A 137,354-nucleotide genomic window follows, 5' to 3' on the forward strand; every position below is an offset into this window, starting at 1 on the left:
ACCTTGTGGGCATGATCCGAGGCCCCCAGTCTGTCCAGGACCACTGCTAAGGTGGGAGCATTCGGCACAAAGCCAGCCAGAGGAGAATGAACTCGCAGCTCGCCTGTGGGCCCCAGGGGAGCTAGTGAATGGCCCTGCGGTGTAAGGTGCGAAGTGCCAAGGCATGGTTCCCATCACCCCCCTCGAGAAACCTGAGCCTGCTGCTCTCCAGGATAAATCGGGGCCTGAGTCAGGCTCCGGCAGCCACTCACCAGGCTCAGGCTGGTGACTCAGTCCTCAATATAGCCCATGAGCCCCGGCTCGAGGCCCGGCTGTGAGCCGGAACAGACCGTGCGCAATGCCGCCCCGGGGCCTGCCAAGAGGGCCCCCTCCCTGAGGAGCGCCAGTGTGCCCCTCCCCACGCCAGGCAGGGACGACGGACGGAGGGGCTTACAGGGGGTTTCATCAGCCAAGTGTCGGGGGCAGTGCTGGCGGGGGGCCCGGGTTGTTTATAGCCCCCTGACTCACCAGCGGCTGACCTATCTCGGGAGACCAGGTTGCCTGGCCCTTCACCTGGGCCTCCTGCCTCTCCCATCAAGGGGCACTGCTTGTCAGCCACCAGCACTGGCCTCATTTAACTCGGGCTGAGCCGAATCCGCGTGAGCAGGTCCGATGGGCCAAATTGGAAAAGCCTGTTTTTCTGGAACAAGGGACATTTTTCGTCCCCTGTGGTGACACCAGACTGGCTCGGCTCACAGCAGGCACTTGGACAATCAGTGACACCGACTGTGGTTCTGACACTGATTTTAGGGACGATGGGGTAGAGCGAAAAGATCCCTAGGCTGAATTCCAGCCTCTCCACTTCTGGCTCTACAGCTTTGGGCAGGTCATGCTTACTCTTTTGGGTCTGAGTTTTATCATCTGTAAAACAGAGTTAGTAATTTCCTTGTGTTTTTTTTTTTTTTAATGTTTGAAGATGAAATAACGTAAAATATGCTTAGTGTGGTGCCTGGCATCAATTAGATGATTGCAAAAAGCTAATTTGGAGCGTGTTGTGACACAGTGGGATATGCCACTGCTTGTGACACTGGCTGCTCCACTTCTGATCCAGCTTCCTGCTAATGTGCCCCGGGGAAAGCAGAGAAGGGCAGCCCAAGTCCTTGGGCACTTGCCACCCACATGGGAGACCTGGATGGAGTTCCAGGCTCCTGGCTTCAGTCTGGCCCAGTTGCAGCCATTTGGGAAGTAAGCCAGTGCATGGAAGATATTCTCCCTATCACTCAGCCTTTCAAATAAATCAAAAAATCTTAATAAAAGCGAGTTTGCTTCCTCTGTTGGTGTCTGGGGAACAAGGCCCTTCTGTGCAGCTGTGTGCATGGCCCTGCAGAGGCCACCAGCTGGGTCCCCACGCTGCCTCCCTCTCCCCCTCTCTGCACCCTAACACTCCACCCTCCAGAATCAGAATGGAGGTACGTGTGCCTTTAGAACCACCAGCCTGCCCCTAACAGCAGCTGGCTGTTGGCAAGAGTGGAAGTAGAAGCAGAGGGGTCTGGGAAGGGGGTAGGAAGGAGGCAGCCAGGGAGACAGAGGCTCCTGGAAGTGGTTTGGATCCTTGGGGCTGCCTGTACCTAGGCTCGGGTGCATGCCTGCTGTGGCTTCTAAGAGACACCCCTGTAGACAGAGTCAATTCTGCTTGCCTTTATTTTATTATTTTTTTTAATGCTCAAATGAATTGAATGTTTCACATTCAAGGAAAGGAGACTTTTCTAACGGACTTTGGTGACGTGTATCTCTAAGACCATAGGCACCATGGGGTTCTAAGCTGAGCAGAGGGGTAAGTGCCCTAACAGGAGCTCTGGGTTCCCCACAGAAAGGCTGGGGAAAGCAGGCCCTGGGCCCCTGCCAAGTCAGGCTCGAGGTTTGGCTCTCCCGGCTGGGGCCCAGCTGCCCACCAGAACCTGACCTCCATCTTGGCTTCTGATTCCAAGTTCAGTCAGTTTGTTGTCCTAGTCCACTTGGGCTTCTATAACAAAACACTGTAGACAGGGCGGCTTGGAAACAACAGCCGTTTATTTCTCAAAGTCTGGAGGCTGCAAAGGCCCAGGTCGAGCACCTGCTTCTTCCTCGCACATGGCCCTCTTCTCCCGGTGAACGTGCACGGGGCAGGCGTGGGATCCGAGAATTCATCCCAGTTGTGGGGGCCCCACCCTCCCGACCGAATCACCCCAAAGGTCCCCATTCTAATGTCACCTGGGGGTTAGGATTTCAATATATGACTCCCAGGGGGACTCAAGCATTCAGGCCACAGCCCTGGGCTCTAGGGAATCTTCCAGTTTTTTCTACCACGTTTTCCACTGGTGACTGGGATAAAGTGGATAAAAGGCAGGGTTTCTGGGGTTGGTGTTTGGCACAGAGGTTAAGTCCCTGCTCGGGATGCCCCCATCCCATGAATGCTTGGTTTGAATCGTGCCTCTTCTGCTTCTGATTCAGCTTCTTGGGAGTGCACACCCTGGGAGGCATCTCCAAGTACTTGTGTCCCTGCCACTCCCACAGGAGACCTAGATCAAGTTCTGGGCTCCTGGCTTCAGCCTGGCCCAGCCCTTGCTATAGCAGGCATTTGTGGGCATGAACCAGCAGATGGAGGATCTCTGTCTCTCTCTCTCTTTCTGCTTTTTTTTTTTTTTTTTTTTTACAGGCAGAGTGGATAGTGAGAGAGAGAGACAGAGAGAAAGGTCTTCCTTTGCCGTTGGTTCACCCTCCAATGACTGCCGCGGCCAGCGCACTGCGGCCGGCGCACCGCGCTGATCCGAAGCCAAGAGCCAGGTGCTTCTCCTGGTCTCCCATGCGGTGCAGGGCCCAAGCACTTGGGCCATCCTCCACTGCATTCCCGGGCCACAGCAGAGAGCTGGCCTGGAAGAGGGGCAACCGGGACAGAATCCAGCGCCCCGACCGGGACTAGAACCTGGGGTGCCGGCGCCGCAGGCAGAGGATTAGCCTATTGAGCCGCAGCGCCGGCCATGAAGGCATTTTTTAAAAAATTTATTTATTATTTATTGAAAGGCAGAGTTATAGAGAAAGAAGGAGATGCATAGATTGTGCATCTGCTGGTTCACTCTCCCAAATGGCCACAACAGCCAGAGCTGGGCCTGTTTGACGCCAGCCAGGAGCCAGGAGCTTCCTCCAGGTCTCCCATGTAGATGCAGGAGCCCAAGCATTTAGGCCATCTTCCACTGCTTTCCCAGGCCATTAGCAGGGAGCTGGATCAGAAGTGGAGCAACCAGGACTTGAACCGGCGCCCATATGGGATGCTGGTACTGCAGGTGGTGGCTTTACCCGCTACACTACAACGCTGGCCCCAAAGGCATTTCTTTAATTAGGTCACGACTAAGAATGTAGAACCTAATGTAACTGATCAGGACAGTGCTTCCCACATTCTACTGTGCGCACTTATCAGCTGGGGAGCTTGCTGAAACACAGGTTCTGAGATTCGGCCTGGCAGTTACAATGTAAGATGCTTGGATCCCACATCAGAGTCCTGAGTTGCATTCTTGGCCCTTGCTGTCCATTCCAGCTTCCTCCTAATGCAGACCCTGGGAGGCAGTAGGTGATGGCTTGGGTAGCTGGGTTCCTGGCACTCATGTGGGAGGCCTGGATTGACTTCCTGGCTCCTGGCTTTGGTCTCACCCAGTCCTGGACATTGTGGGCATCTGGGGAGTGAACCAGCGAATGGGAGCTCTCTTTTTTTCCTCTCAAAGAGATTCTTTAAAAAAAGGGAAAAACAGGGGGTGCTGACATTGTGGCATAATGGGTGAAGTGGATGCCTGCAACAAGAACATCCCATGTGGCGCTGGTTTGAGACCCGGCTGCTCCACTTCTGATCCCGCTCTCTGCTATGGCCTGGGAAAGCAGTGGAGATGGCCCAAGTGCTTGGGCCCCTGCACCCATGTGGAAGGTCCAAAAGAAGCCTCTGGCTCCTGGCTTTGGCCTGGCCCAGCCCCAGCCATCGCAGCCTCTTGGGGAGTGAACCAGTGGATGGAAGATTCTCTCTCTCTCTCTTCCTTTCTCTGTGTTACTCTTTCAAATAAATAAATCTTTAAAAAAGAAAAAAAGAAAGGAGTCAGTGTTGTGTAGTGGGTTAAGCTGCTGGCTATGATGCCAGCATCCCATTTGGGCTCCAGTTCCTGTCCTGGCTGCTCCACTTCTGACCCAGCTCCCTGCAAACGCACCTGGGAAAGCAGCAGCAGATGACCCAAGTGCTTTGGCCCCTGCCATCCATGTAGGAGACCCGGATGAAGCTCCTGGCTCCTGGCCATTGCAGCCATTTGGGGAGTGAACCAACAGATGGAAGACCTCTTACTCCTTCTTTGTAACTTGGCCTTTCAAATAAATAAAATAAAAAGAGAAAAAAAGAAAAAGGCTGCAGCTTCTGTGTCAGGGTGTCTGTGGTGGGGCCTGCGAGCTGGCCTTTCTCATCCACTACCAGGGGACACTGTGGGCACAGGGAGCAGCGGGGGCTGGACGGCCCCCGTCGGGACCGTCTCCATAGAGGAGTCACTTGGAGGCACAAGGGCCACGTGGCACTGCCCTCAATTCACCCAGCCACAACTGTTTCTCAAGGGGTGATCATGATTTCGGCACAGGCAGCAGGCCAGCTAGGAGGGATACTCGGTTCAGCCTTGTCACTGCTCTGGCCTACACACAGACTGAACCTCTCCCCACTCTTAAGTGTCCCTGCTACTCCCGCGAGAAAACGACAGTGGGGGGAGAAGTGCTGTCGCTCAGTGCTCAGCGGCACCCGCGTGCATGGCTTCGGGTGCTTGGTGGAACGGAGCAAAGCCCTTCGGCATCAGAGAGAGGAGTCCCAAGGAGATGAGCAGTCACAGGATGAGGAGGCATTCTGTCCTCTGTGGCTTAAGAATACACCCGGGGTCTTCCACAAGCAGTCACAGAGGGTTCCAGTTCCGCTTGTCCTCACCGAGCCCCATTCTCACTCCTCTGTCCTGCTCTGAGCTCCAGGGGGCTGACCTTGAAGGATTACCTCACCTGGGCGCCTGTGTGCTCATGGCTGAGTTCGGTCAGTGACAGCTGCCCACAGGAAAAGGGCAGGTGGGAGGAAGGGCCACATCTCCCATGGCCACCACGCTACCCAGTGTCCCTTTTTACAGCTTCTTCAGCTCTTGCTTCAGCCTGGGTCAAGGCAGCTTCCCACGGTGCTGAAGCCTGGATGCTGCACAACTCCATGTTGGTTTTCCTTGCTCTGCCTTCTGTACACGGTTCCTTTTTTTTTTTTTTTTTTTTTAAGATTTTATTTATTTGAGAGGTAGAGTTACAGACAGTGAGAGGAAGAGACAGAGAGAAAGGTCTTCCATCTGCTGGTTCACTCCCCAAACAGCCCACAATGGCCAGAGCTGTGCTGATCTGAAACCAGGATCCTGGAGCTTCTTTCAGGTCTCCCACGCGGGTGCAGGGGCCCAAGGACCTGGGCCATCTTCTACTGCTCTCCCAGGCCATAGCAGAGAGCTGGATCAGAAGTGGAGCAGCTGGGACTCGAACCGGTGCCCATATGGGATGCTGGTGCCGCACGCGGAGGATTAACTTACTGCGCCACAGGGCCGGCCCCAACGGTTGCTTCATGAAACTCTTTGGTGAGTTCTTGGAGTGTGCCACCCATTTACTGCCAGGATCCTGACCAACTAAGAAGAGCAAACAAGGGCAGAGCCCCGAGAGCTCCCACACAGGTCTCAGGGTGTCGTCACACAGACAAATGGGGACACAGAAGCCAAGTCTTTTGGCCCTGCCTCCCAGCAGAGTACCCAGTCCATTGCATTTCTTCCTGCTCAGATGAATTCCTTGAGATGGGCTGAATAAGCGGAGACAAATCCATCTGCCATTCGGCTGACGGCCCAGGGAGCCCTCCTTGTATCTGAGGCCAACTGTAGGGCGAGAGATCACACTGGGGAGCCAGACCCCTGTGTGAGGCACTTGGTTAAGGAGGAACCATTCTGTCCTGGTTATGGTGCGAAGCACTCAGCAAATAAAAAGCCACAAGTTTCATGTGATTAGGTTGATATTTAATTACAAGGAACCCAGGTTCTTATACAAGGCAGGAGGTGGGAGCCAATAGTTCCCATAAGGCTTTGCAGCCTGAGTGACTGAGGCCAAGGAGAGAGGGACACATGGGACACATTGGTGGGGTGGGGGCTCTGGTACAGTGCATCCTGCCCAAAGGTGAGAGTGGCTGCTGCTGGGGATCTGCCCTCTCCACTGGCCCAGGTCCGCCATCACTCCATGAGGCAGAGCTGTGTCTCTTGCGGTCGCATGTTGGGTAACACATACAGAGCCACAGCTGCAATAGCCAAGAACACCATGGGCTTCCACATCCCAAACATGTTCTGTGGGGACCAAAGAAAAGCTGTGAGTACCCAGCCTTGAACCCTTCCCTCAGCCAAGAGACCCCCTGCCTGCTGGTGCCCGGGACATACACCTCCGGGGCATCATGGGTCACCTCATGCCTCCTGGCCAACCGTGGAGACCGTGTGGGCCCTGGGCCCTGACACCGCCAGGTCTGTGGCACAGCACACGCTGGCTGCGTCCCCTTAGGCGGTGCCTGCATCTATGCCCCTGTCTCTCCCAGTGGGAGAACACTAACTTGTATGTGTGGGAGCAGCCCAGGGGCCAGACTGCAAAGATTCTCCAAGTGGTTGCAGTGAGAAAGGGGTGGGTGCAAAATGGGGCAGCAGAGAGTCAACTGAGGCCCTTGGGGAAAGGGGTGGCACCTCGTTAGCTGTATAAAGGGGAAAGGAGGCCGGCGCCGTGGCTCACTAGGCTAATCCTCCGCCTTGCGGCGCCGGCACACCGGGTTCTAGTCCTGGTCGGGGCACCGATCCTGTCCCGGTTGCCCCTCTTCCAGGCCAGCTCTCTGCTGTGGCCAGGGAGTGCAGTGGAGGATGGCCCAAGTGCTTGGGCCCTGCACCCCATGGGAGACCAGGAGAAGCACCTGGCTCCTGCCATCGGATCAGCGCGGTGCGCCGGCCGCAGTGGCCATTGGAGGGTGAACCAACGGCAAAAAGGAAGACCTTTCTCTCTATCTCTCTCTCTCACTGTCCACTCTGCCTGTCAAAAAAATAAATAAATAAAGGGGAAAGGAACTCAGACTGGGGGGGGGGGGAGGGAAGGTGCCCCAGAGAGTACAGGAAAGTAGGAGTTCTTTGGCAGCCAAACCTGTTGCGCAGAATGGAGTTGGTTCAAGGAAGTTAAAAGAAACCCGAGAGTGGCCCTGCCCACGGGTGACTTCCTGGCACGTGTGCTAGAGCCTGCGAGGGAACCCTGCTGGTCTGTGGGACAACAGTGACGCCAGCAGAAGACACCCAGAGAGCATCCTCTAGGGACTGGGAAATCGTCAACGAGAAAATCCACACTCTGGGAAACAGTTCCTGTTCTTAGCTCTTTAACTGTCTTCCTTGAAAGGCGGGCTTTGGATTTTGAGTCGTGAGCTATGGCGCGTACGTGACGCAAGGATGGTTTTAGGTAAGGGTGGTGTAGGGCCGTTCATGCTACCAGCAGCTTCTCAGAAGATAACGGATCTGAAAAGAGGATTTAAGCCCACTCTAGAGAGCAGAGACGACTTCCTCAATCTGAAGACATAGTTGCTGGGAGGAGAAGGCACGAGATGGACAGCAAAACCGCGCGGGCGTGGGTACTCAGAGTAACTCACGTAAGCATGAACTGAGAAGGCGGCTAGAAGGGCTACCTGCCCGGATGTCGCGTCCTACTGTGCGGAGCTAACCATGTCAGTGTGGTGTTCTCGCGGGAGGACGGGCAGAAACCCATCAGCCTGGAAGGGTGGACTTCACCCTGGCAGAGGCCGGAGTCCACACCGCGTGAGCAGAGGGAAGCTTTGGGATCCCGAAGGAGCGCGTCCCACCAGCCTTGCCGACAGCCTGGGAATCGTGTCTGAGATTCCATCAAGCGATTCGACAGGATGTTCCATGATATCCTTGCAGATGATACGTGCAAGTAAGAGCAGGCTGATGGCGTAGCCTGCTGCACGACCACCTGCTAGTGAGCAAAGGGCTGCGTAACAGAGAAGCTGGGGCGACAACACACAGGAGACTGGCTCCCCACTCGCAGCCTGGATGAGGGCAGGAGGCGTACTTGTCACCCTGGGGGACGATGTGAATACTCAGAACAGAGAATTCTGCCAAGGGACCCAAGACATCGCGTGCAGGGGCAGAGGCGGGGAGAGGGTGCTGAACACACGCAGGGCACGTAGGGGCTTCCTAAACAACACAGGAGGTTAGCGAGAGCTCCGTTACCCAGCAATGCATAAACAGAAACGTGGCGTCTTCCCCGTTACGAGGGGGCCCACTGAGGGACAGCGTGCAGAGCGAGAGGAGGTGACGCGGACAAACGGGGGCAGAATGCCATCTGCTGCTCATGTTCCATCCTGATGACCCGACTCACGATATCCTGGCTGTATTACGCAACCTGCCCATGTCTTGCCGTGAGCGTCTATAAATGACAGTACTCACAGTCATAGCTTCCTCATAAGAAGGATGAATTAGTTACTATAAGTCAAGTGACTGCAAGTGGCCAGCTTGTCGTATGCACTATGGAGCTGGGTGCTCCTTGCATTATGCATGTAGTATTTCATAGCCTACACAATACTTTCACACTCATTAAGTCAGCTGATCTGATCCTCACAAAAATCCCATGAGGAAGGCAGGGCTTACGCATCTTTTGTTTACATTTGGAGAAGCTAACGTTGAGATGACGCATTTTGCTCACCAGGACACAGCCTGGAGGAAGGAGAGAGAGACTCAGCCACTTCTCAAGGGTGGCTTCTGAGAGGTCAGCCGCACCTTCTTCTCCACCACACATCTCACTTCCTGGGTGGGGAACTGAACGCCGAGGTGTGGCCAGAGCTCTGGGATTCGCAGCTGCCCCCAGCAGGGCCCTCCTCTCCTTGTGACCCGGCCTGGCGGAGGTGGAGCTGGGGAAAGGCATGGCTGAGTGCTCGGAACCTCACCCTACAGGGACTGCTTAAGACGTGTGCGCGTGTACAGGCCAGCAGGAGGTACAGAGAGACCCCGTCACCAACAGGTGTAAAGAGAGACCAAGAGGAGTAACAGGAACATCCTTAAAAGAAAAAAAAAAAAAAAGGACAAGGGTTGACGAAGGGGGCAGGTGTACGTTTGTAGGAGTAGGGGAGTGGAAACAGGAAAGAACAGAAAGTGGTAAAAAGTTCTACCAACAAATGCTTAGGGGGCTACACGTGGAGCCAACTAGACTTCCCTTATAGGGATAGGGGTGGCAGCGAAAGGATAAGAAAGGAGCCCAAACAGGACAAGAGAGAGTCACTTGTGGGTTCCACAGGCAGGCAGAAGCCTAGGGTTCTGCTTCCTGAATTCAGCCTGCTGTTGACAGAGCAGACGCCGAGCCGCGGCCAGCTGGCAGGTGCCCAGCTGCATCAGGCCCGACACACTTATCTCCAGCTGATAGTTTTCACCGGTAACACACGCTGTCTTCAAAACCAAGCTTGAGAAGCCGATTACCATGGGATTCGGCCCCCAAAAGGGATAAACAGAGAACTATAAAATACTTCCCGGCATTTTGTTATGATTTTTCTGGAGACCAGAAGTCGCAAACCAGAGACTTTTCAGTGGCAAGTGTCTCCTACGGCGGAGGTCTGGGTCTGTGTCATCAAGGTTGAAGGAGCACAGCTCTGCAGCCCTTTCTCGCCCAGCAGGAGAGGGACTAACGCCTTACGCTGCCACCCTGGGCAGCAACAGCAGCGAGACCTCGGCTCTACAGTTATACAAAGACGAGGAGCCTGGGCAGCCTCGCAGGCACATGTCCGCTCATTGGAAGCAGTCAGGCAGCTCTGACGGTAGCCACTGTGGCTGGGCTTCTCTAGGTTTCTCTCCCAGCCGCAGCCAGGAACTCAAACCACGTCTCTGGTAAGCATTCCAGCCCCCTGTGCCTCGTGAAGACACGCTCAGAGACGTCACAGGCTTCGCAGTAGCCCAAGGAAAAGCCAGGACTAAAACTCGGACCCGAGCACCACCTCTTGGGAAACAGCAAAGAGCGAGAGGCAAGCCGCAGAGAGGAAAGGGAGAGGAGAGGAAGCGATACCAGTACCTGTGTTAGGATGACGTCTCAGCCCACCAGCACCAGAGCAAAGCCGAGATGACCACCAGACCTACGAGAGGCAAGGAGAAGATGGGGGGATCGGGGGCAGGGGATGGCTGCAACAGATCAGATGAGGAAGAGGCACGAGGGGGGACCGGGAGGTGCGAGGTGGCGTAAAAAGACATAAACACATGAATCCAACAGGTAATGAAGATGAGGAAACAAAGGGAAAGAGAAAGCAATCAAGAGGTTAAAAAACAGATTCGCTCGAGCTCTGTCCCTGGGCCTGGGTCCTTTCCGAAAAACCAAAAGCGCTAAGCAGTAGCTAGGTCCGAATCAGGTGCTGCGTTCAACTTCCTGTCCGGCCCCATAGCTCTCGCATCTTGTCGAGGAGTTACCTGCTCCTAGACCTTCGTCGTGGCCCGGTCGCTCTGGAAGAGTGGAGCCCCAGAGCGTAGACTGGGCTTCTGTAGAGGAGTGGGGCACCTCCTCACCCCGGGTCACTCCGGACAAAGCCAGTCTTTTTGCCAGGCCACCTGTCTGGTCTGCTTTCCACCCAGTGTCTCAGTATTTTGACCTCGAGTCCCTATGACCCGCCAGGTGCTATGGCTGTGAGGCAAAATGCGTTAAAATAAGCCAACAAAGGAGGAGGGCTAATTTGTGGGCTGTGTAACAATCTTCCAGAGAGAAACTAAATGCCCAGGTGGTAACACATATGCCTGTAGACCTACCTGCAAAAGCTGCAAGACCCCCTTAGGGCAGAGGGGGCACCTCCATCCATAGGCACAGGGATTGGGCTTGGCTCACGTGTGCCTTTAGAAGTGTGGCACCCAGGGTAAAAGAAACCCAAGAGGCTCAGAACCGACATGTGGTTGAACATGAAGATTTCAAAGAAATATGCCCCTAGGGATGTATCCCTGCTACTTTTCACTTTAGTTACGATCCTCAGCCACAAGGCCAACAGAAAATTGCACATGGGGTCCGGTCCTCAGCCAGTGCTGCAGACCGGGTTGTTGGAAAATTCCAGATAGCCCCTATCTGGATGGGGGTGATCCCACCCCTAGAGAATTCTTTTCTTTCCCCGCTTTCAGAGAGTCAGAAAGAACCTGTACTGGGAACCGAGGACTCACTCGGGAGGTTTGAGCCTGACTTACTCAAATGCCTTAGGGAGTCGGCCCCAGGGTAAGAAGTCAGCGGGCGCACGCCTGCACAGATGACCAGGCTGTTAGAACACAGAGACACTCCTGCACAGGTGCACACTCCCCTTGCCGTCCAGGTACATGCTCCGCAACAGCCCCCGCCCAGCCTCGCAAAGACCCAGCGCCTCCAGGGCTGGGGTGTGGCTTGTCTCCTCGGGCTGGCCCATGTCCCTGCCTGCTGGACAGACTGAATCTCTGTCACTCCTGAGTACTCCCAGCCCCCGCCCTCACGCCCTCACTGCCTGCCTCTTCACTCCCCAAATAGCAACCACGGAGGTTAAGCCTAACAGGGCACCATGGGGAAACAGGACCGAGCCACCGGTCCAGGCTGACAGAAATGTCCTGAAGGCCTCTCGCTGGCAACACCCCCGCTGCGGAGCCAGGGGCAGGGAGGAGGGAACCCCCCGAGTGAGAAAGGTCACAAGGACTACCAAGTAAATGAAAGGACACAGACGTCAAAGACCCCACCTCCGGTCTGCATCCGCATGTGGTCTCCACCTGCCACTTCCCGCAGAGAAACGGCTCTCCCCAGCCTCTTCTCCATCTCCACCTTCCCTCCTGTGCCAGGCCAGCGGTGGCTGGGCCGCCCCTGAACACCGGGGCGCCTGAGCCCCAGGCCCTCTTCCCACCTGATGCAGCCTCTGGTTGTGGTTACCTTTTTACTCTCAGAAAGTTTGAGGGGGCTGCTTTCCTCGGCTGTCTCAGGGCGAGAGTCCTCGTCCTCGTCCTGGTCCTCTTGGTTGTCTTCCCCCTTGTCCTCCTGTTCTCTGTGTTCTTCGTACTCCTCCTCCTCCTCCTCCTCCTCCTCCATGGCTGCCGTAGCCTCCCCGGGATCTGCCGGCTCCGCAGCTTGCTCGCCCCGAGACTCCCGCTTCACTTTCTCTTCCGGGACTTCCTTTTTGTCCTCCTCTGTCTCCTCTTTCCTTTCGTCCTCTTTTGCTAGCTTCTCTAAGTCCGACCGGCTGGCCTTGTAGTATAGCACCACCTCCAGACTCTGCGGGGTGGAGGCAGTTACCTGGGAAGGTTACCTGGGAGGGTTCCCGTTCTCACTCGGGAAACTTTCCAGCTGCCACGGTGCCAGGGTGCAGCGCTCCGTTCTGGGGCTGCAAGGCGCCAACCTCGCGGAACGGAACACCCCGGCTTCTCGGGCCCCAGACAGCCGCTGGCCGTGAAGCCGCTTCAAGCAGCCCCCAGAGCTGAAGGTTCCCGGGCTCCTGCGTCCCACCCCTCACAAGGGGCTCCTCTGCACCCCATCCTCTCTGGCTTATTAGCAAACAACTACTTTGAACAATATCTTTCCCCTCATCTCTCAGTCCTTCTCTCGGGCACATACCCCAGGTGGGACGGGCGCCCCAGCAACGGGGCTGGGCTACCAGGAGCAGTTGCTCAGCCCAGCAGCTGTGGTCCTTGGGGGCAGCACCCACTCTCCCCATAGCTTCACAGGAAGAGAGCAAAACGGGTCTTCAAAAATGCCCAAAACTCTGCATGGATTCGCAAAAGCTTTTTTTTTTTTTTTTTTTTTTTTTTGGCACCAAAATGAACTTGTGCTTGAAGTCCATCTCTGCCCAAGCGTCCTGTGGCCCCTGGTACCTCGCCTGGTTGCAGTGCTGGTGGAGAGGAGGCTTCCTCCGGGGATCTGCGCTGCCTACCTGGTTGCTAAGGTTACCACTCACCTTCCTGGTCTCAAAGCTGTCCTCGGAGCTGTCCGAGCAGGGCTTGGGCCCTTTTTTATTCTTAAACCCGTTGGCATTCTTGTTCCCGTTTTTACTGCTGCTCTTCCCCTTGCTCTCCTTGGCAGCGCAGGGCTTCTTCTCCTTGAGCCGGCACAGTTCTTCCTGGCAGCTCTGCAGCTGACCCTCCAGCTGCTCCTGCACCGCCAGCAGCCGGCCCTGCTCATCCATGCTAGCCTGGTACTGTAGCTGCAGCTCCCGCAGCTTGGCCTGTAGCTCTTTGATCTGTCGGCAGTGGGGGGAGGAGGGGCCGGCAGTCACCCGGAGCTGGGCCCATGGGGTCAGCTTGGGCCCTGCTTAGGGGTGCTGGGGAGTCGCTGCCTCAGTCTCCCTGCTGATGCCCACGGGGACTTAGACAATAAAGGAACCATCAAACTGGAAAATGAGCCTCCGAAATGGTCTTGCACAGGGCTTCTCCCTGACCTGAGGCACCTGATGGTTTACATGTGACACAATGGAAAGAAGACGCTGACGTAAGAGATGCTTTCTCCTGTGACTTGGCCGGAGACTAACTAGAGGGTGGCTGCCACTTCTGAGCCTAGGGGTTTATTATATAACCCTTTTCATGGAAATTCCTACCCCAACCAACCCATTTCTCTAATGGGTACGGCAACTCGAGGATCTGGGCCATGCACTCCTGTGACACACTGGCTCCTGCACCTCTCCTGGAGGCAGACAAGTCACAGCCTGGGACTTGCTGGGACTCCCTGCTCTGCTCGCATCTTCCTGGGCTGGGCTGATGCTGGCACTAAGCACCTGCTCAGTGGGCACGAACACTCAGCAGCCTGGGCTCCTGTGCTCGCTGCCACACACACAGTGCCCCCCCACCACCACCACTGGCCAGAGACAACGCCTTCTGTGCCCTTAACTACAGGCAGAGCAGAGAACAGGCTCTCCAGAAGTGCCCTGGGACACCGAGAGGACAGGAGTGGCCGAGGGAAGAGTCCAGTGCAGGCCAGCACAGCGGGCACTTGAGAGATGCCCCTGCCCCCAAGCACGTCCGTCCAGGATGCGCAGATGCCCCGCCTCCTAGGATTCGGTCTCCCTGCCCGGTCCCTCTCGTCAGCATCTCTGAAATGGCCGTGACCTCCTGTGGCTCTGGGGACTCCTGGGAGGAGCCCTGCCTCCCCAGCGGCGGCGTTACCTCGCTCTTGTCACAAGAAGGGGCTGCGGGCTTGTCCAGGCCTTCCATGCACTCCTGGAAATCCCTTTCGCACGCATCCAGCTCCGCCCGCAGCGCTCTCTGCTGGTCCAGCAGCTTGTTCATCTGCTCCTGCAGCTGGCGGTGCTCCTCCTGGCTCATCTGGTCCAGGGCCTGCACCGCCTGCAGCTTGGTCAGCACTTTGGCCACCGAGTCCTCAAAGTGCTGTGGAGGGCGGAGGAGCAATGGCAGCACCCTGAGAACCACCTGAGCTCCGCCCCACTCCTGTGAGGCCCTTCCCTGGATACAGAAGGACGGCCAAGGGTCTGAGCTGTGCAGGGGGATGCTGACTTTCTCTGCTTAGAGTCCATGACCAGGCTGATGAAGATTCCTGGGGCCGGCACTATGGCGTACGTAGTAGGTTAAGCCTCTGCCTGCAGCGCCAGCATCCCCAATGGGCACTGGTTCAAGTCCTGGCTGCTCCACTTCCTGTCCAGCTCCCTGATAGTGGCCTGGGAAAGCAGTACAGGATGGCCCAAGTACTTGGGCCCCTGCATCCATGTAGGAGACCTGGAAGAAGCTCCTGGCTCCTGGCTTCAGATTGGCTGAGCTCTAGCTATTGCAGCCATTTGGGAAGTGAACCAGTGGATGGAAGACCTCTCTCTCTGTCTCCCTCTCTCTGTCTGTAAGTGCCTCTCAAACAAATAAATCTTAAAAAGAAATAAAAAGAACACTCCTGAATCTCAGGCCTCCATCCAGATGGGGGCATCTCTCGGGGAGGGAGGACAGCCAGGGGCGGAGGGGCCTCACTTCCTGCCAGTAATCCTCCAGCTCGACTTGGATCTGTTCCACTGACCCTGCGGGAACATCGTCTTTCCCTGCCTGACCTGTCATCGGGCGACTGTTACCTCCATGTCTGCAGGCTCGGCTAGGTCCTCGCTAGGGCTGCTGCTGGCGTAACTCTTGTGATAGGTGTCAGAGCCGCTGCCGCTGCCGTAGCTCTTCCTGTAGGAGCCGCTGCCGCTGCTGGAGCTACTGCTGGTGCGGTAGCTCTTCTCGTAGGCCTCGCTCGTGCTGCTCTCGTAGCTCTTGAGGAAGCTGTCGTGGCTGGCGTCGCTGCTCCCGTAACTCTTGAGGAAGTTCTCACTGCTGGGAGCCACGCTGCCGTGGTTCTTCTTGTAGGACTCAAGGCTCGCCTTGACCGCAGGCGACTGGTCTTGGAGCAGCTGCATCTCTTCCAGGCAGAACTGTAGGTCAGCCTGCAGCCTCTTCCGCTCCTCCAGCAGCTTCTCGTGCTCCTGCTGCAGTAGCTCCTGTTCCGCCTGACTCTCACTGTACAGCACCTGCAGAGCCTGCAGCTGGTCCCTGAGCAGCTGGGGCTGCCAGGGCGGGTAGGGGCGGGAGACATGACTGTTACCCCTACGCATGTCAGTCTTTCTAGCTACACCTCTGCTGGTGCAGGTGTCTGCGAAGTGCCCACAGAAACGGGAGGTGTCGGTTTCCTGCTCATCTGGGAGAATCTCCCCCCGGAGCAGACACTCCCATTTCCGCTGGCTTCTGCACTGTGGGATGTCCCTCTCTCCTTGCACGGCGCTGTGTGTGGGTCTCAAGAATACCCTGGATCCTCACCCCACCCTCTTCTCTGTCAGTGGATTCATTATCCTGACCCTTAGCATTAGTCTCTCCCTGCCCCCAGTTCTAAAATCAACCCCGCCGGTTGTGGCGTGGAAGGTTGAGCCTCTGCCTACTGCGCTGGCATCCCATATGGGCGGGGCTCGAGTCCCGGCTGTTCCACTTCTGATCCAGCTTCCTGCTAATGCTCCTGGGAAGGCAGCGGAAGATGGTTCAAGTGCTTGGGCCCCTGCACTCAAGTGGGAGACCTGGATGAAGCTCCTGGCTCCTGGCTTTGGTCTGGCCTGGCCCCGGCCGTTGCAGCCATTTGGGGAGTAGGCCGGTAGATGAAAGATTCTCTCTCTTTCTCTGCTTTCATATAAATACATAAATCTTTTAAAATAAAAATCAAGTCACCCCAGCCTTAAACAGGGGCCTATAAAACATTCTTCCTTGGAAGATACAGACTTGGACTCAAGGACCAACTATTAATCCCTGAACCTCCTGCCCCGATTCTGAAGTTGACCTCTGGGCACATCTCCCGGCCTCCTGGGCCTGGCTTCTTGGCTGCGGATGCCCGGCGTGAGATCCGAGCAGCTTAGGAAAGACATTATACCTGCTTCCCATCTCTGCTATGAGGGTGCTCAGCCCGGACATCTGATATCCCTGAAATTTGAGCAAGCCTCACAGTTTGGACTGCTGTGGCCCCTGGTTCTCCTTGCTTAGGTAAATAGCTGGGTGAACAGACTCTGCCTCAAGTGGAACTGTCTACCTGCTCTTCCTCGCTCACAGAGACCTTGGACTAAATGTGTGCCCTACCCCTAAGCAGACTTGTCTGGAAACGCCTGCCCCACATGCAGGGCCCCTGGCTGGCGCTCTGATGCACCCATTTTCCGGGCTAGGCCTGATCTGGCTCTGTCGCTGCCACCAAAGTTCCAACTCAGGTAGTGGTGGGTGTTCAAAGAAACTCACACGCTAAGAACTCTCCCCTTGGAAACGAGTGGGCCCAGATCTGTCTCACGTAGGACACGGAAAGGCTACAGCTTCGGTGACCTGAGACGTGTGCTTTGCTACTCATGGGAAAGCATGATGCATTTGGGTCTCTCCAAAGGAATCCCAGCGCACACTGAATCCACATGAAGCCGATGGCCCTGAGTCACATGATCAGAACACAGCCTGCCAGGCCATCCCCGCTCTGCTCTAAGGACCCAGGGAGCTCCCGCGGGGCCCTGCACACAGTGAGGCTCTCCGGCTCCATCTCAATGGAGCCCTGGCTGGCCGAGGGCAGGCCTTCAGCCTCATCCTTACTCCTGGCCCGACAGGTCTGCTAGCCCCGGGGCCCTCCTGCCCCCGAACTCTGCAAGGCTGCCGTGCTCGGAACTGCCCCCGCCTCTTGCTAGGGTTACCTTGTTTTCATTACATTTCGAGGACTTCGCCCATTTGGGGTCCTCAGGATTCTCCACCACTTCCTGGAAATGTGTCTCTTTGAAGTGCCACAGCGCTTTGTGTGTCTCTAATTGTTCTTTCAGTATACTCGCTTGGCTCTGTATCAGTTTTTTCTGCTCATTCTGCATGCCTTGGTAAAGCATCTGCAGCTCACAGAGGTCTTGCAGCTTTGTCAGTATCTCCTGACTCTGTGGGGTGGGGCGGGAGGAAGGAGTTGGGCTGGGTAACCGGCAGGCTCCTGCGCCGCCTCCCCCCTGGGAACCGGTCCCTTCCAGATGAATCTCTGTGCTGGCTCTGCACAGCCCAGTGGGGACTGGGGGTTCTCTCCAGGAGGACCTGCTAACCGCGTAGTGCTGAGCTCTTAGGGTTCATTTTCAAAGGGCTTTCAGGTGCATTGTCTCCAAGCATAGAAATGCTGCACAGATTCCAGAATAGAGAATGTGTTCTAAGACTTGCATCTCTTAGGAGAAAAAGCCTCATCAGCTCCATGGAGCTTTTGGGTTTTGTGGGGTGGGGAACAGTGGGAAAGGAAGCAGTGACAGGCTCGGGCAGGAGGAAGTCCAGTCCCCAGGCTATTTATGCTTCCCAAGGACAGCCACCTGGCGGAGGTTCTGAGAGCAGCCTCCGGGACGGCCGGCGGGCCCGGCCTGGCTGCAGTTACCTTCCGGACGAGCCCGCTCTTGGGGAGCGGCAACATGAGCTTGTGCAGCTCTTCTTGCAGCTGGCCCTGCTCCTCCTGCAACCGCTTCTGATCCTCCAGGAGCTCGCACTGCTCCATCTGCAGCTGCGCCAGCTCCTTCTGGCTGACCTTGAACTTCTCCTGCAATTCTGTCAGTCTGGACAGCAGTGCATCACACTGTGGGCGGGTGAGGGGAAGGGCTGGTTACTCTGCCCGGCACACCTCCCGGCGGGCCAGCGGAGCAATTCTGTGCTTGCGGCTCCCTAGGGTCTCCCTCCCAGTAGACTCACTTCAGTCCCAAGTGCACTGCCCCCAGACAGACCAGGCCCTAGCTGCTGAAGATGGCACTGCCACCGGCCGCCGTGTGGCTGCTTGGCAGCCTTCTACATTGGCCCTGTGAGCCCTTCGCAGGAGGGGCTGCTCTCAGACCCCTCCCTTCTCAGCCCCCTTCCCATCTCCGGCGCTGGAAACGCCAGCTCCTGCGACCCTCCACTTGTTTTCAGACCCAATTATGCTCCTTACCAATAAGGACTTAATTTCACTCCATGTTTTCCCATTTTTGTTTTCCTAATCATCTCTTACAATCTTCGGAAAAGCACTAGTTAGTGCTGAGGTTGGGTTGAGTAGACTAAATCCCAAACCCAGAGCGTCTAAAGTCCTAAGCCAATCCTGATGCCGTGCCGTGGCTGGAGAAGAGCCAGTTCTGGGTACCAGCACCTCCTCCTTCCCCAGAGTGTTTCCCACCAGGAGAGGGGCGATGAGCACAGGCCCCCAGCCCCTAAGCTGAGTGCGAGCGGAGGGAGAGGGCCCAGAGGCGCAAGCAGACTGTGAGGGGTCACATCCTTCATCTTTCCAGGCCTCTTGCTAGGGACACTCTGCTGCTGGCTGGGGAGGAGCTGCCGAGGGTTCTGGCACAATGGCACCGGCTCCACCGGCTTTTGAGAGTCTAGTGCCTTGTCTCCAACCAGCTTCAACCCCTTTCCATTTCCTATCGGCAACCAGGAGCTGAATGTGCTTTTATTATTAAAAGATAATGCCTTGCACTTTATACTCTACGGAAAAAGAAGTGAATAAAAGTGAATGAAGCCTTAATGATCACTGCCAGCATTTATTACTAACCGGAAGTGAGGTAAGAGTGGTGCTCTGCTCAAGGTGAAGAGGAAAAATGTAAGCTTCCGGAATTTACTCCAAACATCACAGAATAAATCCTGGAAGAGCCTAGACCCTTCTGTCACCCAGTCAGCACTCTGAGCCCGAGGCCACACCCACTCCCTTCCAAGAGCATCTGTAGCCTGCCTCAGAAAACCGGCCCCTGTCTTTACAGTTCCAGCAATAACAGTGTGGGAGGCCGCCCAGTGTGTACGCTCGGCTCCACAAACACCCAGGGATCACTAGTTTAACACCAGCGGACAAACATCCACTCACATGGACTCGCGTGAGACACTGGTATCCACAGGGGCTTCTCCCGCTACACTGTGGCTCTGGCACAAAGGCAAGGTCAAGGAAAACCGTTTCCCAGGTGGCAGCAGGTGGCTGTGCCCGCTTCCCGGCCAGGGAGCCCTCAAGCCCTCTGCTGGACTGGCTCCGTCTCTTGCCTCTGTCGCACCGCCTCTCTCTGGAGCGAGTACCTGGGAACGCTCACCTCTCGGGATTCCAGTTACCTTGTTAGCACACTTGTCCTTGTCCTCGAGGAGGGGCTGGGTGGTCTTGAGCTCGTCCAGCTCCAGCTGGCACAGCAGGAAGTCCTGCTCGAGCTGGTCGTACATGTGCTTCTGCCGCTCCAGCTCGTCCTTGCTGTCCTCGTACAGTCGCTTTATCTCCCGAAGCTGGGCTTGTGTCTCTGTGTTCTGGGCAGGGGAGCCAGGCCCGGCCGTCACCCGGGGAGCCGCTGCCGCCGCACGCTCTCCTCTCAAGCGGGGACTACAGGGGGTCCATCGGTCCTCCCCTGTCCCTTTCGGCCCCAGTGTCATCCCAGCCTGGCACCCCCAAGATGGGCCCGGCCCTAACAGGCTTGGAACAGAGACCTCCTGGGATTCCCTTCATGGGGAGCGGGGAGAAGGGACTTCCTCTTTGTATACGGGCCGGCTTTCTGGTTGGACATCAGAGGAAGCTGAGAGCACCTCTTTGGCCCTCACAGAGCGGCTCTCCCTCCCCCTCCCGCCCTGCGCTGCCCGCCCCCTGCGCCTCCCTGGCACTTCTTTACCTTGTCTTCGCTCTCTCGGAAGCAGGTCACCATGTTCTTGAGGCCCTGCAGCTCTGCCTCGCGGCCCCGCAGCTGCTCCTGCAGCTGCTGCTGCACCTGCAGCAACTTCTCCTTCTCTTTCGTGGTGGTCTGGTACTGCAGCTGCAGCTTCTGGACCCGGCACAGCAGTTCCTGCAGGGGAGCAGGGCTCTGGGAGGTGCCGGCGGCTTCCTTCACTCACCCTCCTGCCTGAGCCATCTGGACACTGCCCCTCCTGCCTGGTGGTCATCTCACCCGAGACAGCACTGAGGGGCCTGAGGCTCTTCACCCACCCTCCAGGCTTCCCAGCTGATGGCTGGAGCTATTTTTAACATTCCACTCTCAGCCGGAGTCTCCCGCAACGCAGGTGCTCCCAGCACCTCTGGCTGCCCCCTCACCTTCTCAGCCTGGTTCTCCATGACCGTGGATGTCGTGACCTTGAGCTGCCGGAGCTCAGACTGAAGCTGCAGCTGCACTTTCAAGAGCTCCTTCTGTTCATCCTGGCTGGCATCGTACTTCTGCTGCAGGGCACAGAGCCTGGTCTTCAGTTCCTCATTCTGCGGTGGGGGAGACATGGGTAGCACTGTCACTCTTCCGGACACGGCAGGCCCCTCTACAGACGTGGACACCTCGAGGTGTCTGTGGGCCTAGGGTTGGGTTTCTCGGGGGAGGCACACGCTCAGCAATGAGCAGCATTTCTAGAATGCCACGCTGCGTGGCTTCTGCAAGCGTGCTCCAGTAGGCCCTGGTTGTGGGGTAAAGGCCAGCAGGGCAGGCCGCAGGTTCTGTGCCCATCGTGCCATGCAGCAGCAGCTGCACGCAGGCCCGCTTACCTGGACGACGCTGTGAGAGGTCTGGAACCGGAGCACCTCGTTCTGCGCGCACTTGAGCTCCCTCTGCAGCCGCCTCTGCTCTTCCTCCCCGACCCGGCGGTGGTGCTGCAGCTCTTGCAACTCTCCACACAATTCCTTGCACTGTGTGGGGAACGGAGCAGGCAGCCTGGCTAATGGCAGGTGCCGCGCATGCTCCAGAACAGGCTCGGGAAAGCCTGCATTCCTTCGATTGGAACACAGTCGTGGGTCCCTTAACGACAGCTGTGGTGTGTTCTGGGAAATGCGCTGTCGTGCAAACATCATGGAGGTACAGATGCATGTGGTATATAGCCTAGTACACACCTAGCTGGCCTGGTTTGTACACGTTTATGTATCACCTGTTCGTCCTAGGGCCATGATGGACAAAACAACATGAGGCTAAACCAAGCACAAGAGGAAAACAATGCGATCAAGAGACGAGGTAGGGACCAGTGCTGTGGCATAGTGGGTAAAGTGCCACCTGCAGTGCCAGCATCCCATATGGGTGCCGGTTCGAGTCCCAGCTGCTCTACTTTTGATTCAGGCTGTGGCCTGGGAAAGCAGGAGAAGATGCAAGTGCCTGGGCCCCTGCATCCACATGAGACACCTGGAAGAAGCTCCAGGCTCCTGGCTTCAGATCAGCCCAGCTCCACTCGTTGTAGTCATCTGGGGAGTGAACTAGCAGATGGAAGACCTTTCTCTCTTCCTCTCTCTCTCTGCCTCTCTGTAACTCTGCCTTTCTTTCTTTTCTTTCTTTTTTTTTTTTTTTTTTTTTTTTTTGACAGGCAGAGTGGATAGTGAGAGAAAGAGACAGAGAGAAAGGTCTTCCTTTTTGCCGTTGGTTCATCCTCCAATGGCCGCCACGGCCGGCGTGCTGCGGCCGGCGCATCGCGCTGATCCGAAGCCAGGAGCCAGGTGCTTCTCCTGGTCTCCCATGCGGGTGCAGGGCCCAAGCACTTGGGCCATCCTCCACTGCCTTCCCAGGCCATAGCAGAGAGCTGGCCTGGAAGAGGGGCAACCGGGATAGAATCCGGCGCCCCAACCGGGACTAGAACCCGGTGTGCCAGCGCCGCAAGGTGGAGGATTAGCCTGTTAAGCCACGGCGCCAGCCTGTAACTCTGCCTTTCAAATAAATAAAAAAAAAAATTTTAAGAGAGATGAGGTGAACACAAGCTGTCTGAGGCTGTTTCACAGCCAGCTTCTAATAAGGAGGAGCATGCTCTAAAGTAAAAGTAGCATAGTAAATACATAAACTGGTGACACAGCATGTACTAGCATTGTCACGTCCAGCAGCCTGCACACACCTGCACCTCCACACCTTCACAGGGCTGGCAGTGCCGTTAGTTTGTTTACACCAACACTGCCACAGACCCACGTGTGACGTGTCTCCCGATGACACTAGGACGTCTCAGCGTCGCTAGGCAAGAGGAGCTCCTCGGCCCGCCCACTGGAGATGCAGCTGCTGACCAAGTGTCACTGTGCAGCCCCCGGCTGCTCTCTGCGGCCAGTGACCACACCTCCTTGGCCAGCACTGTGCGGAAGGTGAAAGGGAGCTGTGGCAGGAGCCCGCCGCCCCTGCCCTGCCCTGCCCTGCCCGCGCCGCGCACCTTGGTCTTCATGCTCAGCATCTGCTCCTCAGCCCCCAGCAGCTGCTGTCGCAACAGCAGCACTCCGGGGTCGGGCTCTGGGAAATCCGCCTCGAAAGTCTGAGACTCGGTCGATGTCATGCTCTTCAGTGTTTGGGACTCCAGCCACCTCTCCGTCGCTCTCCGTGTCCTGTAACCCAGACCCCCAAAGCCCCGTTGGAAGGAACTCTGTCACTAGCGGACCTGGCTAGACCACTAGCCAAGCGGCCTCCATCCTCATGCCTTCAGATTATACCAAAGAGAGGCGGGGCCTTCTGCCGTGATGCACCTCCCAGGTAAGCACGTGGAGAAGAGGACAGTCACGAGGATCTCGTCTGCAGAGGCGTGTGGGCCCTGGGAGACCCTACGAGTACCAGTCCAGTTGGTATCAAGGCTGGGCCTGGTGGCAAGCCAGCTCCAGTCTGGCTGCGCTAAGCCATTAGACCTAATCAAGTCTGCGTGGACAGTGTGGGAATGTCTTCTCAACCTACTCTTGGGCAGAGCAAACCAGACCCCGATAGCTACAGTGGAAGAAAGCTAAATCTTTTTTGTTTTTTGACTGGCAGAGTGGATAGTGAGAGAGAGAGAGACAGAGAGAAAGGTCTTCCTTTTTGCCATTGGTTCACCCTCCAATGGCCGCTGCGGCCGGCGATTCATGCTGATCCGAAGCCAGGAGCCAGGTGCTTCTCCTGGTCTCCCATGTGGGTGCAGGGCCCAAGAGCTTGGGCCATCCTCCACTGCCTTCCCGGGCCATAGCAGAGAGCTAGCCTGGAAGAGGGGCAACCAGGATAGAATCCGGCGCCCCAACCGGGACTAGAACCCGGTGTGCCGGCGCCGCAAGGCGGAGGATTAGCCTGTTAAGCTACGGCGCCGGCCAGAAAGCTAAATCTTCAGATTTATTTATTTATCTTGAAAGTGTCAGAGTCACAGAGAGAGAGGTCTTCCATCACTGGTTTACTCCCTAGATGGCCGCAATGGCCAGTGTTGGGCCACGCTGAAGCCAGGAGCTTCATCTGGGTCTCCCACATGGGTGGCAGGGGCCCAAGCACTTGGGCCATCTTCTGCTGCTTTCCCCAGGCCATTAGCAGGGAGCTAGGTTGGAGGTGGAGCAGCAGGGACACAAACCGGCGCCCACGTGGGATGCCAGTGTCACGGGCAGCAGCTTCACCTGCTAAGCCATAACGCCGGCCCCAGAAAGCTAAATTTCAGAGCCCATTCAGCGCTAGTTCTGAGATCATCAGGCCGGGTTCCCGTGCCTGCCTCCAGGCGGTCTATCAGGGAGAGGACCAGCTCTCTAGGATCAGAGGAACACTGGTGCCCCTGGCGTCCGCCTTCAGGGATGCCCGAGGCAGAGTCTTACCAAGCCCCCCACCCCAGCCTCCCGGCTGTACCTCTCGCTCTCCAGATCCGCAAGCTGCCCCGTGAGGCTGCTGTTGCTCTCCTGCAGGGCCCGGTATTCCTCGTTCAGGAAGTGGTAGCGCTCCCGCAGCTGCTGTAGTTCTTCTGCACAGGACAAGCAGGGCGAGATGAGCGTCACGGGGTGGGGGAAGCACGGGTCAGGACCCCCCCCCCACGCCCCGTTTTCCTGCCTAGAAACCCGAGAGCACAAGTCAGAACAGCTTCACTTTTTCTGAAGACGGAGAAGAGATACCACTCAGAGGCTCAGAAGACAGGCCCAGAAGATTCCACAGCACAAGCAGGCTGTCTTGCAGATCTGCCCCACCCACAGCAGGGTCTTGAGCTTCCGGGGACTTGGGGGACTTTGACTAGGTTTCTGGTGTTCTGTATTTATAGTTTGTTTACGATTCCTTTAGAACCAAAAGCAGAGAGCTGTGAACTCTGCCAGACAACCCAGCTGTTCTGATCTTTCTTTTCCTTCCTTTATCACCATTTCAAACATTTTGTTTGGTCTTGATGTAGTCAAGAATCTTTCCTAATTTTTTAAATAAATGCTAGTTTTTGTTTTTTTTTTTTAAGATATGCTATTTATTTGAAAGGCAGAGTTACAGAAAGAGAGAGAGACTTCCATCTGCTGCTTCACTCCCCAAATGGCCACAATGGTCAGGGCTGAACCAGGCCAAAGCCAGGAGCTTGGAACTCCATCCAGGTCTCCCACATGGGTGGCAGAGGCCCAAGCACTTGGGCCATCATCCACTGCTTTCCCAGGTGCATTAGCAGGGAGCTGGATCAGAAGTGGAGCAGCTGGGACTCGAACCAGTGCTCTGATGGGATGCTGGTGTCGCAGGCAGCAGCTTAACCTGCTGCGCCACAACGCCAATCCCTCCAGCGATCCTCCATTGCCTCACGTATCACCACCGCCAAGCCTCAGAACAGAGCAGGTTGAACTGCCCCACTGACCCTAAGGCCAAGTTAGCGATAATTTTTGTCACGTAAACATGCCTACGTTTTGTTCCCTCGTGACTAGGAACTGTGTCTCCTAGAAGACGAATTCTGCTGATATTTAAGGAACACCAACTTGCTCTGTTTAGAACACAAGGCCTATCTCACCTGCTGGGAGCGTCACCACCCTGAACGTCACTTCTGACGTTCCCTTTTCATTCCAATCAGAGTCCTTAGAATACCACAGGTTACCACAGGAGGAAGGAAGAAAACAGAAACCAGCAATGTCTGACTTCAGCCTCAGACCGGGCTGCGGTCGCGAGTGCTCGCAGCGGTATTTTTCTCTTTAAATAAACTTGTAATTTTAGATTTACTAAAAAGTTGCAAAGGCAGTAGAGTTCTGGGCTGGTGCTGTGGTGCAGTGGATTAAAGTCTTGGCCTGAAGCACCGACATCCCATATGGGCGCTGGTTCTAGTCCCAGCTGCTCCACTTCCAATCCAGCTCTCTGCCATGGCCTGGGAAAGCAGTTGAAGATGGCCCAAGTCCTTGGACCCCTGCACCCACGTGGGAGACCTGGAAGAAGATTCTGGCTCCTGGCTTCAGATCGGCACAGCTTCAGCAGTGAACCAGTGGATGGAAGACCTCTCTCTCTCTCTGTAACTCTATCTTTCAAATAAATAAAATAAATCTTAAAAAAAGAAAAAAAAAAAAAAGTAGTAGAGTTCCCTGGGAGAGTTCTTGTCTGGTTTCCCCAACTGTTAACATCTCATTACCCCAGAACACGTGGCATGATCAGCAATCAAGGCTGGCGATCACTGTTCACTCCACTCCACACTGGATTCAGATTTCTCTACACTTTCCCCCAAGGCCCTCTTTCCGTTTTCTAGAACCCCACCTCGCTGTAAGGCCTTGTTCGCCAATTTGAATTCCTTATTCCGGCTGTGGAGATCAAGGCTCAGCGAGAGATGATAAGCAGACAGAGTTCACCCTGCTAAGGGGTGGAGCTGTCTTTCTGCCCTCAGCCCCTGTCTCACTCCAGCCCAAGCCCTTCCCCCTGCGCTAGCCTCCCTCCCCCCGCACCCCAGCTCTTCTCAGAGGCTGGACATGGCCGGCTAAACTTGAAGGCCTTGGATTCCTTGTTGCTTGCCTCTGCTTGGCCTGGCCAAATATAGGGCCTCCATTGTGCTCAGACCGGAAGTCCAGGCTCTCTGATGTCAGGAATCCTAGCAACTAGCTGGGCGCCTCACTGGCTGAAGCTTTGAGTGCCTCATATTTTACTGGAAATAATCTTCCTCTCCAGCTGTCTTGAGCTCTGATCTGCTGGCCTTAAAGTTTCCCCACTGGAAGGGTTAGAGGAGCCTCAGAATTAGCAGGCCGGGGCGCCCCATGACACAAGCCGGCCCCACGATGCCAGAGCAGCAGGTGGCTTCCCAAGGTGACCCGGCTCTCTCCCCTCATCCCAGAACCGGACAGCCCAGCAGGAAGAGCTTCCCCACAGTCAGGTCAACAAAGCCCCAAAGGCTCTCCGGGTAGAATTCCCAGTGCACGCCTCTCACACCACCGTGGAATGGCTATAACATCTGAGTACATGTTCTCTCTTACAGTCTCAAGCCAGGTGCTTCCTCCTGGTCTCCCATGTGGGTGCAGGGCCCAAGCACCTGGGCCATCCTCCATTACCCTCCCAGGCCACAGCAGAGAGCTGGACTGGAAGAGGAGCAACCGGGACTAGAACTCGGGGCCCATATGGGATGCCGGCGCTACAGGCAGAGGATTAGCCAAGTGAGCCACGGCGCCAGCCCCACAGTCTCAAGTTTAACCCGGCGGGCTTTTTCCTAGCAGTTCCTAATTCCTCATCTACTGGCATGCTTTTCCACCGCCTTCCTCCACGTTACCCACCCTCCTCTGGCCGGGAGAACTCGCTCTCTCATACCTTGCAAGCCAGAAAAGTCCGAGAGACTTAAACTGTTGGAGGGCTCGGAGGTCTTCATCTCCATCTCGGCGCGCAGCGTGGCGATCTCCAGCTCGTAGTCTCCCCGGATGCGCTCCATGTCGTCCAGCTCGGTCTGCATGCGGCAGAGGTCCTCCTGCAGCGACGCCATGTTGCTCTCATGTTCACTCGCCGAGTCGGCCGCCGCCTGCCGCAGGCTCTGGATCTCGGTCTGGGCCAAGTGCAGCTCCTGCTCGATTTCCTTCAGCTCACTCTCCTTCTCCCGCTCTAGCAGGGAGATCTCCTCCCGCAGATGGCGAAGCTCGCCTGCAAGCCCAAGAGTGGAGAAGGTCAGGGGGACGGCTCGTCTACCGCGTGCCGGCGGCACAAAGTTCAAGGTGGATTTACGGCTCGTCCGCGAACTCCTGACACCCCAGTGTCCAGGACTAAAAGGAACAGAGTGACTCTGTGTGGTAGGCTGAGTAGAAAAGTAGATTTTGAGGCCTGCTACCAAATGCAACAACTTGGGCTGCTGTAAACAAAGAGTATTAAGTACTTCCTGGGAGACACCTGACAGTTAAAGACCAAGCTGAATTTACGCTATTATTTTTTTAAGATTTAAAAAATTTATTTTCATTGTTATTGGAAAAGCAGAGAGACAGAGGCAGAGAGACAGCCAGATCTTCCTTCTGCTGGTTCACTCCCCAAATGCCCATAACAGCCAGACTTGGGTCAAGTCAAAGCCAGGAACCCAGAACCCCATCCAGGTCTCCTACATGAGTGGCAGGGACCCAAGCACTTGAGCCATCATCTGCTCCCTGCTGGGTGTGCGTTAGCTGGAAGCTGGGTCAGAAGCAGAGGCAGGACTTGAACCAGGCACTCCACAGTGCAGGCCAGGCGTCCCAAGCGGCAAGTTAACCATCATACCAAATGCCAATCTCTACTTGATAGTGCTTTACTGATGCCCCGAGTTCTTCAAAAAAATTCTCCTAGCTAAAAAAATTTACAAAAATTATTTTCACCTACTCAAGCTGGGAGCTTGGAAATTACGGAGCCTCAGAGGTCCCATGAGCTGCCTGTGGTAAGTTCTAGATCCAATAAGCTGGCGCCGCGGCTCACTAGGCTAATCCTCCGCCTTGCGGCACCAGCACACCGGGTTCTAGTCCCGGTCGGGGCGCTGGTTCTTTCCCGGATGCCGATGCCCCTCTTCCAGGCCAGCTCTCTGCTGTGGCCAGGGAGTGCAGTGGAGGATGGCCCAAGTGCTTGGGCCCTGCACCCCATGGGAGACCAGGAGAAGCACCTGGCTCCTGCCATCGGATAAGCACGATGCGCCGGTCGCAGCGCGCCAGCCGCGGCGGCCATTGGAGGGTGAACTAACGGCAAAGGAAGACCTTTCTCTCTGTCTCTCTCTCTCTCACTGTCCACTCTGCCTGTCAAAAAAGAAGAAAAAAGAAAAAAAAAGTTCTAGATCCAAAACAACTGCATATTTACAGTCCACAGTTGAAATCCACGTTAGGGGCCAGCGCTGTGGCACAGTGGATAAACGCCCCGGCCTGAAGTGCCGGCATCCCATATGGGCGCCAGTTCTAGTCCCAGGTGCTCCACTTCTAATCCAGCTCTCTGCTATGGCCTGAGAAAGCAGTAGAAGATGGCCCAAGTCCTTGGGCCCTGCACCCATGTGGGAGACCTGAAGAGGCTCCTGGCTTCGGATCAGTGCAGTTCCGGCCATTGCGTTCATCTGGGGAGTGAACCAGTGGATGGAAGACCTCTCTCTCTCTCTCTCTCTCTCTACCTCTCCTCTCTCTGTTTAACTCTGACTTTGAAATAAAAATAAATAAATCTTTAAAAAAAAAAAAGAAATCCACATGTTAGTTCACCATATAACTAAGCATAGAGTGAAAACCTAAATGGCACTTGATACGTGCTTCTTAAATTGACAGAGGACAAAGGGAATATCATGTTGCCATTTAAAAGAAAGTGGTGGCTCTACACTATATATTAACACAATATATTAACTAGAAGAACAACAAGCTACAAAATGCATTGTATTATCTAATTCTTACAAAAGATACCTTTACGAGACGTATATAACACACAAATGTACAAAGACAGAAACAGGCCTGGGAAGATCTACATCCCAGACCAGCCAGAGCCTTGCTCCCGAGCAGTGCTGCACATGACGGGGACGCTGACTTTCCACATCTTATGTTTCTGCACTGTGTGAATTTTCACAAGGCCTGTGTTTATAATACATAGAGATTCACGAGAGAAAAATGTGTCAGCGCTCTCGGCATCTGGGCAGCATCTCAGGGTTTCTGGACACAGGAACCCATCTGGGATTGACAGAACCTAAAAGTGGAAAGGTAGTAAAAGGCATAGGTAGTGGGGCCGGCACTGTGGTGTACTGGGTTAAAGCCCTGGCCTGCAGCGCCGGCATCCCATATGGGCATTGGTTCAAGTCCTGGCTGCTCCACTTCTGATTCAGCCCTCTGCTATGGCCTGGGAAAGCAGTAGAAGATGGCCCATGTGCTTGGGCCCCTGCACCCATGTGGGAGACCTGGAAGAAGCTTTGGATCAGCTCAGCTCTGGCCGTTGCAGCCATTTGGGGAGTGAACCAGCGGATGGAAGACCTCTCTCTCTGTCTTTATCTCTCTCTGTAACTGTCTTTCAAATAAATAAAATAATTTTTTTTAAAGGCATAGGTATTAATAGGAACTCAGGATATGGGGGCCAGGATGGGGAATTCAGGACTGATTGGGCGGCTCAGGACCTTCCCACGGCACATTTCTCCTCATCTCTTGTCCCCAGTCTCTGCTCATCTACTCCACTTTTTCTAGGCTCTCCCCACACCTCCTCAACAAAGTCCTCCAGGAAATGCTCCCCTTGCGCCCGCGTGTGCAGCTGGTCTACTTCCGACTGCACTGCAAGCGGTAGAAAGGTGGGGCCCACAGCTGCACTGCTCACCAGGAACAGCTCCGGGCCCTGGGCCTGGCCCAGTAAACACTTCCTGTGCTCAGGTACGGGTGAGGCAAGGGTGCACACATTCAGCAAACGGTCAGAGTGTTCCCATGAGTACAGAAGTGCATGCTGGGTGTTTTTCAAAAATGAGAAGGGTGCTGCAAGCAGGAAGGGCGAGGGGCCCGGGTGTCTCAGGGAAGGCCCACGCACCCACCCTGGCTCACAGGGGCAGCCCGGACCCCCACCTCTCACCAGTCCCCCTGCTGGCCCGATCCTGGCTGCCTCCTCTCCTCGCCCATTCCCCAAGCAGGGACCGATCTAACTCTGGGCCTAACTCTGGGCCGGTCCGCCCCGCTATTGCAAGGCAAGGAAGCCCTTGCTCCATCCCCACTGCTGGGCCAGCATAGCGAGGTCCCAGCCCAGTGGGGGCCACCAGGGAACCCGCCATTCAGATCGAGGGCCCAGGTGCGGGGTACCACCACCTCCACTTCCCTAACATGCCCATGCCGGGGCCCGCAGCGGGGAGGGGCCGGCTGCCGGGAGTTGGGGGCTCCCCCAGCCGGGTTCCGAAGGGCTGGCGCCGGTTGGTTGTGGGGCTGGGACCGTCGAGGCCGGGCGGCGGGGCCCGGGGGTCGGCTGGGGGACAGAGAGATCGATTCTCACTCACTGGTTATGGCCTCCATCTCCCCGGCCCCCCGCAAGTGGTCTTCCTGGGGGGCCTCCCGCCGCCCGGCCGGGTCCGGGCCCCGAGGGGCTGTGGCGGCCCGAACGGCCCCCGACGCCAGCTCCCTCTGAGGCCGCGCGCGCCCCCTCTCGGCGGGAACGGGCAAGGCGCGTGCGCGAGGGCGGCCGGGCCCTCTGGGGGCGGGGCTCGCAGGCCCGCGGGTCCCCGCCAGGCTGAGCGCTTTCCCCGGACTCCATGTCCCTTATTTCTCCGATTCTCTTGGAAACGACTACTGGAGTTGCCTGCGCTCACCCACATTTTCCCCTCCCATCTCCGCTTCTATTCCAACCCAGTCAACCTTCTGTCCGTATTGAAATATTTCAGGCTCCTCCGTGTTGCCAGTTCCCACCATCATCCCCTCGCCTTGGCAGCTTCTACGGTGGATCGCCAACCTCCAGGAGGGCCTTGCAGCTCTTGGCTCCCTCAGCAGAACCCAGCTTCAGCCTCTGTTCATCTCCCTGCAGCTCTCAGTGCTGGGGCATCTCTGGGACTGACCTTGCCTCTCCTCTTCCAGCATCTTTCCATGTGACAGCGCTGCCACCTCCCGTGGATTCTCATGCCACCTATAAGCTAACGGATTGTATCTCCAGCCGGGATTACCCCACCCCCAGTTCTGAATTTACATATCCAGTAGCCCCCCCACCATGAGTCACTTGGGGGCAGGGCAGGTGTTTGACAAAGTGGTTAAGGCGCCACCTGGGATGCCCATGTCCCATATCACAGTGCCTGGGTTCAAGTCCCGGCTCCACTCCCAGTTCCAGCTTCTTGCAAATGGACTCCCTGGAACAAGTGATGGCTCAAGTAGCCGGGTCTCTGCCACCCATGTGGGAGACTTGGGTTGGGTTCCTGGCTCCTGGCTTCAGCCTCACCCAGCCCCAGGACTAATGTGGGTATTTGGGGGAATGAACCAACAGATTGGAGATCGATCTCTCCTCTGTTTTACAAATAAATACATTTGAAAAAAACTTCTAAGTCACTTGGATGTTCATAAGACACTTCAAACCCAATAGAAAGGAAAAGATCTTACAGGGTCCCCGGTGCCCACTCTTATTCCTTGCTGAGTCTTTCCCCACCCGATAAACGAGACCACGCCTCATCCAGGTTTCCAATGTAAAGGCATCTTTCTTTCTCCTTCCATCCATTTGGTCAGCAGCTCCTGAAGGCTCCACCTCCAAAGTATGTTCTGGATCATCTCCCGTCTCACTGCCTCCATCCAAGTGCCGACCCCCTCTTTACTGGAGTAAGGCGATAATGTGTCCTAGGACGCACTGCTTGGATTCTCTGCCCTCCATTGTTTCTACACAGACGGTAGAGTGGGGATGCTGAGGCACAGTGGGTTAAACTGCTGCTGGGGATACCTGCATCCCATACCCGAGTGCTGGGTTCAAGTCTCGCCTCAGCTTCCATCCGGCTCCCTACTGATGCCTGGGAGACAGCGGATGCGGGCTCAAGTACTTTTTTTTTTTTTTTAAAGATCTTATTTATTTATTTGAGAGGTAGAGTTACAGACAGTGAGAGGAAGAGATAGAGAGAGAAAGGTCTTCCTTCCGTTGGTTCACTCCTCAAATGACTGCAATGGCCTGAGCTGTGCCGATCCAAAGCCAGGAGCCAGGAGCTTCTTCCTGGTCTCCCATGCAGACACAGGGGCCCAAGCACCCGGGCCATCTGCTACTGTTTTCCCAGGCCATAGCAGAAAGAGAGCTGGATAGAAGAGGAGCAGCCGGGACTAGAACCGGCACCCATATGGGATGCCGGTGCTGCAGGTGGAGGATTAACCAAGTGAGCCACGGTGCCAGCCCTGGGTCAAGTACTTGAGTTCCTGCAGCCCACGTGGGAGACCTGGCTGGAGTTCTGGGCTCCTGGCTTGGGCCTGGTCCAGCACTGGCTGTTACCAGCGTTTGGGGAGAAAGTCACTGGATGGGAAAATCTGTCTTTCTGTCTGTCTGCTTCTCAAATAAAAATAACTTCTTAACATGACATAAAAATATAAAACAAAGCTCTCAGCTGGCCTGCAAGACCTGCTACAAGCTGGCCCCTGGCTGCCTTTGGCGCTCTCTCTCCAGGATCCTCCAGGGCCCTGTGTTCTGTCTTCCATGAAGTTCACATGAAGTTCATTCCTGCCTCTGCACCTCTGCTGTTCCTTCAGCTCCTGAATGGCCAAGGCCTTCTCATTACTCAGGCTTCACTCAAATGCCAGCATCTCCACGATGGTTTCTCTACCCACTCCGTCTCCAACATGCACCTGCACCATCCCTGGGTCTTAGGTCACCTCCGTGGCATTGATCGCCACGTGGGTTTGTGTCGCTCTCTGCCCCTCCTCATCAGAACCTTCTCTCCAACAGGGCAGGAACTCAGACGTACCAATGCGCCGACTACACCACGGATAAACAAACGAGTCAGTCCTAGTTCACAGACGAGCAACTGAATTTCCGGGAGAGGGGAGTGCCCTGTGCAGATCGCGAGACCTGCACAAAGCAGCGGTCAGTGAGCCCGACGCCACGCTGCCCCCTGTGCAGCCCGCCTCCTGCGGCTCTCTCACGGCCCCTACCCCTGCCTTTGCTCACATCATCGTCCCCTTCACTTGCCCCTCTGCAGGGCTGCTCCCTGACCTGCCTTTGCCCCTCCACTTTCTGGCTTGGTCTCCCGCCTCCCTCCAGTGACCCTGCTGTTTTCTGGGGCAGCTCCTCTCAGCTTTCCAGAGGCCACCCAAGGCACAAAAGCTGCTGCTTTATTTAGTGGTGCAGCAAAATGCAAGGCTTGCTGGTTTCCAGAAACAAAAGGATGTAGGCATAGGAAGGGAGGGCTGTGTGTGTTGGGGGGGTACAAGCTCAGATTTGAGGGAGCCAGAAAAGCTCTCAGGGGTTCCCTTAAAGGTAGCTCAGAGGCCCCTGCAGTGACTTTGCGTCAGCCTACTGCACTTTCCCATCATGCACTGCTCTTTCCCATCATGCCCTTGGAGGGACAAGCGAGAGGAGTCTGGCTTGGAATCCAACACTGAGCACCGGCCCTTGGCCCTGACCATGAGAGCAAAGGACTCTGGGAGCTGTGTGAAGGAGAGAGAGAGAGAGGGAGAGGTGAGGAGGGAAGGGAGGACAGAAGAAGCTGTGGAAAGAGGAGAAGGAGAGGCAAGAAGAGAAAGATGAGACCCAAGTATGGCACTGGGCTATTTTGGTTTGCCAAGCTTCCGTTAGAGCCTCAGGGACAGCACTGGGCCAGCCCCTGGCCCCCGTGGGAGTTACCTTGCAGCTCCTGGATCTGCTTGGTGAACGCCTCTGCCTGCTGGGCACTGGCCAGCCGTTCGTCCTCCAGGAGCCCTGTGGGGAGAGGGGCGGGCCGGTGAGGCTCCGAGCCGGGCAGCGTGGAGCCTCTGGGCCCAGGCCCCCCGGCCCGCAGCAGGCGCTCACCCTGCAGCTCCAGGGAGTCGTCCTCATGCTGCCCCACCAGCTCCCGCGTCTCCTCCAGCTCGGCCACCAGCTGCAGCACCTGGGCTCTCAGCTCGTCCAGCTCGGTCTCCGTGAGGCTCAGGCCCCGGTGCTTGCTCAGGGACAAGGAGCCTCCGCCGCCGGCCTTCTGCCTGTGCTCAGCTTCTTCTTCTTCGCCCACCTCCTCCTCCTCCTCCTCCTCCTCTTCCTCCTCATAGAGAGCCGGCAGTAACACCTCCCCTGGGAGAGATGCCCAGCCCAGAAAAAAGTCAGTGCCAGCCTCCTGTGCGTGGTCCTTCCAGAGGGCAGAGCTGGCCTAACAGTGCCACCCGGTGTCCCCAGGAGTCCCCGGGATGCCTGATGAGCCCTCAGGTGTTAGGGTCAGGTCAGGAGGTCACATCGCCCTCCCCTCCCCCAGATCCTCCTGGCCCGACAGCACACTTGGTGGCCTCCCCCTCCAACCTGTGGGCAAACAGTCTCCTGGCTCAGCCCGGGGAACCAGCACAAGCACACCCGAGTCTTTTCTAGTGTGTTCTCAGGGCAGAGGGCTGAATGGCCAGGCGATTCGGACACCAGGCATGCCTTTAGGCCAATCAGCGCCAGAGTTACAGTTCGAGGATTTGTAGAAAGTTTTTTTTTTTTTAATTATTCAGGTGGCTTAGTGTAAAATTAGCCTTTCTATAATAAGCAAGCGTTGCCCGTCAGTAGGTAGAGAAAGAAAACATGTGAATGAAATGATTCTAAATGTACTGGACAAACACGGGGGCCCTTTGAAATGCATTCTGTCAAACAGCTGTTTGGAATTTTCTGCAAGCTCTCCTTGCTTGGCCCCACTGGCTGTCATGGGGTGTCCCCTCCCCTACCTGAGCAGGGTGAGGCCCCTCCTCCCTTGGCCCCGCTGGCTGTCACGGGGTGTCCCCTCCCCTACCTGAGCAGGGTGAGGCCCCTCCTCCCTTGATAACCCCTCTTGTCCCTGTAGTTTTCAGGGCAAGTCTTAGCTTGCACCTGTGTGTAAAAGCGAGCCTGCCATTATAACGTGTTTCAAAGAAAAAAAAAAAAAATACTAGTAGCAGGGGTTAGGTGCTGGTCCCCAGCCCCCGGCTGGCGGGCAGCCCCTCCTGTACTGCAATGCAGTTCCTGGAAATAGCGAAATCTTGTCTGGACGGTGATTGTCTGCTTTGTCTTCAAATGCAGAGGCTCTGCTCTTACTTCCTCTTAGCAGCAGCCTAAGGCTCAGCTGGGACCCCTGTGTCACCTGTCCCTCTGAAGGGGACCAGGATGGCCCACACTGAATAGGCGGAGGGGCCTGGGGACTCCTCCCAGGGAGTCCTGGCACCTGGACCAGCCGTGTTCTTCCAGGGGCCCGGCGGTGCCCAGTCACACGGGTGGGGTGGGCATCCACGTGCGTCGGAGGGGCCGGCCTCACCTGCCCTTCCTGGGCTGCCTCTTCCAGGCGACCAGAGCCCGGAGGACCACAGCTGTGAGACTTCGCTTTGAAGTGCATGGCGGTGCCCAAGCCCTTGCCTTTTTTTGAAAGCCAGAGACAGCTCGGGATCTGGGTCGCAGGCGGGGAGAACAAACCCCCCACCGAAAGGCTGCTTCAAAGCTCGGTCCACAGAGGCCTGCTTCTCTGTCTGGCAGCTCCCCAGGGGCACACAGCCTGGTTAGCTTGCCATTGGGGCCCCAAAGGGATGCACCTTGAACTTTCCTCAGAGCGCCCTGGGGAGGACTGGAGTTCCCACCCAAAGGAGGAGAGGCCTGAGGGGAACAGAGGTCAGGGCTGTGGCCCAGCTCGCAGCTCTGGGGTCACAGGGAGGGAGGAGAAGGGACCGCAAAGAAAGATGCCCTTTTGGGAAACTCACCCTCCATAGCTTGCATCCCTCGCCGCTCCAGGGACCCCCAGCGCTGGCCCTTCTTCCTCTCACAGCCCTCGGACACCTCATAGGAGCCTAAAGTGGTTACTGTGGGTCCTGTGATGGGGGAGACAGGAAGCCATGTGGGGGGCAGGGGAAGAGAGGGGACGGACGTGCCTTCCAGGCCGGTGGGGCCCTGGGATCCGCAATCCGAGCGGAGGCGCCTGCCGGCTCAGCTCGGCGACTCCCCTCCCTCAGCCTCCCCCGCGGGGACCCCAGCCCAGCTCGGACCCTGGTATATAGGGCGAGCATCTGTTCAGCAGAGGGGACCGAGAGGAGAGGGGCTGGGATGGAAGGAAGAGCAGCAGCCTGGAAGGGGGAGCGGCCGTGCGACTGCACAGCGGCGACAGAGGCGCACGAAGGGGTCTGGGCGGAGACGCCCCCTCCCCGCCCCGCCCCTCCCCTCGGGTCACACCTCGCCGGGCGCCCAGGAGCCTTTAGGACTGGAGAGGCTGTAGGGGCTGGAGCCCCCGCGGGCTGGAGAGGCGAGAGGGGAGGGCCCCCGGGGAGGATGCGGCCGCTGTGCCGGAAAGATGGAGACCGGGCCCGGGACGCGCGGGGACGGAGGGAGGAAGGCTGAGGGCGGAGGGGTGGGCAGCGGAGGAGCAGGGGCGCCCGGGGTCTGCAGGCAGGCGCGCAGGAGCGGAGGCAGGAGGGGCGGTGAGGGGGGGAGGACGGCTCTGACCTGGGCCCGGGCAGCTCCAGCCCGCGGCTCCCGCGCCGGCCCCGGCGCCCGCCTCCATGGCCGCTCCCGCCGCTGCCGCCGCCTCCCCGAGCCGAAGCCGCAGCCGCCGGGCCGGGACCCGAATGGGCGCGCGGGGAGGAGAGAGGGCGGACCGAGGGGCGGGGCCTGGCCCGGCCTCCCGCTGCTGCCGCCGCCGCCGCCTCCCGGAAGCCCTCCCTGCGCGCTCTCTGCGCAGGTGAGCGCGCCTCGGCACGCCTCGGGTCTTGCCCTCCCACACGAGCTGCCCCGACAGGGAGCGGCCAGATCCACCTGCTGTGGTGGCAGGGACGCCTCTGCGGCCGGAGTCGGGGCCCGGTCCTGCCCAGTGACTGCGGAGGAAGGGCAAGGTCCCCATCCCGGCAGCGCGGTGACCCCCTCCAAGCGCCTTCGTGGGGGAAGCCAGGCCGGGACATGAACACTGCGGGGCCTGAGCCCTCTGTGTTCCCTGGGTGCCCACCCAGCCGCAGTCCGGGGCCCAAAGACCCCTTCGCCGTCCCGCTCTGTCTCCCTCTGGCCCACACCCGGTGGCTGCAAACCACGCCCCCGCCGAAGTCTGCCATGGTCACTCCAGTGGAAGGGAGCAGTGGGGTCCCAAAGGGCTTCTTATTCAACCGTCCACGCATTCAGGGAGTGGCTGCGGGCGCTGGATTGCCGAAGCAGTTGTCACCTCTCAGAAACGTGGGAGATCCCTAAACCCCAGGCGCACCAACCCCTTCTCTTGCGTATTGGCCGCCAGGCTCGGGGGCCCCTAGAAGAGCTGTCTGCCTTCAACCCTGCGCCTCCTCCTCCCGGATCCCCAGGCCCTGCACGTTGGGAGGCCCCATCTGCTCCCCAGGGGATGCCCTCTCCCGGCTCTGGCTCTGTCCTGTCCCAGCGTGCTGGTGGGGGCGAGGATCCTGTGTGCCCAGCTTCTTGAAGTTTGGGAAGTATCTTAGACCTTGTGTCTCCAGCATCGGCCAAAGCACCTGAGGCACAGAAGGCGAGCGTAACAGTCAAGCACAGGTAATGCTGTCTTAGCATCCTGTGCAGTCCACAGTGCCCATTAGCAAGAACGTTGCCTGCAAGTCCCTTGCTCCACAGCCCCTCTCCTGTCCCCTTGGTGGCTCGGTCTCCTTCCTCCCAGCCTGAGGCGCTGAGATATGGTGAACACAGGTTTGGGGGGGGGGGGTTTCCTGCACTTGCTCCAGACCTTTCTGCCAGGAGAGTCCAGTGAGCGGGAAATAGCAGCTCTGCCGAGGCCGGGGGTGGGGGGCAGTCGTGGGGATGCTGGGAAGGGGCTGGCACTGGGGACTTGGGGAGCATGGAGCTCTGGGGACCCACATCCGAGTGGCTGTTCTTTCCGCCCCAGCACAGCCAGCCTCCCTGGTTCTGCCTCCACCAGTAGGTCAGGCTGTCGCCACTGGCCTTGATGGCTAACCGCTTGGTGGATGGAGGGAGAGACAGAGGAAGAAGCTGTCATTCGCCCTGGCAGCTCTGATCCTCAGAGCTAGGACGAGTCTCTCCCTGGCTCCTGGGGTGCAGGTCACCTGCTTGTTTAACTTGGAGTTTGAGAACATGCAAGGCACACTTGAATCATCTATCCCCAGGAGTCAAACTAGGACACAGCCTGGCTACCCCAGGACTGGGCTGAGGATGAGGGGAGAGAGACCAGGAGGTGTGGGGCCGGTGGGCTGCGGTCCAGGGAGGCAGCTCTGGAGGGCCGGAAGTGGCAGTGGGCAGGTCAGCTAGGTGATCAGCTTAGGGGATGATCTGGGTTAATCCCTGTAATCCCTGGACTCAGCACTCGCCCTCCTCCTAATCCCATCCCAGGAGCTCATCCTCTCTGAGGCCTGTTGCAGCCAGTTAGTCCCCTCCACCTTCCTCTTCCTTTCCTCCTCTCTTGCTTTCTTTCTTTTAAGATTTATTTCATTTATTTGAAAGGCAGAGTTAGAGTTAGAGAGAGAGGGAGATCTTCCATCCCCTGGTTCCCTCCCCAAATGGTCACAATGACTGGGCTGGCCCAGGTAGAAGCCTAGGAGCCTGGAGTTCCATCCCAGTCTCCCACGTGGGTGGCAGGGGCCCAAGCACTTGGGCCATCCTTTCTGCCTCCCCAGGTGCACCAGCAGGGAGCTGGTCTGGAAGTGGCGCCGCCAGCACTTGAACTAGTGTTCATACGGAATGCCGGCTGGCACCGCAGGTGGCAGCTTAACCTGCTGCGCCGCCTTGCCAGCCCCTACGTTTATTTCTCAATGGCTAGATACTTTCATTAGGAAGCAAAATATGAGCATTTGAAACATACAGAAAAGCACAGAGAACACAGCATATCCACGTACACAGATGGACCCCCAACTCCACCACATCTCGGCTCGTTTGGTTCAGGGTAGCCATCCGGTTGTGACTTTGCAGTTTAACTTTGCAGCCGTAAGCAATGCAGGGTTTGATCTGTGTGTCTGAGGAGCAGATGGGAACGGCGTTGTGTGTGCGCATGCTCCTACAAACTTGCTTTGTCCTCGTTCGTTTCAAACCTCATCCTTGTCTCAGCGCTCCAGCTCGTGTGCTTGAACGAATTGCACTTCACCCCTTCTTTGCTCACGGACATTTAGGCCGTTTCCGGTTCTCCATGTGGACAATAACACTGCAGGGGATGGTGCAAGTGCTTGGGCTCCCGCCACCCACCTGAGGGACCTGGATTGATTGAGTTTCCAGTTCCCAGCTTCAGGCATCTGGGGAATGAACCAGCAGATGCGAGTGCTCTCTCTCTATCTGTCTCTGACTCATAAACAAATAAATCTGAAACCCACTACAGGGGCCGGCCTGTGACGTAGTAGGTTAACCATCCACCTGCAGTTCCAGCATCCCCTAAGGGCGCTGGTTCAAGTCCCTGCTGCTCCACTTCTGATCCAGCTCTCTGCTAATGCACCTGGGAAAGCAGAAGATGGCCCAAGTGCTTGGGCCCCTCAACCCGCCTTCGAGACCTGGAAGAAGCTCCAGGCTCCTGGCTTCGGATTGGCCCAGCTCTGGCCATTGCAGCCATTTGGGGAGTGAACCAGCAAATGAAAGATATCTCTGGCTGTCTGTAACTCTGCCTCTCAAGTAAATAAATAAATCTTAAAAGATAAAATGAAACACTGCAATGTACGGTTCTCTGCCTGCCCCGTTGGCATACGCACGAGCACTCTCCTAAGGCAGGTATGTAGATATGACTTTGCTGCTCATAGAACAGGTGCATCTCCGACCTCACTAGCTGCTCTACAAACAGAGGGCCAGTTGAATTCAACACCACTAAAGGTGCCTTCATTTACTTTATGATCTCACCCCCTGGCCCCACCGATTTGGAAGGGACACATTCTATTTCTACCCTCCCAGTGACCACCTCCTTACATATTCTCTAAGCATTCTTACTTAAGTCAGTAGTCAACCAGTATCATCTCTATTTTCCTGAATGGTAGAAAGACCTTGGAACATGTTACCTGTGACATTCTACATCGCCCCTATTTCTATCTCGTATTTTATTTTATTTATTTGAAAGGCAGAGTTACAGAGAGGTAGAGGCAGAGAGAGAGACAGAGCGCGAGAGAGAGAATCTTCCATCCACTAGTTCACTCTCCAAATGCCGCATTGGCTGGAGTTGGGCCGATCTGAAGCCAGGAGCTTCTTCCAGGTCTCCCACGCAGGTGCAGGGGCCCAAGGACTTGGGCCATCTTCTACTGCTTTCCCAGGCCACGGCAGAGAGCCGGATCCGAAGTGGAGCAGCTGGGTCTCAAACCGGTGCCCATATGGAATGCCGGCAGTGCAGGTGGTGACCCCTCTATCTCGTCTTTTAGTTTCACCTTGATTCTAACCCCTTTCAGTGTCATCGTCATTGTCTCAAAGCCTATTGATTTATTAACGTGTTGATACATTTCTCTGCTCGCCATTCCTTCTTGCATTCCACTCCTATAATAGCTTCTTATAATAACTTCCTTTTTTTTTTTTTTAAGTCTCCACATGGGTGCAGGGGCCCAGGCTCTTCTGCCATCTTCCACTGCTTTCCCAGGCCATTAACAGGGAGCTGTATTGGAAGAGGAGCAGCCGGGACGCAAACCAGAGCCCATATGGGATGCGGGCGCCCCAGGCAGAAGCTTAGCCTGCTACACCACAGCGCCGGCTCCTGTAGCTTCCTTCTTATGAAGTGTCTCCTTTTGGGGCACACCCCCCTTGGGTTTGAACCTGTAGGGGACAACACACATCTGCTGGGTCACAAAGTGACCAAGGTTCTCTGTATCTGGCTGTCAGGATGGAGGAACATGTGGGGGGGGGGGTGCGGGGGAGAGTGGAGAGCCTGTAAGAATGTAATACTTTTATTGTAAATATCTCTCCCTTTTTTTAAAAAAATATTTATTTATTTATTTGAAAGCAGTATTATAGAGAGAGAGAGACAGAGACGGAGATGGAGACAGAGAGAGAGGTCTTCCATTCACTGGTTCACTCCCCAGATGGCCGCAGTGCCAGGAGCTGGGCCAATCCGAAGCCAGGAGCCATGGGCTGGAGCTGTGGCGATGTGGGTTAAGCCTCTTCTTGGGGCATTGTCATCCCCTATGGGTGCCGGTTCGTGTTCCGGCTGCTCTACTTTCGATCCAGCTCTCTGCTCTCTGGGAAAGCAGTGGAAGATGGCCCAAGTGCTTGGGCCCCTGCACCCGCGTGGAAGACCTGGAGGAAGCTCCTGGCTTCTGGCTTCGGATCTGCTCAGCCATCTGGGTAATAAATCAGTGGATGGAAGATCTCTGTCTCTCCTGCCCCCGCCCTGTCACTCTACCTTTCAAATAAATAAATAAACACATCACATCTTTGGGGCTGGTATTGTGGCGTAGTGGGTAAAGCACTGCCTGTGACATGGACATCCCACATGGGTGCTGGTTCAAGTGTTGGCTGCTCCTCTTCCAATCCAGCTCTCTGCTATGGCCTGAGAAAGCAGCAGAAGATGGCCCAAGTGCTTGGGCCCCTGAACCCAAGTGGGAGACCCGGAATGAGGCTTCTGGCTTCTGATTTCAGGTTGGTCCAGTTCCAGCCATGGCAGCCATTTGAGAAGTGAACCAGCAGATGGAAGATCTCTCTTGCTCTCTCTGTCCCTCCTCCTCACTCTGTATCTCCACCTTTCAAATAAATAAATCTTTAACAATAAATATATCTTTTAAACAAGTTGCAATTATTGACTTTTTAAAATTGCTCCAAATGGAAAAAAAAAAAAAATAGCCGGCGCCGTGGCTCAACAGGCTAATCCTCCGCCTAGCAGCGCCAGCACACCGGGTTCTAGTCCCGGTCGGGGCGCCGGATTCTGTCCCGATTGCTCCTCTTCCAGGCCAGCTCTCTTCTACGGCCCGGGAGTGCAGTGGAGGATGGCCCAAGTGCTTGGGCCCTGCACCCCATGGGAGACCTGGAGGAAGCACCTGGCTCCTGCCTTCGGATCAGCGCGGTGTGTTGTCCGCAGCGTGCCGGCCGCAGCGCACCGGCCGCGGAGGCCATTGGAGGGTGAACCAATGGCAAAGGAAGACCTTTCTCTCTGTCTCTCTCTGTCCACTCTGCCTGTCCAAAAAAAAAAAAAAAAAAAAAAATTGCTCCAAATGATTCTTTTTTTTTTTTTTTTATCTTTCTGACTCTGTGCTTTTGCCTTTAACACTTTCATGATTTCCTGCTGCTCAATAAGGAGAGCACGCTTGGTCCTGTCTCAGATGCGTTTAATACGTGGGACCCCCATAGGCCCTGCACCCATTCACTCTCCAAGCAGCTGCAATGGCTGGGGCTGAGCCAGGATGAAGCCAGGAGCCAGGAGCCGGTCTCCCACGTGAGTGGTAGAGGCCCAAGCACTTGGGTCATCCTCTGCTGTCCTCCCAGGTGCATTAGCAGGGAGCTGGGTGGGAAGTGGAGCAGCTGGGTCTCAAACCAATACCCACATGGGATGCCGGTGTAGGGTGGTGGCTCACCACGCTATGCGGGAGCCGAGCATTGAACCCAGGCACTCTGGTGGGATGGGGAGGTCTTAACCCGAACATCGATCCCCATATTTAATTTTAAAATTCTATTTTGCTCAACATCTCTGTGTGAGTTTCCAAGGGTGCTGGATGAGGAGGTGGCTATCCTTGTCTTGTCTCTGTGGTGCCAGGAGTCCCGTCTAGATTCCCTTTGTTCTTAGTATTATTCCTAGCAATCCTTGTGCCTGGAAGGTGCATTGCAGCCTCTGATGTAATCCAACAGCTGGAATAAGCATTATTCTTCCTAATTCCCTAAGGGGAAAACAGACTTGGAGTCTGACCTTCAATCCTAGTGTTTGGACTTTGAAGTCTGGTGGCTTCAGGACAGGTTTTACATCAAGAGCCTGTCTGTTCTTGACCTTGACTGAGAACCAGCCCGCAGCCTATCCGGATCAGTCGCTGTTTAGCTGGTGTGCCAGCCCCATTCTGCGGTTTTGGGCTCAGTGGCTAACAGGGAGACTGTTCTTAGAGCCCTTTAATGGCACGCGCCCAGGGTAAGCAGTACAGCAGGAAAAGAAAAACAGGGCTCGTCCGGGATTTGAACCCGGGACCTCTCGCACCCTAAGCGAGAATCATACCCCTAGACCAACGAGCCACTGATGCTTTCCCTCTGGCCAGATGTGTCCTCCTTGCCACCTCAGCAGCAGTAACAGCGCCAGTTTGTGGTTCCTAGAGGCGGCCCCTCCTCTGGCTCCCAGGCTGGTGCCCAGCCCAGGCCGGCGGCACTCCAGCAGGCCTCACTCCGGGGCAGCCTCCTACTCCTTCCCAGCCCACTGCAGAACCACACCGACGCTCCTGTCTGGGCGAGCTGCTCTTCCCCGTGATCAGCCAGCTCTCCCCAGGTTGCTACCCAGTGGGGTTCACAGAGGTACTGCTGGGAAAGGGGGCTCCAGCCCCCACCACATCCTGGGGCAACCTGCCTGGGACCCCTTGCACCCAGGTAAGAGCCTCCCTTCTTTCTCATCTCATGGCCGGACCACCAGGGAAAACTCTGCAAAGCCATAGACTCCTAGGTGAGGGCCCCAGGCCTGCACCAGGTCACCCTCCACTAGGTAGTCCTTGCTAAATCCCTACGTTTCAGGGCTGGCACTTTGGCCTAGCACATAAAGCTGCTGCCTGCAGTTCTGGTATCCCATATGGGTGCTGGTTCAAGTCCCAGCTGTTCCACTTCCAATCTAGCTCTCTGCTGTGACCTGGGAAGTACCCGGATGAGGAGGAAATCTGCCCACCTCTGGCTGTTGTGGCCAATGGCCTCGTTTGGGAAGTGAATCTGTGGCTAGTGGCCCTTTTGGGAGGTGAAGACTTTTTCTCTCTCTCTCTCTGCCTGTCACATAAAATAAACCTTACTCAGTAACCATGGACGCCAGGTGCTGTCCAGAAGGAAGCAGGTGGTGAGGGCAGCACCCTGCAGGGGGATAAGGCCTAATAAGGCAGCTCTCACGCCCCCTGTGGGTGTGCTTAGGGCTTTACAGAAGACTTTTTAAAACCATTGCACAATCTGGTGTCCCTCTTCCCACTGTGAGATGAAGACACTGGCCTACATTCAGCCTCAACGTCACGTTCATCTGAACGCTGAAACTTGCCTACATTCAGCCTCTGTGCCTTTATCTGAATGCAAAGCCTGCTTGCCATGCAGAACCCACTGCCAACGCAGACTTTCTGGAAAACCAGGGACAGAGAGAGACCTGCCCTATCCCTGCGCACCCAGCCTGTCCCGCTCATCCTGCCCAGGGCACAGGTGGAAAAGACCCTCCAAGGCTGGCCTGGCCTGGCTGGGGGTCCAACAGGTTGGGAAGTTCCCAGAGGAGAGGGAGGGGCAACATCCCACCTCAGGAGCTGAGGTCTTGTTGGAGGCCCCAGTGGGCTGAGCCAGGCTGGCTCTTTTGTGTTTCCACTGTGCCTGGGCTGGGCTGGCTCCCAGCAGGCTGCTCCTAGGAGCCAAGAGCTCCCTGCGTGTCCAGCACCCTCCCCCCACTCCATCATCCTGCTGACAATGCGGACAACCCCCAGGGGACTTCCGTGGGGGCAGGCCTTATAGAAGCATTTCACCTGATTAATCTCTTTTAATCCTCAGCACAACTGTTGTTGGTGCTGTCACTTAGCAAATGGCTGTCGAATGAATGAATGAATGAAAATGAATGAATGAATGAATGAGAGAAAGAACAAAGAAACTCTCAGGTGTGTGCATAAACCCACCACGTGACAGACATCCAGGGTGATCCTCACCGCTTGGCTTGTGGTAGAAGCCGGAGACAGGAGGGGGCCGTCTCTCCAGCCCTCGGAGCTGGCTTCCTAGTGACCTGAACTCACAGAAGGGCTGCACCAGCCCTCGTGCGTCCCCAGAGGGGAAAGTTCTAGGCGCGTCTAGAGAAGACAGCTGGCTCCGCTCACTCCTCCTGGCCAGCGAGAAAGGCAGCCGCGAGAGACTTTTTTGGGTAGCCTTAAACTGGCTTCTAAATAAAAGCCCACTCTGTCTGTCGCTCTATTACCTCAGCGCACATTCCCGGCATTGTTGCTCCGGCTGGGTGCGCCGGGGGCCAGGGAGTGACGCTGCGGCTGCTGCTGGGCCTCCTGCAGGGACATCTTCCGAGCTGAAAATGCCTCAAAGCTGAGACTGGGCTTGGGCCCCAGCCACGGCTCCTCCCGGGAGGCTGCCGCTGGAATGTGGGGCAGCACCAGGCCTCTTTGTGTGGCCGTGTGCAGCAGCATCCTGTCCCTTAGATGTCAGGAATCCCTTCTCTGCTGCTGTGACAACCCTAACCCCACACACCGGGGCCGGGCCGAGGGAGCAGGCTGCCCTGCGGGAATCCGGTGACACCTGCCTTCGGTTGGCTTCCAGGCGAAAATGACTGTGGCCTTGTCCCAAGACCCTCCCTCTCTGTGTCTCATGGAAGAAGCCATACATAGACTTTTCTAGATGGAATCTAGATGTTTCCTTACTCTCTTCCAGGCAAGAGGGTAGTTTTTGTTTGTTTGTTTGTTTTTTTTTAAGATTTATTTTATTTATTTGAAAGCCAGAGTTACACAGAGAGAGGAGAGGCAGAGAGAGAGAGGTCTTCCATCCATCCGATGGTTCACTTCCCAGATGGCTGCAATGGCCGGAGCTGCACTGATCCAAAGCCAGGAGCCAGGAGCTTCTTCTGGGTCTCCCACACGGGTGCAGGGGCCCAAGGACTTGGGCCATCTTCTACTGCTTTCCCAGGCCATAGCAGAGAGCTGGATCAGAAGAGGAGGAGCTGGGACTAGAACCAACGCCCATGTGGGATGCCAGCGCTTCAGGCCAGGGCATTAACTGGCTGTGCCATAGCGCCGGCCCTGGGAGGGTAGCTTTGAGGCAGGCAGATCCATGGATGATTTCTTTGTCTTGTCCCTGGATTGGAGAGCCTTGGAGGTCAGAAAGTCACAGATAATGGGGCCAGCGCTGTAGTGTAGTGGGTTAAGCCTCCGCCTGCGGCGCCAGCAACCCAAAAGGGGTCCGGTTCTAGTCCCGGCTGCTCCACTTTCGATCTAGCTCTCTGCTATGACCTGGGAAAGCAGTAGAAGATGGCCCAAGTCCTGGGGCCCTGCCCTCACGTGGGAGACCTGGAAGAAGCTCCTGGCTCCTGGCTACGGATTGGCTCTGCTCCAGCCTTTGTGGCCATTTGGGGAATGAACCAGCGGATTGAAGACCTCTCTCTCTGTCTCTCCCTCTCTCTCTCTCTGTAACTCTGCCTCTCAAGTAAATAAATAAATCTTTAAATATATATGTATTTGATATATAGATCAAAAAGCTATCACAGGCTGCCTCTGTAAAGAGTAACTGAGTTGCTGCAAGCCAGATGGGAAAAACTTTCATTTTTTTTTTTTTTAACTTTCCACTCAGAACAGAAATTATATCAGAAATAAGGGCTAAGCGGCAATAGCACCATTTGGGATAGGGGGAATGCGGTCCGAACCTGCAGCAGAGCGCTTGGCGCAGCCCTGCCTTGGGACCTGGTCCAGGTGGTTCCAATTGCCATGGTAACGGGTTGCTCAGAGGCCCAGGCCCCGGAAGCTGCCTGCTATGTCTGCTCAGTTCCTCACGCCCCACCAGAGCCACCTCTGTGAAGTCCCCAGGGAGGGAGCCGTGGCCCTCCAGGGGGGACCCTTTGCCCTCCAGGGGGGACCCTTTGCACCCTAAATGAGCAGCTGGGGAATCCGAGGGAGGGTTAGGGTTAGGGAGGGCGCTCGCAGCAAGTCCACAGGGGATCGGATTTCAGTTCCATTCCCGCCTCTCATTGGCCACTGCTGTTTCTTTTGTTCCCACGTTGGATTCATGGCCTCTTCAACAAGTTCATGGAAAATTCATTTTGAAAAATGACTGTGCATGCATTTCTAAAAGTTTTCGTGACAAAATAAACTTATATTATTTTTTAAAAATATTTATTTATTTATTGAAAGGCAGAATGATAGAAAGAGAGGGAGAGAGAGATCTTCCATCTGCTGGTTCACTCCCCAAATGGCTGCAAAAACCAGGATTGGGCCAGGCCAAAGTCAGGAGCCAGGGACTCCATCCGGGTCTCCCACGTGGGGAGCAGGGGCCTAAGCACTTGGGCCATCTTCCGCTGCCTCCTCAGGCACATTAGCTGGGAGCTTCATTGGAAGTGGAGCAGCCGGGACTCGAACCACAGCTCTGACTTGCTGCCAGCTCTGATATGAGATGCCCATGTCACAGGCAGCGGCTTAACTCTGCTCCACAATGCTGGCCCTGCAAGCAGTTTTCTTCTGCATGCCTACACTTAGAGGAATAAGAGCATTTCTATCCTTGGTCTTGGGTTCAGCTGATGACCCCTGAGAGAGAGCCAGGCTTAGAGCTCTGGCCTCTCCTCCGGCCTGGAGGGGAGGGTGGCTGACGCAGGAAGGGGCTGTGGGGCCTGGGTCTCCTTGCTTTCTCATAAAGCCCCTCTTGAGAAATACTGGTGCTGAGGATGAGCCCGGCAAGGGACTAGAGAGGAAAGGTGGGCGGACAGCCAGGAGGAGGCGGTAGCCAAGCCTCAGTGCTGTGCGAGGGAACAGAGCGGTACCCGCCACCCTCCGTGGTCCCCATGTACTGCAGACCCTCCCTGCTTCCCTTCTGGCGAGCTCTGGGTGTGCTGTGTGTTCAGGAGGTGTGGCCAGCACACCGGTGAGACTGCGCGGGGTCTGGCCAAGCTGGAGTGACAGGGCGGGCGCACTCCGCAGGATGAAATTCAGCGTGGCCAGACCCCGTGCAAGGCCCCAGGCCACAGGAGCACCTGCACGACCCCTTCCTTGTGTGAAAACAGTTTCTTTTATGGACCGCAAGCTCCCTGGGAAGCCCCCAACGCGCATGGCTGCCAGAAAACCCAGTGCAGGCTCAGACGGGGGGCCAGGCCAGACCCCTCTGCAGGAGAGGCGCTGCCTGGCGCAGGGGCTTCCAGGCTCACCCTCAGCCTAGAGTCCTGGGGAGAGAACAATCCTGGGAGAGCGGCCGCTGATGTGGAAGGGGGTGAGGTCGACGGAGGTCCAGGGGAGGACGGGAGGAGACTTAGTCTCGCTACACAGATTTTTCTCTGTTGGATTTGTCCAGAGCTGGGTATGGTGGCCTCAGGAGGGTGGGAGAGCTTTGATGCAAGTATACCTTTGGCGTATAATGTGTGCTGACTTCTGGGCTGACAGCTCCATAGCAGATCTCCCATACAATCCAACACACTTCAGATACAAGGCTCTGGGGAGCTCCATTTTGCGCACAAAGGAAGAAGCTGAGAGAGACCAGGTCCCAAGGCCCTGTGGCCAGTGAGCGATGGAAGACAAGTCTGCTGTGGGAGCCGCCCTTGTTACACCCTAGTCTGGCTCCTTTGTCCTGAGAGACTGAGCATGGCGGCTGGAGAATGGCTGTCGGAGACTCAGCCGCATATCCAGGCTGGAAAACTGCCCGTGACTCCCTAGGAAGAATGAGGGCATAGCCTGGCCTGCAGGAGCTTCGAGCCCAGCCCAGTGTGGCTCTCTTGCTGAACCCTGCGTCCAGCTCCTCCTTCTGCGGCTGCCTCGCCTTTGGACCTATGCAGACCCGAGCACTGGGGGACATTGTCACCCTATACTCTGGGCCCCGCTGGAAGCTTGAGAGTCCCCTGATGCCTATCAATCCATTTTTTCTTTTTAAAAAAGATTTATTTTATTTGAAAGACAAAGAGACACAAAGAGAGAGAGGGAGAGACAGAGAGAGAAAGAGATCTTCCATCCACTGGTTCATTCTCCCAAATGGTTCCAACAGCTAGTTAGGCCAGGCCAAAGCCAGGAGCCAGGAGCGCAGCCGGGTCTCCCACACGGCCGGGCAGGAGCTCAAGCCCATCGTGTGCTTTCCCAGGCACATTACCAGGGAGCTGGATTGGAAGCAGAGCAGCTGGAACGTGAACTGGTGCTCCCCTGGGGGATGCCTGTGCCACAATCCTGGTCCCAGTGCATCCCCCTCTGAATGACAGAAACTTGGTGTGGACACTGACTTTTTGAGGGTGGTGGACTGAGAACTGGGGGACCTGGGTTCCACTCCGTGTGCCAGGTGGCAGTAAACCCTCCCTAGGCCGTGGCACATTTCTGAGTTTCCTTTCAAAGCCCCACATTCTGCTCAGTTTGGGAAAGTGCTTGCCTCTCTTGTAGCATCTAGGAGTCTTTAAAACGGTGATGGTGGGAGAGTTCTTGCCACGGGGGGGACTGGGGAGCCTGTAACTGATGGCTCCATTCCTGTTGGGGAGGGGCTTCAGGCAGGAGAGGGCTCTGCGTTCAGGTTCGCTTCCGTTTCATGGATTTTCTGTTCTTAAGTTTCATTGCTTTCTGCTCTTTAGTATTCCATTTGCTTTTGCTTTTTTTTTTTTTTTTTTTGACAGGCAGAGTTAGACAGTGAGAGAGAGAGAGAGAGACAGAGAAAAAGGCTCCAACCAGGACTAGAACCCAAGGTGCCGGCACCATAGGCAGAGGATTAGCCTAGTGAGCCGCGGTGTTGGCCATGGCTTTGGGTTTAAGCTACTCTTCTTCAACTTCTTGATCACTACAATTTTTAGAATAGTTTACTTGAAAGGCAGAGTGATGAAAATAAAAAAAATTAAAAAAAAAAAAGGCAGAGTGACAGAGAGAGAGAGAGAGAAAGAGAGAGACTTTCATCTGCTGGTTCACTTCCCAAATGCCTGCAACAGCTGGGACCATCACCAGCTGCTTTCTTAGGCACATTAGCAGGGAGCTGGATCAGACTTGGAGCAGCCAGGACTGGAAGAAGACACTGATGTGGAATGTGGGTATCTCAGGTGCTGGCTTAACCTGCTGTGCCACAATGCTTGCCCTAAAAGTTTATATTTTAAACACTCATCTTCTGGCCGGCCCCGCAGCTCACTAGGCGAATCCTCCACCTGTGGCTCCGGCACTCCGGGGTTCTAGTCCCGGTTGGGGCACCGGTTCTGTCCCGGTTGCCCCTCTTCCAGGCCAGCTCTCGGCTATGGCCCGGGAAGGCAGTGGAGGATGGCCCAAGTCCTTGGGCCCTGCACCCGCATGGGAGACCAGGAGGAAGCACCTGGCTCCTGGCTTCGGATCAGCACAAGCGCTGGCTGTAGCGGCCATTTGAGGGGTGAACCAACGGAAGGAAGACCTTTCTCTCTGTCTCTCTCTCACTGTCTAAACTCTGCCTGTCAAAAATAAAATTAAAAAAAGCTGATCTAATATAAGTGCTTAAAACTATGACTTTCTCTCTAAGCACTGCTCTAGCTGCATCCCTCAAGTTTGAGTCATTGTTTTTATTGTCATTCAGCTCAAAATTATTTCAAATTTCCCTTCGATTTCTTGTTTGATGCATGATGTGCTTAGATAGCTATTGTTTCTTTCTAAGTGTTGGGGGATTTTCCAGGCATCCCTTTGTTGCCGTTCTGTCTGCAGATCCAGGGATGCTCCTCTTGCTGTCCACTCTACTGGAAAACCATTGAGAGGGCCTCAGGAAGTTTATGGAATTGAATTACAAGCTCTGTTTATTGTGGGTCAAATTCCAAATCTATGCATAAGGTTTTAAGAAGCTTTTGTGGGCTAAGCTGTGGCTTAGCGGGTGAAGCCGCTGCCTGCAGTGCCGGCATCCCACATGGGCGCCAGTTCTAGTCCCAGCTGCTCCACTTCCGATCCAGCTCTCTGCTCTGGCCTGGGAAAGCAGTAGAAGATGGTCCAAGTCCTTGGGCCCCTGCACATGCGTGGGAGAACCGGAAGAAGCTCCTGATTTCTGGCTTTGGATCAGCTCAGTTCTGACTGTTGCGGCCATCTGGGGAGTGAACCATCAGATGGAAGACCTCTTTCTCTCTCTCTCTGCCTCTCTGTAACTCTGCCTTTCAAATAAATAAATAAATATTAAAAAAAGTTTTTGTTTCATACATCATTTATTTAGTTGTAGGCTTGCATCAGGTTTGTTACTCAAGTCTGTAGGCTAAAAACATAACGCTTGGTTCCTGTGTGCTAGTGTGAGCTGTCTTCAACACTTTATTACATTTTTTATTTATTTGAGAGGCAGAGAGAGAGAGAGTGAGAAAGAGAAAACAAGAGCACTCCCATTTGCTTATTCACTTCTCAAGTGCCCCCATGGCCAGGACTAGGCCAGGCCAAACCCGGGAGCTGGGAACTCCATCCAGGTCTCCCATATAGGTGGCAGGAATCCAGTCGCTTGAGCCATCACTGCTGCCTCCCAGGGTCTGCATTTCTAGGAAGCTGGAATCAGGAGCCAGAGGCAGGAATCAAACCCGAGCACTCTGATATGGGATGTGGTGTGTGATATAGCTAGTCTTTTTTCCTTTTCTTTTCTTTTAAGATTTATTTATTTGAAAGGAAGAGTTACAGAGAAGCAGAGGCAGAGAGAGACAGAGAGAGAGAGAGGTCTTCCATCCACTGGTTCATTCCCCAGATGGCCACAATGGCAGGAGCTCTGCCAATCCAAAGCCAGGAGCCAGGAGCTTCTTCCAGATCTCTCACATTGGTGCAGGGGCCCAAGGACTTGGGCCATCTTCTACTGCTTTCCCAGGCCATGGCAGAGAGCTGGATCGGAAGAGGAGCAGCCGGGACTCGAACCGGCGTCCATATGGGATGCCGGCACTGCAGGCAGAGGCTTTACCTGCTATGCCACAGCCCCAACAACTGGTCTTAATATCCACGCTCATGCATGGTTTTCATAATGCATACTTCCCATAAGCTTTCTGAAGTACCCTCTTACTGTACTTTTCAGGTCTGGACTTCCCGTTTGGTCTTTGTTTTCTTCTTCCCATTCTTTTGTTGCGAGCTGTTAGCTCATGGTAGTCATTTTTTTCCCCTTGCATTCCTTGAACATATTTAAAAGGCTGTTTGGGGTGGGTGTTGTGGTACAGTTGGTTAAGTCCCTACTGGGATGTTGGCACCCCATCTCAGAGTGCTGGTTCAAGTCCTGCTTCCTCCACTTCCACTCTAGCTTCCTCTGTATGCTTCCTGGGATGCAGCTGATGACAGCCCAAGTGCTTGGGTCCTTGTCACCCAAGTGGGAGACATGGATGGAGTTCTTGGGTCCCTGGCTTTGGCCTGGCCCAGCCTTGGCTGCTGTAGGCATTAGGAGTGAACCAGTGTATGAAAGAGATCTCTCTCTTAGGTAGATGAAAATAAATAAACACTTAAAAATGATTTAAGATGAAATAAAATAGTGTTTAAAGTCTTTCTGCTGATGACAACTGGGTCATCTTAGGGTCTGGTTCTATTGGTTGCTTTTTCTGTTGGCTATAGGTCACATTTCCCAAGACCTCTGTTCATTTTCCTTTCTTACTTTTTATTGTATGTTAGACCATACAGGCAACACACTTTAGAGATTGGATAATCCTGTCTTCCACTGGGAGTTCTTAGTTTCTCTTTAATAGAGATAAATTACTAGTTGATCACATTGAACTTGGGGCTTTTTTTTTTTTAAAGACTTATTTATTGAGGCTGGTGTTGTGGTGCAGTGGCTTAAAGCACCGGTTCGATACCCGGCTGCTCCACTTCCAATCAAGCTCTCTGCTATGGCCTGGGAAAGCAGTAGAAGATGGCCCAAGTCCACGGGCCCCTGCACCCACATGGGAGACCCAGAGGAAGCTCCTGGCTCCTGGCTCCTGGCTTTGGATCGGTGCAGCTCCAGCCATCTGGGGAATGAACCAGTGGATGGAAGACTTCTCTCTCTCTCTGCCTCTCCTCTCTCTGTATAACTCTGACTTTCAAATAAACAAATAAATCTTTAAAAAAAAGACTTATTTATTTATTTGAAAGGCAGAGTTATGTAAAGGAGAGACAGAAAGATTTTCCATCTGCTGGTTCACTCCTCAAATGGCTGCAACGGCCAGAACTGGGCCAGGTCGAAGCCAGAAGCTTCTTCTGCATCTCCCATGTGGCTGCAGGGGGCCAAGAACTTGGTCCATCTGCCATTGCTTTCTCAGACCATTAGCAGAGAGCCAGATCAGAAGTGGAGCAGCCAGGACTCGAACCAGCGCAGAGAGCGGAGTTGGCGCCACTGCGTAGGCGCGAGCATGGTGTGAAGGCCTGGCTGGAGGTAGGCTCAGCACAGACAGATGGGTGCCACATGGCTGGGGATGCTCAAGCTGCCTCTCCAGGGTGGTCCCCACTGCCTGCCCTTCCTCCCAGCCTCTCTGCAGAGGGGGCCTGGGGTGGGCGCCTTCCTCAGAGGGGCAGATCAGGTGTGACCCTTCGCGATGTAGTTGTGCCAGCTGCCAGAGGCAGAGGGGTGTCCTCCACAGTGTCATTGAAAGGACAAAAGCAAAACAAGGTGGCAGCACCATGGCTGAATATGGGTCAGCATTCCCCAGGCCTTGGATATCTGCAGATCTGGATTCTTTGACCCCAATCTGTTATCCTCTGAAGAACAATCGGCTTTGGGAGCACAAAAGGAGGTTTAGGTGGGGCTCAGGGTTCTCTAATCCCAAGCTCTGGCCATGGGAAGCTTAGGATCGCTCACAGAGCCCAAGTGTCTTTGGAGGAGGGGCTGTGTTGGGGGGGCAAGCACGGTGGAGGGATAATCTATAAGAGGAACCCGAGGGGGTGGGGGCATCCCAGGAACACGATGTCAGAGGAAGAGGAGTTTTATCTGTTCAAGAACCTCTCCTCGGTGGGGCCGTGGGATGGACCTCAGTACCACATCGCCCCTGTGTGGGCCTTCCACCTCCAGGCAGCCTTCATGGGTTTTGTCTTCTTTGTAGGGACACCCCTCAACGCCACGGTGCTGGTGGCCACGCTGCGCTACAAGAAGTTGCGGCAGCCGCTCAACTACATTTTGGTCAACATATCCCTGGCAGGCTTCCTCGCCTGTATCTTCTCTGTCTTCAATGTCTTCATCGCCAGCTGTTACGGCTACTTCGTCTTTGGCCGCTTTGTCTGTGCTTTGGAGGCTTTCACGGGCTCTGCTGCAGGTATTACAGGGTTAGGGGGCCGGGGAGAGGCCAAGGACAACACTGCAGGATTGCAACCAGGCTTTTGAGGTGCAGCGGGCCCCTCAGGAAGAGCCTGGGGGGTAGGAGCTTGGTGCTCTTTTGAAGACCGGGGTAAAAAGCAGCCCAGACTTGGGTATGTTGAGTCTCAAACTCCAGTCCAAACGTCAGGCTGACCCCGTCTTTCTGGCTTCCCCAGCCCACCTGTCATCCACTCCGCCGGCCAGCTGGGTGGGGCTCCATCTCCCTCTGTTACTCTCACATTTCGCCACAGGTCTGGTGACAGGCTGGTCCTTGGCTTTCCTGGCCTTGGAGCGCTACATTGTCATCTGTAAGCCCTTCGGCAACTTCCGCTTCAGCTCCAAGCACGCGCTGATAGTGGTCCTGGTGACCTGGACCATTGGCGTCGGCGTCTCCATCCCACCGTTCTTTGGCTGGAGCCGGTGAGAGTGCAGGGCCACGGTGCTGGCTGAGCTAGCGGCTCAGGTTGACGCGGCTTGTAAGCAAGCTGGGGTATTTTTGTAAGCTTTTAGTCTGCGACCTCTAACTGTTACAGAGTTAGTGGAGTAGGGGAGGCTAAGGGGTTGTGGGGGATGAGCAATGTTTACTCGGCAGTTGGAATTGTCACAGCCTCAGCTGGTGAGGAGAGACCCAGCCCTGCCCGAAGCCTTGCGGTACCCCGGGTTCCAAGCAGAGGTTCCAGGAATCAGTTCCCATCCCGCTCATGCACGCGGAGGGCCCAGAGGGAGCGAGTGCTTGCTCCCAAGGTGAGTGCTTGGTCCTCGGCAGGTTCATCCCCGAGGGCCTGCAGTGTTCCTGCGGCCCCGACTGGTACACCGTGGGCACCAAGTACCGCAGCGAGTACTACACCTGGTTCCTCTTCATCTTCTGCTTTATCATACCTCTTTCCATCATCTGCTTCTCGTACGCTCAGCTGCTGAGGACGCTCCGGGCTGTGAGTGGCCTTCCAGAGGGGCCAGGAGGAGTGGGTTAGGGGGCTCTGGGGGAGAGGGAGAGGTGGGCGAGTGTCCTAGAGACATCAGGAAATGTCCACAGCCAGAGGGTGGGGTGCATGAAGGCGGTGGAGGCAGCAGGGGTCAGGCCAGTGATGAAATGGAATGAAGTCCAGCCTGCTCAAGGGCTCTCAGCAGGTGCACGTGACCCCTTCCAAGGCTGCAGACCTGAGCTGCCTGCACCCTGCCTTCCTCAAAGGAGAGCCAGAGAACTAGGCCACGAGTTGGGAGAGAAGCAGAGTGCTCTGTCCCCAATAGCAAAGGGTCCAGAGGCCTGGGAATGGCGGGCTGGGAAGAGAGGGAGGGATGCAATGCTCTCTGCTCTGCCTGCCTCAGGTTGCGGCTCAGCAGCAGGAGTCAGCGACTACCCAGAAGGCCGAGCGGGAAGTGAGTCGCATGGTGGTGGTCATGGTGGGGTCCTTTTGTGTCTGCTATGTGCCCTACGCTTCCTTGGCCATGTACATGGTCAACAACCGGAACCACGGGCTGGACTTACGGCTCGTCACCATTCCTGCCTTCTTCTCCAAGAGTTCTTGTGTCTACAACCCCATCATCTACTGCTTCATGAATAAGCAGGTAAAGCCTCCACTCACACTTGTTGGAGAGCCTGGCTCAAGACCAGTTCTTTCCCCTCCAATGACTTTAAGCTTACAGTAACCTGGACTCTGCTCAGGGTTTCCAGGAGTGAACGAGGGAAGCCACAGAACCCTCAGGAAGGCTGGAAGGCACAGGGAGGGAGGCATAGTCATTAAGACGAGGTAACAGACCCCATGGAGGACAGGACCTAGGCCAGAAAAACCAAGTGCCTCCACACTGGGATGAGGAGTCTTCATGAATAGTTCTATAGTTCCAGTCCTTGCATTTTGTGTTTTTAATCTCTTCCAACATTGAGCCTGTAGGAGCACGTGTGCAGTGTAGAAACAACACAGCCATAAATCCCCAAAGCATCTCTTACTATCTGAGGTTATCAAAGGCATCCTACTGCTAAATCCAACCTGAATTAGGAGCCAGCACTGTGACACAGTGGGCTAGACCTCTGCCTGTGGCCCTGGCGTCCCATGTGGGCCCTAGTTCATGTCTGGGCTGCTCCTCTTCTGACCTGGCTCCCTGCTAATGTGCCTGGGAAGGCAGTGGAGAGTGGCCCAAGCACTTGGGCTCCTGGCTTCAGATTGGCCCAGCTCCAGCTGCTGTAGCCATTTGGGGGGTAAACCAGTAGATAGAAGCTCTCTTTCAAATGGTTAAGTCTTAAAAAACAAAAACACCCCATAGGAACTTCTATCTTGTAAAGCAAAAGCCCTACTTCCACAATGAATTTGTTTCCATCAGCCTCTGATATGGATTCAAAACCGTTTTTGCAATCTCCCAGGGAGAAAGAGAACCGGCAGCCCTTGTCCAGCCGGGAGCACCTTCAGGAGTGTGTGTGTGTTTTGGGGGGGGGGGTATTGTGGGGCTGCACCTGACACTGCTTTTATGGCAAAGCCTGAGGCCTCATCCCGCCAGAGTGCTGTGGGTTTAGCACTGTGGACCCAGCGTGGCAAGCATCTCTAGACTGGAATCCAGCTAATCTCTAGGATGAGGAAGATAAGATCCGGGGTTCAGGGTGCTGTGAGGCATTGGGGATACAGTGACATCTTCTCCATGCTCACCTGCCAAGGCGCCTCTCCTCTTTTGGCTCTCTCTAGTTCCGAGCCTGCATCATGGAGATGGTGTGCGGGAAGCCCATGACCGACGATTCTGACGTGTCCAGTGCCCAGAAGACTGAAGTTTCCACCGTTTCTTCCAGCAGAGTTGGCCCCAACTAAGGACCCTATGTTGGCCTGCTTGTGGCAACTGGGATTTCACTCTTAAGTAAGTTTGCACTTGGGCCATCAGAACTACTAACACCACAGCAAAGGACAGCAAGGGGAGGGAGGGCAATCTGGAGTCTATTTTTCACCTTCCTCCCACCAAGCTACTGTCCCCAAAGCTGGGACACCAGACCACCCACAGGCCATTTTAGCACTGAATTGTAGACATGAAGGGACTTCGAAATGCTTGTGGAAAAATGAAATTAAAAAGTTCAATTAGTGTAAAACAATTCTGAAATCCATGCATAGTTTTTTCATAATATGTGCTTCCCATGAACTTTTTAAAAAATTCCTCAAATAAGGTTACTTTAAGCAAGCTCATTGCTGACCCTTCAGCGCATGGCTAATAGTCATTTTTTCCCCTTTGGGGATCTCTCCTGAGATGACTTATGCCAAGTTAGAACAAACTTAAGAAAACACTGTGGAGGAGGAAAAAATAAACAACCCAACCTCTAGCCTGCCCAAATAAAAGTCTGAAAGAACTTATGGTAGGGCCGGCATCCCATATGGGCGTCAGTTCAAGCCCTGGCTATTCCACTTCCAATCCAGCTTCCTGCTAATGGCCTGGGAAAGCAGTGGAGGATGGCCCATGTGCTTGGGCCCCTGTACCTATGTGGGAGACTCAGAAGTTTCCAGCTCCTGGCTTCAGATCGACATAGCTCCAGCTGGTCACTGTGGCCATTTGGGGAGTGAACCAGTGGATGGAAGATCTCTCTCTTACTCTGTAACTCTGCCTCTCAAATAAATAAATCTTAAAAAAAAAAAAAACACCTTTATGGCATCACTGTTACGGTTCTGGCAGGGAAGGCCAAGGCCATGGCCACAGCCCACGTGACTGGCTCCAGGTGCTTTCTCCTTGCCCCTCTCCTCGCTGGCTGCACCTAGACACCCATCTTAAGCTGTGTATTTATTAAGGCCAACAGCTTAATTCCCTTGATGTTCTCAAGATGAGCTTGCAGATCTTAATACCATCTATAAACTATACCAAAGATTCCCTTACCTTATACTCTATCCCCTTCCTCCCCGCCTCACCTCCCCGAAAGAGCGCCTTGGGAAATAAGAATGAAGGTAAGTGTGTGTGCGTGCAGGAGTGGCCCGTGTCTGGCATCATTGTTACCTAACAAGCAGTGGGCTCCTCTCTGTTCTGGACTGGAGAGGCGTGGAGGGCTACAGCCTCACTGAGAAGGAGGGGAGGCTCAGAAGCAGCAGTGGCAGCGCTTCCTCCGGGGCTGGGAGGGGCACAACCTTCTAGGAGGGGCCCTGTTCTGTGACGTTCTCCAGTGCCCCAGTTCCATTTCCTAGAGAATGAAGGACACACATACCCCACGACGAATGTCAACAGTTTTATTTAGAAACAGATAGGTACCTGTTTGCATTATAGAATATAAAACTTGGTTTACACTCTATAAAAAATAACCAATATCCAAATTCAAGAGAGCTAGCATTCACAGAACACAGGATGTGGGTGTGTGGCTACTGTTCATCAGCCTCAGGCTTGATTTAAACCAAAAAAAGAATCCAACGGATCAGAAAGATCAGGGTACACTGCTTGCTGCCAGGCCCCGCACCCAGAAGCTGCCATTTGGCAGACTAAGGCTTGCTTTCTAAGTGTGTGATTTTCACATCAGGCCCGGGCTCCCTGCACTGAGAGGGTTGCAAGGCTCTCTCGCCACAAGGTTCACACCGCGCCCTCCCAAAGCCAGGGCCGGTGGCGTCACTCACTCTCTGGTTGTCTTTATAATAAACGGAGAACTTGGAGGGTGGAGGGTTCCATTGCCCTATACTGGAGTTAAACTTAGTGTATTCATTATCAAGAGCTCAATGCCAAGGCTGGGGTGATGTCACATCACACCTGGCTTTTTACCATACCAAGTAGCTCAATGTGATTGTGGAAGACCAAAGGAGAGACCTGGGTTTAGATTAATACTCACCCAGCATCACCTAAACGTGTTTATCCAGAAAATACAGGAAATGATAACGGTTATATATACATATATTTATCTTAGTAACCTGAGGGCTAAAAACTTGGAATACAAGAATTCTCAAGAGGCCCATCTGTAAGAAAAGGACCCAAATGGACAGAGTTCACGTTACATACAATATGGGGAAGGTGGAGTTGGGAACAGACGGGGTTTCTTCAGCTCTTTCTACAACGTCCCTCGCTTTGGTCGGCAGGACTGGCAACCTGCCGATCCACGATGAATCTGTTTCTGTTGGTGGCAGAGACGGGGGAGAAGAGGAGTGGGGTGACGGTCAAAGGCAGGAAGGGCGCGCTATGGTCCTCAAACCAAAGAGGCCTCTCTCGGTAGGTCCTCTCGCCTCTGAGCCTGAGCTCAGCTCTCCGGCAGACACAGAGAGGCTTGGTAGTAAGTGGTTTGTGTTGTGAGGTAAGAGGATCCCTGGTAAACTCAGCAGCACATGGTTTTTGGAAACCAGCACACAAGAACAGAACACTGCAGCCAAGCCTGTAACTAATACTGCTATTATGTAACTACTGTTCAAAAGAGAAAGGGAAGGAAAAAAAATCCCTGTTTTGGGAAGTCCTAAGCTTTGATAAAAGGCGGTCCACATCATGTCTTCTCAGAGTTGTCAGGCAGGTCCCTGCCCGGCGATCATTCTCTCAGTAAAGGCACTTTCGATGCTGTTGACGTGATTGGAAAGGAGTGAATTCTAACTACAGTGAAACCAAGATGAATTCCTTGGCACACCTGGGGAGGAGGCACCATGTGGGGCACTGACAGTGATTTCAACAGGCAAATAATGATGCCGTGAGCGTTTCAACAGATGCACAGCCAGAACAGAACGCCTGCCCTGAATATACTTGTCTTTTTCCTTTAGTTTTCTAGCTGTTTCGAGCTGGAAACAGCTCTATAAAGAGATCACACTCACTACATGATTGGTTTTCAAGACACTGGCCCCAGCTCTTCCCCACCGTGCTGTGCTTGACAAAATCAGCCAACAGCTGGTGCTGGTGGGGGCAGGGGAACAGAAGCAAGTCCAGCTGAGCTCGCTCAGCCCAGGACCTGCCCCTTGCCCAGGTAACGGCGGGGTCTGCTGCTGGCCCCACAGCAGCCGAGCGCAACGTGTGGCCCCCACCACCTGGGAAATGGACTTTAACAGGCAGAGTGTTTGCCTTCTAAATACAATTTGGGGGGGGGATATCTTTTTCCTTTTCTCTCTCCTGAACATTTCTTATTGATCATAGGCTTTAAAAAATGAGTTAAGTGAGATTATAAAAACTGGCAGACAAGGGGTTGAGAAAGAGTAAGAAGGCTGATGGTTGCCTCCACGTGTGACCCTTCAGATCATACTCCCAACTAGAGAACAAATACAAAACAAACACCATGTTACACACAGCACAGAGCGTCAGCCTACAAACACAAGTGCATGGTGAGAGCTGTTCCGCAGGAGCACGGCCCCTCCAGTCCCTCGGAGACAGGAGGAATGGGACGGGATGGTTTTCATTGTTTCATGACGCCTGTGCACGTCTTGAAAAGTTTGTCCTAACAGTCTCAGTAGCGCAAACAATTTCATGTGAAACCAGAAGCTGTAAAAATAAATTACTTTTGAAGAAGCGCAGGTTCCTCTGTCTGCGGCTCAGAACTCATCATGTCGTACTAAGGCCTCCCCGAAATCTGTGGCTTGGCTGCCCACAAACAAATCATACTTGTCAACTATCTCCTCCTTGGTCAGCTTGCCATCCTGCAATCAGAGAAAGCCAGGGAGTGAGAATACACTTCCCACACCACAGGCAGAAACACTGCGACACGGTCATTCTAATTATTCCTACTAAATTGTATGTGAACTCTACCCTCTCCCTTGCCCCCAGTGGGAAGCAAACAGCAATTAATACATTTCTGTTATCAAGAAAGCTAAAGGAGGAAGGATGGAAATAATACAGCTCAACAACTCAACGGCCAGATCTGGGCTTGCTCCCTAGGAGAAAATTCCCTTACAGCAAAACGAGGAGCACAAGCCAGAGATGGTCAAGAACTGGGCGAGTGCTTCAGAGTGAATCGAGTCATCTTCTGACAGGAAGAACAAAACTCTGCCGCAAGCCTCGTCCACACCTTCACCAGCCTGGGCCATCAGCCGGGTCGGACACACCCAACTCAAGGCTCAGACACTCATCTCCTACAGCACTAAGGTTCCCAAGGATGTCTACGTTTCATTCCCCACTATCTCAGGACAAAGCACCTGGCTACAGAAGCGACTGAGAGCAGGAACTCAAGATAGATCAACCCTTAAAAAAAAAGGTTCCAAGAGGCTGGCACTGTGGCGTAGTGGGTGAAGCCACTGCCTGTGGTGCTGGCATCCCACATGGGACCTGGTCCAAGTCCTGGAAGCTGCACTTCTGACCCAGCTCCCTGCTGATGTGCCTTGGAAAGCAGTGGACCATGGCCCAAGTGCTTCAGCCCCTGCATACACGTGGGAGACCCAGAAGAGGCTCCTGGCTCTTGGCTTTGGACTGCTCTAGTTCCAGGTGTGGCCATTTGGGGAGTGAACCAGAGGATGGAAGACCTCTTTCTGTCTGTAACTCTACCTCTCAAATAAATAAATAAATCTTCAAAAAAATGTCTTTAAAAAAATCCCCATAGTTAGATTCATTTTCAGTTTAAACAGAGAATCTGAATCTCTGAAAAAGGTGTCAGGGCTTAGTGATGACACCACTGTCAGTGGACTGAATGCTCAGCCAATTGATCAAGGACACTTAACAGGCTCCAGAGGAAAAGCTGATTTATAAACTACTACAGAGGACTTCATTTTTAAAGTATATATTTAAGAAGGAAATAACTAGCTTTGGGTAGGCAGAATAGGCCTATTAATAGGTTAAGAAACAAGAGAAATAACAAAGCCAGGAGATTAAAAAAAAAAAAAAAAAGGCAAGCAAGCAAAGATCCTGAGGACACACAGAGAAAGGAAGCCGTGTGCTGGGCAGAGGCCACACAGAGAGGCTGTTTTCTGAAGTCCTAGTTCTGCTCGCACTACCAGCACACCAGGCAAAGGGATTTCTAAAATGAGATCAGGTAGCTAGTGTCACCTTGGACGTTTTCAATGCCGAATTTATATCCTTGGCAGATTTAGACTAATTAAGGCCTTAAATGCTCTATGTGCCTTTACAGAAATTTTTTAGGCAATCCTCTAGAAACAAGACTCAGATCACTGCTAGCTGGCTTAGGCCTGGCCAAACCTACCTTGTTTTGGTCTGATTCATAGACGAGGTGTCTGGCTTCTGCCTCTGCATGGTCGTAGTCTGAGGGGAGGATCCAGTCTTTGGTTTCTTCCTTGTCCATTTTTCCATCACGGTTCTTATCTCGAAACTCAACAAACTGCTCTCGCTCCGTCTTCACCCATTCTGGCTCGTCAGCATTTCCATCGTGGCTATACATGTCACCTGAGCAGACACAGAAAAGGGTTTTGCTTTTTCTTTTTTTTTTTTTTTGACAGCCAGAGTTAGACAGTGAGAGAGAGAGAGAGAGAGACAAAGGTCTTCCTTCCGTTGGTTCACCCCCTAAATGGCCGCCACGGCTGGTGCACTGTGCCGATCCGAAGCCAGGAGCCAGGTGCTTCCTTCTGGTCTCCCATGCGGGTGCAGGGCCCAAGCACTTGGGCCATCCTCCACTGCACTCCGGGGCCACAGCAGAGAGCTGGACTGGAAGAGGAGCAACCGGGACAGAATCCAGTGCCCCAACAGGGACTAGAACCCAGTTCCTTTTTTCCAAAGACTGTCTCATGCCAGTCTGACCTACCCCTTCTTGCTCATCTATCTCTTTGGAACCTAACAACAGTCAGAAGGGTGTTATAGGCCAGAGAGACCTTCTAACAGGGTATTCTCCTGAAGCTTAATTATCTTGCAACAAGAATATTTACAGCTGTTGCTTTTGAGTGAATAAGAGCAGTGTTTGTACCTTAAAAAGTGCAGAACACGTTGGCTTGCACCAAGAAAAGATAAAGACTAGTTGTTCCCTATTTCACTTCACCTCAATGTACCTAGGTAAACTGGATGACTGGTTTTAGAAAGGTACAGTTTTAAATTCTCAAGGAAATTTGAGAAGTGTAGTATGTTATAAACCAAATCTGTCTCTACTAATGAATTATTACACAGAGCACATATATCAGTGTCCTTCAGTTGGGCAGGCATGCCTCCCGGAAACAAGACCACCACCAGTGGGGCTGGCGTTGTGCAACAGGTTAAGCCACTGTCTGCAATGCTGCCATCCCACGCTGGGGGCCAGTTCCAGTCCTGGTGCTCCACTTCTCATCCAGCTCCCTGCTAATGTGCCTGGGAAAGCAACCGAGGATGGCTCAAGTCCTAGTCCTTGGGCCCCTGCACCCACAGCCACTTGGGAACTGAACCAGTGGATGAAAGATCAACCTCTAACTTTGCCTTTCAAAATAAATAAATAAATCTTAGAAAAAAATAGCTAAACGAGTAAAGACAATGAAAAATACTATTTGAATTTTGAAAAAATGATTCCATTCAGTAACATTAAGGAATTAATAATTTTGGGGGTTGAGATATTTTAAAAAGTTTTCAGAGGGGGTCAGTGCTGTGGCACAGCAGGTAAAGCTGCTGCCTGTGACCTTGGCATCCCATATGGGCTCTGGTTCATGTCCTGGCTGTTCCATTTCCCATCCAGCTCCCTACTAATGGCCTGGGATGGATAAGCAGCGGAAGACGGCCCAAGTGCTTGGGCCCCCACCACCCACGTGGGAGACCTGGATGAAACTCCTAGCTGCTGGCTTCAGCCTGATCCACTGCTGGCTGTGGTGGCCATCTGGGGGAGTAAATTAGTGGATAGAAGATCTCTCTGTCTCTCTCTCTTGCCCTATAACTCTTTCAAAATACATACGTATTTAAAAAAAAAAAAGAAAGTTTTCAGAAGCACATATATATCTTGGAGACATACAACCAAATGTTTACAGATGAGTGAGATGATCCAAATCTACCTTAAATAAGAAAGGAGGGACAGGCTTCTGATGTAGTGGTTAAGCTACCACTTGGGATGCCCATATTCTATACTGGAGGGCCTGAATTTGAATCCTGACTGTTTCCAATTTTGGCTGCCTGCTAATGTGCACTCTGGGAGGCAGTAGTGACAGCCCAAAGCAGCTGAGTCCCTGGCACCCATGTTGGACACCTGGATTGAGTTCCTGGCTCCTGGCTTTCCCTTGGCCCCAGCCTCAACTGATGTGGGGGACATCGAGGAGTGAACCAGTAGATAGATGAGAGATCTCTTTCAAATAAATTATATATATATATATATATATATATATATATATATATATATATATATATATATATATATATATTTAAAATAAGAAAGACGGGGCCGGTGCTGTGGCGAAGTGGGTAAGGCCACTGTCTGCAGTGCCAGCATCCCATATGGGCACTGGTTCAAGTCCCAGCTGCTCCACTTCCAATCCAGCTCTCTGCTGTGGCCTACGAAAGCAGTAGAAGAAGGCTCAAGTCCTTGGGCCCCTGCACCCCCCTTGGAGACCCAGAGGAAGCTCCTGGACCTTGGCTTCAAATCAGCGCAGCTCCGATCGTTGAGGCCAACTGGGGAGTAAACCAGCAGATGGAAGACCCCTCTCTCTCTCTCTGTAACTCTGACTTAAAAAATAAACAAACAAACAAACAAATAAATAAGAAGGAAGGCAAGGAAATGGATGTGGCTGAGATAGGACCAGCTGTAGGCTGATGGCTGCTCAGGCTCGCACAGGAACAGTGATCCGTATACTACGCTGGTTAATTCTGTGTTTGCAATGTTCTATAAAAAATTTAAAAAATAAAAAGAAACAGCACAACTCTGAGTGAGTCTTATTAATGCTACATGTAAGAGGCAAAGAACTGTTTATGATCTCCCTTCTTACAGCGCAGAAATTGGCACATTCCCAGAAACTGTAAGATATTATTCTGGAGACTTAGCATACCAGATATTAATGTGTTTGTATTAGTTATTGATTTGTAAAAGAGGACTCTACACACACACACAGTTACACACAACTTTCTCATATAGCTAATTTTGGTAGTTTCAAGATACAATTCTTCTGCCTTTAAATCTAAATGATGGGGAGAGAAATACCTCCTTCTTTGGCAAATGATGATACCTAACAGTTATAAAACTTATTTTCTCTTCAGAGGTTCAAATGAGCTCTTTAGTTTTAGCACTTGTGATAAAATGTCAAAAGCTGAGAATGAAAGAATAAAACATCTGAAAGTAGAAAATCCTAAAACCATCAACTCAAGCTCAGAAAAAATAGCCAGACTTAATCCACTATACTGATAGACTCTGCTAAGAAAAAAGTCACTGTGGCAACATTCTATCCTCTATGGTTCATACTTTCTCTAAAAATTCTAAGTACTTCACTGGGTCTTAGAAAAAAAGGAGTTGTAAATATCCAAGGAGTATTCCATTTGGAATAACTCTACAACAGAAATAGTAGGTGTGACCAGACAACATCTAAGTGAAGGAGTGATCTGCTCAATGAAGCTTAATGATAGCTGATAGAAGCATAGTTTAAAACAAAATATACCAGGGATGGCCATCTGGCACCATGCTTAAGGTATTACTTTGCTCACATCTCATATTGGAGTGCCTGTTTTCAAGTCTTGGCTCTACTTCCAATCCAGCTTCCTGCTAGTGCTCCTGGGAAAGCAGCAGATGATGGCCCAAGTATTTGGACCCCTGCTATCCATGTGAGAGACCTAGATGGAGTTCCAGGTTCCTGGCTTCAGCCTGGCCCAGCCCCAGCCATTACAGCCACTTGGGAAGTGAAGCAGCGGATGGAAGATTCTCTCTCTTCATCACTCTGCCTTCCAAATAAATTATTATCTATTTATTGATTCCTGGGTTTCCTAGTGTAAGTCCAGGTTTCTTGCAATTTTTTACCATCAATTAATATGACACCCAGGGTACATTCTGTGAATCTGTCAATATGGTAGTCACTGGCCAATGTGGCTACTGAGAAATTAAAAGATGGCTGGTCCAAACTGGGTTGTGCTATACATATGCATAAAAAAATCAATAATTTGTATAAGAGGAAATTATAGCATTTTGGAATATTAGATTAGGTAAGAGACATTATTGAAATTGATTTCATCTGCTTCCTTTTACATTTTAATGTGGCTATTAGGAAAGTTAAAATTACATATGTGACTCGCATTTGTACTTTAGTTGGATAGTGCTACTGTGGATACTTTATCATTACCCAATATTCATCACACTGGTTTGGCTTAAGGATCTGGTAAGAGCTGACCCATGGAGCAGATTGTTTCCATGGCTGATCACACCTTCCAAAGTTTTATTTTAGCTTCTTTTAAAAGACACACTAGAAGCACACTTACCAATATACTCTTCTAGATCAATGAAACCATCACCATTCTTATCTATATCTTCCATTGTTTCCTAAGCAGGAAAAAACAAAAGACCATTACACTTGGTCTCTGAATAAATTTGCCAGAAGAGAATAAGCTATCTTCCCTCTCACACTCAAACACACACACACACACACACAGAGTTAAAACCATCGGCAACTGATGCTTTTCTACATGGAAAATGGTAAATCAGAGTCTTCTTGGAAGTATGCTGCCACTGCTCAATGATGGACAAGCCATAATGATGCTGAAGTCACGGCAATGAAGTGACCAGTGACTATGTATGTATACAGCTACAGATGGGACCACTCAGCACGGGACATTTCAAAAAAAGCATTTCCCCTTTAGTACTTTATGAAGCTACTAACCAAACAGCCAATATTATCTGATGGAAAGTACTAAACGAAAGCCAAAAATACTTAGAAAAGGTCCAGAAAAATGGTGACAGAGCTTGGAATTTGAATCTTGTATAGCAAATCATTTCATTCAAATACACACGAAAGGCCAAAGCGGGAAGATGGCAAATGCACCCAGAGAAACAGAGCCTGTTCAGAACCCCCGCTGACACCCACCTGCACCACTATGTCTTTCATGTAGTCATACTCCTCAGGATGCAGGAAAGCAGTGAATTCCTCCTTTGTGGCAATGAGATCTCCATCCTTGTCTGCCATTTTAAACCTCCGCTCATCTCTAACCATCATCTGTTTATAGTTAAATCCATCATCAGGGTCTGGATCATCTAGAAAACAAAAATTCAAGTCAAGCCTTAAAGGCTTTTAGAAAAAACAAAAACGCAAGGGGTAGGGATATTCATTTCCAAGAAAGATAAAACCAAGCAACGAAGAAATAACTTGATCACACAAGCAAAATTGTGGCAGTATAAAGACATTTAGTTTAGGGCTAAAGTTCCACTAATCAGACCTGAGTTAGGTCCAAGCTGACTGTAAATGTTTGCCATCCAACATGGAACCCTGGCTCTAGGACTCTTAACCAAATAGGTAATGCTTCACTGTTACTGATGTTAAGGTTTCTACAAGGCTTGAATTTTCCAGTTATATGTGCAGGCAGTGTTGGCCCTAAAGTCATACCATTCAGGTGTGAACTCTATCACTTTTTTAGCTGTGTGAGCTTGGGCAAGTAAATTAACTATGCCTCAGCAGTTAGAGGCAACAGGGGTGTCTGCTTCACAATGCTGTTATAAGAATTAAAATGAGAAAATAAATCAGATGAAGTCAAATGAAGCTACTGCTGTTTTTTTTTTTTTTTTTTTTAAACTTAAATATTTGGCTGCCATCACGAAGCTAATGCCAAAGGCCTTCTATCCCAGTTCAAGGACACTCAGATTCAAGCAAATGAATTTCAGACATCACAACTCTGAAAGATCACACTTGGTATGTATGTATTTTTTAGTCAACTCAGACATGTACCAAGAGTTACAGGTATTATTCACCCTCTATTTACATAAACTTCTAGAAAATACAAACTGACCTACAGTTACAGAAAATGGATCACTGCTTGCTTAGGGACAAAGGCATGGGGAGGGTGAGAAGGACAAAAAAGGAACAGGAGGAGGTTTTAGGGGGTGATAAATGTATCCATTATCTTGATTGTCGTGTTGGTTTCATTGCCATATACATTTCAAACTTACCAACTGTGTACTTAAATATGCCCAGTTCACTGTATGTCAATTATATTTTGATAAGGCTATTTTTAAAAAATAAGCATTGGACTACAACCAAACTGAATCTGCACCTATTCATCTGTGGAACTGCACAGCAGCCGCTAGACAGTTTATAGGCAGGAAGAACAAAATCTGGTGTCTTTAAGCTGAAAAAGGTATTAACTGCAGAAAAGAAATATAAAAATTAAGTTGCTGTGTGAACCAAGTCAGATAATAGATGGGAAAATATTTTAAAGATAAAAGATACCACGTTAAAGATAAGTTATTATTCCTGCAATATATTGAATAGTTTTGTAAAAAGATCCAAAGGACCCTTTAACATAACACACTACTGACTTTTGACACTCTAGTTTAATCTTTCTATATTTTAAAACAAAACAGGGTGTAGTGGGTGTTGTGGGTGATGCCAGCATCTAATATGGGTGCCAGTTCATGTCCCAGCTGCCCCACTTCAATTCAGCTCTCTGATAAAGACCTGGGCAAAGCAGCAGAAGGTGGCCCAAGTGTATGGGCACCTGTTACCACGGGACACGCAGAAAACTCCTGGTTCCTGGCTTTGGCCTGGCAGAGCCGCAGTGGTTGTGGCTATCTAGGGAGTGAACCAGCAGATGGAAGATCTCTCTCCCATTATCTCAGTAACTCTTTCAAACAAATCTTCATTCTTTACTGTGTGTAAAAAATTTAGTTAGCATATTGAATCCTCAGTCACTGGGATCTTATACATGTACACTTAACGCTGTTAGACGTGAAGAATTTAAAGAAAATACCGTCTTTATTAGATGCAAAGTCATCTCTTCTAAACAAACACAGAGTTTCAGGACCAACTGTGCAGTGTAACAGAAAAACAACCTGCACCTCCACACCAGATTCTCAGTTAAGAGCCTTCCTCCCATCCCGGGGTAAACCTGGTGACCGGGTCAAGTCGTCTGACAGCAACATGCACACACATGAGAATGGGAAAAGGAAAATGCAGAACTTTATTTTTAATGATGACCCTTAGGCCTACAGCCCTGCTTGAGCCCTGTAAGTACGCTAAGCACCAGTTTATGGCCCTGGCTGGCCGTACACAGTGTTGGGTAGGCTCTTGACCTGGAACTAGATCAAGGGTGGATCTTTGGGATTTTGTACTTTATTTGTGGCAGACAGTGTTAACATTCCTTTTGAGAGTAGCGGATTCACCAAGACATATTTTACCTAAGAGCTAAGATGACTGCAGTCTGAACTCAAAAGTGAATCAAGAACACATGTTCACATCAATTCCGCAGCACTTAGCCAGCTCATCCTCCCAGGGCCCGCCAGCCCGCCAGCCCGCACGCCTCTGAGGAAAGATGCCTTATAAAGACATTGCCTCTCCAGCCAGCGTTTCAGCTTCTGTATAGTCTCAGCAGCAGAAATACCCATTACATTGAATCATCTGCCTTGTGAGGCAACAGAGCTCTCAACAGATTTTTATGCAAATAATCATGCACAGAGTTGAAGAATCACCCTGGGCAGGGCAGCAGTGAGTGCTTAAGGGCAAGCCCATTTATTAACACAGCATTCTGTGCAGATCACAACAGGTCACCCTCTGCTTTACATTTTATAATTACTTCTAAGGAAATCCGGAGAATGCGGCGTCTCAGCCAGAGACTCTCCACCTACACGGAGGTTTTAGTACGTGTGTTCTTAATTGGTGTGGGATACGCTTGGTTCTTGGCCAAGTGTCAGCACTGGGACAGAGAGTGCCACTTTAGTCTGAGAACAGCCTGACATAGAAATAAAAGTCTCTTCACCAGAAATGCATCCAGCCCTGTAATGAACATGGACAGCTGGCTCTCCAGTGGGAAAACAGACCATTACACTGTCAAGGCAGCTGAGGGGGACACTTGCTCTAAGCCAGAAATTCCCCTAATTTCCAGGATAAAAATACAAAAAGTATTATTTACGCATTCTTATCTCAAACTGTATCATGTACAACAGAAGAATCTCATAAATTAAAACACCTTAGGTCAGCCATTGCAAAGTGTAATAAGTAACAGAAAATTACTGACAGGTGGCCCCCCACAAATAAGTCAACAGAAAGCATTCAAAATAACATCTATTTGCCTAGAAGCACTTGCAAAGCAAGCTGAAAAACCCATGTGCCAGAGAAAACAAATGGGAAATTTTCATTTGTAAACTTAGTAAGCAGACATACTGAAATAGTTCAATTTTTATCAAGGAAACTTTTGTTTGAATGTAATTTTACTAAGAAAAGACAACGGATTTCACCTTATTCTCACTAGTTATCAAGGAATCTAATTTAGTTTGAGTTTCAGGTCCAACACTTTAAAGGGACCATGTCAGGAGACATCTCAAGGTCTCTCACTTTGCATTGTTGAAACAAATGCAGCCTTTTCAGTAAGATCTACGCTAAAAATGATCTCTGAGGGACAGAAAGAAAATGAGAAAATATATTTGTAATGCTTAAGGTGTACAAGATGTCAAACTTCAGAAGAACAAAATTAAACAAATAATACATAGCATACAAAGTTAAAACAAAGGAAATCAGGTAAGCATGGAATTACTGAAGGTAAGCACAGTTCTTCCTTTCCTTTCCTTTCCTGTGTGACCCATTTGTTTCTTTGACTCAAGACCATGGTCTCTGCCAGGCTGACAACTTGCCCCTTACCCAGGTAAGTGCCATAAGTCACGTTTCTGTACTCATCCCAGGAGATTAAGCCGTCTTGATTCATATCAAACTCCTGCCATTGGTTTTCAACATTGTCATATATGTATTTCTTCTGGGCGTGCTTAATCCAGGATTTCAGCTCCCCCTCCGTCACAAACCCATCTTTATCCGCGTCTATTTTATCTACAATCATTCTACAAGACAAAACAGTTACGTTTCAAGGTGCCGGCTCCACAAAGCTTTTTCCCCCAGATTGTAGGGACCTACCTAAAACGTAGCCGTAGGTGGCATTTTTATATTCCTCCCAGGAAACGAGGCCGTCCTCATTGAGGTCATGCCCCTTCCACTGTCGCTCTACATCCTCGTAAATCCAGCGCTTTTGTGCAAACTTAATCCAGTCTTTGAGCTCATCCACAGTGACAAACCCGTCCTCGTCGCCATCTATTTTACTTACAATCTTTCTGTAGAAAATGCAGAGAAATCCAGCAAGAGGTTAAAAGGACACAAGGCTCTGGACATAGCCAGGTTGTGTGCTGTGACCACAGGAGCTGCTCAAGGCTAACACATGGAAATAAAAAAATTGTCTCTAAAAAACCAAACAGCTAGACAGGAACTGACAGTTTTCCTCTTCAGTGACCCATCACTGATTGGTAATGAGCCATTCAGGGTAAACACAGTCTCTGGCTGCTGTACTTGCATCCCAAAGCTAACCCATTCAGTCTGTGGTCAGAATCCAGGAGCGAATATCCATACTTATCTAGGTTCTCCATTCTTTATATCAAATAACACACAAATTTCTCTGTCTTCCCTTACTGCTTTTAGGAGAAAAAAGAACCTTCATTTCTTGGTCACAACCACTGGTATGATTAATTTTTAAATACAGGTACATAGAGAGGGGGATGCTTATCTTAAAAATAGCCAGCAGCTTTTCTTATGCTGAATTGTATTTTTGTATTTAATCAGGAAAACTGGAGAATGGAGAACTCTGATGAAATGTCTTAAGAATGTGTATCTGGGGCCAGCGCTGTAGCGTAGTGCGTAATACCGCCACCTGTAGTGCCAGCAACCCATATGGACAACAATTGGAGTCCTGGCTGCTCCACTTCTGATCCAGCTCTCTGCTATGGCCTGTGAAAGCAGTGGAAGATGGCCTACGTGCTTGGGCCCCTGTATTTGGGTGGGAGATCTGGAAGAAGCTACAGGCTCTGGTTTCAGATCTGCCCACTTCTGGCCATTGTGGCCATTTGGGGAGTGAACACAGTGCTTGAAAGACTCTTCTCTCTCTCTGCCTGTCACTCTACCTTTCAAATAAATAAATCTTAAAAAAAAAAAAAAAAAGATGTATATCTGCGATAAGAATGCTAATAAGCTGAGAGGGTTAGTGTGCAGATTACAAAGCAAAAGCAACAAAACTAGTCAGTCACTATACTGTCTTTCAGATTCGCCATCTGAACTGCAGGATTTAAAATTATGCACAACGCAAAAGCTCACGAAAACTCCATCACCTACTTACAGAGGCCAAGACAACCTACGTATAGTCACACATGTAAGTAGCCCTTTTGGAAACAGAAACTTTAAATCAAAACTTCCAACACTGGGAGTGTAAGTGAGAGGGCAGGTACAGTGGGAAGAATCACTATGTTCCTAAAGTTGCATTTATGAAATGCATGAAGTTCGTTTTCCTTAAATAAAAGGTTTCTGGGGAAACAAACAAAAAAAACTTCCAACACGGGGGCTGGCACTGCTGCGTAGATTAAGCCTCCCACTGCAGTGCCAGCATCCCATATGGGCACAGGTTCCTGTCTGGGCTGCTCTTCTGATCCTGTTCTCTGCTTGTGGCCTGGGAAAGCAGTGAGAGATGGCTCAAGTGCTTGGGCCCCTGCAGCCATGTTGGAGACCTGGAAGAAGCTCCTGGTGGAGTGGGTAAGGCCTCTAGGATGCCTGGAATCGAGTCTCACTTTCACTTCTGATCCAGCTTCTCACTAATGTGCCTGGGAGGCAGCAAATGATGGTCCAAGCAGGTACTTGGGTTCCTACCATTCACGTGGGAGACCTGAATGTAGCTCCTGTCTTTGGTTGGGCCCAGCTGTGGACATTTTGGGCATTTGGGGAGTGAACTAGCAGATGGAAGATCTCTCTCTTTGTCTCTCCCTTTCTGTAACACTGCCTTTCAAAATAAATCTAAAAAAATTTTAAAAAAAGCTAATATAAAAGGCAAAGCAACACCATGTCTCTCCTTTTTTATAAAGATTTATTATTTAAAAGGCAGAGTTAGAAAGAGGCAGAGGGGCCAGCGCTGTGAGTAGGGGGTAAAGCCGCCACCTGCAGTGCCAGCATCCCATATGGGCGCTGGTTCGAGTCTCAGCTGCTCCACTTCTGATCCAACTCTCTGCTATAGCTTGGGAAAGCAGTGGAAGATGGCCCAGGTCCTTGGGCCCTGCACCCACGTGGGAGACCTGGAGGAAGCTCCTGGCTCTGGTTGGTGTGGCACTGACCATTGCGAACAACTGGCGAGTGAACCAGCGGGTGGAGGACCTCTCTCTCTCTGCCTCTGCTTCTTTCTCTGTAAATCTGACTTTCAAAGAAAATAAATAAATCTTAAAAAAAAAAAAAAAAAAAAAAAAGAGGCAGAGACATGAAGCACGGGGTGGGGGTAGGGTGGTCTTCCATCTGCTGGTTCATTCCTCAAATGGCTGTAACAGCTGGAGCTGTGCCAATCCAAAGCCAGGAGCCTGGAGCTTCTTCCAGGTCTCTCATCAGGTGCAGGGGCCCAAGGACTTGGGCCATCTTCTATTGCTTTCCCAGGCCATAGCAGGGAGCTGGATCAGTAGTAGAGCAGCCGGGACTCAAACTGGCACCCAAATGGGATGTTGGCACTGCAGGTGGGGGCTTTACCTGCTATGCCACAGTGCCAGCGCTAGAAAAGCCATCTCTTTTTTTTTTTTTTTAATTTTTTTTTATTTTTGACAGGCAGAGTGGACAGTGAGAGAGAGACAGAGAGAAAGGTCTTCCTTTTGCCGTTGGTTCACCCTCCAATGGCCGCCGCGGTAGCGCGCTGCCCAAGGACTTGGGCCATCCTCCACTGCACTCCCTGGCCACAGCAGAGAGCTGGCCTGGAAGAGGGGCAACCGGGACAGGATCGGTGCCCCGACCGGGACTAGAACCTGGTGTGCCGGCGCCGCAAGGTGGAGGATTAGCCTAGTGAGCCGCAGCGCCGGCCAAAAGCCATCTCTTAAACACCATCCTCTATCTATATGGACTTAAGGGCAAAACTGTCTTTGTAACTTTAAATCTGTAGAATTTCAACAATATTAACAGATTAAGTTATATTAGTATTGAAAGTTCTGCACGATCTATAATGGGATCCAGTTTGTGCTCAAACAGTATTGGCTATTAATAGTGTCACTGTACCGTTAAGAAACAAAAAGGGTGGGGCAAGGTATCAGAACCCCTCCGTTCCCAAAAGGTATTTTTAAACTACTATAAATAGTTTGAAGAGAAGGGCTATCCAGATAAAAATGGCATATGACTGCTCAAGATGAGCTTCTTAATGGAGCTGGCTGAATAGTAAACCCCAAATGGTCTAATCCAGGGGTTGGCAAACTTTTTTGAAAAGGGACAGAGAGTAAATATTGATTTTGTGGGCCACATATAGATCTGTCATGCACACATATATAACACAATCCTCTAAAGACGTAAATGGCAGCCTGTAGGCAGTAACCCAAATCTTCAATACTTTGTAGATTTATGAAGGCAATGGTCTAATAGTCCTATGACAATGGACAGCCCTATGAATGTAGTTATGATGATACTAAACAAACAGTTATTCCAGGACAAACACACTGCATTTAATGGCTTCCCTGTTATTTTTCCTAAGAGGCAACATATGCCCCTAAGGCTCAAGTAGCATAAAACAAACTTTTAGTCCTTTTAAGAAAGGGGGAGGGGGGCAGCGCCATGGTGTAGTGGGTAAAGCCTCAGCTTGCAGTGCCAGCATCCCATGTGGACGCACGCCGGTTTGAGTCCGGGCGGCTCCACTTCCGATGCAGCTCTCTGCTATGGCCTGGAAAAGCAGTAGAAGATGGCCCCAAGTCCCTGGGCCCCTGCACCCGTGTGGGAGACCTGGAAGAAGCTCCTGGCTCCTGACTGGCACAGCTCCAGCCATTGCGGCCATCTGGGGAATAAACGAGCGGATTATTCTGCCTCTCTGTAACTCTGCCTTTCAAATAAGTGAATAAATCTTAAAGTTGGAGGTGGGTATTGGTGCAGTGCAACAGGTTAGCCTGGCACTCGGAACTCACTCATCCCATTAGAGTGCTGGTTCTAATTCCAGCTGCTCCACTTCTGATCCAGCTTCCTGCTAATTAACCTGTGAAGGCAGCAGGTAATGGCCCAAGTACTTGGGTCCCTGCCACCTATGTTGGAGACCTAAATGGAGTTCCAGGCTCTTGGCTTCAACCTGCCCCCACCCTAGCTGTTGAGACCATTGTAATGGAAGATCTCTCTGTGCCTTTGAAAACAATCATCAATATGGTCAACAAGTGAACTCAGAAAGGTGCATAATAGCCTTAAAATTTTCAATATGCAAAAGTTTCTATATATTTATGTGTGTACTTTTCTAAGAGAGTCATTAGTTTTCATTTGACTCAAAGGGTCTGGGCCTGTGATCCCCCAAAATGATATTAAAGTTAAGAACTTTAATATTAATCACTTCAAAACAAATTCTTTTGAATTTTTGAAGGACACATAATGAAAATTAAGTAAATCTGGACTTTTTTTGGAGGAAGGAGAAAGATAAGATATACTTAATAAAAAATGTCCTATTTGTTAACATACTTGATGAGAAAATGGTATCGAATATGGTATATTAAGTTGGTGTTAAGATGCTTCCCAAGGACTTTTTAGATATTATTACCATGGATTTCAAAAACAGTAGTGGATATTTGCAACTACAGGTATAAACAATGATTTCTGCACCATTTAGCTCACTCATTCTACAAAAAAAACATGATTTTGTCATCTTAGTCTCATAAAATACCAAGGCTGCTCATGAACTGAAATTTTGATAATATTTACTGATGATAAAAAAGACTTTTTCTCAACTGAAAATTGCTAGCAGAGCTATTCTGCTACCTGCCAAGAGCCAGAACATCAGTAAGGCATCTTCCACCTAAATGACACTAAACTTAGGGGCCCTCCATTAGGAGTAATTCTGTGAAGAGACAGTGGAGACCAAACATGGGAGGGACATGCACAGTATTAACAGGTGTGACAAACGTTGGGAGCACTGTTGTGCAACTCCATTTTCATCTTGGAATGTTAGAGTTACAAGATTAAAACGAAGTTAGCACCATCTCTCAAAGTTAGAAAAGCAAACTCACAGTAGAATGAGGCTGATGTATGTTTCAAATCTACTTTCAAATGCTTTGGGATAATTGTTCATTCTATATAGCAAAATCTTTTTTTTTTTTTTTTTCTGATTACTTCTGTCAGTACTGAAGAATAAAATATTGTACTCTTTGGTCAGCAGATAATCCAATGAAAGACTGAATATATTCTGTGGTATCTCCAAAAGCAAACCCTAGGGGGCTGGCACTGTGGCGTAGTGGGTAAAGCTGCCACCTGCAGTGCTGGTATCCCATATGGGCATCGGTTTGAGTCCTGCTGCTCCACTTTGCACCCAGCTCTCTGCTATGGCCTGGGAAAGTAGTAGAAGATGGCCCAAGTCCCTGGGCCTCTGCACCTGCGTGGGAGACCCGGAAGAAGCCCCTGGCTCCTGGCTTCAGATCGGCACAGCTCCAGCCATTGCGGCCAATTGGGGAGTGAACCAGCGGATGGCAGACCTCTCTCTCTCTGCCTCCCCTCTGGGTAACTCTGACTTTCAAATAAATAAATAAATCTTTAAAAACAAACAAACAAACAAAAAAAAACCAAGCCAAAAAAAAACAAAAGCAAACCCCTGAGCAACATCTTACAGCACTACCCATGATGGCAAAGTATTTTTGGGGAAGTGCCACTTGTTACAACTTTCCACACAAATCTCCTGAATGCAGTTCAGAAAGCTGTACCAATGCTGCTCACTGAAGAGGAAATCGGTACAAAACTGACCTGCATTTTCTTAAAAAGCAAGGCTTCTGGAGAGCCAAAAGAGATGTCAGAATTCCAGTTAGAAATAATCAACTGGGATTCTACCCAATCAACCCTCAGGTAACAAGCTGCCTGCTGAGCGCCAAAGAACCTGACCACTGCCTGGCTATAATGAGACAGTAATCCACACTCAGACACTCAGACCATGACTTGCCACACTCTGCTAAGAAAGTCAGGTTGGTTGATTTGGTTTTTGTTTTTTAATAAGTAAATGTCTGAGAATGAAAACAAAGGGGTGAAAAACATCCTGGGAAACCATAAACTTTACAGAAAATACTCCAGGGGTCCAATTCGCAGTTTATTAGCCACTCAAAGATGTGGCTTGGACAACAGTGAATACAGTTTTTAAAAATTAGAAACAGCAGCGAAGTCTCCATGTAACATTCTTCTGGGATCAAGAGGATGCAGTTCAAGAAGGGCCTGCAGTCCTCAGTACTTTTTATGCAAAATGATTTTGCTATGTAGAATGCGATACAAACTGTTACTCAGTGGAGTATGGATGAAAGCAGGCACTAATTACATTTTAGTGGTAGCAATTCTGTGGTTAGTTTTCAGAAGATGTAGTTCAACATGGCGTTACTGGTGCCAGAAACGGAGGGGAGGGGGCAGCATAAGCTGATTTAAAGCACGGCATTACCCTAAACCAGCCCCCTGAGAACTGGCATCTTACCCAAGCCTCTCCTTGCTCTCTTCTGGTGTCAGCTGATCAAAGGTCTTTGCCTCTTCCGCACCCAAGAAGGCGTCATGGTCGTAATCAAAGCTCTGAGCATCATCGTGAACCTTGTCGCTGAGCTGAGGCTCATGATGTACACGGTCTTTCTTCTCTGTGGGCTTGCTCAAGGCAAAGGCTGTGCACAGGGACAGGCACATAAGAAACTGTCGCAGGTCCATGACAACTGGCCCTTAAAGAAAATGAAAGGCAGTTAAATTAGGAAGCAGTATGGGTAACAACAAAACAAGAAATTAACTTCCCAGTTAATTTTTTTAAAGATTTATTTATTTATCTGAAAGGCAGAATTACAGAGAGGCAGAGGCAGAGAATCTTCCATCTGCTGGTTCACTCCCAAAATGGCTGCAACGGCCAGGGCTGGGCTATCCTCTGCTGCCTTCCCAGGCGCACCAAGCAGGGAGCTGGATGGAAAGTGGAGCAGCCAAGTCTCTCATATGGGATGCCGGCGATGCAGGCAGTGGCTTAACCTGTTAATGCTACAACGCCAGGCCCTAGCAAGCTGATTTCCAGGCTGGTAATTTTGTATGGCCTGCGAGTGATATTATACATATATCCAAATGGCCCTTGGCAGAAAAAAGGTTCCCCACCCTGGCAATGCTTCTCAGGTGATTCTGATGATCACCAGATTAGGAATCAACGAAATACTAACAGCTTCCTTGGTCCACAATCCCAAAGTGGTCCACATGCAGGTTCAACCTCGAGTCACCTTCACTTGCCCAGGCATAAGAACCTGAGTACTGTTCAGAGTACAGATTCCCAGCCTCAAGCTGCAAGATAGAAACCTATTTAGCACACTCGAGATACCCCACAGTACTAGTCAGAGAGGTTAAAATCTTGGGGGAAAAACTCACAAACCATAAAACTTAAAATCAAGGGGAAGGGTCTTCTTTGGTGCCTATACTGTAACTAGTGTTTCGTCACAAGAGCAGTATTCGGAATGCTTTTTTCCTGGGCAATGAGAGTTTTTATCATTTCACATCATCTCTCCCTCATCTCCCTTTATGCCTAATCCCTGGTACCTTGGGGTTGTGAATGTGACCTTGTTTGGAAATGAGGTCTCTACGGATGTAATCAAGTTAAAATGAGAACATGCTGGGTCAGGGTAGGCCCTGACCCAATAAACACTGTCCATAAAAAGAGAAATGTAGACACAGACATAGGAGAGGGAATGCCTTCTTATGAAAGAGGTGGAGATTGAGGTGATGCATCTACACAGCAGGGAACTCCAAGCATTGCCGGCAACCGATAGAAGCTAGAAGGAGGCAAGGATGGATCTCCTCGGACCTTCAGAGAACACGGACCTGCTGACACCTTGCTTTCAAACCTTTAACCTCCAGAACTACAAGAGAATACGTATCTGCTCTTTTCAACCACCCAGTGCATAGCGATTTGTTACAGCAGCCCTGGGAAACTAACACAAGTAAAGAGTCACATGTAACATGAAAACCAAACACACATCTTGCCCTAATCTGCATATTAAACCACCATAGACTTCACCTTCCCCAAGAGGTCTATAGTAGAACTAGTTAGTCTAAATCATTACATTTTATATGTAAATAATGGCAAAAATAGGAAAATTCTTTCAGTATTGCTTCCACTTCAGAGGATCTCTATCCAGACTGCACCCTAGAATCACCCTGGGATGTCTAGACAATCAGACTCCTGAATCCTTCCTCTTATCAATAAGCACATCTGGGGACGGGGCCTGCGTTAGGCCACTGCTTGCAGTGGCAGCATCCTAGGTCAGGAGGCCTGCTTAACTTCCGGCTGCGCTGCTTCTCATCCAGCTCTCTGCTAATGCGCCTGAGACAGCAGCGGAAGATGGCCCAGGTGCTTCTGGGGTCTTGCTACTCACATGTGAGCTCAGATGGCGTTCCAGGCTCCTGGCTTTAACCTGGCTCAGCTCTAGCTGTTGCAGGCATTTGGAGAGTTAACTAGAGTATGAAGGTATCTGATTCTCTCTTGCTCCCTCTTTCAAAAAGAAAAAGAAAGAAAAGAAAGGAAAAGAAAAAAAAAATGATTACAGTGTGGGGTGAGGCCTGGCCATTAATATTTTTAAAAGGCTGCCTCAGTGCAGCCAGGTTGAGAAGCACTATCCTAACAAACTTTCAAACCGCCATTGTAACATGTAAGAAATCTGACCTGAAAGTATACTTAAAATGAAGAAAATGCATATACTGGATCCTGTCTGAAAGATTTGGGAACTAAAATAAAGGGAGTGAATTGTACTGGGGGTAAGGAAGTTAAATATGCCAGATACACTGGATATCTTTCAATCTATCATTTTTTCTTACCCCAAGATAGTACCTAAGTGAAGTTACATGGTTTTAGCTTGGATTTGTAAAGCCCTTTGGATTCAATAAACTAAAAGACGCTTAGCATGTTAATGGTGGGAATGTTATACAAAAATTTCTTAAAAGTAAAGGAAGGCAAGCAGAGAAATATTTGTATATTTAATCCCAACACAACCTAGAGCGCTCATTATACAAGGGCTCAACATGAGCCCACCATGAACAACGTTTAGGTCTAAAAGCACCCAGGAATATTGGATGCAATCACAGGGGAAACAGCTCAGTGCGGGAGGGTGGGAGGTCTCGAAATGGCAAAGGAATATACAGCAGAGAGCATCAGGTGTTCTAAATAAGTAGGGCAGCCAATAAGACAAACAGAAATGCAGATAAAGAGATAATGGGGGAGGGGATGGTAGTTCCACGCCCATTCATAAAAAAGGCACCTTAACCAACCAGGGGACAGTTGGCAGGCCTGATGAAACCCATCAGAGAAAGCAATGTGAAAGCCAGAAATAAGACCCATGGATAAAGGGGTAGCAGGTGGTACTTTTCTTAAGCTGTTCCCACCAATGTTCCAACTTGGCTTTGTTTCAAAAAAGCTCTTCAACATTGTTTCTCTTGATTCCATCAAAATGTTCAAATGTACACAAAAGTACTTGTAGAAGGATACTCAATGTTGGCAATTTATAATGATAAAAAAACCTGGAAAACCAGAGAACTGGTAACATATATTAAACCTGTATTATGGAAAAGCACACAGAGGTTACAAAGACATGCTGGATCCATGTGCAGTGAAAGGGAGAACTCACAAAGTTTTGTGAATTTTAAAAAAGTAAACTGCAAAAACAATGTCAAGATTTCGTTTATATAAAAAAGAGAGCAAAACTAAACAATCTCCTTAGGTTACTCATGTTTGTATAAAATATAACATTCATAAAAATAGTGATGGAAGGGTAAAGGGCTGGTGCTGTGGCGTTAGCGGGTTAAGCCAGCGTCTGCAGCGACATCCCATAGGGGTGCCAAATCAAGTCCCAGCTCTCCACTTCCGATCTAGCTCCCTGCTAACACGCCTGGAAAAGCAACAGAGGATGGCCCAACTGCTTGCACCCATGTGGGAGACTGGGACAAGCTCCCGGCTTTGGCCTGGCCTAGCTCTGGTCATTGTGACCATTTGGGGAGTGAGCAAGTGGATGGAAGACCTCTCTCTTCCCTCTGTCGTTCCTCTCTTGCTGTAACTCTTTCAAATAAATAAATCTCTAAAAAAAAAAAAAAAGGAAGGGTAAGTTGGTGAGGGTGGTATGGAAGTGAGATCTAACATGGTACTCTGTTATGCTATCTACTTTCTGCAAATGAACTTGTTCTCATGTGAACTACTTTTCTGTATTATTTTCCAGATTATATATAAATATATATATATTAGATTTTTAAAAATTTTTATTTATTTGAAAAACAGTAACAGAGCAAGAGGTCTTCCATCTGCTGGTTCACTCCCCAAATGGCTGCAATGGTCAGAGCTGAGCCAATCCAAAGTCAGGAACTTCTTCCAAGTCTCCTATGTAGGTGAAGGGGCCCAAGGAGCTGGGCCATCTTCTGCTGCTTTCCCAGTGCACGTAAGCGATGCTGGTGCTACAGGCCAGGGCTTTAACTCGCTGTGCCACAGCACCAGTCCCTCCAAATAATATTTTAAAAACTCATTTCAGTGTTATTCAAGCCATTTCTCCAGAATGAAAAAGAGGTCTGAAGGAAAAACATCTATTTAGAGTTAAGACACCAAATATTATTCATAAACCAAAATATACTGCTCTATGCAAGTAACACTCCAGCTGATCTGTCAATAATTCAAATGGTCGGCCGGTGCCTCAGCTCACTAGGCTAATCCTCCACCTGTGGCGGGAGTTCTAATCCCGGTTGGGGTGCCAGATTCTGTCCCGGTTGCTCCTCTTCCAGGCCAGCTCTCTGCTGTGGCCTGGGAAGGCAGAGGACGATGGCCCAAGTTCTTGGGCCCTGCATCTGCATGGAAGACCTTCCAGGAAGCACCTGGCTCCTGGCTTCGGATCGGCGCAGCACGCTGGCCGTAGTGGCCATTTGGGTGTGAACCAATGGAAGGAAGACCTTTCTCTCTGTCTCTCTTTCTCTCACTGTCTAACTCTGCCTGTCAAAAAAATAAAATAAAATAATTCAAATGGTTAGTCAAATCAGTTTAACAGTAAAAGGACTATTAGACTGTTGTGGGCATTTGCCAGGTGAACCAGCAGACAGAAGATCTCCCTCTCCATCGGTCTTTTAAATAAGATGAAATAAGAAAAACAAAAATTCCTACAATGGACTGGCACCATGGCTCACTTGGTTAATGCTCCGCCTGCAGTGCTGGCATCCCATATGGGAGCTGGGTTCTAGTTCCGATTGTTCCTCTTCCAGTCCAGCTCTCTGCTGTGGCCCAGGGAGGGCAATGGAGGATGGCCCAAGTGCTTGGGTCCCTGCACCCACATGGGAGACCAGGAAGAGGTACCTGGCTCCTGGCTTCGGATCAGTGCAGCACAGGCTGAGGCGGCCATTTGGGGAGTGAACCAATGAAAGGAAGACCTTTCTCTCTGTCTCTAACTCTACCTGTCAAATAAAAAAAAAAATTCCTACAATGACCATGTATTCTTAAAAAATTCCTTAAATAAACCTTTAGAAACAAGAAACAGGATTATATGTTGATATTTTCTAACATATTCAAATAATATCTGCAATGTTGGAGGGTTACAGAATCAAATAAAATCAAGAGTGAAGTGACAAAGGATTTTCCTTATCACTACTGATAAGGTGATTTCACTGTAGGATTTTTCTTAAAAAATATTTTTTAAAAAAATTTATTTGTGTATTTGAAAGGTAGAGTTATAGAGAAGCAGAGGCCAAGGCAGGAAGAGAGAGAGAGATTCCATCTGCTGGTGTCCCACATAGGTGCAGGGACCCAAGGACCTGGGCCATCTTCTACTGCTTTCCCAGGCCATAGCAGAGAGCTGGATCAGAAGTGGAGCAGCTGGGACTAGAACCGGCACCCATATGGGATGCCAGCACTGTAGGCAGTGACTTTACCCACTACGCCACAGAACCAGCCCCTAAAAAAGACTTATTTATTTGAAAGAGTTATGGGAGGGGGGACGAGGGGGGGGGGGGAAGGATCTTCCATCCACTGGTTCACTCCCCAAATGGCTACAATGGCCAGGGCTGGGCCAGGCCAAAGCCAGGCACTTCATCTGAGTCTCCCATATGGGGACAGGGGCCCAAACACACCGGCCATCTTCTGTTGCTTTCCTCAGGTCATTAGCAGGAAGCTGGATGGGAAGTAGGGCAGCCAGGTCATGAACCGGCACCCATATGGGATGTTGGCATCACAGGCAGAGGCTTTATCTGCCACAACTCCAGCTCCTAGGATGATTTCAAAAATTATTTTCACTTTTTTTTTGAAAGGCAGAGAGACAAAGATCAATCTTTCATCTACCAGTGCATGCCCCAGTTGCCCACAACAGCCCAGAACTCCATCCAGGTCCCCTCTGTGGGTAGCAGGGTCCAAGTATCTGAGCTATCATCTGTGGTCCCCCAGGTGCACATCAGCAGGAAGCTGGCTCAGAAGTGCAGTATCAGGGACTCAGACTGGTTCTCTGATACAGGATGCAGGCAACTCAGATGGTGCCTTAAACCACCGTGCTGAACTTCTATCCGCATACTTAGGGTCACTTTATAAACGATTAGTTACACCTTCAGAACAAAATGCAGCGTAATACCCTAACAACTCTTGCAAACCAATAACACTATCAGGGCCTAGAAAGGATAGATATTCTACATACAAAGTTTTAAGATGTGTAGCATATAGAAATGTAATAGACTGATTCACCTTGTGATGTAGAGGAAAAACTAATTTATGTTTGAGGCTTAATATCTCGATACAAGGACACAAAAAGAATCCCAAAGAAAGTTAAAAGTCAAATGATCTACCTTTATCATGTATTCATTTTTCTTCCTCCTCATCCTCTTTTTTCAAAGATTTATTTATTTATTTGAAAGACATAGTCACACACAGAGAGAAAGAGACACCTTCCATCCTCTGGTTCACCCCCAAATGCCTGCAACAGATGGGGCCAGACTGAAGCCAGGAGCTCCATTCAGGAACCCAAGTACCTATGCAAAATCTGCTGCCTCCCAAGTGTATTAGTAGGAAGCTAGACTGGAAGTAGACGTAGGACTGTAGGTGTCCAAGCAGCAGCTTCATCCAGTGTGCCACAATGACCACTTTTACCTCCCCTGTTAATTAAAACTTCCAATCCCACCCCTCTATGGGCTCTCCATTCTGTCAACCAATCTTCAGGCCTCCACCAGCCCAATCAGTCTTTTAGACTGTGCTGTTCTTCAAGCTGCTTTTTTCCTTTCTTTACCCAAACAGGTGTCTACACTGCTGCCTTTGCTTGCTTACCATCCACTGTCACCCTGAAACCAGGCCTTCTATCTTACCACTGACTGAAAATACCCCATGGGTGGGGCACTGTGGCACAGTGGTTTGGGCTGCTGCTTATGCCTGCATCCCATACTGGAGTGCCAGTTAGAGTACTGGCTACTCTGCTTCCAATCCAGTTTCCTGCTGATATGCCTGTGAAGCAGCAATGGCTCACATACCTGAGTCTCAGCTACTCACATGGGAGACTGGACAGAGTTCCTGGCTCCTCAGTCATTTGGCAAGTAAACCAGTGGATGGAAGACCCCTCCTCCACCTTCTGTCCTGTCACTCTGCCTTTAAAATAAATAAATCTTAAAATAAAAATGTCTGGCCGGCGCCGCGGCTCACTAGGCTAATCCTCCACCTTGCGGGGCCGGCACACCAGGTTCTAGTCCCGGTCGGGGTGCCAGATTCTGTCCCGGTTGCCCCTCTTCCAGGCCAGCTCTCTGCTGTGGCCAGGGAGTGCAGTGGAGGATGGCCCAAGTGCTTGGGCCCTGCACCCCATGGGAGACCAGGATAAGTACCTGGCTCCTGCCATCGGATTAGCGCGGTGCGCTGGCTGCAGCGCGCCAGCCGCGGCAGCCATTGGAGGGTGAACCAATGGCAAAAGGAAGACCTTTCTCTCTGTCTCTCTCTCACTGTCCACTCTGCCTGTCAAAAAATTAAAATTAAAAAAAAAAAAATGCCTGCAAGGGTCAAAGGCCATCTGATGGACAAAACCAATGGTCCCTCTTCCACAGCGGACAATGAAAAATACGCACTTCAAATTATCTCTACCTGGGGCTGATATTGTGGTGTGGTGGGTTAAGCTGCCACCTACAACACTGGTATCCATATGGGCACTGGTTCAAGTCCTGGCTGCTCCATTTCTGATCCTGTTCCCAGCTAATGAGACTAGGAAAGCAATGGAAGATGTCTAAATCCTTGGGCCCCTGCACCTATGTGGGAGACCTGGATGGAGTTCCTGGCTCCTGGCTATGGCTTGGCCTAGCCTCAGCTGTTGCTGTTACTTTGAGAAGTAAACAAGAGGATGGAGGATCTCTTTCCCTCTCTCTGTAACTCTGCCTTACAAATAAATAAATAAATATTTTAGAAATTTTTTAAAGATTTTTATTTATTTATTTGAAAGGAAGAGTTACAGAGAGGCAGAGAGAGAGATATCTTCCATCCGTTGGTTCACTCCCCAGATGGCCGCAACAGCCAGAGCTGGGCAAATCCAAATCCAGGAACTTCTTCCAGGTCTCCCATGTCAGTGCAAGGGCCCAAGCACTTGAGTCATCTTCTACTGCTTTCCTAGGTCACAGCAGAGAGCTGGATCAGAAGTGGAGCAGCCAGCACCAGAACTGGCATCCATATAGGATGCTTGCGCTGCAGGGAGCAGCTTTACCCAGTATACCACAGTGCCACCATCTCCTTCCCCTTTTTTGGGGGGCGGGTAAGGGGGGAGAACCTCTTTACTTAAATAAATGTTCTGTGTGCCACATATACCAACTCCTACCTACTACAAACTTTTCTTGGTTTACGGATACAGACACTAAAACAAAGCAGACTCCAAAAACCAACTGTATTAGACTTACCTAAATCCATACACATAACAATGCTAAAGTAGAAACAGGATAGCCCCATAAGACAAACGATGTTTTACATGGGAAAATGTGAAAAGAAACAGTACAATGTAACTTTTTATATAAGACATTTGAAGAACATTAGTGTAGTTCATTTCTGAAGCATCTTTTTCTTTTTAACCAAACTGAACCCAAATGATAGAAGACTAAATGTCTCTCTTCATTTTCCTCACTATCTTCAACACAGCTACACATCAAGGGCTAACAAACATATTAGCAAAAAATACAGGAGAGGCAGGTATTTGGCCTAGCAGTTATGAAGCCAGTAGGAAACCCAAGTCCCATTATCAGAGCATCTGGCTTCAATCTGGGCTCCAACTCCTGACTCCTGCTGACTGCTACTGTAGACCCAGGGAGGCAGTAGTGATGGCTCAAGTAGTTGGGTTCCTGCCACACATACAAAGACTTGGATTGAGTTCCCAGGCCCCAGCTTTGTGGGCCCCTTCCTCATCACTGCAGGAATTTAGAGTTCGCCAGAGGATTAGAGTGCTCTCTAATAAAAAATTTCAAAAATATGATATACATAAATGAAGGACTCAACCGTGTAAATTTTTTACTTTATGATCTAGAAGGTAAAACAATGGTTGTGAAAAATAACATCTCTCACTTCTCGAATGATCTATGAGTTTCTCTCTCTAGAATTCTGTCTTCTACCAAAAGTAACATGTAACCCACCCCCATTCCCTCCTTTGAAAGCATTTCGGGGGAGGGGGAGAGATACACACAGAGAGAGATCACTATCCAAATGGCTGCAACAACCAGTGATGGACCAGGCCGAGGCCGTGAGACAGGATTCACCCAGGTCGCCCACTTGGGTGGCAGAGGCCCAAACACATGGGCCATTTTCTGTTGCTTTTCCAAGGCCATTGGTAGGGAGTCAGATCAAAAGTGGAGCAGCAGGGACATGAACGGGTGCCCATATAGGATGCTGGCGCTGTGGGTGGTAGCAGCTTTACCCATTGCACCACAAGGCAGGGCCTTCCTTTACTTTATAAAAAAGATTTATTTGATGGCTGGCGCTGCGGCTCAATAGGCTAATCCTCCACCTTGCAGAGCGGGCACACTGGGTTCTAGTTCCAGTTGGGGCGCCGGATTCTGTCCCGGTTGCCCCTCTTCCAGGCCAGCTCTCTGCTGTGGCCCGGAAGTGCAGTGGAGGATGGCCCAAGTGCTTGGGCCCTGCACCCCATGGGAGACCAGGATAAGTACCTGGCTCCTGCTCAGTGTGGTGCGCCGGCCAGCCGCAGCGGCCAATGGAGGGTGAACCAACGGCAAAGCAAGACCTTTGTCTCTCTCTCTCTCTCACTGTCCACTCTGCCTGTCAAAAAAAAAAAAAAAAAAAAAAAAAAGATTTATTTGAAAGGCAGACTGAGAGACAAATCTTCCATTCATTGGTTCATTCCCCCAAATGCCTGCAAAAGCCACAGCTGGGCCAGGACAAAGCAAGGAGCCAAGAACTGCATCAGAATCTCCCGTGTAGGCAGCAGGAACCAAAGCACTTAGTCCATCTTCCACACCTTTCCCAGGCCATTAGCAGGGAGCTAGATCAGAGGCAGAGTAGCCAGGACTCAAACTGGCTGATGTTACAAACAATGGCTTAACCTGCTGCACTACAAGATCAGTCCCTCTAATAGTTTTTTTCCTTTAAAAAAAAAAAAAAAAAAAAAAAAAGTCTAGACCCACACTGCCTGGTACAGTAGCCATTAGCCACATGTGACTACTAAGCACTTGAAATGTGGCTAGTTTCAGGTGTGGCATATGTGTTAGATTTTATACAGAAAGAATGACATTTTGTAACGTACTGCAGTAAATAACATACATGTTACTAAAATTAACTTGTTTTAAATTTTCACCTTGTATTATACATGGTTGTACCAGGACAGCACCACATTAGAGAAACAAATTAAAGTTCTGGAACAGAAAAGTTATCAAGTAGTTATCCTCCTTCTGCAGTATGTCACCAACAATGCCCTTTTGCAAAGTTATTTTCATGAGCTGTTCCAGTAATTTTTAAGGAGGAAAGACTAATGTGTCTGCTTGATTTTAATCACAATGCGTCTTAACACTCAATTTGTTTTATCCATTCAGAAATTTCCTTAAAAGCTTGTAAATTATCATCCATCCCTGGCCTTGCTTCCCAATAACTTCTGTTAAAAATCCATTGATTGGGACTGGCTCTGTGGTGCTGGTTCTAGTCCTGGTTGCTTCACTTCCAGACCAGCTCCCTGCTAATAGACTGGGAAAGCAATGGAAGATGGCCCAAATGTGTGGGCCCCTGCACCCATGCGGGAGACCCAAAGAAGCTCCTGGCTTCAGATCAGCCCAGCTCCAGCCATTGCAGCCATTTGGGGAGTGAACCAGCGGATGGAGGATCCCTCTCTCTTTCTGTTAACTCTGCCTCTCAAATAAATAAATAAAACTTTAAAAAAAATTCATTGATCACAGAAATAGTTTCAGAGAAATTTAGATGTCTGGTTAAACCCAGCTTCTCAAGCATATCAATATTCAGTGGTCCTACAATTATTCTGGTTGACCAGACACATTGCTCAACACTAACAAAGGAGAGAAAAGGGTGTGGTGGTAACATTCCAGTTCTCTGAGCTGGACACTCAGCAGAAAAGGCATTCCTCCACAATGTCGCAAAAACAGCATTTCACTGCTTAAGTGTGTACTTCAGCTGGGGACTAGGGGTGCAGCCTGACAGCAATCTGCCTTTAAGGCCCAGGTTATGAAATATAGAAATTAAATTTATCTTATCTACTTGACAATTTTCACGTAGAAACTTTAGTTCAAGTACCACCAATGGACTACCACATGAAAGTAATAATGTTATCCTTAATGATGTGATAAAAGCTATTTATCATTTACTAGTGCTTCTCTAGTCATGGAATGGATTCACATCAGGTCATTAGTACATTTTAGTTATTTGTGTGACAGACGGAGTACATTGGCAAGACAGCTGAGTATATAATAGTGCAAAATTTGGCTATAGACAAAAAACTCAGATAATGAAACTATTACTCAGGCTTCATTAGTTCTACAATCAAAGCAATCCCAAACAACCATTAATTTTTTTTCTGGCTACAGAATAAAAAACTATTGTTGGAAAAAAAAAACTTCTAGAAATCTGGGTGAAAAAATTCCTTTTGGCTGATGAAATATTAATATGTAATTAATTGTCATGGCAATGGTACGCTAAATGTAGGGACAAGAGCTTTGGTTTCCAGTCGTAATTTTGCTCTGCATGTATAATATACATGAAGTCCTTGAGAATTTGGTAGTTAATTTAGTACAGTGCCAAAGATTCTAGATCCAAGGATACAGTTACTATGATCGCCTCGGTGGGAAGTGATCTGTACCTGTTTCTTTAAACTTTTATAAACTTGTTTGTGCTGTCCCATATAATAATTACGAGCTATCTTCTGTTTTTTTAAAGAGGCAAAGAATGAGAGAGAGATCTCTTACCCACGGATTCACTTCCCAAATGCCTGCAACCTAGCGGAAGCCAGGAATTCAATCCAAACTCCTGCAGGGGTGGCAGGAACCCAAGCACAGCAGCCACTGCCACTGCCTCTCAGGGTCCTCCTTAGCAGGAGGCCAGAGCCAGGAATCAAACCCAGGCACCAGAAGTGGGACCCCAGTGTTCTACAGCTCACCCCTACAGGATACTGTTAGCCATCTCGTCAGCTTCTCTATGCATTTCTGGAAGAACTGCTACACGTCATCTAAATTATTAGCCCTCGATAGCCCCTCATACACTGGCTTGCACTTTAAGACACCAAGCAATTTTACTGAATTGGGTGGTACGTGGCATAATATGGTGGTTGCCTGTGCTCTCCAATCCCCATTTCCTGTGTACCAGACCTGGCTATTAGCCAGCAACAGGAATGTTATTCTGCTGTCTTAACTCTACTACATAAATTACAGCATCAGCAAAACCCACACTGAAGACTTCATAGAGATCTAGAGCCTTAGGGTCTAGCAAGCATTTCTAGGGCTACCCCTGGCAGGTCCTAGTCCTTCCGACATCCCTGGCCCACCCAGGTTACAGAAAATCTGTTAAGACCACTGTACCGATCTCTACTGCTGCAATGTGTACACAGTGCTTATTTCTGGACACATCCCTGGATAAATGGAAGCAAACAAGCATTATACAGAGTGAGGATGAGGAGCTGGCTTCAAAGCTGTGCTGACTCCCATCCACTCAGGTTTACTTAATACACTTTTGTGAACTCAAAGTTCTGGTTGTGATTGTCCAAAGTATCCCATGAGAGATTCCTGAATCACTGAAGCTTTGGCTGCAGCCTAGGCACGCTCTCCTCTACCCAGACCACGCTCTCCTCTACCCAGACGCAAGCTACAGTTCACCCCTGGCACCCCCTTGGGGCTGAACCACAGGTCCTCAGCGAAGCCTACTCATTGGTACTTGGTTAACTAAACCTACTGAACAGAGTCGCACTCGCACTTGTCCTGGGTCGGGTTCCATTCTACGCCTGAGATGAATTTATCAGAGACTCCAAGGTTCTCTACCTCCAAGCTGAGTAAGCCATTAGAACAAAACCAAACCAGAAGCAACCTTAGCCCCAATTCGTTAACAGCCACTTTATGGTCCATGACCGGAAGTGAATGCAATTAAATTCCCAAAGACTATTCTGGGACTTTACACACTTAGGAGTTCAGATCCAAGGCCCAAAAGTTTAAACAGAAGGCCCCGGGGAGTTTTGCCTTGATGCACAAGCAGCCTCCGAATCTGCAGACCACTCAACTCTAAATGGCAGCAGTAGGCAATGCAATTTACATCCGAACACAGCACGCAAAAAAATAAATAAATAAAAATAAATCAGAATTAGGATCTGGGGCTAAGCAGCAACAAGACAAAATTTTTTTAAAAAATCAATGAATTTCCCTAATAAAGCTTTTTAAACTGCTTGTCGTCGCGGACTGAGGTAGGCCAACATAGACACCCGAAACATTCGGTTTTTCTCTAAAATCACAGGTGCTTCTGCACGATCACACGGCACCCCCGCTCGTTCTCTCCTCCCCTGTTCCTACCCACGTTCAGCCGGCGACCACGGCTCTCGGGGCAGCTGCGCCCCACCGTCGGGATGCGGCCTGGGGCGGGGCTGCCGGAGAGCGAGCCGGCGGCCCACGGCGACCAGAGCACCGTCCAGCTGCCCTCCGGCCTCCGGCACACAAAGGTGACGCCCGAGGCCGAGGGACTCGCTCGGAGGACAAGGACGTGGCACGCCAGGCACAAAACAGCACCGTGAGGACGCAGGCCCGGGAGCCAGGGCGCGCGGGAAAGCGCGCGGCGGGCTCCACTCAGCCTACGCGCCCAGGGCCCGGGGTGGGCAGCAGCCTCAGGCCCAGCAGCCCGGCCCGTTCCGCTCCGGGAGCGGGGCAGAAAGCGAGCAACCACGAGATGGTGGAAGAGGGACCGAGCGCCACGGCACTTACCTTTCCTCCTAACCTCCCAACGCCCGAAGCACCGGCTGCCGCGGCCGCCGTCCTCCCACCGGCTCGGCTCACGCGCGCAAGCACCGCCCAACCGGAAGCGGCTCCGCGCCCCGCCTCCCTTCCGCCTCGCCGGCGGCTCTCTGACCAATCATCGACAGCCCCGCCGCTGACGCGCAGCTTTTCCGGACGGCCATTGGTCCCACAATTGCGCGGCAAGGATTGGCTGGAAAGCGCCACGTCCCCACGAGCGCGCGCCGAGTGGCGTGGGCCGGATTCCCGCCCAAGCCTGGTCCTAGGGCTGCGGGGATGGAGAGCCCCAGCCCCATGCTCCGCGCGGCCTGTGGGCGCGGCTGTCTGGCCGCCACGTCCCCACTCACAGCGCGTGACGCTGCCTCCACAGGGCGTCTTGGATTACCCTGCCGGATGCCGTCCTGCGCTGTCTCGGTCGCTGATTGTAATGAATAATCCCGGCGTCTTCCCTGCTGCGCTGCGGCCGGAGGCGGCGTCTCCCGGCCGATTTGGCCTCTGCCCACAGTGTATCATTTCCCGCCGCCTCTTCTCACCTGTACTGCGCCTGGGCCGTCGTGGCGTTCCCCGACAGCCCGTCCTTTCACAGCTGTGCGCTGTGCACCGAGCGGCCTTTGCCTGGTTCTCTGGGAAGACCAGTGCGAGGCCCAGGCAGGGGTTAGTTCTAGAAATCTTTAGGAACCAGCTAAGCATAATAAGCATCCCTCCTTTAGTTGCCTTCTTGGCACTTTGTATCTTCAGTACAAGGGCAGATTTTGCTACAAAACGCTTTTCCTTTAGGTTAAACTCCAGGGTTGGGATTTGCCTGTTGATCTCTGTATCCGCACCTCTGAGCCCTACTGCCCCGCCGCAGTTAGATGCGCAGTAATGTTAGGTGGAGCCCAAGCATGGCCCTGATTTAAAAGGAACGCAGGAGATCATTCACTCATTTTCAAGTCATGAATTTCCAACAAGTATTAAAAAGAGGGCTACTATGTTTCAACACAAATGGAATATAAATCTGAATTCTTAGCGTGTGGAACCTCTATGGTTTAAAATACTAACTTCATGAAAGAATTAACTACAGAACAAATTAGTTTACTTTTTAAAATGCTTATTTTTATTTATTTGAAAAGCAGAGCGAGAGAGCGAGAGCGAGAGCGATCTTCCATCTGCTGCTCACTCCTCTAATGGCAGCAACAAGCAGGGCTGGACCAGGCTGAGGCCCGAGGCGGGGAACTTCTTCCAGACGGCCCACATGGGGGCAGCACCCAGGTACTTGAGCCGTCACCTGTGCCTCCCAGGATGTGCACTAGCAGGAAGCTGGATCAGAAGTGGGGGAGCTGGTACTCGAACCAGCAGGCTGGTCTGAGGGGTGGGCAGCTGCCCAAGCCCCCTCCCCCCACTCCCTTCCCTTTAAGTGTGAAGATGAAAGGCTGACAGCCAGTGCTCTGTACATTCAGACAAGGGAGGCTTCAGGCTGGACTGAGGAAGTGCCCAGTGGCCCGATCAGCAGAGGAGCAACAGGAACAAGGGCAGGCGGGGGGCAGAGTGGGAGGTCAATTCGCAGGCCAGGTAAGGAATGAGAAGGGTCAAAAAATAGAAGCCATGAAGGGAAAGTGTCAGTGGGAAGCTGGGACAGGTACAGACGGTCATGACAACCTAAAGGAGTCAGAGCCGAAGGCCATCGGGATTGGAGGCTGTCGGGAAGATTTCCAAGGTCGTGCTGTAGTGAGGGGTAGAATGAAATGCAAACCTGTTCTTTCGGGGCAGCACAACTGCGAGCAGGGATTGACTGTAAGACAGGCTGTCCAGCAGGTGTGACTCCAAAAACTGGTCTAAAAGTACCTCCTTGAAGTCAGGTACTGTGCTAGGTGCTGGGAACCCATAAGAAATAGGATAGTGTCCCTGTCCTCAAGGAAGTAAAGCCTAGGAGGAGAGCTGTCAACTCCGTATGTCCTTGTGATGCTGGACGGGCAGTCGGACTCTGTCAGAGGTGGGGACCTACGACCTGGAGACTCCCTGTGGCTAAGGGTCTGGCCTAGCAAGGGCACGAGAGAGGAAGTGAACCCTCACGCGCAGGGTGGTCTGAAATGTAGACCCAACAAGTCCTGCACTTAGTGACTGAAGAGGGAGCACTCAGAAATTCAAAGATTCAGGCCTGGGAGATGGGGAGAATGAGCTGGAGGCATGGAAGATGCGTTCAAGACACGATGAACTGAGTTCAAGACGTGGCCAGGGGCCGGTGCCATGGTGTAGTAGATTAATCCTCTGCCCGTGGCACCAGCATCCCATGTGGGCGCCAGTTCTAGTCCCGGCTGCTCCTCTTCCAATCCGGCTCTCTGTTATGGCCTGGGAAAGCAGTAGAAGATGGCTCAAGTGTTTGGGCCCCTGCATGGGAGGCCCAGAAAAAGCTCCTGGCTCCTGACTTTGGATTGGCACAGCTCCGGCCGTTGCAGCCATTTGGAGAGTGAATCAACGGAGGGAAGACCTCTCTCTCTGTCTCTCCTTCTCACTGTCTATAACTCTACCACTCAAATAAATAAATACAGTCTTAAAAAAAAAAAAAAAAGACTTGGCCATCCAGGTGACAGCACTGTATCTATAAAGGAAGAGCCACGGGGTTGGGGGAGAGTCTCTGGAGACAGATCCTAGGCCAGGAAGCAGCCGATGGAGCCATGAGAACAGATGTGAAACGCAAAGCAGATTAGGTCTCATAGGAGCCCCAGAGTTGGAAAGTAGGTGGGGGAGGAAACAGGCTTGAGGGGTGATGTGTAAGGGTTGCTGTCAGCTGCACTCCGGCCCTGGATTCTGTCTCCAGTGCAGCACTGAATGCGTGCTTGTGGCAGGCATGATGTCGCCAGCAGCACACGACTGAGGTTCTTCTGCAAGCATCCCTGCTTAGGTGGTGCACACGAATCTGCTGATTCCTCTGGGCTGACGCTGTTCTGGGATGGGGTCTACAGTAGCAGACAAAGTGGGCTGAGCTCCGACGTGGCACTTGTTTTCTGATAGACAGGGATAGGTGAGACACAACAGAAGCAAGATGTTTAACAAAACTCATAGGAGAGGTGGTGACAGGTGCCAAGAGGTGCGATGAAGGCAGGAAGGAGAACAAGGAAGTGTCGGGATTAACCGGAGCCGCACTACCATCTCAGAAAGGGTGGCCGAGGAAGGCCTCTCTCTCTCTCTCTTTTTTTTAAAAGATTTATTTATTTGAAAGTCAGAGTTACACACACACAGAGAGAGAGAGAGAGAGAGAGAGGTCTTCCATCCGCTGGTTCACTCCCCAATTGGCTGCAAAAGCCAGAGCTGTGCCGATCCAAAGCCAGGAAACAGGAGCTTCCTCCAGGTCTCCCATGTGGGTGCAGGAGCCCAAGGACCTGGGCCATCCTCTGCTGCTTTCCTAGGCCACAGTAGAGAGCTGGATAGGAAGTGGAGCAGCCGAGTCTCGAACCGGCATCCTTATGGGATGCCGTCGCTTCAGGCCAGGGCGTTAACCGGCTGCACCACAGCGCCAGCCCCAGGAAGGTCTCTTGAGAGGGTGACACTCGAGCCGACAGTGGTGGGGGATGTTACAGAAAAAGGAATAGCAATGTTGGGAGTGTTTGTGGAGCAGCAGGAAGCTGGTGGGTGGAGTGCAGTAGTGAGGTGAGTGAGGATGTGATGTCAGAATCCTAGTAGCAGGGATGGGGGTGGGGGCATCATGCAGGGCCTTTAGGGCTTTGCAGGGACTGTAGTGCTGTGAGCCATTTGGTGTGGAAGATGGGCTGTTTTCCCAGCTGTTTCCTGTGGGTCCAGTTGGATGACATTTCCATGTGACTGAGCTCCCCTCCCAGGCAGGAGGTGAGAGACCTGCACTTTACTTCCAGTACTGGCCATACAAACGTGCTCCATGCGATTCTCCAACCTCTTTTGCTTTCTGTGGCAACCCAATAAGCCAGGAGTGGCTGATTACAGAGCCCCAAGATGGAAGGAGCCCAAGTCCCCGTTAAGGAGCCACTCACCAGGAACACTCTTTTTGAGCATTTTCTGAACGAGAAGTAACAGCTAGGTCTGGTCCAGGCCATATCCGGGAGCCAGGAACTCCATCCGGGTCTCCCATGTGGGTGGCAGGAACCGGAGTGCTTGGACCACCATCTGCTTCCCTCCCCGGTGCGTTAGCAGGAAGCCGGATTGGAAGCAGAGTAGCAGGCACTGGAACTGGCACATGGATGTAGAATGCTGACATCGTAAGCAGCACTAACCCCTCAAGGAGTTTAGTATAAAAGGATGGGAGAAAATGGATTCTGTGTATTTTGTTCTATTTGTTTAAAGATTTATTTATTCAAAAGTCAGAGTTACACAGAGAGAAGAGATGCAGAGAGAGAGAGAGAGGTCTTCCATCCAATGGTTCACTCTCCAGTTGGCCCCAATGGCCAGAGCTGCGCTGATCTGAAGCCAGGAGCCAGGAGCTTATTCTGGGTCTCCCACGTGGGTGCAGGGGCCTAAGGACTTGGGTCATCTTTTACTGCTTTCCCAGGCCATAGCAGAGAGCTGGATCAGAAGTGGAGCAGCCAGGACTAGAACTGGTGTTCATATGGGATGCCGGCACTTCAGGCCAGGCTGTTAACCTGCTGCACCACAGTGCTGGCCCCTGTTCTATTTTTAAATAGAAAAATAATGATATATTTAGAAGAGCCAGTGTGTTTGTCACTGATGGGAAGGATCAAATTGATATGAAGGGAAAGTGTCTGGAGCAACATGCCTGGGCAGGGAGGTGGGCAGGTGATCTAGCGCAAGAGGAACAGAGCTGAGTTTAGTCCAGAACAGACAGTTCCTCCTCAATCACAAGGAGAGAAGCCGGAATCAGCGGGCCTGGCTCTAGGTAGCTGGTGACCCTGATCGTGAGAACTTGGAGTTGTCTTTTTTTTTTTTTTTTGGACAGGCAGAGTGGATAGTGAAAGAGAGAAAGGTCTTCCGTTTTCCATTGGTTCACCCTCAATGGCCACCGCGGTAGGTGCACCGCACCGATCTGAAGCCAGGAGCCAGGTGCTTCTCCTGGTCTCCCATGGGGTGCAGGGCCCAAGCACTTGGGCCATCCTCCGCTGCACTCCCTGGCCACAGCAGAGAGCTGGCCTGGAAGAGGGGCAACCGGGACAGAATCTGGCGCCCCGACCGGAACTAGAACCCGGTGTGCCAGCGCCGCAAGGCGGAGGATTAGCCTATTGAGCCGCGGCGCCGGCCTCATAAGAATATTAATTGTTAAATTAACAAGAGTCACTGTGCACTAACTTCCCATGCAGGACCTCTGTCCTCAATGAGTTGTATTATTATTAAGTCTAAGGGATTGCAAAAGATATATCATTCTTGGGTGCTTCTTTAAAGTTAATTAAGTTTCTAAAAAAAATGAAGTTAACTTCAAGATGCAATGACTGAACAGCCCTTGTCTCCACTGTTGAGGAACAGTTTTTTGGTTTTTTTTCCATGCAAATTGTTAAACTCTTTACTTAGGATAGAGTTGGTCTTCTGTGTATAAAGTTAATTGAAAATGGATCTTAGTGGAGAATGAGACTGGGAATGGAAGAGCAAAGAGGAGGAGGGGTGGGAGAGTGGGTGGGAGGGTGAATATGGTAGAAAGAATCACTATGTTCCTAAAGTTATACTTATGAAATGCATGAAGTTTGTATTCCTTAAATAAAAGGTTTCTTGGGGGGAGGGGATAAAATAAAAAAAATATATGAATTCCAAAAGAAAAAGAAATCGCTGAGAGTGAGGCTGTAACTCCTTCCTGGAGTCACAGTGATCCAGCACTTGTGTTTTAGTCTTCTGACCATTTCAGTGTGAAAAGCACTTCAGTGAGGAAGGAAACCATCCCACGATATCTTAAATCAAGGCAAAGCATCTCAAAAACCCATTCCAATTGGATGTTGCACAGTTTTTCTGAAATAGTTTTTGTATAGAATGTGAAATATCATATATTTTTAAACAAAATGGTCAGCCTGGGGCCGGCGCTGTGACAAAGTAGGTTAATCCTCCACCTGCAGTGCCAGCATCCCATATGGGCGCTGGTTCTAGTCCTGGCTGCTCCTCTTCTGATCCAGCTCTCTGCTATGGCCTGGGAAAGCAGTGGAAGATGGCCCAAGTCCTTGGGCCCTTGCACGCATGTAGGAGACCCAGAAGAAGCTCCTGGTTCCTAGCTTTGTATTGGCTCAGCTCTGGCCGTTGTGGCCATCTGGGGAGTTGTCCAGCAGATAGAAGAACTCTTTCTGTCTCTTCCTCTCACTGTCTGTTACTCTACCTTTCAAATAAATAAACTCTTAAAAAAAAAAAAAAAAAAGGTCAGCCCATGACCCATCTGACGGACACTCTGAGACACCTCTGATTTACCTGTACCTTGAACCTGGACTCTCTCCTCTGAAGTCGTAAGCACTGACGAAGCATGTCAACATTTCAGTGTGACGTCATATGCTGGAGAGATGGAGCCAGTGTTTCTGGGCTCAGGTCATTCAAGCTAACAAAAGAGCGTCACGCCACCTTGTCTCACTAGCTGCTTTGGGAACCGTTCCCCGGCCTCAGACCCAAACCTCTACCCAGAGCACCAGGGCAGGAGGAACAAATCCAAGTCACAGAGGAGCTAGGGATGGTCTAAAGCCTGAATTACAAGTGACAGCTTAGTAAGAAAAACTGGCAAGAAGGGAGACGGAGAACCCCTCACACGTGTCCGGTTCAGTGGTTTGGCACGGTGGCTAAGATGCCGCTGGGACACCTACATCCCCTATGGGAGGGTCTGACGTGACTGCTCCGGGCTCCAGGCTCCCCTTCTCATCGCAGCTTCCTGCTAATTCACATCTAGGGAGCAGCAGATGACAACACAGGTATCTGCACATCTGCCACCCCCCAGGAGAGATCCAGGCTCCTGGCCTTCCCTAGCCGAGGCCTGGCTGTTGTGAGCGTCTGGGGAGTGAACCAGCAGAGGGAAGATCTCTCTGCCTTTCTAATTATATATATATATATAATGTGTATATATATATGTATGTATATGTGTATATATATATATATATACATAAAATTCAAAGAAAAAAAGGAAAACCACATTTCATTTTTGAGTTTATGGTCTTACTTTCAAGTTTAAATTAGATAAATAGAAGCTTGGCGAGGTCTCTCTCAGATGGATTCCCTCTCTTGTCCTCTGTGTGCCTCCCAAGTCCCTGCTGTTCCTTCGGTTACGGTTTCTCTTTGTACCTCTCCTCTTCTCGGACCCCCTCCTGCCGCCCGGTTCCTGCATCTCCTTGCCCGAGCGCGTCTTCCTAGGCCTGCTGGGGCAGTGCCATGGAGGGGGCTGTCTCACTTGAGGTGGTGAGGAGATGGAGGCCCAGGGGTACGTGCAGCTGGAAGGAGGAAAGGCCGTGCTGTCACCAGGAGGCGATTCCAGGTTGCCCGGGGCTGTGGGTTTCTCCTCCCCTGCGCGCTTCCAGGGTCCCTCAGAAGCTGCAGGCAGCAGTGTGGTGTTGGCAAGGGTGCACACTCTCCCCAGTGTGAGAGCGTGGCTCAGATGGAACTTCCTGGGAGCACAGGAGAGAAATGCATATAAAGGACCTCTTTTCTGGGCACACAGATAGAGCAGCCCCCCCCCCCATATGTGGAGGATGAGACCCTCAGTGGAGACCTGAATCTGTGCGTAGTGCGAGTACACACACTTCTCCTGTGTTTTTTTTTTTCCCCCTATGCATGCATACCTATGATAAAGGCACAGTAGGGGATCTACACGGCCACCCATAATACAATACAACAATTCTGTTAATATATTGTACTATGCAGACTATGGGAAGGAGGCCTGCTTCTCAGAATAGGGAATTTTCCATTCAACGCTTTTGGATCGTGGCTGACCACAGGAAACTGAGAATAAGGAAAGTTAAGTTGCAGATAAGGGGAGACGCCTATACTTAGCTTAAATCGTAAACTGTTAACAACAGGCCATTATAAGAATTAGTGATTTATTTCTAATTGTTTACCTTGGGAACGGTAGCACCCTGTAGTCAGACAGAGGCCCACAGACAAGGCTTCCCAGTTGTTAGATGATTGAAGGCCAGAGGGATGAGTGCTGGGACAAGGGGGCGGAATGTCCGGCACCCCAGGGAAGTTTGAACCCCACTCCCAGCTTTCCTAGTCTGCACCCCAACACTAGCAGTAAGAAGGTCCCACTCTGGGGTGGCACAGCAAGTTAAGCGGCCACCCGCAACACTGACATCCCGTGTGAGAGATGAGCACCCATTCAAGTGCCGGCTGCTCAGCTTTCTACCCAACTCCCAGCTAATGCACCTGGGAGGAGCAGCGGAAGACGGATCAGGTGCCTGGGCCCCAGGAGTTTCCAAGCTCCTGGCTTTCAGCCTGGCCCCGCCCCAATCATTGTGGCCATTTGAGGACTGAACCAGTGGGTGGAGGACCTCTCTCTGTCTCTCCCTTCTCTCTGTAACTCTGCCTTTCAAATAAATAAATTAAAAAAAAAAAAAAAAAAAAAAAAAAAAAAAAAAAAAGAAGCCTCCCTCCCCCAACCAGAGATCAAGAGAAAGAAAAGGGAGCAACAAGGCACAGGGATGCCCCCCCAGGGAAGGCCCCGCCTCCCCATTGAAAAGAGACCAGCTCCTTGCTGCGGGCCACGTGCTAGCCTCAGGACCACCGACAGCATCTGGGGGGCTCTGGCTCACTCCCAGGTTCTACTCAGCCCCATTGGAGCTAGAAAAGAATGGGCAGGAGGAGGAAAAAAAAAAGAAAAAGGATTCAGGCCTCCCGTCCCCACCCCACAGGGTTCTGGGTTCACCCTTGGGACCCCAGGACCTGGGGCTTCCTCCTCACGCCATACCTAGGGGTGGGCCCAGCTGTGGCCTGGTGGAGGCTGCCAGGGTGCTGAGGAGCGAGAGCGGCTGTGGCCCAGAGGGGTTCTCTCGTTCCCACTCCCCGTGAGACAGCGATTCCCTCCAGCTGAGGTCTCGGGTGCAGGGGATGCTGTCTTCAGAGTGGGTATCTTTCTCTAGGTCAAGGAAAGCAAGGCGTGTGTCTGAGCCCCAGTTCACAGGACCCTCGCAGACCGCCGCCAACCCGTCCCAAAGGATCATGCTCATCCTCACGGAAACTCTGTGTGGGCAGCACTGCTGTCGTCCCATTTTACACAGGAGGAATCTGAGGCCCAGAGGGGTTGAGTAACTTCCGGGTAGTCACACAGTGAGGAGGTGGAGTCAAGATTCAAAACCAGGCTGCCAGGCTCCAAAGCCCACGCGCCCACCGCTGCATCAGGTGAGCAAGGCAGTGCCGGTAAAACGAAAGAACTGATGGGATTTGGCCATGCTAACTGGGCGAGGCTCCCCAGGAGATTCAGTTAGCTGAACCGGCAATGGCCTTGAACCCAGAAGGCCTAAGCCAGAACCCTTTCTTTGTCCACTGGGGTTTGGTGGCCAGCAGCCCAGCAGCTTCAGTGTCACCTGAGTGGACTGAATGAATTAGAATCTGCACTCAGACCAGATCCCCAAGGGCACTGTGTCTTTAATGAAGGCAGTAATGGAGCCAGCATGGTGGTGCAGTGGTTAGACCTCTGCCTGCGATGCCAGCCAGCATCTCATAGGAGCGCCAGTTTGACTCCGGCCGCTCCACTTCCAATCCAGCTCCCTGCTAATGCATCTGGGAAAGCAGTGGAAAAATGGCCCAAGTCCTTAGACCCCTGCACTCATGTGGGAGGCCTGGATGGAGTTCCAGGCCATCTTCTATTGCTTTCCCAGGCCATAGCAGAGAGCTGGATTGGTAGTGGAGTGGCCGGGACTCGAACCAGTGCCCACATGGGATGCTTGTACTGCAGGCGGTGACTTTACCCACTATGCCACAGTATCAGCCCCTCAAATAAATCAATCTTAAAAAAAAAAAAAAAAAAGTGTGGGAAGTGCCCCTCCACCTCTCCCTGCCATGAGTTGAAATGTTCAACCACATAGGTAAGTTTTGGACCTCTGGTTTTTCCAACTGTAGCTCCCTTTTCATTTGAAAATTCCAGGAGACTGGGGATGGAAGTGTCCTTCCAGACCATGCAGCACCTGGCCCAATGGAAAAAAGGGGGTCCAGTGGGCACCCCAGGGGGGCTCATTAGAATAAGCCTAGGAACATCTGGGGTGTGGTGGCTTCCATCACACCAGATGCGCTGAGACCCTGCGATTCTAGCCGTCTTCTCAAATCCCGGACATGAGTTACAAATATTCTGTATCTCTGCTTCCTTCGTCCCTGACCTCATGCGGAATGTACGTGTGACAACGGAAATGAGTCACCTCAGTTGCACAACACGGGACAGCAGCCACAGCCCAGGACAGCCGGGGGGGGGGGGGGGGGGAATCCTTAGCAGCTCTGCCTGTCATTTGGATCAGCACTTGGGGGCTGGCAGCTGGGAAGCTGCAGTCACAGGTATGTTTTGCTCTCCCACTACCTGTTAGCTTTTCCTGGGCTTTAATTTTTTCCGTGTCAGTGGGATGTCACAGAAAAATCCAGATCTGGGGCTTCTCTTGAAAAACCAGAGCATCTGGTGGCTCCAGGCATGTGTTCCAGCACATCCACTACTAAAGCCTCAGTTGAACCTTTCACACGGTTCTATTACCCCTGTTACCTCCTCAAGGAGGAACCCGGTGTCAGCTGCTGGCAGTTTCCCTCTGATTGTCGCCTAGACCTTTACCTGTTTATGCCACCTGCAGGTGTGTGGATTTGTAATCCCTGGGGTGAGTGGCAGTCACCTGAGCTCCCAGACAGCTCCAGCCCCCTCTGCATTTCTAAGTGTCCTAGGGCCTCAAATTTCATCTCTGGGGCGAGGTGGAGGAACCCTGTATTAGAGGCAGATCTGTGGGTACGTTCTGAACTCCCACTGTGTCTGGGCAAGACGGTGTTGTGAGGTGGAGGATCTAGAAGGCTGGGGAGGGGTTCAGTGGAGAATTGGAGATGGGGGCAGGAGTGGAGCAGATGAGTGAGGAATGGAAATGGAGAGTTAAAGGCTGACTCGAGAGGAAGATCAGAACTGGAAGTGGGTGACGAGGCAGAGGGCTGCCATCAGAGGAGGCAGGGAGTGGACGGGCCAGGAGGGGGCAGGCGCATGCAGGGCCGTGCCTGCCAAGCGGAGTGGACTGGCCGTGACTCACCGAGAACCTGGAAATGGGGAACCGGCTGCCCTATCCGGAATTTGTCCTGCTCCCTCGCGCACACCCTGCCTCGTCTACTTTGTCCAGCTCTGGTGTGCTCACCTGCTACGACTCAGCTCAGACCCCACATCCTGGGCCAGCTTCCTGGGAGGAGTGAAGGGCCCCACCTTGGTGCTCCTTGGGCACCCTAGGCATGAGCTTTGACTATGGCCTGGAAGAAGAGCTGTGATCATTTTGGAATTTGCCCACCTGACTCCACCAAATTATAAAACTCCTTGCAGTGGGCATCATGTCTTTTGACCCCCAAAGCCTGCGAGGGTGACTGGCACTTAGCAAGTGCGTGGTGCATGGTTTTGAAGGAATAAATGAATGAATGAGCCAGTGAGAGATTACTGCAGGCTGGAGGTGATGAAGAACATAACAAGAATTTTTGAGAGAAAAGGAATTGGTAGGATGTGGTACCCACGTAACTCTGGTGGCTGAAGAGAGCAGAGGGACCCATACTATGGCATGAAAGGACAAGGGCAGCCCGAGAGCCCTGGGGAAGGTGGGAATGGGGACCTCACGGCTGCACCTGCTGAGCGGAAGTCCCCCAAGGCGGGGCATCCCGTACCCTTGTTACCTGAGCCATCCTTTTTGGTCTCCACCTTTTTGCTGCTCCTGGGACTCCAGCCATTTCAGGATCAAGGAGATAAAAGGTCAAAACAAAGGAAAGAGCATTAAACTGGGATTTCAAATCTCGTTCCTAGTTCATTTCTCCTGATGCCAAAGCTTTAGAGACAGCTATAAATATGAAAAAGCCAGCTGTGGCTATATTGGTGCATCGTGACGTGCGTGTTAAAGTTGCAGAAGGAAAACCAGGGGAGGAGGAGGGGTTGGAGTGGGAGGTATGGAGCTGATTTTGCCACAGAGGAGGGGCTGTGCCTCTATCTGCAGAGTCCTGGGTCTTAGCCAGTGACTTTTACGGACTGGTAAGCTGCCTGTGGTTGCCACCATGCAAAAACTGGTCATGACTGCAACCAGACTAGAACCTGCTAGAACAGAGGAGAAAACATCCTGCAAGCCTTCCGCCTGGGAAACTAGAGGATGGAGCTACAGGGCAGCACAAGGCAATGAGCGAGCAATGAAGCAGGAATGAATTTCCCTGCAGTTCTTGCATCCCTCTGCCCTGCTCCCTAGGCGCCAGCACAGGCCAGGTTGCCACGGCTTCCTAGCCCGTAATTCCATGTCTCTTTTCAACCTCCCTTCAAATCAACTGTAGCAGCCACAGCCAGCCTGACCTTTTTAAAATGTAAATTGGATTGCATCACCTCCCTGTTTGAGATGCAGTGGAAACTGCCATTACCCTTTGATTCCTTCGCATGGCTTCTCAGGCCCAGGCTGGCCAGGCCCCTGCCCCCTTGCACTTATTCTCTTTCCCGCTGGCCTTCTGTGCCTTTCAGTGAACGCACCAAACTCTGCCCTCCGGGTGAAGCCTCCTCCTGGCACCCTGTTTCTTCCCTCCCTCTGCTCAACTCTTCTCCACCCTCTATCTGGTTCTTGCCCCTTTCTCCTCCAGGTCTCAGCCTCCTCTGATCTTCTGGGAACATTAAAAGCTGTCAGGGACGGACGCGGCGCTGTGGCATAACAGGTTAAGCCACCGCCTGTCTATGGACACCGGTTTGAGTCCTGGCTGCTCCACTTCCAATCCAGCTCCCTGCTAATGCACCCTGGAAGCAGTGGAGGATGGCCTGAGTGCTTGGCCCCTACCACCCACGTGGGAGACCAGGAGGGAGTTCCTGGCTCAGACCTGGATGTTGTGGCCTTTTGGGGAGTGAACTAGCAGATGGGAAAAACTCTCTCTCTGTCACTCTGGTTTTTTTTTTTTTTTTTTTTTTTTTTTTTTTTTTTTTTTAAAGCTGCTTCGTCAAGTCCTGCTCACTAGAGCCCAGCACTCGCCAGCTCAGCAGTGTCCCTCTCATGCAGAAATTCCTCAACTACAGATTTCTGTGTGACAGATGAGTGACAGCCTCCAGGTTATATTCTTTACCCCCAGGCAACTGCCAAGTCCTTTTCTGTGAATGCTCTCGACCTCCTGCCAAAGTTGGGGTTAACAACACAGGTTAATGAGCTCATTTAATCACAGCCTATCTGGATGAGGTTGGCACAGTCTTCTTTCCCTTTTACAGGTCTGAAAGCAGAGGCCCAGAAAAGTTAACCCATTAAGTCCCGCGTTTTCAGTTCTGTGACTGCTTCAACAACATTGAGACTAGTGCATTAAAATTGGTTGGAAATCATAGACTCGAGCTTACATATCCTTTATTATCTATTAAGAATGAAAATATAGATTGTCATATAAATTATACACTGGGACAATATAGAATATTTTACATATAAGTAGGACGTTGGGTAAATATGCTACCCTTTCATACATCATACAGTATGCAAATAAGCAACTTTCACGGCCTGCTCAACAAACATTTTTGATGCAAAGGAGCAAAACACTTCAGACAAAGGGTTCCATTACATTTTTGACAACGTGTTGCTGGATTCTCATGATATAGCTTGTTTGGACACCATCTTTATCATTGTCATTTGAGAATGACACGGCTTCTCACGTCAAATCTGCTATCACCTTGAGCAGCAGTGGGTGGGGCAGTAGTACACCTGTGCCTGCTGATGGGTCCCCTGCAGCTTTTTTTTTTTTTTTTACTTTTTGACAGGCAGAGTGGACAGTGAGAAGAGAGAGACAGAGAGAAAGGTCTTCCTTTTGCCATTGGTTCACCCTCCAATGGCCGCCGTGGCTGGCGTGCTGCGGCCGGCGCACCGCGCTGATCCGATGGCAGGAGCCAGGTGCTTATCCTGGTCTCCCATGGGGTACAGGGCCCAAGCACTTGGGCCATCCTCCACTGCACTCCCAGGCCACAGCAGAGAGCTGGCCTGGAAGAGGGGCAACCGGGACAGAATCCGGTGCCTCGACCGGGAATAGAACCCGGTGTGCCGGCGTCGCAAGGCGGAGGATTAGCCTGTTGAGCCATGGCGCCGGCCCCCCCCTGCAGCTTTTTAAGTGTGCTGTGTAGACGTCTCCCGAAATCTAATACATTCATGACATCTTCCTTGTCTTTGCGCACAATTTTGTGAATAAGCCGTGCATGTATGATACACATATCAATTATTCGAGTAAACAAAGGCCAGTGTCAGTTTGTACATCTAATAGAAGCAGAATATTTGGAAATCAACCAATCATGTTTCTCCACACTGCCACTGAAACTGTTTGGTGCCCAATACCTTTGGTTGGGGCACAGTGGCTCTACCCTATTTTGTTTTTCCATTGTTGAACTTTGTCAAGTGGTTCCGTTGTATCACAATTCATCCCAACAATGCCATACTTATCATCTAACCACTGTACAAGGAATGCGTCCTTGCTTGTATCGAATCTGTAAGCCTAGGACCCTCTTGCTGGCTTTCTCAGCAACATTACTAGTTCCAGAGGACCCTTGTTGAGTCTGGCCTGTTTTCTCTCGTGGTGCTGTAGCTTGGAACCCAGTATTTCAAAGGTGTACCAACAAGTCATAAGCAGCGAATTGATTGTCAAAAAAAAAAAAAAACAACAAAACAAAACAAAAATCAGGGTGTGATTGTGGATTCTCTGTCACTTCAAGCATTTGTAGAACTACCCTACCCCTGCAGTGGAGGATGGCCCAGGTGTTTGGGCCCTGCACCCATGTGTGGGACCAAGAGGAAGCACCTGGCTCCTGGCTTCGGATCAGCACAGTGTGCTGGCTATAGCGGCCATTAGGGGAGTGAACCAATGGAAGGAAGACCTTTCTCTCTGTCTCTCTCTCTCTCTCACTGTCTAACTCTGCCTGTCCAAAAAAAAAAAAAAAAAAAAAAAAAAAAATCCAAAAACCCTACCCTGCCCCTAAGCACACAGGCCACAACTTGTCAACAAATAACCAGAAGCAACAACAGGTTAGCATCCGTCCGCCGCAGTGCAGCCCACTATACTTGCCATGAAGTATACGTTGTCCCAGTGTGCTATTTATAAGACAGCTATTTTCAAACGCCAATCATCCGAAACACAGTGCATCCCTTGAAATAAAATGACAACCTTGTTCTACAAAACGCTTTCCTGAATGCATTTCCCATATTGCATTCCGGTTATACACATAAGCTTCTGTTTCGGTGAACATTGAGTAAGAGCAACGTTTGCAGTCAAGTGCGTGCCCTTTTCACCATGAATTTAAACTTGCTTTTCTGAAAAGAACAGAACTCTAAAAGGATAGCATTTATTTCAAAGTTCCCATAGTGGAATAGTTACTGCCTAAAGTTTGTATTGCTGTCCTCTACAGAGGACGATGGGACATAATGCTTGGGCCTAGGCCTGTGTGAGCTCTGAACCCCCTGGGGTGGCCTCCTCTGAGCTCTCCTTGCTCTCCCTTTGCCAGCAGGACAGAAAGGAAGGTGACTGTCCTACCTCAGAGCCACCGGTCCCGCTGGTTCCCGTCCTAACAAAAATCTCCTCTCTGACACTTTCTCTCCGAGTGACAGTGACCGGTTCATTTTGGTCCTCCCTTTATTCGTTTTAAAATGTATGTCTTTGAGAAGGTGAAAGAGAGCGTGTCCTCTTCCACCGGCTCACTCGCTCACTCCCCAGTGCCTGCAGCGACTGGGACTGGTCTGGGCTGAGGCCAGGAGCCAGGCACTCAACCCAGGTCTCCCCTGTGGGCGGTGGGAACTCAACCATTTGAGCCATCACCTCCTGCCTCCAGGGGGAGCCTTGTCAGGAGGCTGAAAATGCAGGCGGAACCAGGAGGGACACGCTCATATGGGACACAGGCGTCCCAGGAAGGGTCTGAAAGCTACACCACATGCCAGCTCCTCCCTTTCACATTACAGATAGCACGCACTAAGAGCCCGGCTCTCACTATCTTAGCGCACTGGTCCTGGTCCCCTCTGATTTAATGTTCTGTATTGTCTCTCTCGTCCCAACCAGTCTTCAACTCAATACTAAGTCATCCTACAGGGACAGTTCTTCTAACACAGGGAGGATGGCTCTGTGCCATGGAGCTTCCCAGAACAGGCTGTACACTTCGAAAGCAAACACAGAAGCCCCATAAAGCACAGACAGAAGCCGAGCGGGCGGGCACATGAACCCAGTAAGTAGATCATACTTTCAATGATGTTTGGACCCGGCACTGGACTGGCAATCAGGCCTCACGTTTCCACCTGTGTTACTAACTTGGTGATGGAGAGCTGCTTTTCGCTTTTTATGAAGTCAACCCAGCCGTGCTTGTTAATAGTAGCACCGGGGTTGCTCCTCTTCCAATCCAGCTCTCTGCTGTGGCCCGGGAGGGCAGTGGAGGATGGCCCAAGTCCTTGGGCCCTGCACCTGCATGGGAGACCAGGAGGAAGCACTTGGCTCCTGGCTTTGGATCAGCGCAGTGCGCCGACTGTAGTGGCCATTTGGGGGGTGAACCAATGGAAGGAAGACCTTTCTCTCTGCCTCTCTCTCTCTCTCACTGTCTAACTCTGCCTGTCAAAAAAAAAAAAAAGAGCAGCAACAGAAGCGGGCGAAGGCAGCTGAGAGAGGTTGCCCTGCACTGAGGGTGGAGGCTGGATACTGGGGGTAGAGATTGCCCGGCCCTGCCCGCACTCATTCACCAGGTTCCTCGGCTTCCAGACTCCCGGCCCAGACCATCGGAGCTGCAGGCAGCCTGCCCAGGCCAGCCGGATGTAAGTCCTGTACCTGAACTGGTTCTGCGGGTGCAAGTCGGCAAAAATTTGAGAGAGGGCCTCGCTCTCCGCCTTGGCCATCAGCCGCAGGAGGCTCTCGCTGGGCTGGGAGGCTCGGGGTTTCTTCTGCACTAACTAGATGGAGAGAAGGAAAGAGAAACCAGTGGTTAAGGCCTTCGCATCTCTGCATTTGCCTGAGGTCCAGACTCCAAAGTGCTGGAGCTCGAACTCTTCCATAAGGCAGTCACAGCAGCTGTTCGGGGGGTGATCCTGAGACAACAGCTGTGGTTTGCTACCCTGTGTTGGTGTTAATATCCATCGTGCCCTAAGAATATTGCCTTCATTGAATGCCCAGTAACAGAATTTAGTAGGTAATCTATTCCTATTAACATGAGGTGACTTCAAAGAGTCTATGGGAAAGGGAACTAAAAGACAACTTTATTGGGGCCAATGTTGTGGCAAAGTGGGTAAAGCCACTGCCTGCAACGCTGGCATCCCATATGGGCACCGGTTCCTGTGCCAGCTGCTCCACTTCCAAACCAGCTCCCTGCTATGGCCTGGGAAAGCAGCAGAAGATGACTCAGGTGCTTGGGCCCCTGCTACTCACGTGGGAGACCCCGAGGAGTCTCCTAGCTCTTGGCTTTGGCCTGGCCAAGCTCCGGCTGTTGCAGCCATTTGAGGAGTGAACCAGTGGAGGGAAGATCTCTCTCTTGCTCTCTCTCTTTTTTCAAACAAATAAATAAAGCTTTTTTTTTTTTTTTTAAAGAGAAAGCAGTTTATTTGGTGCAAAAATTTTGAAATCTATATTTCTTTTCCATGAACTTTCTGAAGATCCTCATATAATTTTGCACATGAACATATCTCTTACTCTCATTTTCTACAAACTTTTTGAAGTACAAAGGGTCAGGGAATGACTACAAATGGGCAAGGTGGAAATAGTCTACAGCTGGATTGTTCTGACGGCTGCAGGACCCTGTGGAGCTCCCGGGAGGGTTCAAGGTCACCACACTTACAGTGGGTGAACTTCAAGGGTGTCAATGCCGTTTCAAGACAGCTGGAGGCTGAGCCGGCCTTCCCGGGCTGCACCGCCTTCCTGCCCGGCTCTGGCCTCTGCTGGAGGCTGGCCGGGGGGCTCCCTTACCTTAGCGTCTCCTGAGGGGCTGCAGTAGTTCTTGGGGACCAGGCAGTGAGTGACAAGGATCCTGGGGTCCTTGGTGGTGATGGACAGCCCCTCCTGCAGAATCTGAAGCAGTCGGATCCAGAAGTGGAAGACGGTTTCCGGGTGGTCAGGGTGCAGCCGGAGGTAGTAGATCTTCTCCGTGACCGTCCTTAGCCGCAGGACGCGCTGGAGCCGGTCGTAGACCCGGAGCTCCACAAACTTCAGTGGGAGAATCCTGGGGGCACAGGGAACACACACATCACAGCCTCATTGCGTCTTGGCCGACCTTATCGTCCTTGAAGTGCAGTGGCACCTCCAGGGCTGAGGCATTAGGAGCAGGTGAGCTCTTAACGCCGCATGCTCAGATCCGGGGGATCACACACACCTGGAAGCTGGTTTAAAATACAGAGACCAGAGGTGGGCATTTGGTGCAGCTGTTAAGCCCACTCACCAACGGGGTTGGTGCTATGGTGCACTGGGTTAAGCTGCCGCCTGCAGCACCGTCATCCCAAAAGGGCCCAAGTTCAAGTCTCAGCTGTTCCACTTCCCATCAGCTCCCTGCTAATGCACCTGGGACATCAGCAGAGGAGGATGGCCTGAGAGCTTGGGCTCCTGCAAGCATGTGGGAGACCAGGATGAAGCTCCTGGCTTCAGCCTGGCCCAGCCCCAGCCAGTGCAGTCATTTGGGGAATGAGCCACAGGATGGAAGATCTTTCTCTCCCTCTCTGTAATTCTGACTGATAAATAAATAAAATAAATCTTTTTCTTTAAATATTTATTTTATTTACTCATTCATTCCTTCAAAAGGCAGAGTGACAGAGAGGGAGAGAGAGAAAGATCTTCTATCCATTGGTTCCTCAAATGGCTGCAACAGCTAGGGCTGGGCCAGGCTGAAGTCAGGAGCCAGAAACTCCAGCCCGGTCTCTCATGTGGGTAGCTAAGGCCCAAGTACTTGAGCTATCTTCTGCTGCCTTCCCAGGCACATTAGCAGAGAGCTGGATCAAAAATGGACCAGCCAGGTCTGGAACCCGCACTCTGATATGGGATGCCAGCAACACAAGTGGCAGCTTAACGTGCTATGCCACAACACTGGTCCCAGGAGTTTTTTTTAAAAAAGATGGGGCTTCACTGTGGTGCAGCAAGTTAATCCACCACCTGCAGTGCCAGCATCCCATGTGGGCGTCAGTTCGTGCCCCAGTTGCTCCATTTCCAATCTGGCTCCCTGCTAATGCACTTGGAAAGCAGCTGAAGATGGCCAAGGTACTTAGACCCCTGCCACCATGAGAAGACCTATAAGAAGCTCCCAGTCCCAGCTATTGCAGCCATTTGGGGAATGAACTAGTGGATAGAAGGTCTCTGCCTCTCTCTGTTTCTCTCTCTCTCTCTCTCTCTCTCTCTCTCTTTTTAAGATTTATTTTATTTATTTGAAAGAGTTACAGAGAGAGGTGGAGAGAGAGAGAGAGAGGTCTTCCATCCGCTGGTTCACTCCCCAGATGGCCGCAACAGCCGGAGCTGTGCCAATCCGAAGCCAGGAGCCAGGAGCTTCTTCCAGGTCTCCCACACGGGTGCAGAGGCCCAAGCACTTGGGTCATCCTCTACTGCCTTCCCAGGCCATAGCAGAGAGCTGGATCAGAAGTGGAGCAGCCGGGGACTCGCCCATATGGGATGCTGGCACTGTAGGTGGTGGTGTTACCTGCTACGCCACAGTGCCAGCCCCCAGAATCTGCATTGTAGCCTTCATGCACCATGCCATGTTCCTGGCACCCTGTCTGAGAGAGTGAGCCCAGGAGTAAGAGGGCTGGGGACACGGGGCCTCGCAATTTCTTTCTGGACAGCAGAGAGGGAGCTGGCCACCCATTTGGCCTGTCCATTTCCTGGCTTGAATTCCTCAGGGGCTCTTCTCAGAAGACTTATGGCTCACGTAGCTGGCTCTGAATCTACCACCGGGCTGTTCTCGCTATAGGTATACCCAGAACACGATGGGGTGAAGGAGGTGGGAGCATGGAGAAATGACAGGTGTTCCCGGGCATCTGGGATCTAGAGATTCTGAGTCACCCCCTGGGTTATTTTAAGAAGCTCAGCCATAAGCACAGGGCTGTGTCATCCCGACAAGCATGACGTCACGGTGGGTGACAGTTCCGACAGTCATTTTACCAATGGGAGAACCGAGACGCGGTCAGTGACCTGCGACCCCCAAATTATTTGAGTTCAGTTGGTTGCATCGCTGCAACTTCCCAGCAGGGCTGCATCTGCCAGGCCTCACTGCCTCCGTGCCCTTGGCCAAAGGCTGGGAGGCCTCCTAGGAACGCAGCGCGCTAAGGGGGCAGCAGACTGGCCCTTCCGTCCTGCTCACATAACACCCCCTTTAGTCCCATTTGGCTTCCGTCCTCCCAATGGACCCCTGTCTTGGGACACGGGTGTCTAGAAAAGTGGATTTCACTGATGCTGACTCCTCTGCTTTCTCCGCACCCTGCGTGCAGGCCCCGAGCAGCCTCCCCTCTGGACACACCCCTCCCCCTCTTCTCCGAGAGTCCCCTCTGCGTGGCTTACCTCTTCAGCATGATGCGTGGGGCTTTGGATGGTCTGTTCCAAGTCTGGCTCTGCCCCTGGTGCCATCTGACGCTGGCCATGAGGAGGATGTTGGGAAGGGGCAGGCAGGGCACGGAGGAGGTCACCCCAAGGGCCATGGTGTTGGAGGCTTTGTAGATGTCTGTCCAGTTCCTGCCCTTTTTGACCTGTAATGCAGCCCCCAGGCTCAGCCTGAGCATTTGGTAGAAGCAGCGGGATGTTTTAGTGCAGGGGTTCTCAGTCTTGGCTCTGCCAAGTTCATTGTTGGGGGGTGGGGGACTGTCCTGTGCACTGCGGAAAGCTTGGCAGCATCTCCAAGTGCATCCCCACTCCCTCAAACTGTGACAACCCAAAGTGTCTCCAGACATTGTCAAAGGCCCCCTGGGTGGGGGAGGAGGAGGCAATACCATTGCTCTCTGAGAAGCGCTGTTATAACCTATATGGGTTGAACACTGTTAGTTAGCTGCTAACAACTGCCCACAAGAGCTAAAGTTCCCTGGCATCTATCCTATTTCTGTGAGGTCTCCCTGGACTCTTTCCTGGATTTTCCTTGGAAAACGCATCCCCTTGGCGCTGCTCTGGGGGCCCCGTTATCTCCTGCTCCTTCACTTGGTAGGCTGGTCGCCTCCACTCCACAGGTGCACAGGTTCTTGGCTCTCTCTGGCCTGGGCAAGGAAACAAAACTGCACTGAGCACCTGGTGGACTGGGCGTTTGGCTTGCGGCATCTGCATCGAAAGCCCAGGGCCACCCAGGCTTTCCCAGCAGAGGAATCTGAGGCGCAGGGTGTGTGCGCCTCCCAACAGCAAGGCAGACTGGACTCTGAGCCCAGGTCTCCGTGGGGCCCCAGCCCCTGCGCGCTCATGGAATCGCCTTTCTGGCCCTAACCCGCACGGGGCCTCTCCTTTTACTGCCTCTTCCTTCCTCTGCTTCCAGGTGGCAGCTTGGATGAGGAAGCTAACTGGGGACTCGGAATACGAACCCCTGACCTTGGTCCCCCTGGCGACAACCATCCCCAGGAGAAGCACTGTGGTTCGAGGGACCGGGCTCTGGCTTGGGAACGGACGTGGGAGAGTGGAGGGCTGTTGGGAGCCACCCAAGAGTACCTGGACAAAGTTGCTTTCAAACATCACGGAGTCAGGAAACAGGTTGAATTCTGGAGAATGAACCATCTGACAGAGCAGCCCCTCCTCCACACCCATGCTCACGCCAGGGTTCGGTTCCCCATCCACAGCCAAGAGGCCCCTGAATTCTTCCCAGGCGTTCAGGGCGGGGAAGGTTGGATAGGATCTTGTGACTTGTACCGTCTTCTTTGGTTTCCACCAAGGCGCTCTACGTGGAACTGATGACAACATTTCTGCACATGCTCAGGGGCCTGCTGCACGTCCGTCCTGGGATCTCTCTCTGCCCTCCTGGCCTTGGGCTGCTGGCCAAGCCCAGGGACGGCCAATCAGCTCACAATGATGAATGGATGACATCATGCTAAACCAGGGCAGGCCTGCAGGAAAGGGCCGAGCAGAGGAGCCTCCCTTTTCTTCCCGCGTGTTTTTTTATTTTTATTTTTTTTTAATACTTACGTAGGCCCTGACGTTCTGCAGCCCTACTGGGGGTGCCCAGGACACAGATCTCCCAGGATCTGCTGAGAAGGTGGTGAGAAAGACAGGAAGCGAGAAAGGAGGGGCACTGGTGCTCGGAGGAGAATGCCCTCCCTTTCTTTGAATGCAACTTAAACTCCAGCTTCCCCAGCTGTGCATGAGCTGGGCCCCCACCCCCGGGGTTATCTGCAACACGGACTTTTGTGGCCAGGCTGCTGCCACGGCCACCACCTACTGCTACAGAATTTCTGCTCCCTTAGGAGGTCAAAAAGCACCAAGCAGTAGAAGTGATTGGCTTCTTGCCCAGAGGCCAGCGTGTGGGCGTGCCAGCTGGGAGAGAGAGAACCCCACTGAGCTGAGAGTGGCAGCGTCTCTCATCCCTGGACCAGACCAAGAAGGAGCCCCACTGGTGGGGAAGCTAAGGCAAGGTCTAGGAGCCAAGTAGGCGGGCTGCTAGCCAAGGCCACTTCAGGGACGGATGGCGTCCTCATTGGGACAAAATTCATTCCAGAATTTTTGAAGCAATGTGTTAACTGTCCAGGTCAAAGGTGATAGGTTTGGAAAACTAGTTTGACAACCACTATGCACCAAGTACTAGCAAGGGGGTTTGATCCTGTGTTGCATTATAAAGTCAGAGAGAGAGAAAGGGTCACAAGGTCTGGAGCCCTCAGCCCCTCCCCTGGCCATGGAACCCCCGCCCAGTTCTAGCACCTCTCATCTCTCTCGGCTCAGTCATGCGACTTCTGAACTCACCGTCCTGGCTTCATCACGTTTGCCACGTGGGAGGATGTCCTCGACGGTAATGTTCGCTAAGGATGGGGTAGAAACTGCGGCCCGTGGTCCACATGGTCCTGGAAACAGCCTGGAAACCGAACACACAGAGCAGAGCCACGCTCAGCGCTAAACGGAAGCGTAGCTCTTCCCTGGTGAAGCTTATCCCGGGTGGCATACACGGTTTGTGTGAGTTCGTCCCTACAGGTGTGCTAAGCCCTCTGTCTCTGTCTCTCTTTCTCTTTGTCTGTCCCTCTCTCTCCTTCTCTGTCACGCTGCCAAATAAATAAATCTTTTGTAAAAAATGAATCTTATGGCTGTTGTCTTACTCCAGTGTCCATTGTTTCCATCTCTTTAGTATTAGAATACCTGCAGTATAACTGGGCACAAGATTTTCCAGAATATCTCCTGGCTCCCTCGCAACTAGGTACGGCACTGTGAGTACATCCTGGCTCAAGTGCACGGTGCTACTTCTAGAAGCAATCACCGCAGGAAGAGGGTACACTTCTGTTTCACTCCTTGTTCTTTCCTCTGGCCAGAATAAGACTTGATTGCTGGAGCTTGAGCAGCCCCATTGGGCCATAAATGGCATAACAAGATGTAAAAAAAAGGGCTGTGGTTCCTTGATGATTGTAAAACGATCGTGTTGAATGTCACAGCCCTGAACTGTGTACTGTCAGACTTCTTTTATGTATGACAGAAATAAATTTAGGGTTTGTGTCACATTGAGCCAGACTTATAACTAGCTAATATGATGATATAAAACTCTAATTTACTGCTCAGCAAATGATTGTATTATTTACGAATAATTCTAAGCAATGAAGAAAATAGGCTACATTACAGACAGGAAGGCTGGGAAAGGACAAAATTACAACTTCTGGGGAAAGTTCTAGAAATGTATATTCTAATCATCTGGGACATCATTGCCTTTTGTCTTCCTGTATACTCCGTGGCATTGGTGCTGCCACAATCATTGCCGTTTGCACCTTGGGTGACGAGAACTTGGTGACAGTCGCCTCAGTTCTATCCTGTCCTTTGGTTTGAGGCTAAAGCCACGTTGGCACTGTAAGGTGTCATTTCAAAGTGTGCTCAGGGGTTGGTACGGTATCTTGTTGTCCCTTGGACATGGTTTTGCGGAGTTCAAAGCTCATACAGTTTGGGAGACTCTTGAAAATGACAAGAACGGATGGAGGCAGAATTAAGTCGTCTGCTGGATACAGAGGTTCGGTTTGGGACGGTAAAGCTCTGGGTACGGATGGTGTGATGGCTGCACAGCAATGTGAGTGCACTCAACGCCACTGAACTGGATGCTTTCAAATGCTTAAAACAGGGCCCGGCATTATGGTGCAGTGGATTAAGCTGCCGCTTGGGATGCCCGCATCCGGCTCTCGAGTGGCTGGTTCGAGTCTCGGCTACTCCACTTCCGATCCAGCTTGCTGCCAATGCCCACCGCTGGAAGCAGTGCTTGATGGCCCAGGTGCTTGGGCCGCTCCTGGCTCCCAGCTTCAGCCTGGCCCAGTCCCTATAGTTGCAGCCACTTGGGAGTGAATCAGCAGGTGAAAGATCTCTATCTCTCCTTCTCTCTCTCTCTCTCTCTCTCTGTGAAACTCTGCCTTAGAAACAAACAAACCAAACAAAACCCAAAATGGAATTCTACTCTGAAAATTGTCTTCTCACTTTTTCCAACCTGTGTCGTTAGGTCACGCATTTGCACTTCAGTAGTCTCATCTTATCTCATCTGGTCAGCAGATGAGATTATTACAATGACTCCCACTAAGCTCCAATTAGCACTACAGTGGGTGTCTCCAAACCAGCCCGCATCTCGGGCCTCTCTCTGCTTTTCACCCCATGGTAACCTCTTTGCAGGGTACTCATCAGGGACAGCAGCTGCAGGAGCTGCCTTCCTGGTGCGCACATCCTCTGGGGGATGCTTGACTTACTCCTTCAGCCATTCATCTCCTAGGATGGAAAAGTTATATCCAAAGGGGTTTGGATCCCAAATCCAGATTGATTTTCTTAACAAATTAAAACAGTCCCTCTTTCTTGTGCAGGCCCACATTGGGAACCTGTGGAAGACATTGCATTCCCTCCCAAATATCAGCCCAAGAAAACACCTGGACTGACAGCAGCTCAGAGACAGAAAGAGTTTCAGAAAGAGAAGCCAATGCCGACGAGAACCTTCTCTGCCCGCTCAGGGGGAATGAAACGTCCTATGGCCCCTGGGAAACAAATAAGCAAAAAAAAAAAAAAAAAAAAAAAAAAGAGATCCATAAATCAGAGCGATGGTGCTGGAGCAATAAGGAAAGAAAGAAAAGAAAAGCACATGGATATCACAAGTCACATTAGGTGACGAGGAGAGAAAGGGCGGGCCCTTGTGTGAAGCACACTCACACACAGAGTCCCTGGTGAGGAGCGGACGGATCGCCGGAAGTGGGCGATGACATCCAAGAAACAAAAACGACTCCATCTCTGAACGATTCAATCTGGCAGAAGCAGAGAGTTTATCCTCTTCCTGGGCCACCGAGTGAAGGCACCGTGGAGACCAGATGAACTTCTGGGATGTTCCAGAATCTCTGGGATAGAAACAGCAGCCCCCACACAAGCACCCAGACCATCTCCCAGGGGACCAAGTGACACTGGCCCCACGCTTGTTTTCCGACAGCAGCAGACAATGGGCCCCGGCACAGAGACCGTGAGAAAAGGCAGTGTCCCACAATTCCACACATGGTGTAACATTCCTTCTAGTGTAAAGGTGGCAGAAAAATCATCCCCAAACACCCTAAAATAAATAAATCCATAGCTAATTCTTTAAAAAAGTTAGCTGAACCCAGCAAACAACAGCTCAATTTTTAAAAATGTGAACATTAGGAGCTGGCATTGTGGCATAGTGGGTAAGGTTGCCACCTGAGATGCCAGCATCCCATATGGGCGCCAGTTCGAATCCTGGCTGCTCCACTTCCAATCCAGCTCCCTGCTAATGTGCCTGGGAAAAGTAGTGGAAAATAGCCCAAGTGTTTGGACCCCTGCCACCCACGTGGGAGACTGGAAGAAGCTCCTGGCTCCTGGCTCCAGCCTGGCCCAGCACTGGCCATTGTAACCATCTAGGGAGTGAACCAGTAGATAGAGAATCACTCTCTCCCTCTCTCTGTAACTTTTAAAAAAATACATGCATAAATATATATTTTTTTAAATGTGGACGTTAGCCGGCGCCACGGCTCACTAGGCTAATCCTCCACCTTGCGGCGCTGGCACACCGGGTTCTAGTCCCGGTCGGGGCACTGGATTCTGTCCCAGTTGCCCCTCTTCCAGGCCAGCTCTCTGCTGTGGCCAGGGAGTGCAGTGGAGGATGGCCCAAGTCCTTGGGCCCTGCACCCGCATGGGAGACCAGGAGAAGCACCTGGCTCCTGCCATCTGATCAGCGCGGTGCGCCAGTCACAGCGCGCCGGCCGCAGCGGCCATTGGAGGGTGAACCAACGGCAAAAGGAAGACCTTTCTCTCTGTCTCTCTCTCCCACTGTCCACTCTGCCTGTCAAAAAAAAATGTGGACGTTAAACATAAATTTGAAATAAGAAAACATAAATATGTACAAATAAAGAGTTTCTAAGGAAAGACAGTGGCAAGTTGTCTTAGGATATATTCCAGAGGGTCAGATATCTCCAAATATGGTGACTTCAACAAAATAGAATTTAGATTTTCTCTTACATAGTAGTTCCAAGGTAGTCTAGAGCTGGTACAGTATCTCTGACATTCTCAATATGTAGCTTCTGTCTCAGTGTCCCAAGGTGGCTGCTCCAACTCCTGCCATCATGTTTGCATGCTGACCAGTGGGAAGACGAAAAGGAAAGGGGTGTGCACACTCATTCCTTTTAAGGGTGTGGCCTGGACATGGCATAATCACTTTTGCTCACACCCCATTGGTCGGAATTCAGACTCACAGCCACACCCAGAGACAAGGGAAGGTGGGAAAAGTGGTGCTCAGCTGGGTGGCCATCAGCCTACTCAGAAGTGGGGAGTTATGTTACTTAAATTACTTAAAGAGAAAGACTGCCAGTGGAAAATTAGCAGCCTCCATAAAGACGTCCTGTCCAGAACCGCTGACGTACACATCAAGTACATATAGTAAAAGGTCACCTAGTGACAATCTAACAAGGCAGTGGGTTAAGTCAGGTGGCCACAGGGTAAGGAGAAGGTACACTTTGGTACAGTGGTAATGGAGAAAGAAGTTTAGCTCACACACTCACAGGTGTTCCCACCGATGCCCGGCCCAGCTTGGAGACAGGCAGTCCGAGGGAGTGATCAGCCTGGGGAGAACAACGCAGGAGAAGCTTCCCAGAGTAGAAGGAAACGACTCAGGCTCACAAAGAGAAGCCTCCATTGACCACAGTCCCACATTCGGCAGGGATGGGAGAGCAACGCGGGCTGGCGGTGTGCAAATCCCCAGGTTTCCTGGATCCCCCAGGCCAGGAGCCAGCCCCAGCTAGGGGAGAGGGCACTTGAAAAGCTTTTCAGGAGGGGGTTCAGCCTTTCAAAAGAAGGAATTCCAGGGGGCTTAGCAGGTAAAGCCACCTCCTGCAGCCATATGGGAGCTGGTTCGAGTCCTGGCTGCTCCGATTCTGGTCCAGCTCTCTGCTATGGCCTGCAAAAGCAGTGGAAGATGGCCTAAGTGCTTGGGTCCCTGCACCTGTGTGGGAGACCCGGAAGAAGCTCCTGCTTCCAGGCTTTGGATTGACGCAGCTCTGGTTATTGCAGCCACTTGGGGAGTGAACCAGTGGATGGAAGACCTCTCTGTCTCTCCTCTCTGACTTCCAAATAAATACATAAGGAAATCCAGTCCCTGGCAACAAGATGCAGGGACCTGAAGGACATCGTGCTAAGTGCAATAAGGCAGGCACGGAAAAACAGAGACCACGTGCTCACCCTGGGAATCTGAAACTGACTCAGAGAAGCAGAGAGCAGAGTGTGGCTGCCAGGCCGGGAATGGGGAGGTGCGGGTTAACTGATAGAGAGTTTCAGTCACGCGGGTGAATACCTTGTGGAAATCCACCAACAGTGAAAGCTAACAGCACTGTCCTGGGTAGGTGACGTTTGCCAGAAGGCAGAGCTTCTGGTAAGTGTTCCAACACACACACACACACAAAGCAATAAGAATAAATAGTACTGAAGAGCGAGGAGGGCAGGAGGAAACGTGGGGGTGATGGACGTGCTTATGGTCTGAAGGTAGTGATACTTCACCCCCCAAACTGTCCAGTTGCACCTGCTGACTATACACATGCCAATCCCACTTCAGCAAGGTGCTCTAAATGTTCTCCTTCCAGGCAAGAGCAGAATCCAGGTTCTCTGATGACAGCCAAGGACCACTGGAGTGCCCCCATGTGCCCTGTCCCTTCTGGGTAACAGCAGAGCAGATACAAGCAACACAAATATGCAACCTCCAAAAATCTATGGTCGGTCTTTGCCATCTTCCCTTCCCAGAGTGGAGGGACTGGCAGGGAGGCTGGCTGAGTGACTGTGGCTGGAGGGAGACAGCAGGGTGCCCGCCAGCCCCTGGGGACACAGTGCTGTCGGGGAAGGGAGGAGTTGATGCTAGCAGGTGCTAGGTCCTATAAAGGTTCAGGAGGGGTGGCAGGACAGTCAGCCAGCATGGCTGGGATTGGGCCCACTGAGGACTACATATTGTGAGGGTAACAGGAGCCAGATTTCTCACTGTTGGAAGAGGTATTTTTTTTTTAAGATTTTATTTTTATTTTATTTGAAGGCAGAGTTACAGGGAGGCAGAGACAGAGAGAGAGAGAGAGAGAGAGAGAGAGAGAGTCTTCCATCCGCTGGTTCACTCCCCAGTTGGCCACAACGGCTGGAGCTGTGCCGATCTGAAGTCAGGAGCCAGGAGCTTCTTTTGGGTCTCCCACGTGGTGCAGAGGCCTAGGCACTTGGGCCATCTTCTGCTGCTTTCCCAGGCCATAACAGAGAGCTGGATTGGAAGTGGAGCAGCCAGGACTCAAACCAGCAGCCATACAGCATTTATGAACTGCTATGCCTGAATATGTACATATATGAACAGGCGTGGAGGGAGACACTGAGAAGGCACCTGCACAACCAGCTTTTACTATGCCCTTATTATCCACTGTACTAGTGCTATCATTATTTCAATGTAACCTAAAGTGTAACCACGTTAGCTTGTTAGGCAACCATTAGTAAAAAGAAGCAATGCTAGATGTCTTTGACTTTATAATATGTATTATGTTAGATGTTGAGCTAAATAATCCAGTAACTATATTAAGTTGATTATTGTACGACCCGAACCGCTGCCCATTCCTGGCACTCGCTATTGTACACTCCCCTTCCCTCCATCTGGCCAGATGTGACCCTACCTTGACCCAGGTCCAGGAATGTAAACTAATTATCTATACCTATAGGGTTCAAAGCTTTAGATAACAACCAGCCACTACCCCCGGAGTCAGCAGCTGCGATGTTGGGACTTATCAGAAGTGTCAACTTGATCTACAGCATCCCCATAACACTTGCTTGTACATGATAATAAAAACTCTGTAACAATTAGGCTCGGGGCTTCTCGGGGGGCTTCCTCTCCTGGAGGCACTGAGAGGCCCGAGTTCGAACTTGTAATAAAAACAACCCTGCTTATTAGCTTCAACTTCGGTCTCTGGTGGTGTGACTTTCAGGGGACCATGGACTTGGGGCATAACAACACGGAGGGTGTTTTTTTTTTTTTTTTTTTTTTTTTTTTTTTGACAGGCAGAGTGGACAGTGAGAGAGAGAGAGAGAGAGAGAGAGAAAGGTCGAGGGTGAGTTTTAATTTCCTAATTCTGTCCATTGAGAGGGCCTAGAAGTGGTGACACCATTGTAGCAGAGTGTATCACAGCTTCCACTAACAGGAATGAGGAGTCTGTGGAGAAATAACTGATCCCAAGGTTGGGGCAGGAAAAGTACAAGATCGACGGAAGCATCTTATTTGCTAGAAAGGAAGAAATTGCTCAAAAATGACAAGGACAAGGCAAAGGAATGCAGAAGGCAGCTTGTGGGAGCTCCCACAGGTCAAAGCCAACCCTGTGACAGTTTGAGGATCAAAGCAAATGAGGACGTGAAGGAATTCAAGCCCTCGAATAAAATTGGAATCCCTGAGTCGCACGGGTGATGGCTAGTAAAGAGTGAGAGAGGGGGAGAGAGCTCTTTCTTACAACAGAATGCCAGCTCTTAATGGTGGAAGGGCTCACAGAAGGTTAAACCACTACCCAGCACCATCAGAGCACTGGTTGGTTCGGACACTGGTTGGTTCGGCACAGCGCAAGCCTGGTGAATTGAGCAGCGTTGATGAGGAGCTGGGTATTGGGGCAAAGCTGGGATATCGTCCCAGAAACTCCTGTTCCGTTAAAGAGCGGGAGGTGGTGATGCGATGATGGTGGGCAAACGTGGCAGACAAGACAGACTCCCTGATGAGCTGCTCTGAGGGCAGTGCAGCTCCATTCCGAGGAGCTGCAGCCAAGGAAACAGGAACCTGAGTGTGAGGAAACCTCAGACAGGACCTGGGAGACAAGGCACAGCCAAGACAGCTGTCCCGCAAGGGGCGGAAGAGGGGGCCCCGCAGAGTCGGAGACCGCAGAGTCGGAGACACGCATGTCCTGGAACGCGGATGTTTCACTGTAGCTTTAACAGCCCAGACGGAAACCAGCTGGATGTCCTCTGGCAGCTGATCCCAGCCACACAATGGGATCTCACTCAGCAACACAAAGGAACAAAAGGGAGAGAGAGAGAGAGAGAGAGAGAGAGAGAGATCCTTCGTCCTCTGGTTCACTCCCTAAATGAATGCAACACACTAGGGCTGGGCCGGGCCAATACCAGGAGCTGAAAACTCAGCCTGGGTCCCTGTGGCTGGCAGTAGCCCAAGTCTTTGAGCCATCACCTGCCGCCTCCCAGGGTGCACCGGGTTGCAGGAAGCTGGAACTGAGAGCCAAGCCAGGACTCTGATCCAGGCACATCCACAAGGTATGTGGACATCCCAAGCAGTGTCTCAATTGCAATGCCGAACACCTACCCTGAAACAAAGTATTAATTCATGCAACCATAGAACTAAGTGAAAGAAGACAGAAAGCTACATAGTATATGATTCTATTGATAAACGTTTCTTTTCTTACAAATTATTTATTTTCATTTTATTTGAAGAGGAGGGGAGGAGAGAGAGAGAGAGATTATCTTACATCTGCTGGGTCACTCTCCAAATGCCTGCAACAGCCGGGGCTGGGCCAGGCTGAGAACTCCATCCAGGTTTCCCGTGTGGGTGACAGGGGCACAAGTACTTGTGGCATCCTCTGCTGCCTCCAAGCTGTGCGTTAGCAGGAAGCTGGATGGCATGTGGGGCGTTTGGGTGGGAACCAGGCACTGCTGTATGGGATGTAGGCATCCAAACACCCGCCCCTGCTGATTTATTTTTAACCTCATTCTGACAGTGAGAAATCTGCCGCTCCTTATCTAGAACACATTTGCCCCTTTGTTCGGCCCTCATACATAACGTAAGGCAGTTTCTGAGCTGCAAACTCATGCCCCATGAGAGACACATTTACCAACCAAAGCACAGTTCCCAGACACTCCCGCTGGTCTCTGCCAACAGTGTTTCCCAAGGTTCCTTGGACGGATGGGCTCCTTTCTCCTCTGCCCCCAGGGTCCCTCCGCTCATCTGTCGATGGTTAAGTTCGCTCCTCCCTGTCTGTATTCCCCGCCCCCTCCACCCAGCACCCCCCCACCTCCGGCTCTGGTTTTCCTCTGGATACAGTGAAGCCACTCTCTGTGGAACCGGTTTCTGTGGATTTTGACAAAGGCGGACTCACTTGTTCACCACCACGGGGCCACCTCAACCAATCCCCTGTGTGGCTCCTTCATTTCCAAATCTCCCCGGCTGCTGGACTGCTTGCTGCCCTGCCAACACTTCGTGATCCGCAACCCACTGGTTCTGACAGCTGTGCTCTCATTTCCATTCAATTCCGTTCAAAATATTCTAAAATCTCTCTTGCATCGTCTTCGACCCATGGATTATTTAAGAAATACATTGCTTGATTTCCAAATACTTGGGGATTTTCCAGAAATCTTTTTTTTTTTAATGATTTATTTACTTATTTCAAAGGCAGAGTTACAGAGAGGAGGAGAGAGATCTTCCATCTACTGGTTCACCCCCCAAATGACCACAATAGCCAGGGCTGAGCCAGGCTGAAGCCAGGAGCTTCTTTTAGGTCTCCCACATGGGTGCAGGGGCCCAAGCACTTGGGCCATCTTCCACTGCTTTCTCAGGCCATAGCAGAGAGCTGGATTAGAAGGGGAGCAGCTGGAGCCCCAGACATCTTTCTTTGGCTCAGGCCCACACTAGTTCCCTGCTCCTGGCTTTGGCCTGCCCAGCCCTGACTGTTGCAGGCATTTGCAGAGTGAACCAGCAGATGGAAGACTTCCTTCTATTTCTCCATCTCTCTGCATCTCAAATAAATGAAACACATCAACTGTATTTTCAAGATGAAAACAAAAGTACTGAGGGAAAATACAGGTTATTTGGGAATATTGGGCTGAATAATTAAAAATTAAACATGACCCATACTATTTTAATCACTCTGTACTTACCACTTATTTTACAATTCTCTAGTAGTAACTAATATTAATGAGCACATATCATGTGCCAGGCACAGCACTTTGCAATATTCACATCCTCTAACTCTCACAATTTTTTAAATATTTATTTATTTGATTTGAAAAGCAGAGTTACAGAGAGAAAGGGAGAGACAGAGAGAAAGAGAGGTCTTCCACCTGCTGGTTCACTCCCCAAATGGCTTCAATAGCTGGAGCTGGGGTGATTTGAAACCAGTAGCCAGGAGCTTCTTCCGGGTTTCCTAGGTGGGTGCAGGGGCCTAAGCACTTGGACCATCTTCCACTGCTTTCCCAGGCCATTGGCCGGGAGCAGGATTGGAATTGGAGCTGCTGGGACTTGAACCGGCGTCCATATGGGATACTGATGCTGCAGGCAGAGACTTAACCTACTACACCACAGCACCGGCCCCCAAACTCTCACAATCTTAACATCCAGGTATCATCATCTCTATTTTACTAGGTACTCATCTAAACCATGAGAGTAAAGAACGCTGGGAAGTAAAAGTACAGAAGAGAGCTACTTTATGCAAGTACAAACCAAAAGAAAACTATTGGGTTGAATTAATATGGGTCTAACGGGGGCCAGTGCTGTGGCATAGAGGGTAAAGCCACTGCCTGCAGTGCCGGCATCCCATAAGGGTGCCAGTTTGAGTCCCGAATGTTCCACCTCTGATCCAGCTCCCTGCTGATAACCTGGGAAAGCAATAGAAGTGCTTGGGCCCCTGCACCCTCGTGAGAGGCCAAGAAGCTGCTCCTGGCTTCAGATCAGCCCAGCTCTGGCTGTTGCAGCCATTTGGGGAGTGAACCAGCAGATGGAAGACCTCTCTCTCTCTCTCTCTCTCCCTGGGAAGAGCAGTGGATGATGACCCAAGTGCTTGGGCCCCTGCACCCATGTTGGAGAGACCCAGATGAAGCTTCTGGCTCCTGGCTTTGGCCAAAACTGCATGATAACAAAAATACTTTGATTTTTGAGCCATGTGGCTAACACAAACACTACATTTTCATTTCGTGGAGTTAAAAACTCAGAGTGCTTGCAAACCAGGAGGATGGGCGCAGCCCTGGGGTTCCTGGGATGCCAGGGTTCTCATGTGTGTGACTGTTCGGAGCAGAGGCTGTAGATGAGGTGGAGTGGCACTCCAGCCTGGGGACCAGAGAGGGTTGCCGGCAGGAGCCTGCGCCCACACCCACGGACCAGAAGAGGCAGGCAGTGCAGAGCCAGGAGCCGGCCTGGGCTGGCAGAGCAGAGGAGGCCAGGGGACCAGCCTCCCGGTGATGATCCAGGCGCTGTCTGAGACCATGCAGATGGCCAGGGCTCCAGTCTGCTGGATCTCAACCCTTTCATAGTGATTGTAACCGACTTATACATAAAATTTTTAAAAATCAATGTGCTGCCTGCACTGTAATAGAAAAGGAAAAATACGGAGAAACAATACAAACACGCCAATGGTTAAGCAGAAGTCATGAAATACAGTCGACAGCTAGTACACCCAGAACGCAGTAGTTACAAAAACGGACCCGTAGAGGCGTCACTCACGGTAAAGCCCCGCTACTGACTGAGCAGTGGAGCTCAAAATAGCCCACCTGGACGGGACTGAGTTACTGTGCCGTGAGCGAAACCCCCGGGGTTCGCTCCTCTGCAGAGGGCGGGGACGGTAGAGCCAATGCCTGGGCGCCCCGGCTGCGGCATGGCGCCACCTGGTGGCAGATTGTGTTCGGCGTGCATGGCTACGTGGAGAAAAAAAAAAAAAAAATCAAAAATCAGCATCTTGGGACTGACCGGCTGGGATTTCTAAGTGGGAGGTTGCGATTCCAGCGGTCTCAGGATGATTGACATCCACTTCCTCGACAAGAATAACGGACCCAGAGAAGGGGCCCTCCACTCTCAGTGCTGCTTGCCTGCCTTTCCCCGCTGCCCAAAACCCCTTCCTTCCACGACAGTCGGTGAGTCCGACCCAGCTCCCTGCTAATGCTCCTGATAGGCAGCGGAAGATGGCCCAAGTGCTTGGATCCCTGCACCCACGAGGGAGACCCGGAAGAAGCTCCTGGCTCCTGGTTTCAGCCCGGTCTGGCCCCGGCCATTGCGGTCCTTTGGTGAGTGAACCAGCAGATGGAAGATTTCTCTCTCTCTCCCTCCCCCCGCCCCTGCGTAACTGCTTTAAAAAATGAAATAACAAAAAGATGCTCCATAAGGATTTCTGCCGTCTTGCAAACTGGGTTCTTGGGAACTGTTGTTTCAAACAGTATTAACGGAAGTGTTCTCATTGGGCAGTGCTGTCTTCTCCACCTGGCTTGTGTGACCCTGAACTTGCCCCGCTGAGCCTCCGTGGCGGGGTGCCCCCTCCGCCGCCCCTCTGGGTCCATGCTCACCACAGCTGCCCCCTCCAGGGACTGGGCACACGAGCTGGGGGACCCAGAGGGACTCGTTCGGGGAGACATGGACTTCTGGGATGAGCAGTTGGCTTGAGGGCCCCCGTGAGTCTGCAGAAACTTCCGTAGATCTGGGCGACAGCCCGAGCCTCCTCCTACTCAAGCCTGCCACAGCCAGAGTGCCCAGAGCTCAGTGTCTGGGGCCAGGGAGCAGCTCGGCCCACGGCCATGGCCTGACCTGGGGTGGGTGAGGGCTGCAGACAGATGGAAGGTGTCCTTCAGAGGAGCAAGCGACTGGACTCAGCCTGCTCCGGTGGTACCGTTGCTTTCTTTGACGGTTAGAAAATTGGAAATTCGTGATCTTCTCATTTCTAGGGCCCGGGAGAGTAAGCCTCTAATTATTGAAGCTGTGACTTATGGATTCTTATGGCTTGAGTTAACATGAGACTGATTGGCAATGACCCTAAAGCAAGAAGCCAACTTCCATGGCCAGCACTGTGGCGCAGAGTGTTAAAGCCCTGCCTGCAATGCCAGCATCCCAGGTGGGCACTGGTTCGAGTCCTGGATGCTGCACTTCCAATCCAGCTCCTTGCTAATGTGTCTGGGAGGGCAGTGGAGGATGGCCCAAGTGCCTGGGTCCCTGCACCCATGTGGGAGACCTGGAAGAAGCTCCTGGCTCCTGGCTTCAGCCTGGCCCAGCCCTGGCTGTTGCAGCCATTTGGGAGTGAACCAGCAGATGGAAGACCTCTCTCTCTGTGTATGTGTGGAGGTCTCTCTCTCTCTCTCTCTAACTTTGCCTTTTTAAATGAATAGAAAATATTTTTAAAAATAAATATAAGCTTTTTTTAAAGATTTATTTTTATTATTTTACTTGAAAGTCAGAGTTACACAGAGAGAGGAGAGGCAGAGAGAGAGAGAGAGAGAGAGGTCTTCCGATGGTCCACTCCCCAATTGGCTGCAACAGTCAGAACTGTGCAGATCCAAAGCCAGGAGCCAGGAGCTTCTTCCAGGTCTCCCACATGTGTGCAGGAGCCCAAGGACGTGGGCCATCTTCCAATGTTATCCCAGGCCACAGCAGAGAGCAGGATTAGAAGTGGAGCAGCTGAGTCTTGAACCAGTGCCCACAAGGGATGCCGGTGCTCCAGGCCAGGGCATTAACCTGCTGCGCCACAGCACAGGCCCCAATAAATATAATCTTAAAAAAAAGAAGACAACTTCCCGTGAAGACAACCAGGAACACATGAATTGGGGAGAAAGAAGCCCCAATGAGATCTGAGCAAAGCAAATTTCAGTCTTTGATGGAGAAGGCTGGTGTTCATGGTATTCATAGTGGTGAGATTTATACTTAGGCCAAGATTAACTGCATCGCAAAAATATCTTTAGCTGGGGCTGGTGTTGTGCTGCAGGGGGTTGAGTGGCCCACCACCTGTGGCACTGGCGTCCTGTGTTGGAGCGCTGGCTCCAGTGCTCGCGGCTCAGCTGCCGATCCAGCTCCCTGCTGATGGGTCTGGGAAAGCAACAGAGGAGGGCCCAAGTAGTTGGGCTCCTGCCACCCATGTGGGAGGCCCGGATGGAATTTCAGGCTCCTGGCTCTGCCCTGGCCCAATCCCAGCTGTTGCGGCCATTGAGGGGTAAACCAGCAGATGGGAGATCTCTCTCTCTGTTGCGCTCTCTCTCTCTCTCTAATTGACTTTCAAATAAAGAAACAAATATGTTTTTTTAAAAATATTTTTATTTATTTATTTGACAGGTAGAGTTACAGACAGTGAGACAGAGAGACAGAGAGAAAGGTCTTCCTTCTGTTGGTTCACTCCCCAAATGGTCGCCATGGCTGGAGCTACGCCGATCCAAAGCCAGGAGCCAGGTGCTTCCTCCTGGTCTCCCATGCAGGTGCAGGGCCCAAGCACCTGTGCCATTCTCCACAGCAGAGAGCTGGACTGGAAGAGGAGCAACTGGGACTAGAACCTGGTGCCCATATGGGATGCTGACGCCGCCGCAGGCGGAGGATTAACCAAATGAGCCACAGTGCCCGGCCCCAGTTGTTTCCATCTGAAAAGTCTTTACAATCCCAAATGTCTCCTTAGGAGGTAACCCTGCTTAACCTTTAGCTTGCTTGTGTGTCTAGTTCAGCTGTAGGAACAGGAAGTGCCAGATTATTTTGTGTGTTAGAGAAAGAAGAGCTAGGATGGAGGAGCTGACTGGGAGAAAGATGGGGAGTGAGGTGGGCTGGGCAGGAGAGAGGAGGACCACCCCAAGGCGGGAGGCTCCACTTAGTCTTTTTTTTTAAGATTTGATTTATTATTTATTTGAGAGGTAGAGTTTTAGACAGTGAGAGGCAGAGACAGGTCTTCCATCCATTGGTTCACTCCCCAAATGGCTGCAATAGCTGGAGCTGCAGCATTCCAAAGCCAGGAGCCAGGAGTTTCTCCCGGGTCTCCTGTGCTGGTGCAGGGGCCCAAGGACTTGGGCCATCCTCCACTGCTTTCCCAGGCCACAGCAGAGAGCTGGATGGGAAGAGGAGCAGCTGGGACTCAAACCAGCGCCCATATGGGATGCCAGTGCCGCAGGCAGAGGATTAACCCTTCACCACGGAGCCGGTCCCCCCCCCCCCCATTTCCTGAAGTCCCCCAGACTCACACCATGCTGGGTACAGGTTCCTTTAGAAATCAGCGAAAGCACTGAGTCTGGACCTTGGAGTGGTTGGGTGTTTGGCATGCGTTGGTGCTGGAGGCAGGAATTAGTGGAGTGGCTGAGAAATGTACAAGCTGTCCCCCCACCCCCACCCCGGACAGTGGCAGGAGGCCTGAGCTACCCCAGGGCTACAGGCGACTTGGAGGAGCACACTCAGCCGGCTTCCTGCCTCCCAGGGATTCCTTTTGGGCCCCGGGCAGACTGCTCATCCGGTACACAGAGGCAGGAAGGAAATGTGGCATTCGAGAAAAGGTTAACTATTTCCTTTAAAAATGCTTAAAGTGTTAAAATTTCCTTATCTACTGTAAAAAAAAAAAAATAGGAGACAGCTGGAGAAATCTGAACACTAGATGTTGAATGATCCATATAGAAAACAGATCCAGCTTTCCAGGGAGGGCTCTGGAGAGAGAGAGAGAAAGAGAGAGAGAGAGTTGGGGAGACACTGGGGTCTTAGCAGTACGTGCTGGGGTCAGAGATGGCCCGGAATCCAACAGAAGCTGAGTCTGCTGTGTGTGTGTGTGTGTGTGTGTGTGGTGTGGGGAGCTCAAGACATCCATTGCCCACTACAGGAACACGGCTCGTCCCAGGGTGCACCTGCTCAAGGCTGGACACCCACAGTATACCCTGCCTTGGGGTGCATGGGCCCAGACGTCACTGCCCCTGCTCACTGCTGTTCAAAGCTCCTCCCTATACTCACAGGGTTTCCGAACCACAGCCACTGTTTGGGGGCTTACCTTTCTCACCCGTTAAGAATAACAACTATCTCGCACAATTCTCTGGCTCTCATTAGATTATGGATACGAAAGCGCTCCAAAACACACCAAGCATTGACACATGGAATGCCCAGGGCATGTGTCTGAAGAGCCCATCCCACTCCTCACCACACTCTTCCTGCTCCCACACATGGCCCTTGAAGGGCAGTGAGAATGCATGCGACAAATTCCTTTCCTTCTTTGTCCACAGTAAGGCGCTCCACTGAAGACGGTAGGGGTTATAAAGCCAACTGAGAATAAACCATCTCTGGCTATTTCTTTGCAAGTCATGAATTCCTGGTGCACTCCCGATTCCTATGACAGGGAGTCATGGACAAAGACCGTGTGTTGTTTGGGCATATTTCATAAGTTTAGTAAGATTTCAAGAAAACACGTTATCCGTAGCCTCCATGGAGAAACGCACTGAGTTATTCTAAGTCAGGCAGGAATGCGAGTGAGAACCAGAGCTCCTTCTCTCAGAGAGGTCTAGATGGTCCACCTCCTGGTTGGCCCCCTTCCGGCCTAGTTCCCGTGTGCTACCCTAGCCCTAGCCTCAGCCCCTCTTCCTGGCCTGTTCCTGGGAACAGAGGACGCTTTACTGCCCCTGGTGGTCATGTCCCTCTTTTGCATCTGGGCTCTTGCGCTTTGTTCCTTCTGCAAGTGCACGTGGCACCCCTGGGTATGGCTCAGGACCGCGCACTTCTCCATCAGTGTTCCCGGCTCCTCTGCCCCCACGACCCCAGTAGAGTGGAGTTGACCCGCTGTCTACCATTTCTCTCAAGACTTACCAGGGCAGGCGCGAGGCACTAACCTCTTGTCCACCACACATTTTAAATGAGCCCATCTTGGCACTGTTCCCTGGGAACACTTTTCTCTGAATTCCATCTCCGAAGCTTAAAGATGCCTTTTTACATTGCTTTGGCAAATGTCATGACCTGGCGGGCTTTAATTGGCTCTGGATAACATTTTTTTCTTTCCTCTTTATTAGGTGGCATGCTTACTGGCCTTTAACACTCTTCCCAATCCCTTGTGTGTGTTTTTGTCATCTAAGGGCCAGTCTCTGGGAAAGCAGTTCAGCGTGAAGCCCAGCCAGCAACGGCTGTGGGGCAGCCAGAGCTGTAACAGCCTCTCAGGGGCTGGATCCCAGGAGAGGGCCACAAGTGAGGAAGACACATATGGGTGGCATACGGATGCCCACCAGCATCTGTGTTTCTGGGTATGGTACCACATCAGTTAGACTTCATGGTTGTATGCTCAGAAAGTGACAGGCTAGGGGCCAGCGCTGCAGGTTCGAGTCCCGGCTGCTCCACTTCTGATCCAGTTCTCTTCTATGGCCTGGGAAAGCAGTGGAAGATGGCCCACATGCTTGGGCCCCTGCACCTGCATGGGAGACCCAGAAGAAGCTCCTGGCCTCATCTGAGCCATCAATAGGTTAGTGTCAGTGGGTGGAGCGTGGAGATTTGAGCTGATTGTGGCATCTGGGGGGTGGGCCCGGTGGGGGGTCTTTAGGTCCCTGGGGGCTTGCCCTAGGAGGGTCAGTTGGTTGTTTGCACTGAGTTTGGCTGGGCTTCCCCTCTCTGCTCCCTAGCTCATGGTGCAGTGGTCCCCACCGGCTGATGGGCTGACCATTCTTAGACTGTGAACCTCCAAATCGCAAGCCAAAACAAACCTTCTTCTCCCTGAATCACTCCTCTTGAGTATTTTAGTAAAGTAATAAAAATTTGATGAGGCCCGTGCTGTGGCGTAGCAGGTAAAGCCGCTGCCTGCAGTGCCTGCATCCCATATGGGTACCGGTTAGAGTCCCGGCTGCTCTACTTCTGATCCAGCTCTCTGCTATGGCCTGGGAAAGCAGTGGAAGATGGCCCAGGTCCTTGGGCCCCTGCAACTGCATAGGAGACCCGGAAGAAGCTCCTGGTTCCTGACTTCAGATCGGCTTAGCTCCGGCCGTTGTGGCCAACTGGGGAGTGAACCAGTAGATGGAAGCCCCCCCTCCCCCCCCCCGCCCACCGTGCCTCTTCTTCTCTCTCTGTAACTTTGATTTTCAAATAAATAATTTTTAAAAAATTTGAGTAAGATACCACCCCTGGTACATACACACTTGCCTTCCACCCACCATCGAAATACAGTTATCATTTACTTTGATTAAATCTATTTTCAGTGCTTTTTTTTTTTTTTAAAGATTTATCATAATTTATTTGAAAGGCAGAGTTATGGGGAGCAAGAGAGATATAGAGAGAGATTCTTCCATCCTGGTTCACTCACCAAATGACTGAAATGGCCAGGACTCAGTCAGGCTGAAGCCAGGAGCCTAGAACTCCATCCTGGTCTTCCATATGGGTGGCACTTGGGCCATCCTCCGTTGCTTTCCCAGGTACATTAGCAGGGAGCTGGATGGGAAGTGGAGCAGCCCGGACTCAAACCAGTGCCCATATGGGATGTCGGTATTGCAGGTGGCCATTTAATCCACTGGCCACAACACTGGCCCCTATTTTCAGTGTTTAGTCTTTTTTAAATAGTCATTAATGGGGCCGGTGCCGTGGCTCACTTGGCTAATCCTCTGCCTGTGGCGCTGGATTCTGTCCTGGTTGCCCCTCTTCCAGTCCAGCTCTCTGCTGTGGCCTGGGAGGGCAGTGGAGGATGGCCCAAGTGCTTGGGCCCTGCACCCCATGGGAGACCAGGAGAAGCACCTGGCTCCTGGCTTCGGATCGACACAGCGCACCGGCTGTAGCGGCCATTTGGGAGGTGAACCAACGGAAGGAAAACCTGTTTGTCTCTCCCTCTCACTGTCTGTAACTCTACCTGTCAAATAAATAAATAAATAAATCTTTGAAAAAAATAGTCATTAATGAATTAATTAATTCATTCCTTCCTTCACTTATTTGAAAGGCAGAGTGACAGAGAAAGGGAGGATCTCCGTAGAAACGTAATTAGCAGAGCCCGCGCGCCTTCTGCACCGTGAGGGACATCCACTCTCCGGGGCGGCTGCGCCCCTGCGTGCCAGGCTCTCCTTTCACACGCACCCTGGATGTCCCCTTCATTTCTTCCCTGCACGGACCCCACTCCTTCAGGGCTCGTGCTTTCCTATTTCAAACGTCTTTTTAAACATTTACTTATTTTCATTTTATTTGAAAGGCATAAAGAGTGAGAGACAGAACTTCCACCTGCAAGTTTATGGCCCAAACAAGTGCAAGAGGACCAGGCCCAAGCCAGGAGCCAGGCACCGCATTTGGGCTTCCCACGTGGGTGGCAGGGATCACCTGCTGCCTCCCAGGGCGTGATCAGCCGGAAGCTGGATCAGAAGCAGAGGAGCCAGGACTCACCCCAGACACTCTCACACTTTCTTCTTTCTGAGTTGGTTTTTAACAGCAAGCCTCCAGGAATTTCCCAATAAGTTTTCATAACTTGTAGGTCTGAGGTTCGGAGACTTTAACACCTAAGGGTGGAAGTGATCCCACCAAAGGCACAAAAAGCTTTCTACAGATTAAAAGTTGAGGTGGTTGCTGCTGGTTAGGCTCCCCCTGCTGTTGGAGAGGCACGGTGGCCTTGCATTTACGGGGGCTCTGGGGTTGTCCAGAGTGGATTAACCCCACTCAAGGGCAGAAGGACAGCTTCTACACACTGAGGACAGGGAGGAATAGGAATTAGCACCGTGCTCTCCCAGCAGAACAACATACGGATCTACGCCTGCAGGACGACCCAGGGCTTAGGTCTCTCGGAATCAAAGCTGAGCCCCAAGCAGCTGAGATGCTGGGCAAAGCAGGAGGTCATGGAGAAGGCAGCAGAGTACGTCCCAGCGACTGCTGCCTTGCAACCGAGATGCAGAAGCAAGAACTAAAACGTCCATGGGTATTTATTTGTTTTCAGTGATACAGCAAGAGTACTTCAAAAAGCTCATGGAGAAATGGATAATGCAGAAGTGGGGAATGTGTGTAGCAGTTAGGAGGCCACTGGCGATGTCCCCAGCTCATGTTGCAGGGCCTGGGTTTGAGCCTCAGCTCCGCTCCTGGTTCTATCTTCCTGCTAATGCACCCCCCCTCCCCCATCCCTCACCCCGGGAGATAGCAGACTGTGCTCAGGTGGTCAGGGCCCTTACATTCACATGCAAGACCAGACTGAAGTCCTGTCTCCTGGCTTTGGCCTGGCCCAGCCCCAGATTTTGGAAATAAAGCAACACATAGAAGTTCTCCGTCTGCCTGTCTCTCTGTTTTACAAATAAATAAAATAATAAGTCAACAAAATTTGAAACAATTACTTCTGCTCTCATTATTGTATACGGGAGTGTTTGTGGCATTCAAATGCGTCATTTGCTCTAGAGGTCTTGGGATGCAAAGGTAAGATAGAAATAGTCAGAGGAGGACTAGCACGCATGAGTCTAGGTTTGGAGACAGAGCCAGTGACGAGGAAGCTCTTGTGGCCCCAAGATTGGGAGGCATAAACCTAATCCCCAAGGCGACAGCTTTAAGATGGGGCAGGGGGTGGGAGGGATCTCTGGAGATGATTACATCCTGAGGGTGGAATCTCTCGAGGGAGACTAGTGCCCTTAGGGAACAGGCCCAGGAGAGTCTGCTGTGGCTTCTGCCACGTGCAGCTGCAGCACGAAGGTGCTGCCTATGAGCACAAGGCCTGGGCAGACGCTGACTCCACCAGCACCTTGAACTCAGACTTCCCGGCCTGCAGACCTGTGACAAGTAGCCATGTGGTTTATCAGCTACAGACTCCCCCAGGGGCACTGCATTTTGCCTTTAAAGAGGGTTTTCTTTTCTTTTCTTTTCTTTTCTTTTCTTTCTTCCTCTCTTCCTCTCTTTCTCTCTTTCTCTCTTTCTTTCTTTCTTTCCAAAATAGAGGCTTTAGGTGAGTTGCAGAGTTTTTTTTAAAAAGATTTATTTATTTACTTAAGGCAGAGTTACACACAGAGAGAGGGAGAGACAGAGAGAGAACTCTTCCATCCACTGGTTCCCTCTCCAAATGGCTGCAATGGCTGGAGCTGGGCTGATCCAAAGTCAGGAGCCAGGGGTTTCATCCAGGTCTTCCACGTGGGTGCAGGGGCCCAAGGGCTTGGGCCATCTTCCACTGCTTTCCCAGGTCATAGCAGAGAGCTGGATCAGAAGTGGAGCAGCTGGAACTCGAACTGGTACCCATATGGGATGCCAGCACTGCAGGCGGCAGCTTTACCTGCTACGCCACAGCGCCGGCCCTTGGAGATTATTTTTTGTGGGTTTTAACTGTGTCAGAGAGAGGATGGCAGAACCATATTGTAAAAAACAGCTAAGCAAGCGGTTTTGTTTATCACAGTCCCATAGGTGCGCAGGATAGTCTACGATATTCTAGATGGCTTATCGCCAAGCAGCTCAGCAAGCGGTGGGAGCCTCAACATTGCCTCAAGCAACACACTGGACCCAGACAAAGGATGTGATTTCAGTGTGCGCTTGAGCTAAGGGCTTGGCACCTTTTACAGCAAATAGCAACCAAACCTGTCCCCTCCCCCAGAGAACAAGGAGTCCTAAAGTAGTCCCCTTGTGCTCACCTTGGCCCCTCAATTGCCTAAGTGGCCAGTTACAGAAACCGCTCAGGTCAGAAGACAGTGGGGCTTTGAAATTTGGCATCTGTGCAAGGATGTGCAGCCCTGCTGCAGGCCCGTGGTGGAGTACCTCCCCCAGGGGAGCACAGGGCAAGCCTGTCCTGTCACCTGTTATTATCACTCACGGGACATCCTTTCCTTTATTTGTTCTTTCCCAACAGTTTCCTTTGGGGGAAGAATCCAGCTTGCTGCAGCATTAGATGAAATAACCAATTAGCTACCCTGCCCTGGCTCCCTGGTGCTGTTCTGGGGTCAATGCATTCCAAGTTGGACTCTCCAGGCCCTTTGGAGTCTGTGCACCAACCCACATCGTTCCAGTGAATTCTGTCTGGTTTAAGTAAGAGTCAGCTTCTCTGTTGACAACTGAAGACTCTGATCTCAAAGAATTCCACTGTGGAAACAGACATGCGCACAGCAGCCAGGGTGGCATGAGAGTCGCTGTGACAAAGGTGCCCGGAGAGCACAGTAGCAGCATAGACAAACTCCATCAGGTGGCACGAAGATCATGAGACCACAGGCAGAAGCAGCAAAGGAAGGTCTTTGGGGTTTCAGAACACAAGTATGTACAACACCTTGGCAGTTTCTAAAAACATGGGGCATATTAGAAACCATAAGAAATTTACATGGTGGGTGTGCAAAGGTTCAAGGGAGCAGTGGCCGTGGAGAGGCTGGAGAAATAGGCAGTCCTGTCATTTCATGTTAAAGAGTTTGGTTTCCCTAAGGGAGGAATCCAGTCTTAGGTATGGAAGAGGAAGAGACCGGAAGAGACTGGAGATGACCGACTTTGCAAGGGGGCATCTGGAGGGGGGGTCGACCCTGCTTGAGAAACCGCGTCGCATATCAGAGCTCCTGCAGTCAAGGCCTGGTTCTGCTCCCAACTGCAGCTCCCTGCACACCAGCAGAGATGGCTCAAGGACTTGGGTCCCTGTCACCCACCCGGGAGACCCAGGTCAACTTCTAGGCTCCTGGCTTCATCCTGGCCCGACCCCAGCTCCAGGTGCTTGCAGGCAACTGCGGACTAAGCCAGGGGATGGAAGTCTCTCTCTTTAAATAAAAATTTTAAATAATAATAATAATAATAAGATAATGGAGTTTGGAGTTAGACTGAGTTCAGTTCCTGGCTCTGCTGCCTTCTCCTTGTGTGACCTTCTGCTAGTTCTTGAATCTCTCTACGACTTGGATTCATCATCTATAAGATGTGAAAATAAGAGTATCTACCTTCCAATGGACTACCTGCTCTGTGTGAAGTCTTAGTGTAGTGCTCGGCCCATACTGTTTCTAATGATGCTAGCTGTAATTGTTACAATGAAGGGGGAGCAGCATCTACCACTGTGGCACAGTAAGTTAATCCTCTGCCTGTGACACCAGCATCCCATATGGGCGCCGATTCTAGTCCTGGCTGCTCCTCTTCCCATCCAGCTCTCTGCTATGGCCTAGGAAAGCAATAGAAGATGTTCAAAGTCCTTGGGCCCCTGCACCTGCATGGGACCAGAACCTGGTGTGCCAGCGCCGCAAGGCAGAGGATTAGCCTATTGAGCCATGGCGCTGGCCAGAAAATCTTTAAAAATAAATAAATAAAATAAAAAAAGAAAGAAATGAAGGTGGAGTGTGGGAGCCCAGCTGGAGTTATCACAATAGTGTGGGTATAAGGCCACCTTCTAAACCTCTCCCACGAAGATGCCAACAGAAAATTGTTTTTGTTTGTGTTTTCACTGGAGGCGGGAAGAAAGCCACAAACATTAGGCACCCTCTCTGATCAGGCATCTTTCCCTCTTCATTTTTAAACTCTTTCCCAAGGCAATTATTTCATTCATAAAAATTCATGCATTTGGCTGGTGCTGCGGCTCACTAGGCTAATCCTCTGCCTGCAGCGCTGGCACCCCGGGTTCTAGTCCCAGTCAGGGCGCCGGATTCTGTCCCGATTGCTCCTCTTCCAGGCCAGCTCTCTGCTGTGGCCCAGGAGTGCAGAGGAGGATGGCCCAAGTGCTTGGGCCCTGCACCCGCATGGGAGACCAGGAAAAGCACCTGGCTCCTGGCTTCGG

General features: G+C 51.5%; 4 protein-coding genes and 1 non-coding gene across 14 annotated transcripts; 1 reads left to right on the top strand and 4 right to left on the bottom strand.

Annotated features, from left to right (window-relative positions):
• Positions 1 to 6,037: 6,037 nt before the first annotated feature.
• Positions 6,038 to 36,652, bottom strand: CCDC136 (coiled-coil domain containing 136). Of its 7 annotated transcripts, XM_062202560.1 has the most exons (19): positions 36,584 to 36,652; positions 35,848 to 35,955; positions 33,968 to 34,225; positions 33,803 to 33,877; positions 26,885 to 27,208; positions 24,005 to 24,116; positions 22,596 to 22,764; positions 20,971 to 21,111; positions 20,536 to 20,694; positions 20,120 to 20,290; positions 19,578 to 19,763; positions 17,899 to 18,093; positions 17,198 to 17,425; positions 15,089 to 15,559; positions 14,184 to 14,405; positions 12,983 to 13,264; positions 11,965 to 12,303; positions 10,120 to 10,180; positions 6,038 to 6,371 (listed from the first exon to the last, which is right to left on the bottom strand). In XM_062202560.1, the coding sequence occupies exons 1-19, from the start codon at positions 36,639 to 36,641 to the stop codon at positions 6,055 to 6,057; spliced, it is 3,876 nt and encodes a 1,291-aa protein (XP_062058544.1). In that variant the 5' UTR covers positions 36,642 to 36,652; the 3' UTR covers positions 6,038 to 6,054. The 7 variants fall into 7 exon arrangements, with proteins under 7 accessions (XP_062058544.1, XP_062058786.1, XP_062058708.1 ...); XM_062202724.1 differs by lacking the exon at positions 10,120 to 10,180 and having other exon boundaries at positions 6,166 to 6,371; XM_062202639.1 differs by lacking the exon at positions 6,038 to 6,371 and having other exon boundaries at positions 6,380 to 10,180.
• Positions 36,653 to 43,132: 6,480 nt separating this feature from the next.
• Positions 43,133 to 43,204, bottom strand: TRNAP-AGG (transfer RNA proline (anticodon AGG)). The gene has a single exon. It is a non-coding gene; the product is annotated as a tRNA-Pro (tRNA).
• A 10,470-nt stretch (positions 43,205 to 53,674) lies between these two features.
• On the top strand, positions 53,675 to 57,625 carry OPN1SW (opsin 1, short wave sensitive). The gene is made up of 6 exons (XM_062198307.1): positions 53,675 to 54,020; positions 54,313 to 54,481; positions 54,828 to 54,993; positions 55,388 to 55,627; positions 56,734 to 56,899; positions 57,448 to 57,625. Exons 1-5 carry the CDS (start codon positions 53,675 to 53,677, stop codon positions 56,851 to 56,853), a joined length of 1,041 nt encoding a protein of 346 aa, XP_062054291.1. The 3' UTR covers positions 56,854 to 56,899; positions 57,448 to 57,625.
• A 601-nt stretch (positions 57,626 to 58,226) lies between these two features.
• CALU (calumenin) lies at positions 58,227 to 91,425 on the bottom strand. Of its 3 annotated transcripts, none has more exons than XM_062203241.1 (7): positions 91,333 to 91,425; positions 77,426 to 77,657; positions 70,609 to 70,802; positions 66,850 to 67,016; positions 66,248 to 66,308; positions 62,094 to 62,293; positions 58,227 to 60,600 (listed from the first exon to the last, which is right to left on the bottom strand). In XM_062203241.1, exons 2-7 carry the CDS (start codon positions 77,644 to 77,646, stop codon positions 60,496 to 60,498), a joined length of 948 nt encoding a protein of 315 aa, XP_062059225.1. In that variant the 5' UTR covers positions 77,647 to 77,657; positions 91,333 to 91,425; the 3' UTR covers positions 58,227 to 60,495. The 3 variants fall into 3 exon arrangements, with proteins under 3 accessions (XP_062059225.1, XP_062059148.1, XP_062059302.1); XM_062203164.1 differs by lacking the exon at positions 70,609 to 70,802 and adding an exon at positions 70,876 to 71,069; XM_062203318.1 differs by lacking the exons at positions 70,609 to 70,802; positions 91,333 to 91,425 and adding exons at positions 70,876 to 71,069; positions 79,341 to 79,412.
• A 7,077-nt stretch (positions 91,426 to 98,502) lies between these two features.
• Positions 98,503 to 118,052, bottom strand: GARIN1B (golgi associated RAB2 interactor 1B). 2 transcript variants are annotated; one of them, XM_062198320.1, is made up of 8 exons: positions 117,988 to 118,052; positions 114,268 to 114,376; positions 111,904 to 112,088; positions 109,336 to 109,588; positions 108,208 to 108,329; positions 103,102 to 103,139; positions 100,181 to 100,348; positions 98,503 to 98,882 (listed from the first exon to the last, which is right to left on the bottom strand). In XM_062198320.1, coding segments are annotated over exons 1-8 (891 nt in total). In that variant the 5' UTR covers positions 117,990 to 118,052; the 3' UTR covers positions 98,503 to 98,868. The 2 variants fall into 2 exon arrangements, with proteins under 2 accessions (XP_062054304.1, XP_062054300.1); XM_062198316.1 differs by lacking the exons at positions 114,268 to 114,376; positions 117,988 to 118,052 and adding an exon at positions 113,026 to 113,401.
• Between the last annotated feature and the right edge of the window lie 19,302 nt (positions 118,053 to 137,354).

The sequence above is a fragment of the Lepus europaeus genome, chromosome 1, assembly GCF_033115175.1.
Source record: "Lepus europaeus isolate LE1 chromosome 1, mLepTim1.pri, whole genome shotgun sequence".
NCBI lineage: Eukaryota > Metazoa > Chordata > Mammalia > Lagomorpha > Leporidae > Lepus > Lepus europaeus.

Bases quoted from the DNA above. Each gene is read 5' to 3' on its own strand.
- CCDC136 (XM_062202560.1), bottom strand. From the start codon at position 36,641: ATGGAGGCGGGCGCCGGGGCCGGCGCGGGAGCCGCGGGCTGGAGCTGC. The intron at 17,426-17,898 runs GTAACTGCAGCC...CCCACCCCACAG, and splicing joins AGAGCGGGCTCGTCCGGAAG to AGTCAGGAGATACTGACAAA. The intron at 6,372-10,119 runs GTACTGGTATCG...TGGTCCCCACAG, and splicing joins GAGACGTCATCCTAACACAG to AACATGTTTGGGATGTGGAA.
- CALU (XM_062203241.1), bottom strand. From the start codon at position 77,646: ATGGACCTGCGACAGTTTCTTATGTGCCTGTCCCTGTGCACAGCCTTT. The intron at 70,803-77,425 runs GTAAGATGCCAG...TTTGTCTTGTAG, and splicing joins GAGAGCAAGGAGAGGCTTGG to AATGATTGTAGATAAAATAG. The intron at 62,294-66,247 runs GTAAGTGTGCTT...GTGTCTGCTCAG, and splicing joins TGATCTAGAAGAGTATATTG to GTGACATGTATAGCCACGAT.
- GARIN1B (XM_062198316.1), bottom strand. From the start codon at position 113,274: ATGTTGTCATCAGTTCCACGTAGAGCGCCTTGGTGGAAACCAAAGAAG. The intron at 109,589-111,903 runs GTAAGCCACGCA...CTGTGCCCCCAG, and splicing joins CCACGCATCATGCTGAAGAG to GATTCTCCCACTGAAGTTTG. The intron at 100,349-103,101 runs GTAACAAGGGTA...TCCTTGACCTAG, and splicing joins GACCAAAAAGGATGGCTCAG to AGAAAGATACCCACTCTGAA.
- OPN1SW (XM_062198307.1), top strand. From the start codon at position 53,675: ATGTCAGAGGAAGAGGAGTTTTATCTGTTCAAGAACCTCTCCTCGGTG. The intron at 54,021-54,312 runs GTATTACAGGGT...ATTTCGCCACAG, and splicing joins TTTCACGGGCTCTGCTGCAG to GTCTGGTGACAGGCTGGTCC. The intron at 54,994-55,387 runs GTGAGTGGCCTT...TGCCTGCCTCAG, and splicing joins TGCTGAGGACGCTCCGGGCT to GTTGCGGCTCAGCAGCAGGA.